The sequence below is a fragment of the Equus caballus genome, chromosome 11, assembly GCF_041296265.1.
Source record: "Equus caballus isolate H_3958 breed thoroughbred chromosome 11, TB-T2T, whole genome shotgun sequence".
Lineage (NCBI taxonomy): Eukaryota > Metazoa > Chordata > Mammalia > Perissodactyla > Equidae > Equus > Equus caballus.
The window spans coordinates 10,845,708-10,989,886 of NC_091694.1; the positions used below are offsets into that span (position 1 = coordinate 10,845,708).

A 144,179-nucleotide genomic window follows, 5' to 3' on the forward strand; every position below is an offset into this window, starting at 1 on the left:
CTTTGCTCTATTACACTGAGCGTCATCTTTTCTCTTTGTTACACATTACGTATTACTATATGCGTCTCTTAGTTGAAGAGCAGTTCACATCTCTTGCAAAAATTTACTGTTTACTGATTATGAAATTAAGGGCTTCAGACAGAAGTGAATGTTAATTGCATTCACTGATGACACCCTAAGTGTTTTGTTCTCATAATGTTGACATGTTAATCGTTTTAAAAAGTAGCAAATACATACAATTTTCATGATGAACATAAAATTATCCGTAACCCCATCACCCACAGATGAGCAAGGTAAACATTTTGGTATAGGTTTGGAGGAACTTCATACGCACACACACACACACTGATAAACTGTATTTGATATTTTAATTATAGTACTAACTCAGATCTGTATTTTCTTTTTGCTTATCTGAAGAATTGTGAGGACGTTTGAATCGTGTTTACGCACCAAACTACAGAGTCTAAGACTGGTTAAATCATTCTCTAAATATAGTTGTTTTTTAAGAGGCAATGCAAGAGGACTGGGATAGGTACTTGTATGGTACCTCTGCCCTATAACTCTTCTTGGAAGCTGGGCCCTGTGATTGTAAAAAGCAAAAGAGGCCAAGAGTACTGGATACATTGGTAATACTGACACTCTCTAATGAAGAACAGTGACTCGAAAGATGAGGTGCTTGCTAACAACACTGTGTCTACACAACCATGTTTTGCAAAGTGAAAGATTTCATGTTTATTGTCCTATCTACTAAAGACATAGTTTTGGGTTTTTTTTTTTTTTTTTTACTGTATGTGACACTACAAAAATCTAATTCAGTCAAACTGGTTTTAAATGTATAGATGTAGCCAATGTCTTCCTCTATTAACTATTGAAAAACTTTTAAGGATTTTAGCAGTTCAAGCTTCAGATTTCCAGAGGATATGAAACATAAAAAATCAAACTATGGCCCTGCCACAAAAGCTACGGTAATTAGAACGCAAACATCACATGCTCGAGTAGGATGCCAACTTATGGAAAACCAGAGGAAAGTAACAGCTTATTGTACTTAAGAGTACTGATAAGCTGTCATTTTAATACACAGGATCTGCAGATGATTTGGGTTGGGTGAGAAGGTAAAAAAATGATTATTCTGTTTTAAGTTGAAAATACTTGACTCCTAGAAAATTGCACTTGCTCTTTCTTTTATGTTAGCTTCTCTATAGGCAAAATACAGTGTTAACAAGTTAATTTTTTGTTTCGATAAATAGACACTTATGCTCAGAGTTCAAGGAGGGTCTGCTTGCTACCAAATTAGATACTGTGGTAATCATGATTACTTCTGTAGGTTATCAGATACAGTATTTTGAAAAATATGTATGGCCCAAGGGAGAAAGTTGATACTTTAAAATGTATGTGTTCATATAAATAGATATTATCCTTCATTTAACATCTCAGAAGTAAGTCATGTGAGCCATGTTGTTGTGCCCAAAACACCAGCCATATCCTGAGAGGTGTGAGTAGAACAGAGGAGGATGTGGCAGGACACCGAGACATTCCTAGTTACCTTTTGGTGGTATTTCAAGATTCTTCTAATGCCTCTTCCCTCTTAATGTCTCTTCATTGAGTTAAATAAAAAGTGCGCACGGGTGTTTTTCCCACCATACACCACATGAGACTACATGGGGAAGTTTGTACTGGAAACTGTTAAATTTGTGCAACTGGATTGGAAATTTTGCAATAAGAGCTTTATGTTTCCGTGAGCCTTCAAATACTTCCTGTTTCTAGTAAGGCTAGGGTTGACCATTCTTGCCACATTTTGGCACTTCTAGTATGAGATAGAACCAGGAAGTGTAATGGAATATGAAAGCAGAGTAAAATAGAAAAAGAATGACAAGGAAGTAGAACTTTTGATCATTGACCTATCTTCTTTCAGGGAAATAGTTAGATGTTTGAGAGAGTTCTGACTTTACATGATCCCACGAACTCAATACCTGCCTTAGAATACAGGTATTAAAATACTATGATACCCATAGAATATACAACACCAGGAGTGACCTTAATCTAAACTATGGACCTTGAGTAATTATAATGAGTCAACATAGTTTCATCAGTTCCAAAAAATGTATCACTCTGGTGGAGGATGTTGATAATGGGAGAGGCTGTGTGTGTGTGAGGGCAGGGACTACATGGAAAATTTCTGTACCTACCTCTCAAGACTTTGCTGTGAACCTAAATCTGCTCTGAAAACAGCGTTTTAAAAAATACTGTGATATGTCAGTGAAGAATTTGACTCTAGTCTAGTTGTATTAGATTCAAAAGAAATCCCTCCTTTAAGAAATAAAGCACTTAATAATGTAGATACTGATGGAACACTTACAAACATTTTTACTTTTATTGTTCACAAATAAAGTAATAATAAGATGCATGTTGGATAATGCACGTATGATCTAAGGACATTTTTTGACTGTTGGAGACTGCCATAGAATTGGGCAACACACAAGCTATTCAATTACTGCAATAGTTATTCTGACAGCAAGCAAGAGTTTGGTCCACATTAAAATTTCTCTCCCCAAATTGTAACTTACTCTCCCAGTAAAATATTTCTCATAAAACTCCACTATTTTTTTCTTTGCTGTTGTACATTTGGCTAAGAAAAACCAGGCAATGGCTCTGCCGCTGTTGTGGAGAATACACCTATGATAACCAAAACTTCCTTGCCAAGGGATCAATGGAAGAAGGCCATTAAAGAAAGGACTAGAAGTACTTCACCTGAGTAATACAGCTCTTAAGCAATATGCTCTTCGAGTGGATTTTTCACCAATGTGTTGCAATCTTCTATTTTGTTAGGATATAATTTCCTTCAGGTCTGCAAGAAGTTAGGAAAGACAAGTTACCACCAAAAATAAGAGTTTGTGTTTCTATAGCGTCTGTTTATGACAGTGGGTATAAATAAGAAGACGTTCCATCCCAGTATAGGACAAGGAAAAATACATATCTTTTTATGAGTTGCCTTTGTGAAAATGCAACCAAATGAAAGAATGTGAGGGTGGAGCCCAATATAAACGCAATGTCAGAACAAAAAAGAACCACCTACAAAAATCTTTCTTTAAAAAGCATCCATTCCTAAAGAAGATGCATTGCATGGAGGCTCACTCACAGATTTACTACCTACCCAAAGTGGCCTCTGACAAGGGTTTCTTTGAAAGATAATCTTTAAACTTTGAGGTTAAAAAATATAAGCAAGTTACTTGGTTCTTAGATATCTGTTACCATTCCAAATATTTAACAGAAGTTGGGTGTGGTGGGGACAGGCAATTCTATTGCCAAGAGTGGCACCTTTGGAGAATAATTTGAGAATCAACATTCAGAGAGAGACAAGATTAAGCCTTAAGCATTGCAGCTGTTAAGAAGTGCATCACTCATTCTATATGTTCACTTATATCAACATCTTGTGATGGATATTGTTTTTGTTCTGTATACAGATATGTATATAATTTATATATTATCTAGACATATATATGTGTATAGTAATATTTTTAAATTCACCGGAATGCATTGGATAGGATACTTTTTCATTTGCAGGCTCCCTAGCACATTGCAGGAGTATAGCATACTTGGCTCCCTGGCATTAAATATTAGAAATATCCTCCAGTCATTGTGAAATCCAACACATTCACACATATTCCCAAAAACCCACTGGAGAGTAGTATCGCCTGGGTTGAAAACTACTCCAGGAACACAGGCTTATAAATTAAGTCACAGATTCTTCCCTTTGGAGGTCCAGGTAACCTGAGACCCATTTCGATGGTTATAGCTCTGCATCTGTGCCCAAGGGCTCTTTTCAGGGAGCTCCTCCCACCATCAGGGATGGGCTGGGCAAGAAACCATCTTCCAACTTTTCCAACTTAGAATGCTTGCCTTAACCAGTGCCTGAAACTGATCCACAGTCTTCAAATCTCTAACACTGACAAGTGAGTGGAAGTTAAGTACGGAAAGTCAGAGAAAACAAAAATCAACTTTGGATTTTTTTCAAACTATCAAGAACAAGCATGCATTGTACCTTCAACCTACATAGACGACCTTTCATTTTCAGGTGTTAATTCTTTTAAGTTTAATGAACTATTTCAAACATTTTAGAAATGTTGGCTTTTACTTTCTCTACTTTATAACTTTCAAATACTTTATTGTGAAAAAAAAAGTGATTCCAAAGTGTTCTCAGAAAAATAGACACAAAAAGCATTACCAGATTAAGGTCAGGTCTTGAATGGGGAAAATTAGACCCTTACCATGTACCAGGTATGGTGCTAGATAGTTTGTATAATTTTTTTCTTTTATATCCTTACACCAGCCCTGCATGGTAGATATTCTCATCACCATTTTATATAAAAGAAAACTGAGCCAAAGAAAGTTTAGGAAACTCAAAAAGGAATTAATAAGACATATATCACTTCTAGAATGCATGAGTTTAAAAGTTAATGTGTTTCTTACTTTGACATCAATATAAATATTTATTTTGATACTCACTAAAATGTAAATACTATCCTTCTGGCTCAAGCTCATGGAATCCAAAGATAGCTCCTTTGCTGAAATTAAATTTATTTCCGTTACTTTTAATTATTGCTCAAAATGAGAAAAAGAAATTCTATCTGTTGATTATTCTAGGACTTCTCAGGAGACTTAGACTACTGCTGTGTGTCCTGTGAGTTAAAGATAGAACACAGTGTACGATTCTGGCCCAGATGTAGATGCACCCAGAATATCACATGGGCTCTAAAAGTTTGGTAGAAAACCAAAAAAGGAACAAAGACAGCATCTATATGAAGCAAGAGTGTAAACATAGAAACAAGTAAGGGTAGGTGTCTGCCACCTGCTTGCCACTTTTCTGCTCTCCTCCCCTCTTCCCTCCTTCTCTCCTTCTTTAAATCATCCAAGGAATATGAACAAAGCACCTAATGAGAGTCAGGCTTTGCGCAAATGTCAATTTGCCCTGTCTCCCAGAGGCTTCTTCTTCAAAACATTTTCTCACCTAGTCTATTTGCCCTCTGCTCTGGGAATACATCCTTAGTTTTTCTGTTCTTCTCACTCTGGTCTGACTATCACAGATTCTCTGTTCCATAATAATTGTTGTTGTCTTTTTCTTTTTACTACTCTGGTTTTGAGAACAGCTACAGATAGGATTGTTTCTTTTCTTCACTCTGGCTTGCCTCCCTCAAGACATTCCTCTAAGTTGAGCTGTTAAATCCTGGAAAACGGTGGTGTCTGCTTAGATCCCCCCTCCCTGACCTCCTGCTGGTCTAGAGCTGGGACTGTATACCATTGGATGGTTGTGCGATTTTTTTTCCCTCGGATAGCTCATGCTCATATGTTTTGGTTTTCCCAGAAAATGGTCATTGGTTGGACCTTTGATTTTATCACTTTTAGAAAAAAAATCAGCCACATTGTGTGAGATCTGAAGATGGAGTTTCTCGCAATGGCCTTCTTCAGAACGACTCAACTTTCATTGTACCTGGCAGATCTTCATCACAGTTAGTGTAGCAGCTGTGGTCATATCCTCATTCCGTTGAGCAAGATATTTATTCTTTCTTTTCTTTTTCTTGTTAATTCTTTGGTTTGGGGTGTCTTTTGTGGAGGACTGCCAAATAAAAGTGATTTTACTCTACCATTCCTTTCAGCAGTACTGACTTAGGCAGATTAAATGGGTATGGAATTAGTAATTTCACTTAAATGTCATCCAAGGTAACCATTGCTCAGCCTGCTTACATACAGTAAAATAAACTCAATGGTTTAACTGCCAATTTACTAATGACACTATGCCGAGCTGTTTACAGCTTTGAGAATTATGAGTTTCAACTGAAGGATGTTAACGGTTAAGTAAATAAATATTTACTGAAAATTCAATAGGACTAGATTAAAGAACACAGAAAAAACGGTCATTTAAACCAAAAATAAAAACACGTAAAAATAATTACACAATTCAGAAACGTGATTAGCCTTTCAGTGATCAATATGGCAACTATGTTTAACTTTGAAAACATTATCTTCAAAAGAACAGGTATACTATTGAAATTGTCACATTTGACATCTATTTAGCCAACATTTGAAAGTTTCTTCTGCATTTGTCATGTGATGTTGTGTAATTAATTCATTCCTAGAGACTTTTAAATTGATTTTTAAAGAATTTTTCCTATGCTCACAGTGCACCTTTTTGATTTAAACAAATGATTGACAGTTGTATAACTCATAATATAAGTTGCTGCCATTGAAATTGAGGGCCAGATACATGGACGTATGGGAATTTAAGAGCTAACATACGAGTTAGGAAATGCAGAAATCTTTTCAAAGAAGCCTACGCCTTGTTGGACAAAGAAAATGGTAAGATCAGTGGTTCACAACACATTGCAAAAGAATAAATATGGATCAATATCAATCCAAGTAAATCTCAAATAAGGGAATATGACTTCCTTATTTTAATGTAGTCACACAAATAGAGGTCCTATACAGTGTAACATAATGATTAGTATTGATTGGACTCAAAAATACCTGGGTTAAGGGACCAGCCCAGTGACACAGTGGTGAAGTTTGCACGTTCTACTTTGGTGGCCCGTGGTTCATGGCTTCAGATCTCATGTGCGGACATATGCACCGCTTGGCAAGCCATGCTGTGGCAGGCATCCCACATATAAAGTAGAGGAAGATGAGCACAGTTGTTAGCTCAGGGCCAGTCTTCCTCAGCAAAAAGTGGAGGATTGGTGGTGGATGTAAGCTCAGGGCTAATCTTCCTCAAAAATAAAATAAATAAAATAAAAATTAATTAATTAATTAATTTTAAAAAAAATTTTTAAAAACCTGGATTAAAATCCCAGCTTACCCAGTAACAATTTAATTTTGAGCAAGTTTCTTAAAATCTCTCTGATTCAGTTTCTCTATATGAATATGACAGTGGTAATACCTACTTCAAAGGCTTTTTTAACAATTAAATGAGATCATATGGTATGTCAAGTTCTCGTAATAGTGCATGGCACATAGCAAAGTTGCTTTTATTATCATTGTTGTTGTTATATTTAAAAATTTTATTTGACAAAATACAGCAAAAGCAGGAAAAAAATCTTATTGCAATAACCAACCAACTAAATAAACATATTTTGTTTTGTTTTATTTTGTTCAAATCTATAGCCACCAGAGAGTAATTTAACAATTTTGGCATTGTGAACAAATTTATTGTTGTGAAAAGAGTCTGCGAAATATAAGTAAATCAGTGTATTAAAGTCCAGGAAAGCAATGATTTCTGACTCGTTTTTCACAATCTTCTTTCAAACCTCAAAATCACCTAGACTCAAGCAACTGTTATAGTTTGACATAGCACACACATAACTTCAAATTGTAACTTCCAGAACACAGCTTTATCTTTACTCTGACATCACTGTTCATTTTGTATTTGTTAAGTCGTTTTTATAAAAACACCAAAATGATTCACTTCTCAAAGATTTTACTACTTAAGAAACAGAAAATGATTCAGAACTCCCTAAAATTCAGAGACATGTTATTAACCACAATTTTCTGAGATCATGGTGGCCCTTTTCAAAAGCGGTATTTTTACAAAAGTTTTCACAAGTTTCAAAGGTTGTCCAGAATTATCCTGAACAATTTAAGCTTTCCTGTAATTCTTTAAAAGGAAGACATAAGGTTAACAACAAGATTGCCGAATACCGGGTTGGTGGCCTTGAGGGCTAATTTTCCATGCCATTAAAAATATTTATCTTCAATTACTTACACTAACTCATTGTCTAATGAATATAGGAGATGAAGGCTATTTAGTTAACATGTATCTTTATCCTGAGATACTGTGAATTGTGACACACCAGACAGTTAAGATTCATTTGGTTTAATTAGCAGAGGCACAGTCTTTACTCATAGGGCCTGAATTAATGACCCAAAGGATTTTTTTTCCAATAGTTTCTGGATTAATAAAGGTAGTTTAAGACTTACTTTAAAGTTCTTAAGGTAAATTGTTTACTAATTATGGATCCTAAATGACACTAAACTAAAGTTAAGTAGAAACCTTAGGTCACTTCATTAAATCTATAGAATTAATAAATCCCTTTTCCACTCTCAGGTGAAAGAATATATGACCACTAGGGTGGATCTTTTTCACCTAAGATTGTCATAGGGAAAAATGTGACTGAGGAAACTGTTTAAGATACAATGAAAAATAATATTGTCTACATAGAGCTAATTTTAGTGTGTGTCTGTACGTGAACACATAAAGCACGTGTGTAGAGAGAAAAGGTGGGAAACCTAGGTGGTAATTTTTACAAGCAGTCAGACTAAAATGATTTTGGGGTACCAATGAGTGTCAGTTCCCAACTCAGTCTTAGTAGTCATTTTTGACAAAATCTGAAGAGGAACGCTCTCTGGAAACACTTGCCATAAATCTAAGATATTATTAATGTCATTCTTTCAATTTCGTCTCTATAAAATTATGTCATTGCTGCTGAATTTTAGAGTTTAAAGAGGATATTTCCTAGAAGATGTTCCAGGTTGGTAAAACAGGAAGGAAGAAAGATTAGGACTGACTAGATCTTATGTGGAAAAAAGAATTTCTAAATGTATTTTCTCCTTTTTAGGTCCCTGAGGAACCAATTTGTTACGTACTTCATTCTAGAAGTCCCTTCCAGAGCCCCAGGGAGCAGCTTGTCTGCCTGAAAGTCCAGATGATTAAATAAAACCTGCATTCATCCATCTTAATCCCTTTAGAGAGGAATTTCAATTCCTTCCATAACTTTTCAAGAATCCATATTTTCCGAGGTCTTTTCTTTCTCTTTTTATCATCCCATTCTTTATTCTTTATGATTCCTTATCTCTTTCAAACACATAATTTTCAGAAAACTTCAACTTAAAATGAGCCAGAGAAGCAGGACTAATTCTAGAGAATTGTGAGGTTGATGAAGATTTTCTTCATCTCTCTTACCTTTAAGCCATCCTCTGATACCTTCTACTTCAAAAGCATTTGCTGATGATTACTACACACCTCTGGGAATGTGAATAAGGCAGTTTGTACAGGAAAATGGAAGTGGCAAGGAAGAGAATTATGGTCTGGCAGAGAGGGAAAAATATACAGGAGATAGATTCTCCATCAGTGAGGAAGAGGTTTAGCCTACTAAGATTTAAGTTGCTCAGGATCCTGAGGCAGTGAGGGAATGGTGTGTCCTATGGAAAAATCATCCATGCCAAGTGTGGCAGATGAATGGCACCGACCAATTTGTCCACCTAAAATTTGTTTCTTTCGGGGCCAGCGCCATGGCATGGTGCTTAAGTTTGGCACATTCCACTTTGGTGGCCTGTGTTTGTAGGTTCGGATCCCAGGCATAGACCTACACCACTCATCAGCCATGCTGTGGTGGCAACTCACACACAAAGTAGAGGAAGATTGACACAGATGTGAGCTGAGGGCTGATCTCCCTTAAGCAAAGATGAGAAAGATTGGCAATGGATGTTAGCTCAGGGCTAATTTTCCTCAGCAAAAATAAAATTGTTCTTTTGATGACACGTGGAAGGTGGTAGGTAAGAAGGAAATTTCTTCTCCTTGTCCTTTCCCTCTGCTGTGAAGGGTTTGCCACAAAGATAGTCTCTCAGCAGGTTTCAAGGAGGATCTTCCTGGTGTATGTTCGTCTTCATGGGTAAGAGAAGGAGACATGTCTCCTGTTGGACATGGAGACAAGTACCTTAAGGACCTTAGGTACCAAATCCAGCCCAGTCAACAAAATTCATGGAATATATGTGCTTCTGAAACTGGGAGAGAACTTTGACCAATCAGTTAACAGAAACATGGGACATGGGTAGAGAGAAGTATAGCAACTGGCCAGAGTTTAGTTGCCTTATATCATGTTTACTCTTTGTAGCATAAACTCAAATTTCATGGCAAAAATATGGTTGTAACACATAGAATATTCTGGCATTGCATGATTCCATGGAGCTGGAAGCATGAGGAAATCCTGAAGTGGAAGCCAATGTGCTTTGCGTAAGCCAGAAGGAATTAAATTGTCTATACTTCTATCTGATGAATATATCAAAATGCCTGTTTCTGGCTGGTGTGTACATCAACTGTGGGCAGTGATTAATTCCTGGCCTCCTCCACTTCCACTCATGCCACAGGAGGAGGAGGGACACTGTCTTTGCCCACTGTAAAGTAAGACATATATAACAAGGCCAACAAAGCCTGTGGGTCAAGTTGCAGCAGGCGTGATGGCAAATACATGGGAATGAGTCAATGCAGGATTAGAACAAAGAATGTAATTCATGGAAACCTCTCAAATGTACATGTCAGGATGTGCTGAACAGTTGACTTGAGTGGATTTGTAGCAGCATGTGAAGATGATTTACATAAATGTGAACTCATGCCCAGAAAACAAATGTGACTTGCAAATTTACAACTCTGAAATTATGGAAGATGTACACAGAAGCAGACACAATTTATAGTAAACAAAAACCATTACCCCTCTTGACTACTGTTAAACATTTAGTGAATTCCAATAATACACTGCTGGGATGAGACTAGATGAGCTGGCCTCACCAGTCGAATTGCTAAAGTGCCAAGACAGTGCCCCCTCCCACCTGAGAGGGAAAAGATTACATTGTTTCAAGTTAGGGTGGTAACTTGGATGCAACTCAACTGGAAAAGTTTAGGAATATAGACAGAAGTGTTACTTCAAATCTATCTGCCTTCTAGCAGCCTAGTTGATGTGTCCACCTATAAATGTCCTGCCCACACCTCAAAGTCAGTGTGTATTCCTTACCCTTCCGACCAGCCCTCTCTCCTGATTCCTCTGTGTCTTAATTCAGCCATGCTGTGATCCGTCTTTGAGTCTTCCAACCACCTTCTCCCCTCCCATGATTTAAACAGCTGCCAAGTCATGTACATTCATCTTCCGCAATGTCTCTGGAATTGATCACTTCCTTCCCATCCTCAAGTTCAAGCACTTGTTACCTCTCACCTGAAATAACTAGTCTACCCAGCTCCTGTCTTCATCTTTTCCTCTTCCAATCAACTATATGTATTTGACACTTCATCTTCCTAAAAGGCACCATAGCTATATCATTCCCTTACTCAAAAAACTTCAGTGGTTGCTCACAATCTTTTATTTCAATCATTTAAAATCCTTAAGCTACTTTCCAATCTTATTTCCTATTAATGTCTCAAAGAAGCTACACCCTAGACCACTTCAGCTCTATTGACATATTGGACTGGATAATTCTTGGCGGTGGGGGCCTGTCCTGTGTATTGTAGAATGTTTAGCAGCATATCTGTCTTCTACCCACTAGATGCTTGTAGCACCTCTGCCCCTAGTTGTGATAGCCCAAAATGTCTCTAGACGTTGTCTAAAGTTCCTGTGGAGCAAAATCCCTGCCCTAGACAAAACGTCTTGTGGTTATCAAGACATGCCTTAGGTTTCCCATGTATATATCTGTGTTTGCAGCAAGCCCTCACTTGCAATGTCATCCCTACTGTCTCTACCAATTTGAATCATATCCATCATTTCAGATTTGTCTCAAAAGCTGCCTGTTACCAAAGTTTTCTCTCTGTGTTAACCAAGCTCCCCGAATCGAAGTATTTTCCTTCACTTTTGGTTTACCGTAGCACTTTATGCATTTCTTAAACCATGTAACTTATTGTGACTGTATTCCTTGAATTTGGCTGCTAAAAAAATATATACAGAAGCAAATTTTTGGCCCATTCTTTACATGTATATATATTAACAGCACAACTTATGAAAGCTACTCTCTATTCTGTTTGAACTTTATTTCCCTCATGCTTTTTTGCCTCTAACGAATCTGTTGCATCTTTTTGTATGAAACTTTTTACTGGTGTATAAATACCCAAAATAGTAATACTTACGTAATTATCTCAAAGTCACTAATAAATGCTATAATATGAGGATCTCTTTCATCAAAAGTGATAGAAAATAAACCACAGTCTCTTTATAGAGAGGAAACAAAAAACAAACTAGAGGTAGCTGGACATTGGAAACCAGCTGGTCCCTCCTCTGCCCCTTTACTTGAGGAAACTGGAATCTTGGAAGGGTGAATGGCTTTCCCAAGGTGGTGGAGCTAGTCCATTACAGTCAAGATAAGTACCCAGGGCTCCTGTTCAGGACTTGTTGCACTAATCAGTTGTTCCTCATGTGAGGTTCTGGGTCAGCATCTTGTATACCACATGGGAACTTGTTAGAAATCAAATTCTGGGGCCCCACACCAAGCCTACTGACTTAGAAACTCTGGGGTTGGGGTTCACCTTTCTCTGTCTAGTCTAGTGCAGGAGATCTCAAATTCCGGTGCATCAGAATGACTCAGAAGATCTGTTTAAATTCAGAGTGGTCCTTTACTGCATGCAATGTTGAGCAAAAAGGTAAGTTGTGGGTTCTCAAGACCAGACTGTGAAAGGCAGCTGTGCTCAATATCAAATTACCAACATGACTTATTTCCTGCAATTTACAACTTAATTTAGATTCCTCTGTTGATGTAGTAAAAATTTTTATTCTACTTGAATCACTGTACTGTCTGTTTCATCTTAATTAAGAGAGCATAATAAATTTGCATTAAATTTAAAATAAAAATCCACTAAAATTCATTCATCTCTGGGTTTTATCATGGACTATAAGGTGCAGAAATTCCAAGCATAAGGATACGAGAGAAGGAGAGAGAGGTGAAAGCAAGTTAAGGTTTTGTCTTATAGATAAAAATGCAAACAAGTTCTAGGCATTTTCAGAATGATTTGTTTAAATTCGATTGTTAAGCATGTAAGGACAACCACTAAATTAAAAAATAGAGTCTATCTTTATAAGTGAATAGAAGAAAAAGTAAAGACAAATGGGTCAATACAGTAAAGGACAAGAAAGAGAGAAGGGGCAAGGAAAATAGAAAACATGGCAGTATTCATAATAATCATAAATATCCTCCTCAAATTTGGTGTAAAAATCAGACACAAAAATTTACATAAAAAGATAGAAAATGAAAGGAGAAAAGAAAATATACTGGGTAAATACCAAGAAAACTAAAACAGTATTGCCCTAATAATGTCTGACAAAAAATAATTCAAGGCAAAAAAGAAGATTATTTTATTTGATAAAGTTACAATTTGCTAATGAGATTTAACAATCATTAATATGAACACATGTAACAATATATCACTGAGATATACAGGAAACAAGTGCCGTTAGAAATACAAGTAGAAATGGACAATTCCACCATCATGGTAGAGACGAACACACTTATCTCAGTGGTTAAGAGATTAAGCAGATAAAAAGTATTTAAGGGTATTGAATCTTTGAATTGTATAATATTTGAATTATATAATGGTATAATTAACAAGCATATAAATGCATAGAATTTGTATCTAGTAAATATACTTTCATTTCAAATAGTCATGGCATATTTACAAAAATTGGCCTTTATGTTTTAAAGAAAATAATTTATTACATATTTTCTCATCACAGTTCAATAAAATTAGAAGTTAAAAACAAAAGGAAAGAGATATCCTCCACCCACAAAAACAAAACAATACAAAAAATAAACAAATATTCACCTGTGCATTTAAAAAGATTCTTTTTTATAACCTTGGGTTGTGATAAACTACTTAGATTTAAAAAAAAAAAAAAACACATGAGGATTATACATATCCAAAAACCTATGGATTGGGGCAAAAATGGTACTCAGATGGTATTTTATAGACTAATGCATTTATCATAAAACAAAGAAAAAAACAATGGGAAAAATGAACCATATGCTAAACTCAACAATCTTGACTAAGACCTTAAAAAGCAATATATTTTCACTGCAAAAAATGTGGAAATTGTAAATAAATTATAAAAGAAAAAAATGAGAATCACCCACAATCCTACCATTACTATTATTTCCTTTCCTGTTACCTTAACACATATAATGGAAAATAAATAATTCAAACTGAATTCCCAAAATTTGTGATGTTTGTACTGTTTCTGGGCTGAATTTCCTCTTTGATCTTACCAAATCACAAGCAAGATGTTAAAAATGAGGAGTCTGGCAGCCATCATGGAGTGCATTTAGTTTAATGCATGTATGTGCAAGTGGTACACGTGTGTGTGTGTGTGTGTGTGTGTGTGTGTACATGCATTAGGGTGAGGTGATGGGCAAAACGAGCCTCCTCATAATGCTTTGTCAAGAATACAGCTTTCTTTTTAAAAGAGTTTGTCAAAGGAAAATAAATGGTTCCTCTTAGCAGATTTTCCAGAAAGGTTTCAGTGACATGAAAATTTTGTGATTTGGCATGCAAAATGAAGTGATGAAAACAGTGAGGGAAAGAATATCTGTGAGCAAGTGATAGGGAAAGAATCACTTGGCCTCCAATGAGGGGACATGACCTTGGACACTGAGGTTAGGATAGAAAGTTTTCTTATACAACCAACCCTGAGAGAAGCATCACCAATCTTCTGTGAAAGAGCAAGGACACTTCCAGTTTGGCTAGAAGTTCTGAGAAGAGCCAACCTCTTGCACTTAGAAAGCAGTTGTCGTGTTTTTGGTCAATGAAGACTTTTGGTTCAGTAGAAGGCATCTGGGGCTCCTAATGTATTTCTTGTTTGGGCATTGACCTTACTAGAAGGTACACCAGAAAACTACACTTTTCTGTTGGAAAGAACGAGAACAAGAAATCACCAGCGTGTCCTAACAAGCTGTGAAATCCTATCCCTCTTGCCCCCTGAATAGAGTCCACTGCTCCAAGATAAAGGAAATCCACTCTGTAATCTGATAGGTTTGTTACCGAGCGTTTTGCCAAGAATAACACCTTCCTTTCACGTAGTGCCAGGCGCATAAACTCCAACCTTATAAACTCCAGTACAAAAAACAAAGCAAAAAAAAAAAAAAATTCTTGGTATTTAATTCATATAGTATAACATGACAGGTAATGCTGTGGATTTTCTCAGCAAGGGCAGAGAAGAGTGTCCTTACATCTCTCACACAGACACTATTGGAGGTCTTTTGGCTTGATTGCTAAGGTCAGAGCACAAAGATAGAAATCTAAAATTAGCCTACTGTAATTGTTGTTCTCATGCTCCCTCACTCCACTGCAAGCTCTTTGAAAAGACCATCACCCATCATAGTTCTAGGTGCTTGATGCTTGGTGAATGATTCCAAGATGAGGAGAGTCCTTTTTCTTTTTCTTTTTGTTGGATAGACTTCAATGTTTTGACTTTGGAGTAAAGGCTATCTTTATCAGAAAATGAAAAATTGCTCCTACAAGTATAAAACTAATCTATATAGTACTTTATAATTTAGAAAGCACTTTTACGAAAATTATCTCCATTTAAATTTCACAAAATTTGGTTTTTATTTCTTATTTTTCCAGTGAGCAAACCAAGGCTCAAAAGTCTCAGGTAAAAATGGGAAAGGCAGCTTTTTTGCAGACATCTCTCTGAAGAAGATGACTCAGGTTACAAATGATATTTCACTGAGTGAGGTTAATTACATCTTATACAAAAGTAAAAAGATAGGGGAGAAATCAAATCTGTTGCGTAAAACTTATAGGAGTTCCTTTGAGAACTTCTTAGAATTGCAGATTTCTTTAGGGAAAATATATATACTAAATTATATATATGAGTTGTATATACGTAATTTTTTAAAAGTTCTGCTACCAAAAATTTCACAGAAAGAATGTCAGTGAGCCGGGGAGCTCAGGGAGCGGAACTTGATTAGCACGCATTGAGCGCTTACAAGTCCCCAAGATCTTGAAAATTAGCAAGTAAGATTTTCCTCTAAGGGTTAGAGGGTAAAATCAAGACAGGATGCATCAAAGCAGAGATATGTAGAACCTGCAAAAGATAGGATGGACTCTCTAGAAAAGGAGAGCTGGCAGCATGCAGGTAAAAAATATGGCTGGTTCAGTTAGCGCCATTTGTAAAACTAGATTGGCCATGTTGTTTAAATGCCTACTGAAACCAGCTACATGCTTGCAAAATAAACAAACAAAACAGAACTGAAGAACTTCCTTCAATATTTAAGGCTGGAAACTTTTACTTTAATGAATCTAGAATTCCTAGACCTTTGTACCTATAGGCACGTAACAGCCCCTCAGAGGAGATTCCTCAAACACAGCTTTAAATATCTGCTTGGCTCTGAGTTCAGAAGGATTGTTTCTGGGGGCTTTTTTGCTGTTGTTTTTTGTTTTTGTTTTCCCACGTCAATCCACAAGAACTCAACTCCTCTTTGAGTTTTTCCAAAATAATTTAAAAGTCCTTTATCGAGCAATGTTGGCTTTACAGAAAATTTTATATGGGAGAATGAGGAGGAGTTCCTAGTACACGCTCTACAGGAAACACTATCTAATTGATCTTGCAGGTCATGTTTCTATGGGGATTTCCTTCTCTTACCAACCCCCACTAGTAGTGCCCAGCCAGATTTACTCTTTACCTCCTGAAACCCATTAAGATGCTAAGCAAAACAAATGACCATGTGGTTAACAAGATCCTCCCTGTTAGAAATGGTTAGCTTTATAACCGCACAGATTTCTCCTTATTTTACATAATAACTATGCCACTAAGATAGACAGAATAGTATCCTCCTATGAGTGGTTGTGACATACCTCTAGGTACAAAGGTCTGGGAATTCTAGATGCATTAAAGGAAAAATTCCCAACCTCAGGCAGTCAACGAATTTCTTCACTTCCATTTCTTTGCAAGCATGTAGCTGGTTTCAGTAGGCATTTAAAGAACATGGCCAGTCTAGTTTCACAAATGGCACTAAGTGAACCAGCCACATTTTTTCACCTGCTGGCTGCCAGCTCTCCAAAAGGGGAAAATCTTTTCATATTTTATTCATATAAAGGACTTATTTTCCCTGCAGAAGGTCTTAGTGTAGGGCCCTCACACAATATAAAATGGTGAGAGTATTATGCACAGCCCTCCAAATCAAAAGAACAGACAAGGCACAGACAACAAATAGGATCGTATTCTTGCTCATCAGACACACCTTGTACCTTTGCATTTTCCCTTTTAAGTAAATTCTATATTGCACACAACTTCATGCAAATCACTAGCAGGAAATAGCAACCTAACGACTTTTCAAATCATGCCAACCTGCAGGTCCAGGATTGCCTGTTTCTCTAAAGCATACTAGAAAGAAGAGGTAACTTTTTTTTCCACAAAATTTAATCCATCAGCCCATCAGGTGTAAAGAACCAGGGCAGAGTCTAAATTCTGAACCCAGAGAATCCCAAGTGAATATTGCAATAGACCCACCATGGAGATACCCGTATCTCCCTCCCCCACCTCTCCATTGTGAAAGGAGCTGTTTATTGCAAGTAGCAACAGGATTTAAAAAAAAAAAAAAGAATTTTGTTAGCCTTCTCCACTAATTGCTTTTTTTGGCATGCTCCTGTCCACTTCTTTTTATTATCCTACAAAATGTTCATAAACCTATACAATGTTTTAGACTAGTGAATGCCTGCAGACAGAGCAATTTCAGTAGGCCCTGCTGAGCCCAGATGGCCCAATATGAACAGACACTGGAAATGGACCTTGTTTTAAAAGACTCCACATTCAGATGTTGAGGATGAGCCTGGGAAAGGTAGAAATTCAGAAGAAAGCCTCACTCCCTTATCTTGGCAAATCTGGGCCTCACTTCAATTAAACCTTAAATGAAGACTTCTGCTTGAACACTAGTCCAAATGTTTCAAAATAGAAGGGAGAAGCAAGCTGTACACTGAGGCAAAAGTACATACTGTATTTATAATCGAACATGCTTTTTATATAATTACATCCTTGTGCACGTTTTATTTTTGGTTCTTGAATAAAGTCACTCAGATGAAATTAAAGAGTATGCAGGAGAAGGTGCTTCGATGCTTCTTTCAGTTGCTATGGCAACTCTGGGGCATCTTATTCAGCTGTCTCATTGACTGAGTGTACCCAAGTGATACAAACTGCAACTTTTAGCTGATCCTGGAAAAGGCAGAGAAGACTGCTTGATTGATCTCATGGCCACCAAAAGAGCTTATGACAGGACAGAAGAAAACCTCCAAAATGTGGACTGGACTCTCCCTCATTTTTGTATGAATGGTTGCCATCAGAAAGTGCTTTTGCCAAGAGTGTTTTTTTAGGGATGTGTACACACTTGGCCCTGAAATTGCCCTATTGGTAAATTAACTGTTTTTATGGGTCTGTATCTAAGTGCCTAATGTAGCTATTTACATATTTTAAAGGAAACTCGTATATACTGTTTAGTGAAACATTTTCTTTGCAGGATCAACTAAAAAGTTGCTTAACTGGGACTTTAGGAGTAGAAATATATTAGCAAAAATTTGAAAAACCAAAGCCAAATGAAACTATACAGTGTGAGACTTAATTCATTTGTTTGTTAAACAGTAGTGAACCCAGATACTCACCCAAAGGATGTCTTTTGGCTCATGTGTCAGGACTGGGGAGGTGCTGAGGCAAAGTTGATTTCACAAACCTCACCTAAGCAGTCTGGGGTCAGAGTAGTCATTTAGCATGAAGAAGTGAAGGAACAGAGTCCATGGGAGCAAAGTTTTTACAAAATCATCATAAAGGATTCCTAATAAGGTATTGCAAAAATATTTGAATCCATGGTGATATGCCTGAAAAAATATTTAGTCAAGTAAAAATTTCTGTCTATGGAGGGCTAGGACTGTATCTTTGCACTGTGGCCTGATACACCATAAGTATTAAATAGTTGGTAGTTATTATTATACACAAATTTTTTATATCTAACACTCAGTTACTTTTCTCAGTTGTAAGACAAAATTAATATACAACTGTAGCACCCATTTTCCAAACCGTGATCCATTGGAGACAAAGTCCACGTAGAAGAATTTGAATAACCAGCACCATGTAATAATTCCTCAATAAATTTTTTGCCAAATTGAATAGAATTTTCTAGAAGTCAAACTCCTTAACAGCGTCAATCTCTCAGAATATAAGCTCAAACCTGACATAAAAAAGATCTCTGAAAATGAATACCGTCACCACAAAACCCCTACATTCAGGCGAAGTCTTTTGTGTCTCACATGCACCTTTCTGGCCTGCTTGGCATTCTGATATTAGTCATAAAGTCCTTATAATAGATTATCTGATTTCGTCAACAAAGTGGATCAGAAGCAAAAACCTAAAGGATGCTAGGAGACTTCTGACAGTGGACAAAACAGCAGCTGATGGTTTAAGAGACAAATGTTTAAAAGCACATCCCACCAGGAAGAGATGCATCTATTCGCTTGTGTCACACAAGGAAACGTGAAATAATACAAATCACTTCTTGAATGAGGCAGAGAATTGTATAGGATTTTAGAAAACTGTTCCTACAAAATAATGAATGCCCTCGAGGCAACAAATTTCAGTTATTGGAGAGAACCATTTATGTGTAATTATTCATCATTATTATTCTAACTAGTTAGGAACACTCGTGCTGAATGCGCCTCACCTTTCTTAAACTGCCCCCCTTCCACATTCTTCTTAACTGTCTCTCTCCTCTCTTCCCCCAAGCTTTCTGCTTCTCTAGCTTCCAACGTAGATGACTGACTCATCACAGTTTGCCTAGAACTTTCTCAGTTTTAGTATCGCAAGTCCTGCAGCCTGGGAAATCCCTCTGTCCTGGTTGGTCACCTTACTCCAGAACCAGGTACTACAATAGTCTTATTGTACTCGTGCCTTGCAGGTATTACCTTGTAATTATGTATATATATTTTCTAAATGTCATTATAACAACCCTGATATATTGACTCAAATCATCAGATCGCTAGAATCCTTGATCTGAACCACTTTGAAAAAAAGGCTCTGGGGTCTTGAAATATGCTAACCATCGACTTGGTTCTTCACTTAAGGTGCATAGAGCTAGTCTTCATTTATTTATTTGTTGGTTTATTTAAAAATTTGAGAAAGTAAATCTGATTGATTTAATCAGTTTTGCTAGCTCTAAAATGGAAATTTCTAGAGGTAAATTTATTTTCTTCTTTGCAAGTATTTTCTGGGGAGCTGATGCTTAAGAAGGCTAGAGTTTATTCGACTGTCACTGGAAAGGGCTAAGCAGAAGGTCTTTGAAATTCCACTTCTGCCTTTTCTTTTTGCATATATATTTAATAAAAATTTTTTAAGAAGTAGAGGTGAGGCCCATATAGCATTCAGTGCACTGCCTGGAGTTACCAGTATATTTCTTGCGTAATAGGAACAGTCACCAAGAGGATCCTGTAACACCTTTGGCTGCCTACAGTGGGAAGCAAGCAGAAGTGTATGCTGTCGTAGGGTGCCTGCAGTTTGGTTAGTAACAGACTTTTTGGTTTTGCCTCAAGATAAGACTAAGCAATTCCTAGTTAACTGAAATTAATCTGAAGTTTGAAATCTACCCAAATCCCATAACCAACGCTTAAAATTGTAATTAGTCTACCCTTGTGAGTTGTTCTCTCTCTCCAAGAACTAGACAAGGAAATGTGGAGCAGGTTATGAAGGAGGCAAGAATCCTGTGCTCCTGTATTCTGCCTGGAGAAAAAGAATGCGTTTTCGTCACCGAGAAGAGTAAAAACCGAGAAGCAGAAAGGTCTTAGATTAAATGGTGACACTTTTATCAACAATGTCTCCAAATGGAAAGCATAGAGGAGTGATAAAAAGCACAGCCCCGTGCTGAATGGCCTCAGTTTAAATCTCAGCTCTAATACTCACCAGCTGTGCGCTTGCACAAGGTGCTCAACCTCTCTGGGCAACATAATAAGTGCCATATGGGTGTTTATTAAAGAAAAAATATTGAGGAGCAACCTGGATTTCAGAATGCAGATTTTCTCAGTATTTCCAATCGTGAAAAACAGTTAAGTCATTCCAAATTTGCCAGAGGAAGTGGCATTTTCTCTGAGACTGCATATCCTTGGTAACTTTGCGCCCTGAAACAACATATATCTTAGTGGATTAAACTAGGTCTGGAAGCAGATAAAATCCAAATTCCAATACCATCTCGGGGATTCATTAGCTTGAAAATCCAGCCTGTTTCTTCATCTATGACAGAGGCCAATAAATGACAGGCCACAGGCCAAATCTGGCCTACTACCTGTAGTTATAAGTAAAATTTTGATGAAACACAGCCACATAATTTGTTTTCATATTATCTGTGATTGCTTTCACATTATAAGGGCAGAGTTAAAGACTATTCTGCAAGGCCAAAAATATTTATTATTTGGCTCTTTATGGAAGGCATTTACCAACTCCTGATCTATAATATGAGAATAATGATATCCTGATTTGTTTTCTGGGAATGAGATAAGATAATATATAAGGCAGAACTCTACACATAGTCTAGGCTCAATGCAGAGTAACTATTATCATTAAACAGAGAATCAAAATCTCAACTTTATAATATTATTTGTTAGTCTTGTTTGTTTACTTGTTTTTTTGGTCTTTTCTATCTTTTCTCTACCTAGGCCACTCTGTCCAAAAACAAAATATGAGCTTGACTTCCTCTAACTTGGATTAAACTAATCTAAGCACCCCTCCCCACCCCCCATAGCTGTCTGTTTAGGCAATTTCTATGGCTCTATTCATTCAAACTATCAGGGTTTATACCATATTGTTTGGAAACATTTGCTTTATATCTCAACGATTCTACAGGAAGCCCAAAGATTCTTGCACCAATTTCTTCTCAATTTTTTATTTTTTATTTAGAAATAATAAAATAAGACATAATATATAAAAATATGTACAATCCATGGTTTGTGCAGTACAATAGGAAGACTTTAGATACAAAAAGACGGCAAACGGGAAAATAATAACTATCATGATTGTCAAAAGCCGGGATTGTTCAACTCGTCCAGAGCCCAGAGCTGAAACCCAACAGAACTAGAAAAGAGATTCTAGTTGGGAGTGGGGAGGTGACGGTGCAACACTTGTTTTTTTTTTTCACTTTAACAGTATAGACACAGAGTGAAAAAGAACTCACTCTACTTCTCAGAACAAGCTTTTTACCTTTACTGAGTGGCTTATAATGAAATACGAACTGACATTTGTTATTTGAAAGGGTAACATGATTTGGGGGACAGAGCTCATCGGAACAAACATCAAGGTTTGGGATGGGAGTTTATAGAGAAGAAAGGAAGTGAAGGGAAGAAATAATGCATTAATAGAATAAAAACAAAGTAAAACAAACTTTCTCCAGGAATTTGGAAATGACTACAGTGCTATGGTGACATCCTTAGAATGTCTGATTCAAGTATACTCTTAGAGGGATAGAAAACTATTCCTTTCTCAATAATCAAAATAGAATTCACTTTGTCTACCTCTTGTTTAAAAATAGCATAACCAAGAATCTATGCCTCCTCCCAAAAATATAATGCCCATCTAGATATGGGCAAAAATTCTTTAAAAGGGAATAATTCCTAAGTAAATTCAGAAGGGGTTTGCTTGCAATAGAGAAGCAACACGTATCTGGAATAGACCCCAGATATTCACGATGAGTCTCTTCAGTCTGCATTCTAATGACGTGTACACTAATTAAGGAGACCCAGTCAACAAGGACAAACGTTTTGAAGGTAAAATGCAGCAAAAAATGTTGTGCATTACCTGTGTCTTGGCTCTTGACAAAGAAAAATTGCCATTTAAAGCTTGTAACTGTTAAAATACTAATAACTAGAAAAAGCTTTCAAATGATCAGTCCATGCTGAAATAAATAACAGAAGAACATAGCAATACGAACCTTATAAGGCTGGTAAATATTTGCTAAAACCATGCTAACCGGTAGCATATAGGTACTAGCTCTCAGAATTGCTGCACTGAAATTATACTTTCTATGGCAATTTTTTTCCTTTACAGACATCTATTTACATTTGGCTTTAAATATGAAAATATCTGATAAACTTTATAAAATGTACACTTTAAAAACATAGCTTCTGCAAAATTTTCTTGAAAAAAAAAAAAACAAACCTGTGCACCAGAAATGTTAGATTTTTTTTTCTCTTTTTCAGAAAGAAGTTGAAAGATTTCCCTCCCTCATTCTTGCCCCCGTACCCACCCCCTCTCAAATATCTCAAGTCATTTGAAATGGCAGCACTGTGTGTTTGGGAGGAGCCTTCTCTCTGGTCACCCCCATTCTCCACCGTATCTTCATTTAATTTACTTATCACTGAATACTCTTTGGTTTGATTATTTTCCTTTGCAAAATATTGAAATAGCAGCAGCTGAAGCCCTCGATACCCTCTCACTGTCAACGGCCAAATGGTTGCCTCTTCTATAAATTCTCTTGTCTACTCAATCCCAATCCCTCCAACTCTCTACTCAACTTCCTAAACCTGCCTTTAAATTTGGATTTAACATAGCATCCACACATTTGACATCTCTATCTTGGATTCAATGAAAATAACACCATAGCTTTCAAACCCATTGACTTTGAAGGCTGAGAACAGCAGAAACTGTCATATTATTGCAGGCACCTCATTCAGATATGGCTGTTCGAAACCAGAGACCATCACAAACATCAAGTTACAAAACACAGGATTCTAGAACAAGCTGTTTTTTAATGGCATACAGGGATATAATACCATAAGAGAGTTGATTTTGAGACTCCAATTCAAAAGTCAGCAACACGAGAATTCACCAATAAAGAACTTTAAACCAAAAAAAGAGTTTCGCTATTGAGCCAGGCCGGAAAAAAAATAAAAAGTTTCTAGCAAGTCAGGCAGCCAGGCAGGAGAGGCTTCTGGAAAACAACATGTCCTTAGTAACCTGCCTTAGGGCTCCACAGGCGACAAGGATCAGCTCAGATTCAATCAGGAGTGTGGATTCATAAGAGGAAATAATGCTTTTAGGCCATTATCTCCCTTACTTGTGACTGTGTTATATGTTTTATGGCTCTTGTTGACCCTAAAATACTGAGACATTTTCGTTCCTACCCTCTACCATCAAAGAAAGCAACCTTCCTCTCCCTGCTGAATACTTGAGCTGACGTGCTAGATCAAAGTGTCTTGTCCTCATCTCACTGCCTCTTCATTTTGGCATCGGCAGCAAATACAGACACTGTAGGACTCACTCCAGACAGACTGATTGGAAGAACCAGCCTAGAGGCCAGGTGTGGCATCTTTTGAAGGCAATGTCAGGTTAGAAATGTCCTGACAGTCAGGGCAAGGAATTCAGCCGCAAGGGTTTAAACCTATTTGTCTTTCATGTTGGATGGCTCAGTTTTGAGGATGCCAATAACTTCAACCTAGGTCTTGTCTTATGGAATAAATTTTGGAATGTGCAAAAAGGGAAAACCCAGAAAAGTCTAAGAGCACATACCATCTCTCACCTTCTGTGTTAGCCTGGCTGGCACTACCTCACAGGAAAGAAAAGATGTTGATATTGTGTTATGTGTGTGTGTGACTTTTACTTTCCCTTTCCTCTTCCTCCTGTAATACGAAAGTTACATGAAAGAACACAATTTAAAAAGCACTACACTTACTAGACTCTGTGTATGATGTTCTATTTTCTGAATAAGGTGCAAAAGGAGAGGGCAGTTCAAGGTCTTGCTGAGGTTCAAAGTTATTGTCTCTTATTTCAAGGCAGCCGGAGGGCTTTCTTTCCTTTTTAGTATAAGCTCCACTGTGCAAAAATGTGCATTATCTTTGGTATTTATTTTAGGTAGTCTAACTTAAAATTTGAGATAACCCATTAACATCATGGAGGGAAAAAAAAACAACAAACCAACCCAGAGGCTACCATTTGGCTAGTGTTACATAATGCCCTTATGTAACCAAAGAGAAAGAGAGAGAGAGAGAAAATCAATTCTAGCAAACAAATTACTGGCCTCAAAAAATCAGGCTCTCGTTTTTGGCAGCTAATAGCCAAATACTTGCCACTTTGAAGCGCATGTCATGAGCTTTCAATAAAGTTCAACACTGACTTTTAAATTACACGAAACAAAAACTACACTGCAACAAAAAGACAATTTGTGTTCATGTAGTTAGCAGCTTTTCAAAAATTAAGGCAGAGTCTTGCCTTTGTTATGCCATTAAAAACATTCTTGTTCCCTAAAGAGAAGCATTCTGGATAAGTCAAACACCCAACCAAGGCTTGCCTGCAAGTTCAAGTTTTGTAAAAACACAAAACAAAACATAAAAACCCCATAACTTATTCTACAACACGTATGTGCCATCAGGTCATGGGGAAGCATGTTAAGTGCTTTACATGAATCTTCGAGCTTACAGTCTTTCTTTGAAACCACTGTGTTAGCCTCAGTCCCTTGTGGCCACTTGCCTTGACCCACCTCTTCGCCAGTACCGTCGTCTGAATAACTGGGGCCTTTGACCAACAGACTGTGTTTTAAAGTAAATATTCCAGAGAAGGAATCAGTCAGTCATATCTCCGATTCTCGCCGTAAGGGCCTGGGCTCTAGAGGTACACTTGCCTGGTTGTGAAGGTCTATGTCAGGGGGTGTGTCCGTACTAGTGCTTTCTGGAACTCCATTTTCACTGTCATCTTCCTCTTTGCTTGTGAGAGCAACTTCATTTTCATAGCAAAATGAATTAGCATTTGAGAGAATATATTTCTTTTCTGCTAAGTCTCTGGCGCTACAAAGGGGAGTGTTGGGTACTTCATAAGTCTTGTGGAACCTTGAATAGTCCACTTTGTAGTAATGCTTCTCTTCAAAGAGTACAGGCTCATAGCGGTGGCCCCAGAGGATTTCATTTGCCAGATATGAGCTACGGCACTGTGTGGTCATGGCGGTGGCTTCCACCATGCCTTCCAGTATCACAACAATTTCAAAGTCTGCATTGTCAATGTCCTGTTTACTCAAATCATATAAAGGACTGTCTTCATCTATTTCATGGACTATAGTGATTGGGGATACCAGAAATATACGGTCAATTCCACTGTCAAACCCGACATTGATATCTATTTGATCCAGGGGGATGTACTCCCCTTCAGAAGTAATTCTGGATTTGAGGAGCTGTGCGCGAACATGAGCTTCCACCAAGTGGCTTTTCCGAAGATTGCCCACTCGCCACATCAAACAGAGCTTGCCATCTCTCATGGCGATCACAGCATTGTGACTGAAGACAAGAGTCTCATTTCTCTTCTTTGGCTTTGCCATCTTTGCCATGACTGCACCAATGATAAAGGCATCAATGATGCAGCCCACGATTGACTGGAATACCACCATGAAAACAGCAATTGGGCATTCGTCCGTGACACACCTGAAGCCATAGCCTATGGTTGTCTGGGTCTCAATGGAGAAAAGGAAGGCGGCCGTGAAGCTGTTAACCTCAGACACACAAGCTTTGCTCTCTTTAGATGCATCCAGATCCCCATGGAGCAGAGCTATCAACCAAAACACACAGCCAAAAAACAGCCATGAGAGAATGAAAGCCAGGCAGAAGATGACCAGCATCCACCGCCAGCGAATGTCCACACATGTGGTAAAGATGTCTGCGAGGTACCGTTGTCCTTTCTCACCCACGTTAATGAACTGAACATTACAGTGGCCGTCTTTCTTCACAAAGCGACTCCTGCACTGTTGTCGAGTGTGGACTTTACTCTTGCCGTTCCCAAAGCCATTTGCAACCGCCATGGTGGCCAACTTCATGCCGTCTTCTTCCGAAGAGACAATGCTATAGCGGTTGGTTCGCACACTGCCCATCGCTTCTGCTGTGGACGCCAGTGCTTCTGCTTTGGAAAACAGTCTGAGTTTTTGCAAAACCCTTTGGAGAAACAGTTTTGAATGTTCAGTGAAGACACACACATGCAAAAAATGTAAGGAGAGATGGAGGTCTCCAGGAGCCTTGAGGTTCTACCAAGGTCTGTCTACTGACATGCAGAGTTACCTTAGCAACTCAGCTGACATCCAGAGAACATGTCCTGCAAAAAAAGAGAGATCATTTATTACAAAAGAAGTCATTATTAACGGGTTCTACTCTCTAAGCAACATTTGCTAGCAAGACACAGAGTCAGATATAGATAAAAATACTCAGCATTGAATTACAGGACTTTAATTTCTTTGTACTCTAAAAAATATTTTTTATTTTATTTAAAAGCATAAAGTCATTAAACTTAGAAGAGTTAGTTTTTTGTGTCAGTCTTTCAACCAAAAGTTCAGGTCATTTTTCTCTTATTTTTGGCCAGCCGTCTAGAAGATCCTATTTTAACAATTTACTTCTCCTCTCTTAGCCTCTTCTTTTGCCTTCTCTACTTTCTAGGGTCCCAAATTATTAAGCAGAAGAAAGACTTTCTAAGTCCAAGATTTGTCACGAAGCTTTAAGAACTCAGACATTTCTAGAGAACATTTCATATGAAAGCAGAATATTAATATTAATTGAGTTCCAGGTGCATTATGGGAGACTCTTAGAGCCCTTGATGACATGGTTGAAATCGGAAGGAACAGACTATTTTGTTTAAATGATAAAACTGAGTAGACAGCCCTTATAATCATCTGAAATGGATCCCAGTTTCTGGAAACTGTTTGGGCTTGCTCCATCACTTCGCACACTTTAAAGCAGGCGCTATGCAGAAATGCCTGATAACATCTCTGTTAGTGCAAATGATTCTGACTTGAAGATGCAGGTTAGCTCTGGGGGAAAGAGAGATTCTGTTGCCTAGCAATAAGAGTCCTGAAATTCCCTGGAGATGGGACTGCCATGTGTAATGAAAGGCTAGGAAGCAAGCACCTTTGTGCCAAAGGACCAGGTCTTTATCGGATTGAGATAAGGCAGGAACTCATTTCATGCGGGTCCAATCCTGTGTTTTCCCAAACAGAAACAACTTTGTAAGAATAGATCATAAATGTCAGTCAGCTTACTTTCACTTTGAGGGCTGCTGTTTGCTATATGCTCCCATGGAGAAGGCACACACCTTTACCTAATGTGAACAAATAGTAGTTTTCAGTTTTCTCCTCATGCCTCATTCTCCCCTGGATAAAAACCACCTATTTACTTTAATTTTCCATCTTCGTTCCAAAGAAACTATTTTTTCCTTGACCAAAAGAAAGTCTAAGGTGTTTTCTTTACCAAGTATAAACTAATGAACTAATATAGCATAGAACTAAAAAGTAAAAGTGATTCTCTCCTTTTCAAAGAACCCACTCTACCTCCTGTAATACGGGGGGACAATGAAAAACAGATGGAAAGGATCAGAAATTTGTTGAAGCCCTGATAATGAGACTCCACTTTTCCTTTCTCCCCTGAAACCACATTAAGATGAAGCAGTTAACAGAATCGATTTCAGCCCAGCCAAATACAAACAAATAAAGCAAATCATCAACCCTGTTCTGTGCACCCCCTTAAACAGAGGCAAGGTGCACTGTCTTTGAAAATGCCTTGTTAAAGTCTTTTTCACTTCTCCTTCTTTATCCAAGTTATTATGCAAGAATGTGCCCCAACACATTTTTCCTGAGATTAGTCATCTGTGAAAATTGCAATGTGTGTTACATTTTGGCAGCTTTTGACACCTAAGTGATGCCCGATTTCAAAGTGCCTTTGAATTACTTTATAAAAAGAAGTTACTGTGCCTTCCCAGTCTTCCACCTGCTTCAATGTTTTGTCTGCTTCCCTATGAAGTTTGTACTTGGACAAAAGAAACAAGACTCCTGTTCCTCAGGGTTCTAGATCCTGGACATGGAAAGAATTTTTTTAACAGTGATTTCAGCTTATTTGGCTCATATGAAATTGCCAAACATTTCTACACAAAAACAAAGATAATAATATAACATCTAATGCCAGTATACTTTCCAAAAAAGGGGAGAAACGAGCCTCATTTCAATAATGCTTGCATCCTTGAGTTCTGATTGACTTCAGAATCTTATATTATAAGCTGACACCAAGAAATTCCCTTTTCATGATTCAAAACAATCCTTGCATCTGAGTTACCATTAGGGACCATGTGTAGACAGTCTCAAATTTCTTTTGACTTATGTCTGCACTCTTTCCAGATTAAAGCATAACAACCATATGAAATCTAAAGACTGAATTACGACCTTCCAAAAATCTTGACCCCAGGACATTAGTCTGAATTCCACAAAACACACAATACCAGCTTCCTACGAATAGCTTTCCACATTTAGAACCTTGAAAATAGCCTGTATTGAGCGACTATTATCGTCTTATTTCCATTGCTAATGACAGAATCTGTTCCACATGCGGAGCATCATTTAGATATTTTACCATTTCTGCCTGGAAAGGGGAAAAAACAGCTTTTTGGCAAAATGGAAACTTTTGTCACTTCAAATAGATACGTTCCAAAACAGATTTATGTGTGTATATGTATGCACACACATTATGTATATTCAGACTTTTGTGGAGCTGATTTACATAGCAAAAATCTAGAACATGACACAGTTTGATAGGGTAATGGTCTCAATATTTCACCACAAAAAATGCTCTCCCTATCAACCTGCCTACACGCCCGAGTGGCTTTATGCATACAGAAAACTTCCTTGCCTGCTCTTTTCTCATTGAAAATCACCAATTCATGAGCATCTGGGAAAAACTTTCCTTAGGAATAGGGCTTTCGTGCAATTTTATTTTAGGCATATATTCATAATAATTCTCTGAGAAACATTTGATTAAGTGTAGATGAGAACAGTACGCGACCTGACTCCTTCATGGCTACTACTCAGGAGAATTGGTATCTGATTTGATGAACAATGCGTAAATTCTCCTTTCAGCCAAAATATCTAAGGGCCTGATGTAAATTTAATAGACACAAATAATCATTTTACCCAGGCCACAACCAATGAGGTAGAAAGTATTTCTGGGAAATGGAGAGGCTACATGTGGTGCTGTTCATGTTAAGACTATTTATAGGCTGAGCCAAAATTAAGCATAAGCGATGGAAAAAAATAGTCCAGTGTTTCAATCTTAGGTAGATGTTAAAGGAGAGAGAGCTATGGATAAATACAAGGTCAAGGAGATAACATGGTATTAATGAGTGACTGAAAATCAATTTTATCATATAGGAAATATTTCCAATATGGATTATAAAAACCAGAAAAATGTAATTATGAAGAATAAATGAAAATAGATGCCTCAATATATGCTCATGATGTGCAGTGAATAAGAAAGTTTCTAACTAAGGATAGGAAATAAGGATAGTAAGAGAAAGTGTACTGGGCTGACACAGAGGTCTGCTAATGAGTGTTTAGAGCGGCTATTCCCCAGCTGACGCCATATAGAGCAGCCTGAGTGTGCTCTGGGCACATGTTGCTATGTGCGCACAACTGCTAGCAGGCAACCTCTTAGAAGCTTAGTAAACAGAAGGGAGGGGGAGGGGAGAAGGGGGGGCATAAATAGATACCCATTTATCTATGTGAGCACCATAACATTTATACTCAACAGCGCATGTAGCATCCCTGAGCACTTGCAAAGGCTGAAAAATACACATATTTGGTGAACAAAAATATACACTAAAAATCACAAAGGTGAAATAATCCATCTGTTCAGGAAAAGATGTGGTCAATCTTTCAGGCTACTCAAAAGTCATACAAGGACGCTATAGCTGACCAGGGATTCCACAACGGGAGAGGCTGAAGGAAGGAGAAATACTGTGTGTTCTTAAAAGGAAAAGCCAAATTCGCAAGAGTTTAGAAGAAATATTCCTACGGATACTAATAACATAAGACAGTGCCACCAAAACATGAGGGGGAGGGGCTGAAAGCAAAATGAAATGACCTTGACCCCAACTCTCACCCCTCCCATCATCCTTGAAGTAACATCTCTATCTCCTGAGCATGGAGATTTTTCTGGATAATGGCAAATATAAATAAAATCCTTGGGGTGGGGGTGGAAGTGATCAGGAAAAAACTAAATGCACAGGTCATATTCAGCAGATATGCAAAGGTTAATGAGAGGAAATCTGACAGCCTATTGATTATTAATGTAAAAGGAAAACAAGAGGCAAAAGGCAATATGCGTTCTTTGCATACCCAAAACACGTTTTCAAATAATGCGTTATTTCCTAACAGGTAAATTCTGAGTTTATGAAAATCCCCAGGATTCACAGCCGTATCCTAGTTACCATCTTACTGATCCGCTTACCCAGACACAGACATTAAACTGCCCATTTCCTATCTCTATTTTTTTTCAGTTGTCATGATGAGTCCACGTTATGATGCAATCTTTTTTCAGAACCAAGTCGTTTTGACCACTGTGCTTCCCTGAAACCACGCTGTCTCCAACTTAAGTATTAATACTATTATTTCTAAGACTAACAAGTTGCTTAGGGGAGAGTGACATATGATGTGAAAGTTTTGCGATCTTCAGGCTCAAATCCAACTCGGGCTCCCGCTCTCTTCCCCAGCAACGCAACTTTGAGACGCTCGCTCTGTTTGGAACGCGAAGCTGCGCTTGAAGCAATGACAAAGGAAAGGGAAAAAAAAGAAGCCGAGGATCAACTAGCGCTGAGTCCCAAGGTTTGCCAAGGTTTGAGACCAGCGTTCTAGACGCGTGCCCCTCCTCGTTCCGCCCCCCCTTAGAGCGAGAACCGAATGCAGGCTCTCTCGCCCTTGTCTCCAAACTCAGTATCTCGCTACAGCTGGTGCATTGGAAGTTATGAGCACAAACAGATGCTGCAGAGAAATCTGTTTCTATTGCTCAACTGTTCCAAGCATGTCTCAGTATTTTTAGCTCTTGGGGATGTTCTGGTGCGCACACAAACTCTATAGGCATGATCTGGGACTCCGGAGCGTGAGTGAGTGCTACAACAGCGTGACAGCTGGGCACCTCTGGAGCAGCGGGAGAGGGTAGGGTCGGGGACGGCAGCCCGAGTCCATTCCCTAGGACACACAGGCAGCGAGAGAGAAGGAGGGAAGAAAACACACAGCAGCCCTTACCTGTTGCTGGCGCAGGAGCATGGGGACATGGAGTGGAAGTGAGGGGTACAGAGGCATGTAAGATCCAGTAGTTTGTAAAAGCGAGTGAGCCCAAGCAAACCAGAATTCTTAAGACCCAGCTTGCCGGCGCCGGGGAAGGCGGCGCGCTGGCCAGGGCTCTAGTGCGCTCTGCAATATCCTGGGCTCTTTTGAGGCAGTCCACGAGATACCGGCCAGCCTGGCTCCACCCCCGGCCGCTGCCAGCCAATCGCAGGGCGCCTGGCCTCGCAGCCGGCCCCGGGAACGCCGGCGGGGAGGGGAGGATGCTACGGGCCGCCTGCGAGGAGAACCTGCCGCCGCTTCCTCCCCCTCCGCCCTCCAAGCCCGGTCGGGGAGTCCGGCCCCAGCTGGGGAGGAGGAAGCTGCGCCCCAGCTGGGACAGCAGCAGGTGGGAAGCTCCGCAGCCGGGCTTTTGCGGCCGCCTAATTGCAGCCTGGCCTTGGGCAAAGCTTCCTACTCCGCTCGGAGCCCCACACTTCCCTTTCTCTCTCCTCGGTGGCGGCTGTCCTATGCGTGCTCCTCGAAGGGCCTGCGAGGTGCCAATGCCGGGGCGAAACGTTTACAGCCGGGGAGGATTGCATTTCAGCCCGGGCGCGTCTCCCTTTCCCCTCCTTCCCACCCAGAGCTCACGTCCCCCGAATCCCCCGCAGAACCTGCGGTGGCGCGAAGGAGCCGCGAATTAAATGGGGAAAGGGACCGGGACCGGGACCGGCGCGCGGAACCCAGCTGGATTTAGAGGCACACCAGTGTTGCAACTGCACAGCCGCTTGGCTCTTTTCTTCTCCCGACTGTTCGTGAATTACTTACAAAGCGCCTAGACTTCTCTGAACGGTGAACGACTCCTTCCCTCTCGCATTGTCCGCCCTCAATCTCTTTCTCCACCACCGCCCGGCACGCTCTGCTGATCTAAAATCAGAGCAATTACAGAGTAGTGAATTCTCTGGAACAGCAACTCCTACAGCCACTCAGCTCTGCCCTCGCATCAGCGCCTCCCAGCCCTCATTCCCAGCAACCAGGCAAGAGCATGCAGACCCTTTAAAAACCCATGTCGAGTTCAGTGTTAACCCGGTCTGGATCCTGGAACGTTACAGGATTTGTTTGTGTGTGAGTGTGTGTAAATTGAAGAGTAAGTGCACAGGTCTCTGAGAACTTTGGTGTCATAATGAAGCTTTGCTGTTAGAGGACATAATATCTTTAGGAGTCTTTTCCTTACACCGAATTCGAAATCCCTGAGTGTGTGTTGAATGTTTATTTTCTCAAGCGACCAAATGCGCCTTTCGTGCAGTTTATTTAAACCTCTAAAAGACCTCCTAGAGTTGCCAAACTACTTCAACAAACTAGCTTGTACTCTGAGCGGCACAGCCTGAGTGTGTTTTTGTGCGTAGGAGAGGTGAAACCGACAATTCAAGGAAGGGTCTGCGCCGGTGCACCCTGGTGCCCACCTCCTAGCCTCATACCCACACATGGCCCCTAGGAGGTGCTGGTGAAATATGCTGAGGTTTTGCAGATACGTACTTCGTCCTCCGTTAGCAAGTGTGCCTCTTTCCCTAGCACTGAGCAAGATACTGAAATTACAAGCGTGTGGAATAGGTTGTGGACGACGTGTGACTGCTCTGATAGCCAAACGCATTGCTGTTTCATTCCGTTTGTTGAAATTACACAGTACTTCAAGCCCTGTAACCGGTTGTCTTGCCTTTTAAAGGCCCGTGCGTGGGAACAATGCCTCACACAAGGGAGGTCTACGTTAACATTTGTTAAGTCATGTATTGTTTATAAACAGCTTGAATTAACTCAGCAACATAGGGGGATGTATAGGAACCCAGGCTGTAACCCAAAGCTCAAAGAACCTGGAGATAGACAGACTAACGCTATACAGCCAAAGGACAGACGATGAGTAACAGCTCGCTCCACTGCTTCTGAAATGTGTTTCCTCATGGATTTCTGCTAAGAAACAGGCAGGAGAGGTCTAAATAATCCCTTACAACATATTAAGCCTAATTGGAAGGGGGCTATTAATCATTTATATATGTTCTTTTCTTTATTATGATTCAGTCTGTGCACTAGTAGATGGCTAAGAATTTTCCAAACCTTGTAAACTCAGAGAGGCAACACTTTTATTTCCAGGTAACGAGTCTTTTGGAGATCTGTCACTCAGAAAGAGATGCCATTTTTCTGAAATTTGGATTGGAATTGTTTTACTTTACTATTCGACTCCAAATAAACTGAATACAGAAAGTTTCATATGATAGGAAAATCTTTAAAGAAAAGAATACAAAGTTACAAGATTATGATTGGTTGTATAAATTTAGTTCTGGGAGGGGGCAAATAAATATATGTTTGCTAATCTTTACCATCAATATCACTCTCACCTCCCATATGCAGCAAGGCTTATTTCTTCAAGTAGAAAGTTAGAGAAAAGCTGATTATTTTAATAAGCAGCTTCCCAATCTGAATAGAATTTTTATGTTAATTATTTAGCTAATAAGGAAACATGAATGGTTATATTTTGTAGGTAACTGAAACTTTGTAAATGCATGATAGCATTGATTAACTCCACTGCTTCATCTTATAAAGAGTAAATATAAATGTGCATTTTAACCAGTAAGTGACTTTTCACTGTGTTGCCCCTTAGGAAAATTCTAGTGTTCCGAAGCATTCAGTGCTTGGGTAAATACGCTTTTTGGAGCCCTGAGTGATACAGAGTTCTCTAGTCAGAGTCTGTCTTTTTTGGCTGAATCAGTCCTTATTTAGCAAAAATCCCCATGAATTTTGGACACAAATGCAGTTGGGTGTTGGGATCCATCTGTGGATTAAATTTTTCCAAGGAAATGACAATTATGGTCTTACTGATTCCCTCCACAGCAACCACCTATAGTATTAGAGCCAAATATTAGTCATATTCCAGATCTGCAGTCAGATTATGAATGCTCTTATGACGCAGAAGGTGATTGTTCCACTAGGAGCACAAATCTTTCCCTTGCGCTTATATGAAGATGTCCAGCAATTAGATATCTTTTCAGACTTCCATTAACCATGCATGCAGTCCAATTTCACAATGATAAGAGAGAACTCCTGTCATTTGCATCTACTAGGTATTAAGAACCACTTACTAATCTTCACAGTAATAATTAATAGTAATAAGTAATAAATAAATGTCAGATTAACTTGAAATGAAGACAGGGTGGTTTTGCAATCTGCTGCTATGAGGACAAGTCATCTACTAGGGTATTTTAAGGCACTGAATGTAATCTTACCTATTGGAAAACAGCTTTGGCAATTTCACTTACAGCATTGATAAGATGTAATCTTCATATTAAATTCAATAAATGTGTTTGTTGAGCAGCTACTTTGTACTTTAGCTATGTGCTAGGTGATATAGGAGACGTAAGAGCCCTGGGAGAAACAGTTCCTTCCCTCTAAGAACTCACAATCTAATTGAGAAGACAACTATGCACCAGTTAAATCTGATGACAAAATACAGTATGAAGCAGCCTAGGATTAAGGGCTAAAATGGATTCAGCAAAAATTTTTTTAAAAATTCTGGAGAGTTTCTGAGAAGTGGAATGAAATGGAGTAGGATTTATGAGGAAGTCTTTAGGATGGCTACTATATGTAGTTGTGTTGAGGAAGCTGAGAGCCTATGAGCAAACGGGATTGCCTCCTCATTCAGTTTATGTCCTGAAATGCCTATTATGCCCTCAGATCTTTCTATATACATGTAACTTTGTGTATAAATGACATGTTGCTTCTAAGAATGGCATGTTCTTGCTGCATGCTGCTGCCTACACAGACGTTATTTCCTCTAAAGCAACGGAATTTATTCCACAAGGCTTTATTTGCCATTTGTTAACACTAATAACACAGCAATGATGTTTTAATTGTCTGTCATACCGGGAATGCAGCATATCACATAATGGCTTTTCTAAATAACAGATTTGTTTGGGTGAAAATTATTTTCTCTGATATATTGTATGCATCCTCAAACTCTCTGATTGTCCCTATGGCACTCTACATATTTCTAGTATAGCATATTTGATTCCTCTCATGCAATTACGATTTTTTTCCCTATGTTTGTTTCCACTGACCAATAGTGAGCTTTTTGAAATTCATTACCATGTCTTTTTTATCTTTATATCTTCATTGCCTCGCACGTGGTCTAGTAAATAAGTTGGTCTCAATAAATGTCAGTTGAACGATGAAATGAGTGAAAGTAACAGTATTTTTGAGTATAACATGACTTCTGAATAATGACTCAGTATCATTGTAATAATCATAAGCTATGTCATTTTTACCTGAGATGGAATTGGCCTACTAGGGTCCAGTAAGATCACTGTCCTCTACATTAAATGACCCTAGACTAAGTGTATTTGAGTCTCTTGATTGTTTTTCCTCCTTTATCATCAATGACAGGCTTCATTTCTCATTTTTGCTTCTGCTAACGTGCCTTGAATCTAGACTGTCACCATGCTCTATCTAATTTGTTGATTCTAATCTGCACTGGGCTCAGAAATTATGTAACCAAGGTTGTTAAAAAATATATGTAAAGTAAAAGCAAATATGATCTAAAGGGCTTAAAGTGAAGGTACATATATATATATTTTTAAAGATTTTATTTTTTTTCCTTTTTCTCCCCAAAGCCCCCCGGTACATAGTTGTATATTCTTAGTTGTGGGTCCTTCTACTTGTGGCATGTGGGACACCGCCTCAGCGTGGTTCAATGAGCGGTGCCATGTCCGCGCCCAGGATTTGAATTAACGAAACACTGGGCCGCCTGCAGCGGAGCATGAGAACTTAACCACTCGGCCACGAGGCCGGCCCCCAAATGTATATTTTTGAAATAGATTGAGCAGATGCTAAATTTGGAGTTACCTTGTGTCGGTCAGTTTCCTTTTTGAGTAAAATGTTTCAGAATATGGACTTATGACATTTATTTTAGCTTCTCAGAGCACTTAAACGCTTTAGTCCTTGTATTTGCTGTGTTATGAATAGTTGAGGAAGACCTCTAGGTAAGTGAGGTACCTGTGTGTTTGCAAATATGCATATGTCGCTACATTTATGACAACAAAATTATATATTCATTTATTGAGAAATCATTTGAGTGCTTACTGTGTCTATTAACATGATCTTTATTTTTCCATCAAATATGTTAAGATGAACAGCAGTAAGTGGGATTGTTCTTTAGGAAGCTCACACTTCCAGAGCAGCCAAGTTATTATTTAGTCACTTACTCTTCTGTCGTGCTCGGGAAGACTTCGTTTATCTCATGTGGGTGAGACAATTACACTCTGAAAATCTCATATTCATCTTAGGGCCAGACCCTCCGTTACTATGGTTCTTCACACAGTGATGACAATGGTCCCTAATGTCCCAATGGCACATTAGCTCTCTTAAAGGTAATGAGCCTACAGCCTCAGTTCATCCTCTGTTGACATGCATGGCAGTTCCTTAGGCCAAGTAGCCTGCTGTAAGATGCATGCAACTTGGCTTTGTTCAGAACTAACAACAACAGAAAGATAACTTCAGACAGCCAAGGTTACTCGCTATTGTCAACATTTAGGGAATATGCCACAAACTACAAAGAAAATGCAAAACATATTTTGAGTAATGTCAACAATATTGTAATGATACTTTTGAAAGAAAGGGTATATACCTGAATATCTAGCTGTGGGGATATGGACCTTAACAGTTTGTGCATGTGGTTTTCAAAGTGTATGAGTATATTTAAGTCTTTTTTTTTTTGGTCAAAACAATACTTGCCCATTGTGGAAAATGTACAAGATAAACATTAAAAATAGAGAAGAATGTAGGAAAACATAGAAAATAAAATAAATCCATATTCCCACCATTATGAATACTTTGGTGTATCTCTTTCCCTTTTTCCTATATTTTTGTTTCTATTTTTATATCTTTATGTATATATTTTTTATAATTTTGAGACCAATTTTGTGATTTTTTTGATACATATGTATCATACCTTTTAGAATTATGTAGCATTTGTCATTCAATTAAAAATCATTTGAAAGCATATATTTTGTTTGCATATATTTTATGAACCATACTTTAATTAATCATCACCTATCCTTATTCCTTTATATTCATTTTTGTTTTATACTCATAGGAGGATGCATTAACTGTCCTTGTAGATTAATGTTTACATTAATCTTCATCTCTTACTATTTTCTTAGAATAGGTTTCCAAATGTGGAATTACTAGGTCAAAGGGTATGATCTCTTGAAACTTTTTTTTTTAATTGCAGTTCTTTCAAGTAAAATCCCAATGCATTGAATTCCAAGGATGTTCTAAATTATTTGACCTTTACACTGGTTACACGTGGCACAGTGGGGAGAGCCTGGGCTTTGGGTCAGCCTGATCGTGTTTGCAAGATTGATCAAACTAGCTAGTGAAAGAGTGTTATAGGGATTAGAAATAATATATATAAAATGCCTGACACACTGATCACTTAGATAATGGGAGTTATTTACGTTACCACTGCTGCTACTACTACTAATGAGTAAAATGATACGATTAATAAATAAAGTAACTTAGTTGAGGGAATAAGATATTTTTAAAGAGATATTTCTATGTGATGTCTTTAAATAACATAGCAATCTAGTGCGGTGCCTAAGTGCTAAAATCATAAATGAAGAGGTAAATATCCAAGGAGTTTGGGAACACAGTGTAGCTATATCTGGAAATATAGGTGGCCTTAGACAAAGGTTGGAAAGTAAATTTTCCAATTGATGGTCAGCATTTGAATAAATTGCTGAATAAAGGGATATTAGGGTTGAACGTTAAATTGGGGCCAGATTTTAGACCCTTAAGACAAGCATGAGGAGTTGACACTTTATTCTTTAGACAGGGAGGGATTTACAGATGAGTGAGTAGAAGAATAAGAGATGTAAGCAGGTCTGTTGGAACGTTAATCTAACTGTCATTTCTTTATCCATTGCCTCTGGCTGTGGCTGTACCATGTGATCTTTTCTTCTGTTTTATTCTTCCTGTGATTTCCAAAATCCCAATTTTAATTTGTAAGAAAATAGAGATATAGAAATTATGTTCCAAGAAAGCTCCTCATGTGAGTGGAAGCTGTACATATGGATTCTAAGCCTGCTGATTTCAAATCTAGTGTTTCTCCCTCCATTTTCTGCAGAATATAACTTTTCATAGCATCTCTGTGCAGACAAATCTAGAAATCATAGAATGTGACCTATATTTTTCACACTTACTAATTCCTCCCAAATTATTTGTACCCTGACTATAGTATATAAAGTGTGGCTTTTTACTCCTTATGCAAGAGCTAATTCCAAATATTTGGCTCAATTTTTGTGCTTCTCTGTGGGAGAGTTTCTTCCTTTTTAAAAATAAATTTAATCAGTATCTGAGGATTTCAATGAATCTTTTCCTCCTTCATTGACGAGTTTGCATTCTGCAGGCATATATCCTCAATTGATATTTATCCAGGCTTTCGATAAATTTATGTTTTAATATTCAAAGCCCTTGTATATAAGTTACAAATAAAACTTGTATTACAACCATGCAAAAATAAAATGCTGCACCCTACTGCCACCAATGACATTAATGACTAATGATAGAACAAATAACATTAATATCATTAAATGATTATTAAAAGAAAACCCAAGTTATGTCATTACTCATTTCATAGGTGCTTATGTAGATAGTTTAATGTACTAAGTAGGATGAAATTCAGACATTTCTTCTCCTGCATTTGGATTTGAACTACATCCAGTATGTTTCAAATGTTAAAGAAATTCAAATGAATTATCACTGTGAACAAGTGTTTTAGAAAATTGCTTCTGTGGTTAGCAATAGAGAAACTCTAAACTTATAACACAGACTTAAATTCTGTTGCCAGTGTTTCAGCTTCTGATCTTCATATCAGCAAAGAGGGTCTCATTTCAAAACTTGTATTTATACCAAAATCTATTCTTTTATATGGTTTGCATAACTGAGTCACCAAGTTTTGGCAGGGCAGGAACTGACATTATAAATAATGCTTTTTTGTAACCTGACTGTCATTTCCCTGCAGGTAAACTGGAGTACGTGAAGACTCATACTGTACCTGTTAAGTCAACTTGGGGGAAAAAATGAATTAGGAGAGCCAGTTTTCCTGTTTACTGAGATTAAACCTCTTACGCGTGTTAGCACATGCAATAGTGCTTTCAAAAACAAATCCTTGAAAAATAATGATATATTTCCCTCTTGGGCAAAGTCAAACCCTAAAGCCATTGCTCTTAATGTCTCTTATTTTTATATAAAAATGTTGTGCCTCAGTACACGATTAAATGAAGGAAGGAATGTACTTAATAAATTAGTCGGCAGAAAGCAAATTCAAAGTATGTATAAATATGCAGACACACATACACACACACAGAGTTATATCTGTTGACCTAATAATGATGACACATCTGAAAACCTCATAAGAGGTTGAAGATGGCTAAATTTTGATTTGTAGTTACTTAGTTCTACAGAAGAGCTATAGCCAGCTTTGAGACTCCATTTCTCAGTAACTGGCATTCATGATTCTGATTTTATGGTGTTCAGAGTTCAGTTATATTTTACAACTTGCAATTTAAAAAAATCATCTACTCACCCATTTCACACATATTTCTTATGCATTTAAATATGAAAAATTCAAAGTAGGTAGTGGCAACTCTCTCAGTATTTTCCAAAAATAGAGTAATCTATCAAGATCCAAGGCTAAATAGCTTCAATAGTTCCAGAGAACACTAGCTAAGTACACATCACATAAGCAGTTCTCTTAGAGTAGCAGACAATTAAAATGTTATTTTTATTTCCTTGTAGAGTTTCTCTGAACATCTACCTGACCAAAGCATCATTTAGCACAAAAGACTTAGTCACCAATGCCATATCCATAGTTTCAAAATCCAGACAGAATAATGGAACTTTATGCGTCTCCTTAATCCAGGGCTCAAAATGAATCAGTGCCCTTCCCTAAGTGAATTAAGCACAGAAATCAGTTCCCTCCTCTCTACGTTCTGTCTTCTTTCCTCATGCACTGCTTGCCTTGGTTCATTTTTCTTCTCCATGGTCCACATATTGTTTCAAATCCTACAAAAAGGGGATTGGAACCCAAACATAGCCAGTGATCCAGGCAGAGTGCTCAGAACTATATGACTACCATAAGCATTTGGTTCATCTCTAGAAATGTAGCTCAGGATCTGCTTGATTCCAGCTCCACAGGCTCCATTGAAAAGCATAACCTCTCAAAGCCACATGTGGGAAAAGCACCAAGCACACTTAATAATAAAAAACTAACCCATACCCTGCAGGTGAGACAATCCAGTCAGCACAAAAAAAAAAAAAAAAAAAAAAATTGAAATTATTTCTCCATAAGTGAAAGCATTCTCTGTGAATTGACTTACAGGCCATGACATAAAACCAAAGAAAAGGAGGAAAGAATAGAAAAAAAGAAAGAACTCTAGGCACCCACAGATGTTCTGTTCTTTCTCTTGTCTCCTGAAACCTCTTCGGAGTCTCCATCGGAAGGCAGCCTGATCTGCAGCCCATTGCAAGCAACATGGGACCTGGAGATCTCTCTTACAAACGGTTTCACCCCTAACTCCACTGAAGACCCCCTCAGACCAAGAAAAATTTTTCTCACGAGAGAGTTTGAGAGAGTCTATGAATTCATGCTCGAAGTGAATTTCATAATTTCCTCTCTGTGCCAATCCCAGGGTATTTATTTCTCTTACGTAATTTCCAGGGAGTCCGTTCCATGACCCCACTTCTATTCTGTTGGTCTACTGAGGGACCTTACCGTCAAACAGTTACCCTTGGTGAGAACATACCCGAGGACTGATATATGACTGCAAAGGAACTTAACAATTCCTGGAAGGAAAAGGGTTAAGAGCCAGTAAAAACAGCATAAATTTACACATGACCTAGTATGATTGTACTTTTATTCTCTTCCTTGCAAGGAACAACAACAATGGCAACCTCCAAAACTTACACTTCTGGTCTCAAAAGCCTTCTCCCGAAAGGAGATATTTTCACCCACTAAAGATGATCTCAACAACTTTCTGGTTAGAAAGGATCTCTAGACAGAGACATGAACTTGCTGGCGAGTTTTCTTTCAAAAGAACCTAAAAGGTTCATTACATCATGGAAAAATCATCTCAACTATTGGGCTGAAGGGAGCAGCTTGTGTGAATGGTTTGTGATGGCTTGATTCTGGCTGACAAGTTCTAGAATTATAACTGCTTTGTCCCAATCCTAACTTGCTAGGAAGGGAGATGGCTTGAATAGCCAGAGGACTTGGCTTCAAAAAGAATTATGAGCAGATAAAAGCCACTGCAGTGGTTTAAGCAAAAAAAAGAACTGGCCCTGAGGAGAAATAGAGAACATGCTTTTCTTTTCCTTTATAGATGGGATCAAATGCTCCAAAGAGTGAATGAGACAGATGCCTCAGTCCTCTGTCCTAACCCTGCAGTGGAGGCTTCCCTAGATGAGCAAGGTAGCTCATTGCAAACTGAGCTCTCAGGAGGGGAATCACATGGCCCAGTAGAAAGCAGACAGAGCTGGGCTGCAGCCACTGAGAGGTAGGAGACCCTTTCTCCAACTCAGATTCCTTAACAGCCCAATAGTCCTCTTTTCCCTTTCTCCTCGAGGAATTTTCCATCAGTTGAGAGCAAGGACATCAGTTATCATACTGATGGGGGACATTGTACTTTCACCCTTGGCCACGGATGCATCTGGGTGGCTGTGTATTTGCCTGCAAAGCCTACTAATGCTAGAGTGGCGTGCAGCAGCTGGCCCGGCCATGTCCTGCCAATGTCGCTCTGTTCTCTTCCTTCTTTCTCCTCCTTCTTCCTGCTATCTACACTCAAATTCCTCAAGGAGAATCTCTATGATGCTTCCTGGCAACAGAGCTCAAATATCTAGATTAGCAGACATCTAGAAGAGCTGGTCTTGGGAACTTTTGAATACTAATGATCGTATTAGAAGTACTGATGAAGAGTGGAATTAAAATGGAAAAGGTAGAAACTCAGGAAAACATAAAAACGATATTTAGAGATAGCATGGTTAGGAGATTTTTCTTTAGAAATCTATTCTTCAAAGAACTCAGTCCTTTATGTGGAGTAACTTTCCTGGCACCAGATGTGGCCAAGTCTGAAGTGAGTTCTCCCAAACAGATCCCTTCTTTTGTTCATGAAAAACAATAGAGGATTGAGCGTTTTTGATGGAAAAGTGTCTGCACGAGAAAATTACCCAGAACAGAGATATATGCTGCATGGGTGAACATCCTTATAAGACTTACAGACTTATAAGACTTATAGAAAATAAAACCTTTTTCTGAAAACTGGGCCTTTCTGATATTTTAAATCAAGGTCATTATATTTTCCATGATCCTGCAGCTGGGGTCTGCAAACTACAGCCCCCAGGCCAAATGTGGCTCACCATATAGAAAGTCCATAAGCTAAGAATGTTTTCACATTTTTAAATGGTATTGAAAAAAAAATTTAAGAAATAGTAATATTGTGACACTGAATAGTTTATAAAATTTTATAAAATTCAAATTTCTATATTCGTAAGTAATGCTTTATTAGCACACAGCCATGCTCATTTACTTACAGGTTGTCTCTGACTGTTTTTGGAAGAGTTGAGTGGTTGAGACAGAGACCATGTGTGGCCCACAAAACCTAAAATATTTACTAGCTGGCCCTTTACAGAAAAAGTTTGCTTACCACTGGCCCAGAATAACGCTATGGAGCATAAGGCCGAATTGAGTAAGAAGGGTGTGAATGCTATGGCTCATCTCTGATTCTAGTCAGCTGAATAAATTTAATTGTAGGATTTATTTAACTGTTGGTGCCTCCTTGTTAAAGTGGAGATAAAATGCTCATAGATTTATTTTAGGATTAACTCCATAGTGCTTATAAAATATGTATTTAAACAATATTTTCTGTTCAAACTAATTATAGTTGACATATTTTGATCAAATTCACCTACATGTTAAAATTAAGTGGCTTCCAAGTGGGTTCATAAAATAGAATTAAGGTTACTATTCATATCTATCCTTAAAAATCAAGGAATGTCGAAACATTCTATGGAGATTGATTTTTGAAAATCTATAGCTAGGCTGTTTCAAGCTTGCTTGTTTCAAGATCCCCATAGAGGGATCTGAGAGTCTGTTGAACTCTCAGGCAAGTATTTCACTTTGGGTTGCTTCAACTCAACAAATCTTGAGTTTGATCTCATTAGCGATCGTTAAATGTTGCCTTTAAGAGTGTTTAGTGATTGGAAGACAACAGAGAAAACAACAAATAATTGAATAGATTGGAGTTTTTTGCAACAAAAAAATTATTTCTTGAAAAATGTTTAAGAATTTCTTTTAATTTTGAATGCAGACTATATCATATAATGCCATTTCTTTGAGAAAAAAATGTATCTGTTTATATCAACTTCTGTATCTGCACCTCCTTCTGTAATTGTCTTCAGTGCTAGGATTAGGGTGTGGTAAGTAAAGCACTGAGCACCTCAAGTGTGAACTTTAAGAGGCACTCAAAACCCTCCAGTAATCAAGATAAGTAATAGTTCAATGCACTATTTTTTTAAATAATAAATAATGCAAAATAACCCATAATAAACAAAATATGTCATCGTGGTATGTGTGTGTGTGTGTGTGTGTGTGTGTGTCTGTATCTTGTGTAGAAACATCTGGAGGTAGGTACTCCACAGAAGGTATGGTGGTGGCCCGATGGCATTTTTGATGGATCTGGCTCTCATGTCTCAGCTCTAGTATCATATATATATTATATAACCTCATATATATATAATATAATATATAACTTAAAAACAATGACCTAGTTAGTGTGATTATAATTTATTTTTATTTTCTTATGTTTGTTTTTTGGCATTTTCTTATTTTTCTCTAAATATCTATTTCATAATATAAAGAACAAAACCTAATACACTATATAATTTTAAGACTACAAAGAAGATATTCCTTTTTTATTAAAAGTTTGTCTTCTTTATTAAGGCCAAGATGCAATTATGATCTTTCATTTGCTGAGGTGGCTACAAAGAACACTGGGTAAGTGCTCTTCCAGTGCACGTAGACTTTGCAATCTTGTTTCTCTATTCATTAGAGGAAAAAAATATTTTATCTGTCTAGAAACACAACTAAATCATTCATATAATAGCTTGTTCTTCAGCTGTTAAATGAGTGAATGCAGAAATAGTTCTAAATCAACATAAGTTCACTGGTGGAAGAGGCTAAGGGAAATTCCCTCACTGGGTTTAATTAGAAAAAACAAAAAGTAGAAAGCACATTTTCACCATAATTCAGTGTGCAGTCTTTACCACGGTGCCCATAGAGGGCAAATCCTGGTAAATTTCCTCTAGAAACCAAAGTAGAAAATCATCAAAGATTTGTTCCTGCTAGAAATTTCTAAGAATTACTAGAAGTTTGGTCTTTTCTCCTTGAGCCCCGTTAGATGTGCCTATAAACCTAATTTAATCCTATTCTGTAAGAGTTAAGTTGTCTGTTTGTTTTAATATCAAAATTTCAGTATTACACAAATGGAGCTCTTAGACCTGCTCATTTGAATATTCTTTTTTTTTTTAAAGATTGGCACCTGAGCTAACAACTGTTGCCAATCTTCTTTTTTTTTCCTGCTTTTTCTCCCCAAATCCCCCAGTACATAGTTGTATATCTTAGCTGTGGGTCCTTCTAGTTGTGGCATGCGGGATGCCACCTCAACATGGCCTAACGAGCCGTGCCATGTCTGAGCTCAGGATCCAAACCCTGGGCCGCCAAAGCAGAGCACACAGACTTAACCACTCGGCCACGGGGCCGGCCCCGTTGAATACTTTCTTTAAGAGGAAGAGAATTGAGAGCACATCCCATCGTTAACTCTCTCTTGCCCCTGGTTTGTCGTTGCGTTATTATACTATGAAACGCTAAACCCACAGACAGACCCTGTAAATCAGATTCTAACGTGAAAATATTGATTTTCAGTGAGCTTATTACTGATAGATTTGTCACCTGACATTAATTTTTTCTTAACACAATTAGGTGGTAGCATAATGGTTGTGCTTCCAGAGAGAACAGTTAGCCATTCAAATCACGTGACATACGTGGGTAGAAATTTCAGAATTGCCTCTGGGAGTCAAGTAAAGAGAACTACAACAGAGAGGGAAAAATCAAATACGAACATGGATGGGATTTAAACAGTAATAAATTATTACATTTCATGAGAAATTGTAGGAAGAAAATTCATCAAACACTAAAAAGAAATAAAGCCAGCCCATTCGTTTCAATGGAATTTTGAATGTCAGAGTCTACTCTAATGACATGGAAATGATGATATTAATTACCTCAAACAATATAGGATTCTCCCAAGTCCTTTATGTTTAGCATTACAAATTTTATTTTAGAAACAGATTTTAGTGATCTTTGGAGCTAAATATTCATCATAAATCCATGGACAAATCAATTATCTTCTCTTGTCCTGTTTTTTATTCTGCAAACATAGAAGAGAGAGTTGAACAAGATCTCCCTTAAGATTCTTTCCAGATTTATTTTTCTGTGATCTCTTTGGCCAAACTAAAATGGCAGGTTTACCTTATGCTTTATTGACCCTCTTGACAATTTGATCTACTAGAAATAAAATTGTTAGAATCAATTTTCAAAACTCCTGCATGAATGTAAGTCCTTTGACAGTCATATAATTTAAATGATTATGATATGAACACAGTTAAATATGAATTATTTCCTTAGTGCTCCATGACCTGAGTGGTTTCAGTTGTATGACATGACTATATGTCTTTTCTGTTTGTTTTTGCACAGTTACTTTAATCTGATGATCTCTGAAGGTTGATATAAGGGTATTGTTACCAGTATTGCCATTATTATCATCATTATCATTTTAGTTTTCAGTTCAGAGGATGCTGAGCTAAAGACAACTACTTTCTTTCTTCATGGCCAACACTGCATATGAGTCTAAAAACAAAGATGTTCTGTCTTTTCAACATAATGTTCTTTCAGGATTGTGGATTTCCTTTATACAGGCTTCTGGAGAAACTAAGTAAACATCCAGCAGCTATCATTGAAAATAATCAAAAAATAAGATAGTGCATTTGATACTTTCAAGAGTGTTTCCTTTGTAAATATTTGTTAATAAGCATACAAACAAGTTTTCTAAGCTCTCTCTTGTTTATCTGTTATGATAGTCAATAAAAATCAACGATTTACTGTAGGTATCTGATAAAGAGCAACTTTACTATAAATTAAATGTAAACACATCTCTCATTCAAATATTACAATTGAATTTACAATGACAACCACGAAATATACATTAAATTAGAGTTTTGTTTATATCATAAATCATAATATGCTATATATCATATATGTGAATACTTTTAAGAATGTACATTGACTATTTTTTATTAAACAATACAGTAATGCATGCCCGAGTATACACCCAAACACAGCTTTACAAATACTTAATTTCTATACTGAAAAACCCATTAGCACACTTGAATCCATCAGTCACACTTGAATCCATCTCTCTCTCTCTTTACACTTTCAATAAGTGAACTTCTCTAGTTTTTATGTTATGATAGATTGATTGAAAATAGCCCTATTGGATTTTAGCATTAATTAACTGGATACATTGTAACAAAAAATTTTAAAGGCATGAAAAGTAAATTTAAAAATAAAATTTAAAAAGACTTTCTTCTAAAAGGATCGAAGACTATATCCCAAACCAAAGCAGCACCAAATCCATTAAGGTCTGTCCCCTCTTCCTCCCAAAAAAGTGGAAACACAAAGGATCCATTGGGGAGGAAATCATAGCAAGGGAGGGTATATAGATGAGATGGGACTAGCTTTAACCAGTCCAGTTTTGATATTATACACAGATTGACATTATACACAAATGTGTAAGAATAAAAATCAAATCTATGGATGGGAAAAAATAAGTTAAACTATCATGAGAACAAACAACTGTTTGATTGAAATTTTTGTTTCTCAGTTGATTGTGATTTAGCTCCAGCATCAACCCACAGTAGCCAAGTGGCCACTGTTCCAGAACAATGTCAGTTTAAAACAGATTCATGGTTCTTTTGCTCATGCACTCAGCACTTAGTAGCCCTTTTATTATGCTTTCATATGATATACTAAAAAGCTTATGAAACAGTATCTAGACCCATGGCCTAGGAGAGAGTCCCGACAAACTTGACACATTTCCAACACTTGGTTGTATTGTATGACCAAATAGAGAAAACGATGGAAATCCGTCACGTTGTGAAGAGTCATAGGTTTTTTCTCTTTGGCCTACTTATGTAGTAAGATGTTCTTGAGCCAAAATGGTGATCTGGTCATTTATTTCTAGATTCTCACAATTAATGTTTCAAGAGCAGATTAAATTAGTTATCTCTTTTTATTGAATTGTGTGTGCATGTGCTGCTCACAAAAATGAAATGTGTTCATTTGAAAAGCCGAATTTTTGTTAGCTGGTAAATTCCTGGGAACTAAACTTTATGACAAATGTTATAGATGAAGAAAGACACACAGCCATGCTGGCAGCTGTTACTTTAAATGTAGGATCACAAACTTCAAAGGGGACTTTGGGACTGCCTGGCCATCCTGTTATAATTCTCTAGTTCATTCACACTCCTGGTCTCTGAGATGAGTCTGCGAATCTTTTCTATCTTCACTCGAACCTCTAATATCCTTCACTCTCATCTGATGCCTTTGCTTCTCATTACACTGAAAAAATGGAAGCAGAGAGAAGAAAACCTCTTCAACTTTCAGTCACCTCCATCCCAACATGAAATCCACCTCGCCATCTCTACCTACTGTAAATGCTGTTTTCCCTCCCAGGTCTGTGGCTATGTCATCCCTCCCTCCACTCATAGACTAGATGCCATCCCTTCTCTTCTATTCAAGGACTCTACTTCTTTAATTATCCCCTCTCTCCTACATCATCTATTTTTTCCTCTCTATGGGATCATTCCCATCTGTTCATAAACATGTTGAACTACCTCCCACTAACAAAAGAAAGAAAAATACAAAGAAAGAAATAAAAAAAGGAAAACTTCCCTTGACCCTATATCTCCCTCCAGCTATTACTTCATTTATCTTCTCCCCTTTGTATCAAAATTTTTCAAAAATTATCCTTACTTTCTCACCTGTTCTTCTCCATTGAATCTCCTTGAGTCAGGCATTGACCTTGGGCACCCTTTCCAAAGTCTCTGATGCTGAGTCCCAGGGTCAATCTCTTCTCTCATGTGTGATCTGTAAGCAGCATCCAGTGGTCAGTCACTTTGTGGGTCACTTTTCTTACTTGGCTGTTAAGCAACCACTCTTCTCTCATACATCACTGACTGTGCCTTCTTATCTTCCTCTAATGAGTTTCCTGTTTGTCTCAACCTCCTGATGTTGCAGTGCCCATGGTTCCCCTATCTACATTCAGTTCCTGGGAGATCTTGTGCAAGCCTATACTTTTAAATACATATCTATGCAGAGGGCTTCCGAATTTACATCCCCAGGTCTGATCTTCTCCCACAACTCCAAACTCACATATACAACTTCTTACTGTTTGTTCCCACTTGGTATCTAATAAGTATTTAAAACACACCCTGGCCAAAATCTAACTCCTAATTTTTGCTACTCCTCCAGACTCTCAAAATTGTTTCTTCTTTAGGGCCTTTGCACGGGCTTGGTATCTACATGGCTTACTTTCCTATTCTAGGTTTCTGAGTAAAAATTACCTCAACTCAGAGGCCTTCCTCACCACCTACCCAAAATGGCACCCATCACTTTCTGCATGGGTATATGCCTTTGTTTTTCATACCACTTAACTCTTCCTGGCATTAACTTATGTATTTGTTTCTTTATTTTCTGTCTCTCCTGTTAGATCATAAGTTCCAAGAGGGCAAGATCCTTTTTCTGTTTAATTCATCACTGCCTTCACAATGTCTATGAATGACCAGACGCAAGGTAGATGCTCAATACATGAATGCATGAATTAAGTAATTTTAGAAAAATTGAGTGCTGTGACTGAAAATTCATTTCACTGACTGCCTTAATTCTAATCCTGGAAAATAGATAGATAGAAAGATAGATAGATAGATAGATAGATAAGGAAGGAAGAAAGGAAAGCAGGAAGGAAGGAGCGAGGGAGGGAGGGAGGGAGGGAAGGGAGGAAGGAAGGAAGAAAGGAAGGAGGAAGGGAGGGAATGGAGGGAGGAAGGAAGGAAGAAAGGAAGTGAGGAAGGAAGGAAGAGTAGTGAAAAATTAAAACCATGGTTTAGAATGAGAATTATTGTTCATTGCAACAATCTCTGGGTAAGGATGTACAAGTAGAAGATATTGATTCATGGATAGGTTCTGCTACTTATGTGAATTTAGGGAAGATGTTTTCTGATTCTTAGCATTTCATTGATAAAGTGGTTAGAAGAGGTATGTGGGAGATTTTTCTGTTTTAAAATTCTGTGAACTATTTCTCTAACTTATGGCGACATCGTACCTCTAAATGAGGCAGTATTGGAACATCTCATGAGGACAGGGATTTTGAATATTCAGAATGGGTACTTTCTTTAGACAATAAAAATAAAGACAAACACCATGTATTGGCCATTAACTCTGTGCTCAGTATTGTCTTAAGTACTTTTACATGCAATGTGTCATTTAATTGTCACAATAATTTTGTGATGTGAGTGCTTTCACCCTCATTTAACAAATAAGGAAACAGGCTTAGCAGCTTGGGTAGTTCGCCCAAACGCACACCACTAGGAATCCACAGAGCTAGGATTCAAGTGTAGATCAGTCGAACTCCTAGATTTCTGTCTAAATTAAATTAGAGAGTGTAACAAAGCAAAACACAGAGAAACAGAGAAAGAGACAGAGAGACTAAGAGATAGAGAATGAGAACAAGAGACAGAAAGATAAAGAAATTGGTAGATATAAAGACAAACAAAAAGAGACCAAGAAACAGACTGACTTAAGACCAATACTAGGTGCTGGCCCTTTGGCCAAGTGGTTGAGTTCATGTGCAGCCCAGGGTTTCGCCGGTTTAGATCCTGGACACAGATCTAGCACTGCTCATGAAGCCATGCTGAGGCGACATCCCACATAGCACCACCAAAAGGACCTACAACTAGAATATACAACTATGTACTGGGAGGCTTTGGGGAGAAAAAGGGAAGAAAAAAAAACAATACTAGTATGGCAATACATCTATGAGAATTTATTAAATTCTCTCTCTTCCTTGTTCTCTACACACATACATTACTTATGATGAGAGAATTGTTGGAACTTCATTTTTTCCTAATACTTTCATCCTTGATAAAAACCATAGCCTTGATCAAACAAGCAATGATAATATAAAACAGTGGCCATTAAATTTCTGAATTTGTTACAAGATATATTATTTAGTCTCTAGCAGCCAGTACTCCATGGAAAGATAGCCAATCCTATCTTTCTCTGCTCTTCACATCTGGAAGCTGACATAAGTGGAGTTTAGAAAACAAAAAAATCCTTTAGATAAATATCACAAACTCTTTGAAATTTATAAAAATTATGAGATTATAATACACATATTTACAAAGAAAATCTTTACTCATGTAATTAAAATTGTGTTCATTATGCTGTTTTTATATATGCATTGATGTGATTATTCTAACACAATATTGGTAATTGATACGTAAATTCTGGCTGCTTTTTCGTACTATAAATAGATTGCTGAATTATTTATTAGATTCTCAATGGAAACAATCCAGACTTCTATGTCTATATTTGTAGATCGAGAATGGTAACCTAAATGAACTTCAATTTCATCTTCTAAATATATAATCCACGTTGAGGTGGCAGAGGGAAAATTTAGTGTGTGAAATCCATACTTAGATCAATTCCATTTGTTGCTTTTCAGTGTATGCTATTTTCTGACTTGAGTGGTGCCCATCATATTTTGTTTATAGGCGATATTGGCAACATGCTTCCCAAGTTCTTCTTCCAAATAATATCCCATAGCAGTTGGGTAAGGGGTGGGGGGGTTGGGGGGGATAAAAACTTAATGGATTTACTTCATGGGAAAAACATGTGTTCTTTTGTGACCACAAGGTGGCACAATGGTGACCAATAATACTCAACCTCCTAATAGAATTGCAATTACCAGAGGCTTTTACATAATTGCTATTATTAATACTGTTATTATTATCGTTATGATATTTCAAAACACCAACACATCACCTTAGCCTTTGGTGAAAAGATACAGTGCTTTTATTCAGCTTTTTGTCTTCTTTTGTCTGCCTACAAAATCATTACTATTTTGCTTTCCCCTGGTGCCCAATTCCAGAAAGAACAATTAGGTGTGCAGATGCTTCATTTCATTTATCATCCAAAGCTTTCAAATAAAGAGTAATAACTTAGATAATAAGTTATATTTCTGGAGAAGGATAAACAAACTTTATACTGCTTGATGGATCTGACATTGCTCTCAATTAAAAGTTTGAGTCATAAGAAGAAAAGAAGTCATTCTGGAAACTGGTTTTACAGTAAGGTGCAGATTTGTTATTTACAAGTTGCTATTTCTTAGATGTTGGGAAGAACACCCAGAGTATTCCAATGTGATCTTCATTTATTTTATGATTGTTTGGTATTGAGGTTAGTCATCTCTCCTCATGCTCAGGGAACTAGGAGACCACTGGTGTCTGGGAATCTAGGTGCTGCAACCATAGTCAGTTATACTTATCGGGAGGATATGAAAGAGCAGCCACTTTTTCCCAAATTGTAATGAAACACAGGCTGGCCAGCTACAGTTGTTCATGTCATTCACTGCACAAGTTACCAATCTGAAGATGCACCTCTTAATAATAACACAAAGGATTGGTAGCACCCTTGACTGAGCGCTTTTCCCCAACTCCCATAGATTAAGCATTCTGGCATTTCACAAAATTTAATAGCGTATTTGACGCCCTCTGTTAGTTTGTCATAAATTTAGATTGCCCTTATCAGAATCTCAGTGCTCTACTTTAGTTACTACATTTTTTCTGCCACTACTTGCTTCCTGCCATTGTAATTGCAAAAGCAATATTTCGTTTTTGTAAAAAATCAGACGTGTTGACTTTAAGTGCCTTAAATTTTGCTGTTTAAAATAGGTCCAATTTTAGAAAAGGACAGTAACATTAGATCTGAAAACTAAAGCCACCAAATACTATTATTGTAACTGAATTGTCGATTTATTATCATGGGAAGTATAAAATGTACATCACAGTCAGTTGTACATGACAGAAGGATTTAAAAAGAAGCAGAAAGTAGCGTGAAATTAGAACTTCCCTGTTAAATTCAGACAGCACAGCAAGCATGAGAACAGGAAAGATTGCAGTAAATTATATATGCTAATAAAAAAAAACATAAAAAGCCAACAAAGAACAAAAAAAGAATCAGGGCTAGGAGTCAAGTGAGGCAAAATCATCACATTTTTGGCTGCAGGGAATCATGAAGTAATTTAAAGCAACACTCATGCCATAAGTGTTTGGAAACTGTCAACCAGAGAGGGTAAGTAAGTCCCCCAAATCCCACAGCTCATTCGTGGCAGTGCTAGGACTAAAATCAATTCCTCTTGGGAGCAGGACGAGAATACGTTCAGCAAACTGACCTCCGACATCAAGACAAAAGCCTGATATTTAGAAAGAAACAATTTTGTGATAATTAGTAGATCACTGTTATCCTACAACTAATAATGCTTTTGCTGTCAAATTCCTTTGAAATATGCTACTATTACTGATATATATGAAGGAAAACAGGAAATATTAGTTTATTGAGCAACTCCTATATGCCAGATAGTTATGTGTATATGTGTGTGTATACATGCGTGTGTGTGTGAGTATCCTGATGTACTCTTCACAATTAGCCCACAAGGTAAACACTATTATTTCCATTTATATTCATGAAGAAACTGAGGCTCAGGGACAATTAGGAAATTGCCCAAGTTCACACAGCTTGCAAGGGGACACGTGGAATTTGAACCCACTTCTGTCTGACTAGGTCCGTGATCCTCCTACCATCATATGTCATACATCAGAGAAAAAGAACAATTTTTATTCCTCCATCCCAGACAAGGTCAACAACACACTTCTTTTCTGGCACATGCAGTGTGGCTCTGAGTCTTCTGGGTGGTTTGCAGGTCCTCGGGGCCCAGCAGCACACCACAGGCCAGCAAGTTGTTCCAGGTTCAATCAGCAGCAGCTTGTTTGGGTGGTATTGGGTCATTTTTGGGCCATGAGCCTGTTCCTCCCAGGACCCCTTTAATTTGCTGGAACGTGTTGAGAAATTTGAATATTATGCAAAGTATTGTGATATAAAGTAGTTAAATGCTTTTTGAAACAGCTTAAATGTGATGCCCAGTAGGTAGTTTTCACAGCGGGGAGTATCCTGTATGATATGTAGTCTGACTTTTCCTTGGTTTGGTACTATTCACTAAACCTTCTGTGTATCTGAGTAGAACAATATTTTTGTTCTCAAAGCACCATTTTACTGAATCCTGATGCCTCACACAACGGAGAGGAAATTGTGTTTACATAATCCAAAGTGGTTTTGGTAAGACAGTACACAAATCATTTACATTTGGTTGGGAATAATTTATATTCCTTCTACCAAATAATCGCTGCTTTTAATTATTTTTTCTTTTTCTTTCTTTTTTGGCTTAGTCAATGTTGAAAGTTAAGGAATGTAAATTAATTGATGAAATTAATTGATGAAAAGAGATGAAGAGTTTACTGCTGGCCGTGATAATAGCTGGTGATTTATTAGCACTCATTATATGCCAAGTACTGTTCTAAGCAGTTTAAAAATATTATCTCATTTAATCCTTACAACAACTGTGAGGTGAACACTATTATTTTCCTCACTTCACAGTTGAGAAAACTGGGGCACAGAGAGATTAACTAAATTGCCCAAAGTCACACAGGAAGCAAATAGTAGAAACAGGATCCAAAGCCAGGCAGTTCGATCCTTAAGACTGTACTCTTAATCACAGCTTAAAACTGAAAGAAAAACAATAGATAAGAGAACTAGGAATTGGAAATGCCAACGAAGTTGCTCTAGGCTGCACAATAAATAAGATAAACACCTGTTGTCAGCCCATGGCTACATGACTCTCAGGTGGGGCTCCTTCCCTGTAGGTCCTTCCTCAAAAATTTAACGGTCCATTACCAGAAGAAAAACCTCACTACTCAATGTGTTTGCTTATTCCCTAAGGCTGGCCCTGCCAGAGGACTGGATGTTCCCGCTTCCAAGGTGACAGGCTTGGCGTGGCCCTCTGTGCATTAGCATTGCCCTGAAAAGGGGAGAAACTTTTTTAAAAAATTCAATCATTTTTGTTTACATTTTGAAGGAGATTATCCTCATTCATCATTGCTCTTACCAGCTGTTTCTCACATTTCTTTTTCCTTCCCCACACTCCAACCTCTTTAAATAATTCATAACCAATTAACAGTTCAGTTCAGAAGCACTTCTAGAAAATAACAGGCTTCTATTTAACAAAGGGTCTTGAAAGGATCACTTTCCCCTTTTAATGATTACAGAATAAAAATATCTCCAGCTCGGGCAGCAATAAGGACTGCTTACTGCCTTTGGTGATTCAAAAGGGCCCTGGCCGTTGGTAGTTGGGCTTTCTTCCTCTGCTGTCCCTCCATGGCTGTGTCTCTTTGGGCAGACAACTTCTCCAAGTTGGAGGTTCTCTCATATGTAAAATGGAATCTGATTAAATGAGTCAAGGTCCTGATTAAATGAGTCAATGTCCTAAAAACCTTTGGTTCTGGAATTGGCAGCTGGCCGAGGCTATTCTGTCTTTACCCTGGTCCCGGTGGCTAGCCTCCCTTCCCCAGGCAAACTGATATCAGATAGAATCAACAGGCAGCACAATACATAACTGATTTCTAACATGTGCTTCTAATTCAAATAAAGAGCCTTTAACCACAGTTTGTAGCACATGTGACTGAAGTATTTTATGTGGAAATTTGAAGGTTTCTGATAACTTTCTGTAAAGAACTTTTCACAGGGACTAAACCTCTTGGGACTCTTTCTTTCTCAAGTTCAAGTTACTTAGCTAGTGATTAAGGATGTTTTATAGGCCCCTGTGGTAAGTGATAGCATGGAGAAAAAGCATTCTTTGGCTATGTAATTTAGCAAGACTTAATCTATCTGTTTGGGTTTTCATCCACTGGGCTTGCTGAAAACTTCAAATGAGTAACCTGTTTCTCTGCAGCCCGTGGCGGCTCCAAAGTTTCCATCGAGAGCCCGAGTTCAGTGATTACCCAGCTCAGGTTGCCTGCTTTATTCAGAAGGTGCTCACTCTGAGTCCAGCTGCTTTTTTGTGGGATGACAGATAGACTCAAGATCCAGGATTCTTTTACTTTGCAGTATTTATAAAACAGAATAAATCAACGAGACCAATGGCAAAAGGCAATAGTTCATTTATTTTATTGTAAAATTTTTCCTGCTAGGTACTCAGCAACTAAGAGTCTATTCAGCTTTGAAATATTTAGCCCTGAAGACTTAAGTCTCCAAACTCTGCACAAGAGATCTCAAACCACAGGCATGGATATTCCCGAGGAAAGGAGCATGGGATGACATGATGAGGCAAGATGCTGCTTGCCCCCAGCCAAATCTCATGACCCAACCACACAGTCTAAAAGGTTCGTGTTAAGTTGCTTTAGTAAACTAAGAACAGTGAAAGAAGAAATTGCAAATTCACTTGGACGTAAGGTTTTTCTTACTGAAGAAAAGCTCAAAGGCTATGCAGACCGGTGATGATTTCCCGGCAACATTATGATTTCACCTCTTCAGGAAAATGCCCCTGTGAGGAGGCCTTGCTTTCTCTCTGACCACCGATGGATCTGAACTGAGTCTCAGTTACTAGCTTCCATTTTCAAAGACCTCATATCTAGAAGAATCTTTGCAGAGAATTTGTCAAGTGCCTCCCTGTCCTTAATTGGTCTGTTGTGTTATCCCTACTTGCACGCTAGTGTCCAAAGTTATTCTTTCCAGAGTGTGGGTCACAATGCTCCTTTAAAGACAGAAGTGAGAGAGACAGGTCACACCAAATTTAGAACTGAGGCAGAGCCCTGTGATTTAGAGAGTACCAAGGGTGTGTAGGGGTGGTTTCTAGAAGTCCAAAGGTGAAGCTCACCTTAAAAAAACACAGGGCCTTGCAGGACATTCAGAACAGAAGAATCAATGCTTGTAATGAGTAGAATGAATAGAATATTCTAAACTGAGTAGAATTTGGAGCCCAGTCATTGAAATGGAAGTGGTCTGTAGAACCCACTTTGCACATATCCTGGCCAACTCAGAAGTAATAAAATGCAAATATTTAAAGTAAGGATCTAGGTTTCTTGGTGTACTGTTAGAGTCCACTTGAATAAATTGATGCAGTTTGTTCTCCCTGGGGTCTGAAACACAGTACAGGGCAGATCTTCCTCGATTTACGATGAGATTACACCCAGATAAACCCTCAGAAATTGAAAATAATTTAAGTTGAAAATGCACTTAACACACCTAACCAAGTGAACATCCTAGCTTAGCCTAGCTGACCTTAAACGTGCTCAGAACACTTAGATGAGCCTACAGTTGGGCAAAATCATCTAACACAAAGCCTGTTTTATAATAAAGCCTGTTTTATAATAAAGTGGTGACTATCTCGTGTAATTTATCAAATGCTGTACTGAAAGTGAAAAATAGAACTGTTGGAGGGGTACAGAGTGGTTGTAAGCATATGAGTGTTTACCCTCGTAATCACGTGGTGACTGGGAGCTGAGGCTGCCACTGCCCAGCGCCAGAGAGAGGGTCATACAGCATATCGCCAGCCCAGGAAAAGATCAAAATTCAAAATTCCAAGTTTGGTTTCTACTGAATGCATTGCTTTCGTACCATGATAAAGTTGAACCATCCTAAGTTGGGGCTGTCTGTATTAGCAGAGTTTTGCATTTTTGCCCAAGCTGTACGGTGCTGGCTTGCCTGAGTCTCCATGGATTTCAGGTCACTAGGCTTAGTCAAAGTCCCATTAAAATATAGAATGTAATTCTGCGTGAGGGAAGGAAGAAGATAAAGGGCAGCCTGACAGCACGCCTAGTCAATCCTCTTATCAAGGTCACACAGCTATCAGTGTCTCAGAGGGATTTCCAGGCCAAAAGTAATTCTTTTGTGTTTGTTTTACAATAATAGCGGCATTTCCTCAACTCCCCGGTTTCCACAGAGACCAACTCCATCAAATGTCGTGTACAAGTACAAGTAGGACCCACCTTGTCCTCACTTTTTCCTGACCAGCCTTTTTCTCCTGGATAATGCCCTCTAGATAGATCGCTCACTATGTCAGTCGGAAATCATAATTTATTTTCACTCATGCAGAAGAAGTCTGGAGACATGCAATTAAGACTTGCACTCTTTCCTACTTTTCTAGTTTTCCTTGGAAGGGGTGTCCTTGATTCTCATTCTCACAAGATGGCTGTAGGAACTTCAACTACCAAGTTTAAGGTCTGGGTAAGGAGAAGAATGAAGACAGGGAGTAAACGGATATATGATAGCTAAGGCAGCCCCAAGAGAAGAACTTTCTTTTTTTTTCCCTTGCTTTCTTTCTTGTTTTTTTTTTTTTTTTTTTGAGGAAGATTAGCCCTGAGCTAACATCTGCTGCCAATCCTCCTCTTTTTGCTGAGGAAGACTGGCCCTGAGCTAACATCCATGCCCATCTTCCTCTACTTTATATGTGGGACGCCCACCATAGCATGGCTTGCCAAGTGGTGCCATGTCTGCATCTGGCATCTGAGCTGGCAAACCCTGGGCCGCCTAAGTGGAACATGAGCACTTAACCGCTGTGGAACTGGGCTGGTCCCAGAAGAGCTTTCTTAAAGCTCACATCCAGAGAGTTCTGCTGCCATCTCATAGGCCACAACCACGCCACTTAAGCGCCCCCCCTCTGCCTAGCTGGTAGGGAGACTGAGAAGCATCGCCGTAATTTTCTTTTTCTCTTTTAACCTGGGCAAATTGTTGTCCCAAATGGGAATTCTTTAGTCAGGAAGAAGCAAAGAATGAGATATTTGATGACATGGTAATTAAAAATCTCTACCTTGCTGTTTTGTTGTGGGAAGAAAGTGTATCTGTATAACACACCCATTAGCACTTGATGAACTGGTGGTCCATGAAAACAGCATTCCCTTCTCTCTCCCTCACTCCTCGAGGGCCCGGTTCACAGGCTTTTTCACACCATAGAGCAGTGCCTTGATGCCTCAATCTGTTTTCCATCTAATTAAGTCCACTGAATAATTCCATCTTTAGGGAGAAAATAGATGCCACAAGAAACAAGATTTAACCTACTTCTCATCAGTAACAGAACATTTGAAACTAGAAATGTCATTTTGCACAGAGCCTTCTTGCAATGCTCACAGAAGCACTTAGTTGTTAATTCAGATATAGCTGTTCTACAAGCTGTTAAAAACCCATAAAACTGGTTTGTAATTCTGCCTATGTTCTAATTCTATGAGGCGGCAATCTTATTTTTGGTGCACCGTACCTACAGCTGACCATATCTGCAAATAGAATTTATGCTACCTGGAATATAGGCATATGCACACACTTTTTGCACTATTTTAAGATCTTTATTATCAAGTAACTCATTGGCGTGTCAAGGTATGTTATAAATCTAAACAGAAAATTATAAATATTACATGGGAATGTCAATTTTACATTCTATTCTGGGCAAGAGAATTTGATGATGGAATCACATGGTACAACAGAATGTACTTACTGGGCATTGATGTCTCTATTCTGAACTGACAAAGCAAGATCACGGACAGGCAGAGTCCAGGAAGTAAAGCAAAGTGCAATGAGACTAGGTGGATGCGAAACAAGCTAACAAAAGGAAAAAATAAAGACATTTTTGTTTATTGTGGTGGTAGTTGTTTCTACGTAGTGGATTGTTGGACTCTAATTTAGCTGAGTAATTGCTGCTACAAAATCCAAATCTATAGGGCAGGTGCAATTTAAAAAATGAGTTCTGCTTTCGTGAAGCAAGACAGAAAAAAAATATGCACTATTTAGATCTCCGATAGTAAGCTTCAGGACAGTTTTACAACTTGTGACCTGAACAAATCTCTTGTCCATAAAATAATAAGAATAAAAGATTTGTACATGTGCATTTAAAAAGGAACTTTACTGCTCATAGGCAAAAGAAAGGAAGGAAAGGAGGAAGGAAGGAAGAAGGAAAAAGAAGAAAAACTTTATATACCTCCATATTTTACTTTTATCGGTAATTGTGGACTATGTGATTCAATTTGCTTGTGTGCTTTAACGTAAATGAAAAGGGAGAAAGGGAGAGAGATTTTCCAGAAAAAACAAAAACTATATGTGCACATATATATATTTAAATAAAGTAAACAAATAAAAAGCTGTGGCATATACATATTGCCAGCTTAGCAATAATGTAAAACAAAACAAAACAGATAATTCTGAATGTAGCTAATAACTCTTCAATTTATAATGCTTAAAGTGACTGACTCTTCACTCATAAGTGATTGGATTTGCAGTTCAAATAATCATGATTAACATCTTTTAACATGGAAATAGAGTATACAAATTTATCTCATATCCTAAAATTTAAGCAATTCTCTGGTGCTCAGCATATCCACTTAATATTGTGCATTTAAATCACCTTAATTAGATTTCACAAAATCTTCAGTTTAAATGATTGTTCCAAGTTCAATGGATGAGTTTCTTAAAATCCACAATTCAAGTCATTTATGTCTTATAAAATGACCAAGACAGGAATCATACACAACTGCTTCTGGGCGCAAATAAATACCTTTCCCCTTGCCCACCTCCCTTCCAAATAAAGGTCCCAGCCCAAGCTTCAGTCATTCAGACACATGCACAGGTTTTTTCCTAAATAGCTGAGAATGTTTATACTTCCACCTATTCCCTCACCCCATCTCTATGATCCTGTTCCTTCCTGTTGTCCTTGGAGAAGGTGGGAGGTGGGCATAGGAAGCCCCCTTGTCAGAGAACCTAGAAAGGTTCTAGTCGCCTTATTTCTGCTCTTGCATGTAAAGCCATTTGTTGGAGTCAACCAGGGCATTTAAGAGAGAAATACTGCTCTGAATAATAGTGTCAACTTTTCTTCTGCCTAAAGGGTTAGAGGAAAAATAGTTTCTAGCACTCATTGATCATTATCCAGGCAAGTGGCAGTGGAAGAACTGTCTGAATTGGGGGCATTGCCTATTTCTTACAGCCACTACCTCTGCCTGCTGATACCAAGACACTATGAGCGACAAACATCGAACCAGCTTAAATATCTCAGCATTACCATCTACTGAATGCATATCTTGCATATCTCAGTTAGATGACATGACACTTTTATAGGAAATCACTCATTATACCATCAATTTTGACACACTTAAAAATTTGTTATTCATGCTGCCTGCCTATCTTCCTATTTTTATTTATTCCAATACCCTACCTTTGATCCCCATTACTGAATATTACACCTCCAATTGAAGATACAAGTATATGGGACAATAAAAGAGATGAAATTTAAAATCAATTAGGTTCTTAATAGCTTTTGTAATACAAAATCTGCTAGCCAAAAAAAAAGTTCAAATGATTGGAAACTATGTAATTTTTAGATTATCTTTTATCGATTTTAACCTGCTCTTACCCCCCCATCACTATCAAACATACTATATAACATTCTTGAGAAACCCTGATTATAACTACTTGCCTTAAGGTGATTGGCTAGAGAGTTTAACGATTGAGTGGAAGCCCTTGTAATTATAATTTAGGACTACATTTGGGATTCTACAGAGATTCTATTTAAAGTCAGGAGAGCTTTCTGATAAGGTGCTTCTTTACACTCATCTGTGGCAGAGGTGGTGGTCTCCTCTGGGTTTTCACAGCTGCTGACAATGGCAACTGCACTAAATGACCTTCTTCTGACCTTGGTATCTGATGTGCTGGAGCTTCGGACTGGTGGGGCTTTCTCCATGTTGTGGAGCTGCTGGTCTTTCCAGTCCAATTGTTTGGCACTGCAAAAGGGAGCATAGACTTCAACACTTCCCTCAAACTGCAAACAGTTCACTTTGTAATACTTTCTCTTAACTTCCAAGACATCATTAAACCTATGCCCCCAGAGAATTTCTCGGGGAACATAGGAACTTCTGGATTGGTGGGATGTCCCAGTGGAATCACCAGTATAGATAAATGTCACCAAAATCTCAAAGTTATCTTTGGCCACTGCTTTTCGGTCAAGGGCATACAGAGGGCTCTCTTGGTCAATTTCATGGACAATAGTTACTGGTGTGACAAGGATGATCTGGTCATTGACTAACTTTAGGTCTTTAAATGCCATTGTCATCCGCCCTTCGCTGTCTTCTGTGTAGCGGAGAAGTTGGGCTCTAACTGTGCCTTCTACCACATGGTTTGGTCGGAAATCACCAATGCGCCACATGAGGCAAAGCTTCCCATCTCTCATGCCAATGAGTGCAAAATAGCTGAACCGAATGGTTTGTGCTCTCTTTCGAGCGGTTGCCATTTTGGCCAAGGCAGCTCCAATAATGAAGGTATTTATGATGCTGCTTAAAATGGACTGAAGAATCACCATGAGCACTGCCACAGAGCATTCTTCAGTGACACAGCGGTAACCATAACCTATGGTAGTTTGGGTCTCAAGGGAGAATAAAAACGCGCCTGTAAAAGAATGGACGTTGTCAACACAGGGTGTAATGTCCGGATCATTTAACAGATCTCCATGATGAAAGGCTATTAACCAAAAGATAGAGCCAAATATCAACCAGGAGAGAATATAAGATAAAGAAAATATCACAAACATATGGCGCCACTTGGTGTCTACAAGAGTGGTGAAAATGTCGACCACATAGCTTCCCCATTCTCCAAAAATGTGCTTGAAGTACACGTTGCAACTGCCATCTTTGTGGAGCAGGCGTCTTCTCGCTCTTCTCTTCTCAGCTATAACATGCTCTGGGGGGTAGCCTGGGTATTTGGGGTCCACATTTACAATCGGATAGCTGCTGCCGTAATAGCTCATTCTTTCCTGTACCCTTGGGGCATCCAGCTGAGTTTCGTAGTAGTAATAGTTCTAGGTGTGTTGGTGTTTGTTGGTTTAGGTTTTCAGTTAAGACCTGAAAAAAAAAAAAAAAAAAAGAAAATTAAACACACTTTAGCTTTAGCTTTTAATTTCCAACTTTATAGCAACTTGCGAAACTTGAAGCAATTTTATGCCATCTGAAATAGCTAAGACTTCGTTTGAACGATAGACATTCAGTATTGATTACTCTAAATTATTTCAGTTTAGAATTCCACTCAGTCATTATAGGAACAAAATATGCAATTAGAGAAAATGACATTTTTATATATGCATAAGGCTTGAGTAAACACTATGATTATCCCAGATGAAGCCTCGGTACCTTTTCTGACCTGAGATAAAAAAATTTTGTCTTATTTTTGTAGACTCTTCTGGCATGAGGGCATTTAGAGAACAAAATAATCTACCATATAAAAAGACAAAGTATAATTCAGATATTCGTCCAGCAGTCTTAGAAGCTTTCTGTTTAAGTCAGATGGTTTTCCTTAGAAGAAGGCAATTAACAGTTTCGACCTTCATGTTAAAATGTAACTTACATTCTGGTTGCCGTAATAGGTAGTCCTCACCTTCCGCCGTCCTCTCTCTTCCACAGGAGATTGTTCTTCCTTGTGTGTTTCCCAGGCTAGCACAGAACTGACAGGGATGCTATTTCAGATTCAACTCCTTTATTTTAGCTCCACCTTTAGTCTCGAGAGAAAAAAAAAATCTTTCTTAAACCCAGAGGAGTTAAAACCACTCCCAGGTAAGCTTTCAATAAGGTATAAAATTGCTTCTGCCTTTGTCTCAAAACATCCATCTTTTCTTTTCTTTTTTTTGATACTGTTCACTCTTCTCCATCTCTGTTAATGGAAGCTGAAAATTTGCCAACGTTGCTAATCTTGTTTCCCTCTTAAAGGGAGCATAATACAATTGGACCTTTCTCTCTAGTTCTTCAGTGTATTCCTGATGCTTTCACAGCCATCCCTAGGCAAAATCATTTTTTTCCTTCCAAATTCAGTGTTTAAAAGATCAAAGCAGAACATACAGTTCTTATCACTTTCAGCATCTGTGGTATAGGCCAATGGATTTCCCAGCTCAAGTCTGAAAGGAAATTTTAAAAATGCATTGCTAAATAGCCTTTAGTTACTTCTACGCGAAAAAAGAAGTCACTGCAGCCCAGTTTTAATGGTTTAGCAAGTATTAAGATATGTTTTCCATGTAGTCTACCTGTGCTAGTGGGGAAAGAGTGTGTAAGGGGGAAGGGAGACCTGAGACTAGAGGATCCTGACACTCTGCGGCATAGAAAATGCAGTAGGGTAAATACTCCTGACACTGAGACTCCCCTTGAAACCAACGAGGGAAATTAATCACTAAATACTTATCCAGCACCTTCCCTGCTGCAAAAGGGCAGAAAGAGTTAATTTCCCTCCAGTCAAAAGGAATCATTTTTCTTCTTCTCCAGGGATCCGGCCTACTTTACAATAAACACTTTGTTTGGTGGACCACTGTGAGGATGGACTCTGCTTAACAGCCAAAAGATCCTGTAAGGCTTGTTTGAGCTTCTCTCTATCCATCCACCCATCCCCAGCCACTTCACCTACCCGTCCTTCAGATCTGCTTTGAGTAGTTACATCCTGTCCTTTGTCAGTACTTCAACCGTGTTTTGGGTGGACAATTGTATAATTTCAGGATATGACCGTGGCTGACAAAATGCTTACTGGAATGTTGAAGGTAAAGTATGTTCATAAATTTTGTCCACAACATATATCTTTCATTGTAGGTTCCTGTCTGATGTGTCATCAGACACTTTACAAACAGGAGAAGCAGCTCAAGAGTTCTCAGTCTCCATTCTCTCACCTGAGCCTTCGAGCCATGAGAATGGAACCACTTATGGTCAACAGCCCACATGATTTCAAATTAAAAAGCAGATTTGGAGATGGGATTATTTTCTTGTTAAATGCTTCCAACCCAGTTCCTTAAAGGGAACAGTACACATCGTGGGAGTCTGAGAATAAGAAAGCACAGTTCATAAATCAAGAGCTACTGTGTGACTCTGCTCTTTTCTGCTGCCAAAAGAAGAAAGAAAGGTTTCTATTTGAAATGGCATTTGGTTGGCATCATTTTGAACTCCAGTGGTGCCAACAACTGTTATAAACAAGACATTTTTAAAACACCTTCAACAGTACACTAATTGGGGAATGAATTTTCAATTAATACAAGCTACAAGTGAGCAAATTTGAGGATGTGGAAAATTTATCTGTGAATAGTGTAACAATTTCAGGGATACAAGTTACAGCTGTGAGAATTTTTGCCCCAAACCCACCATGTCCTCTGCTGCGGTTCATTATTGTGATCATTCATTTCAACTTATTTAAAGAAAAGCTTTCAGATTCTGTTTAGGTCCATATACTTTGTTTATTCTTTAATTCTCCGACCAAGAAAATGATGCAATTTTCTAAAAGACGTTTGTCTTTAAGTTAAATGATAGATTATGACCAAACTAATTTTATTGTCTTATCCATTTCTGAGCCAAGAAGTTTATGGAAGCCCTTTAATCAAAATAGCTAGACAAAATAAATAGTTATTAATCTCTTGTTTCTTATATTGTGTTAATTTGAGCACTTTGCCAATTGTTTGCCATTAAATAATAGAGGATAAAACTTGTTGATTGATTGGATAGTCTATATTTAACATTCGTATTTCTCAGGATTAAGACCCAGCTTTACAAATGCCTTAATGCTTTTCTAATCATCTTGTCACCGTCTATTCCATCATGAAAAAGAATTCGCCGTGTTCCTACTTCTGTTTTTCTTTTTGCCTGCTGACCTCCTAGCTCTCTAGAAACTTATGGTGGCTACTTCCTTGGTTGCAAAATTCCTTTTCTTTACTAAAAATGGAAATTTGATCACTGTAATTACAAAATTGTGGAGTATAAAGTTCAAAAGTAAATACTAAATCAGGTAAGGTCCCCCTCCTGCACCACTTTCAAAGTCTTTTGCCGGGTGATTCATGACAAAGGCAGGAAAAGACCTGCACTTTCTTTGCCATGACAGGGAGCTCTTTTATAGACGTGGCTACGGTAAGGAGCAATGCACGGTGAGGAGGTGGATGGTTTCCTGAGAATGCCATTGAAGTTTATTACAATTTGCAAAAACGCTTAGGAAAACACCACGAGACGCCCCGATTTACTTCATCCCACAGAGACAACTGAGAAAGAAAAAATTGCTCAGCAGACCCAATACTGACAGTGACTTCTCTTAAACCTTGCTGACTGCATGAAGTTCAGACATAAAAAAGTGTTTCTTAATCAACTTTAACTAGTGAGATCTGTTTTCAGTCCTCAGTTTTCTAGATCTTTGCATGAATTCGGGGAGAAAGCTTTACCGACTTAGTAGTTGTCATTTTCAACAAAACAAATGAGCATCCTGCATATCTGTTGCCATTTCTTGATTTGCTCAAGTGCCTCAGTCAGACTCGAAAATTTTGAAACAATTCCTCTGCCATTTTACCGTATCCTCTCAAATTCAGCTATTTACCAAGCAGATTACTCTTGTAGATAGTTCTTCAAATTTAAGCTGTTCCTTAGCATGTTGAGGGTACAATACAATGGTTGTGACTTTACAATCCTGTATCACTTTGATAATAAAATTCAATCGTGTCTCTAGCACCTCCTTAATATAGATAAATTAATAGTAATAGTAATTGTCTTTGTATAATTTGAGCTGCATCATGAAAAATGGTCAAAATATCTTTGGTAAAATTCTCTTATTAATGCTCTTGGCCGTTGAGATTAACAAGAACCTTCTTTAACATGCAAATTGCTTACATGAAGTCGTCAGTGATCAAGTTACTTTCCTGGCAACTATTAGATGAGAAAAATTTTAGTGGAAACATGAGAGTTGATGGGATAAAGAGTAGAAAAGATGGCCTCAATTCTGCATGCAGGTCATTGCCTGTAAAGATTGGCTTGGGTGGAGGTCTGTGGTGTAGGAAGAGGGAGGGGGAGGGGCGGCAGGAAGGTCAGGGAGACAAAGCGTCTTCAGATGGCACTTGTTGGGGGCCTCTGCTTTCTGAGGAGGAAGGAAAGAGTGGTGTTAATGAATTAGGACAGAACCCAAACAAGGTAGGCTATTTTGCTCAAAACCTGTCCCACAACTTCTTGCCCTGGAATTATGCCTGAGCCTTATCTTGCCTGGAATCCTCATGAGACATTTAGACACACTTAAGCAGAGCTCTTCATTCAGCCATTGAACAACTGCTTCGCCCAGTGCCTGCCGGATATTGTCTGTACTTCTCCAAACACTCCCTGTCTCCTAATTTCAAACAGTTCCTCCTTTGTTGACAAATCCACAGCATTCTCACGTTTCCTTCTCAGCTGCTGTCATTTCCAGAGCAGGCCTTGCGTTGACCTACAGCTTTTGTTCCTTCTCTCTTCTATTCTGCCTCCCAACCCTACCCTCCAACCCTGGTCCAACTTCTCAGAGACCATGGGTTTTACTTCTTTCCTGATTTAACCTTACAGTTTCTCCTTCTGAGTCAATTTAAGAAAGTTTTGTGCCAGTTTATGATGGAAAGAGGTTATAATATGTTATGAGCAAATGACTAAACTGAAAGTTGGTGCTGGGAAGGAGAAGCAGAAATCCAGCATTATAACATTGCTAGTAACTTCATCTGGAAATCCTCTTTCTCGCCCACTTTTTCTTTGAGTAATATCTACAACCTCATCGTAAATTCTGCCTCACCCAAAATGATGCTGTATTTTATATAGAAGCAAAAGAAGTGTGAAGTATGAGATCATGTTTCTCCATTTTCTAGATGTCCAGATAGTACCAAAATAATATGAATTATAATACCAAATTTTCTGGCTTAAAAATCAAATTACCTAATAAAGAATAGTCTGAAATAAATTTTTTTTTTTTTTTTGGTATTATAGAGAAAGCATGCACTGGGAGGCAGACTCCAGTTCCAGCTCTGTCCTCAACACCCTGATTGGCTTGTAAAAGCAACATTTCTCTGAACCTCAGTGTCTTCTTCTGTGATATGGGGATGATACCTATGTCACCAAATTGCTGTGATGTTGGAATGAGATGATGAATAGGAATCCATCTCTCACTGTGCTGGGCTCACAGTATTTATTCAATAATCACTGCTTAAATCTGAATCCCATGAGGACTCAGTTTCCCCATCTGTAAAATATAGAAACATCTGCTTTAACCTTCTCAAAGAAATGAATAAATTATGTTAATGAGACAGAAAATAATGGTGTAGACCAAGGTTTCAGTTTATATACTCATCAAACAAGGTGTCTCTGAAGAGCTGACGTTAAAAAAGAGACTTGCATGACAGCAGGGCAGACAATATGTGGTTCCCAATAGATATTTCTATTTAAGTTCAGGGATGTCACCACTGTTTCCTACCACTAAGCCACCTTGGCCACTTCTCTGTCCTTCTACTATTTCCCCCAAACCCCAGGAACCAGGTCATTTTCCATTCTTTTTCACAACTGTTACCAAATGGGAGATGCCTTATTTCTTGTTCTTAACACACACACACACGTACACACATTCATATATACACACATACACATACTCCAACTCTGTTTAAGAATTGTATTGCTATTTACTCTGAGCAACCAACCTAAAGGAAACAAGACTGACAAGCTTGGCAAATTTAACAGGTTCAAGAAATTCACAAGGTGATTATCATGGTTATTCTTTGTCTTAAATGGTATGTACATGTTTTACTAATATGGTTCTAAAGGCTTCTCTTGTTCTTATCTTGAATATCAGTCTACCCATCCCTGTCTTGGTTGGATGCCAGCCCAAGTTGCCTAGAGTTTACCTTGAGCTGCATCTGCGTTGCTGAAGAAGTTGAATATAATGAGATTTTACGTCTTACGATCACAGTTCAATTTCTCCTTGATGTGTAAGGAAAGTATTTCCCCAGTGGCCTCTAAAATTCTCCAATGGATAATTTGTTACTAATAATTTCCATTCTTATTTTGTTTTTTATTCAGTTTTTAAATTGAGCTCCTACTGTGTGCCAGACCCACCTATTTTTAAGAATGAGTGAACAGAGTCCCACCATTGTGGAATTTGCATTTGAGAGCTGGGCATCAATAAACATGAAAACAATAAACTGAGGTCACCGCCGATGCTGGTAAGTACCAAGGAGAAAGTAAAATGAATTAGGAATTGGAGAACAACGGTCGGAGCAAGGAGGGAGGGTGTCGCTTAACAGGGGTAATCAGAGAAAGTTTGGTCCAGGACCCCACATTCAAGCTGATAGCATGCTCTGCACCTCTCCTGGCTCTCGCCTTAGGTAAAAATGTTCTCAGCTCAGGCCTGCTCTCTGTCCTATTTTGTTTGTTTGTGGCACAGTCATTGTCTAGTTGTTAAGACTCTCACTATTTACAGGTGTAGTATGGCTGCTGCTTCTTTTGTTCTAAGAGAATTTGAAGGCCTGGTTCTCACAAGAACCTATCATTACAGGAACGTATCTGCATTTTATCACTGAATTCAGGTTTTCCTGATCAGATAAAAACCTGGTTTTACCTGATTTACATAACAGCCTTCTAACTCATCTGCCACTTTCATCCAGAGTGATTGTTCTAACTTGAAATGTAAATATCCCTTCTCCTGCTACCATGGGGCACAGTCCAAGCTCCATAATACAGACCTATGGTAGCGCAGTTCAAGGGTAGGTATGTTTAGATCAAAGACTTGGATTCTAACTATGGTTCCACCACACCTTAGCTGTATGATATCAGCATCTTACAAATATCTTTAAGTTTCCTTGTATTTATTTAAAACAGGGCCAATAGTTGACTTATCTCAAAATGTTTTTGTAAGGATTAAATGATGTAATCTAAAAGAGCACAATGCCTAGCACCTTGGAAACTGTCCTTATCTATAGTCCTCCTTTAACCTTTCATTTGAATTAATTTCTCTCCCCTCCTTCTTGAAATAGCTTATAATACTAGGTCCTTATCTAGTCTAGGAGAGATGGATGTCTGAGCTGCAATCTGAAAGACGAATACAAGTTAACTAAATTAGAAGAAAGAGAAAAAGAGTTTCCCAAGTAGAAGTACAGCATTTACAAAGGCTCTGAGACTCAAAGACGCATAGGGCATGCTTTCCATAGAACTAAATTCAAAGCAAAGGGTGAGAGTAGGGGGGGGAATTGAAGCTGGAAAGAGAGATAGGGACAGAGAGTATCAGTGGCCAAGGAGGGAGAATCAAAGATTTGGGTCTTTTCCCAAGAACAGTGAAAGTGATTGGAGTATATTAACCAAGGGCACAGCGTGATACATTTTCCGTGTTAAAAAGATTACTCTGGCTGTCCAGTGAAAAATTGGTTGGAGAAATTTAAAGGCAGATGTGGGCAGGTAAACCAGGAAGGTGAGAGATGGTCAGGTGAGAGATGATGGTGGCTGGGATTAGGATGATGCAAGAGGAGGTGACAGAAGCCACCTCTCACTTGGGTGTTTCATCACCCTGCCCCTGGAGAAGGGTCACATGACTTTGGAGTGGCTATTTAGAATAGCAAGAACAAGACTTTGAATCTTAAGGAAGTGACAAGGTGCTGAATCCCATTATTCCAGGCAAAGACCAGGAGTCAAGAGGCCAGCGTTGTGATGGTGCATTTAAGCCTCCCCGGAGAAGGGCCCAAGTTGCAGCTCCTGAGAAGGCGGTCCCTGAGATAAGATTTCCATTTTGCCTTGCCTCTTGCTTCTGCTTGAAACAGGTTCTCTCTCTTCATACCTCCTTTGATGCTATAAGCTACCTGATATCTTTTCAATAATATTTTCTTTTGCTTGCGCTAACCAAAGATAGTTTTTATTGCTTGAAGCAGGGAAAATTCAGTTTAATTTACATTTTAAAAATATCTCCTATATGCGAGACTATGGTCTAATCACTCTCCTTCATTCCCATCACGTAAACTAGCAGCAGGTCCTATCGGTTCACCTTCACAGCAGATCTGAAATCCAGCCACTTTCTCCTAGTAGTCAAAACCACCATGTCTTAAGTCTTTATGGACCACAATAGCTTCCTAAGAGATCTCTTTCTGTCTTTGCTGTGCTTTAATCTACTCTTTTGAAAAATGAAATCAAAACATATCACTCCCCTCTTTCAAACCCTCCAGTGTCTTCCCATGGCAATTAGAGTAATTTGCATAATCTGTATTGTATACAGATTGTACACGTCTGTCTGCCCATCTCTGGAAGTTTTCTCCTACGAATCTGCTTCTCACTGTGCACTCTCTATCATCACTGAGTCTCCCTTTCTCAGTAACACTGGGGTCAGAAAACTATCGTCTAAGTGCCAAGTCTGGCTAACTGGTTGTTTTTGTAAATAAAGTTTAGTTGGAACACATTCAGACCATTGTTTATATATTGTCTATGGCTACTTAACTGTCAGGCTACTGCTGCAGACTTGAGTAGTTGCAACAGAGACCATGTGGTCCACGAAGCCAAAAATATTTACTATCTGGCTCATTATGGAAAAAGTTTGCTAAGCTCCGCTCTAACACAGAAGGATGTTCCTGCCCAGGGCCTTTCCACTTCCTTTTCTGCCTGTGTGGCTTCTTATCATCACTGAAGTCTCATCCTTTTTTTTTTTTCTTTAAAGATTGGCACCTGAGCTAACATCTGTTGCCAATCTTTCCTCTTCTTCTTCTTCTTCTTCTTCCCCCCAAAGCACCCCAGTACAAAGTTATATATTCTAGTTGTAGGTCCTTCTGTTTGTGCTATGTGGGATGCCGCCTCAGCATGGCCTGATGAGCGGTACTAGGTCCCTGCCCAGAATCCAAACCGGTGAAACCCTGGGCCACCAAAGCAGAGCCCACAACTTAACCACTCGGCCACGGGGCCAGCCCCTGAAGTCTCATCTTTAATGTCACCTTTTCAGAGAGGACTCATTTGATGAGTATGTAAACTAAAATCCTCCCCACACCATTATTTTCTGTCTCATTAACATGATTTACTCATTTCAAAACACCACTACTGATTGATTTATTTGTTTATTGGCTGGATTGTCCCATGAAATAGATTATAAGCTCCATGAGAAAAAGGTCTCCTTGTCTTATTTACCACTGTGTCTCCAGCAGGTAGAGCAATATATGTCACGTAGGCATTCACTAATTATACTTTGAAGGAACGAATTAGTAAATAATGGAACAATATAATATCCTCAAGGAGATTTCGGTCCTAATAAGAGAATCAGCATTCCTAGAACTCTAAAAACATCAGAGTTGACAGTCTTCCAAAGGTCAGCTCTCAATTCCTTCCATTTACTTTGCCTCTCCCTTGTCCTAGCTGCCAGTTTATACATAGTTACAAAAAACAGTCATATTATTTACTTTTACTTAGCAGCTTCCCTAGAACTGTGGATTTCAGTATAATAACTGCATGTAACTATGTTGCAGAACTCTCTGGAAGTCTAGAGTTGAAAAAAATTGTGCCTGGCATGAAAAAGTGTTTAATAAGATTTGTTAAACCAATGATTGAATTATTAGAGATATGGTGCTCCGAGCACAAATGCACCTTATTATACTGTCATTGTAAAGAAATATTCAAATAGAATATATACGTATTTAATTTGAACTATTCCTGGAGGTTAGTTGGCTATATGTGACAATAGTCTATGAATTTGGTGCAGCCTCTGTTCCATTAATTCCACTTGTAGCAATTTATCCTAAAGAAATTATCATGAAGGAGCACAGACGCATAATTTGTATCACTTTTGTAGTAGCAAATTTTGTCTATGGCCTAGCCATCTAATAAATGTGGGACTGTTTCACAGGGAATGATATAATTGATGTGGATCAAGGCTGCCCCAGGTAGAGAGGCCCAAGGTATCCTGGCCTACATGCTGATCTATATGACCTGATGGATTTTATGGTGTGGATTAGGGCTGCCCCAGGGAGAGAAGCCCAGGGCATCCTGGCCTACATGCTGATCTATATGACCCAATACATATCTAAAGTTATATGACCACACAATAACCAGACCCCACCTGCACTAATACCATTTAATGACTTTTTACATGATCTTTCCTTTGTCTTGTAAAGAAATAACTCACATACCTATACCTTATAAATTTAGCTCTAACCCTCCACACATTGCAGCTCTTCACTGCCCATGGGTCCTGTCCCCATGCCGGCAGTTCTAACTGCCCATGGGTCCTGTCCCCATGCCTGCACCTCCTTACTGTCCATGGGTCCTGTCCCCATGCTACTCCATGCTATTCTCTGAATAAAAGAGCACTACTGCCAGGCCTTGAGAGTCCAAGAAATCTTTCTTTCGACTTCTTGACTCACCGAGCCTGCATCACAATCATATTATTACTCATTACTTTTGATGTAGCCATTAAAAGCAATGGAATAGAAGAATGACAGGAAAAATGTAAAACATAGTGTTTGGTAGAAAAAATAAAGTAGGACTATAAAACAGCTTGTATAATATAATTTTTTCAAGTTTAAATACATTTAAACATGCAGAAAAGACAAAATGATATGCAATAAAATGTTAATTGTGGCCCTCTCTGTTTGGTATGATTACTTTTTCTCCTCCTTTTTCTTCTGTTTGCTTATTTATACTTTCTAAAATCTTACAATGAACAGGCATTACTTTTGAAAAAAAGAAAAACAGGTATTTTCAGCTGGTACTTCGAAGTGTACCAATTTTGAGGCTCCATAAAGGGAAAGCAAACCAATGGCAATCTAAAAGCATTTATTAGAGCCTTTAAAAGGCAACTATAAATAGCCCAGAAAGGCAGACAGTCTTACAGACGTTTAAAGTCAGACATTGATGCTGTAATTTTTGCTGGAACAATTCACAGAAACAAATATAGTGACATTTAATTCATCTAAGTAAAACCAGATCTCATTTAAAACAAGGAAGGGGTGGGGAGAGGGAGCTGGGTCAGATTTGGCCACTGGATACCAATTGGAGAAATCATGAAAGCAGTTGGTAACAAATCAGAGATACATAAAGCAGAATTAAAATCAAACAGTCATCAAATGCAATTCTTCCCTCCCAGCACCCCCTTTTCTCCCTTCCCCATTCCAAAACATATTAAACTGCTAATACCTTCATTTCTTGGCTTGGTATACCAAAGTCTGTTTTAAGAATCTTTCTTTTATCTTAATATCTTCAATAACTTTGGAAAGAAATGTTAAAAATTGTGCTATTTTGCAACGTTACTACTTTAAGCTTTGTGTTAATAGACTTTTAAGATCCAAGGAAATGGTCCTTTGAAATGGATAAATTTGAGGAGGGCCGTTAGATATTTATGACATAGATTTTGCTAAATAGCTGGCCCTAGCCAGTTCTGAATAATTCACATTCATGAACTCTGAAACCTCGTTCAGATAACCCTATAGGCAGTATAGCAGGGCAGTGTTTTTCAAAGTGTTGTCCACTAACAAGCTGCTTCTGAAATCCTAGGGGAACATGATACACCTGCAGATCCTTGGGTTCCACCCCAATCGTTCTGATTTCCTTGCCCCCTGGTTGATTTGTATACATCCTCAAGATGGAGATCTACTACCTTAAAGTTTCAAGAATTGAGACGCTGGGTTCTGAAAGACTGAGATTGGGTTCAGATCACCAGTAAGACAAACCGTGCACTGCTGCATAATTTACTGGACCTCTTTGAGTTTCTGTTTGCCCATCTGAAAAAGGCTGGTTGTAGGATTGCTGGGAGGATTAAATGAAGCTGTGTTCCCAAACCTCCTTTCACAGTACCTGGTAATTAATAAGTGTTTAATCGCAATGCTTTTAGCTCTGACTATAGCTCATTCAAGCATAGATCCAAATGAGGAGAGAGAGAGGTTGAGAGTTATCTGCCATTTTTTTCCACCAAGCATTATTAGATTGACAATTTCCCAGACTTGCTTGAAAGTTCCCTTCTAGCAGCTAATTGCCTTGACATAATCTTCATGGAGACATGACAGAGCTGCCCAGAAGAACCACAAATATCACTAAGAATAGAAATCATTTTGTACTAGTCACCCACTTTGCTTTCTAAATGTCAGGTTACCTACTACTGTCCTTTAATATCTCCCATATAGTTTGTTTTGGGAGCTGCTTTGATTAAACCTAACCATTCATCCCCAAACAAATGTAATATAGGGAAAGCATATGTGCCCTGGCTTTTGACCTTTTATGGTATTCAAAAGAAAAGCAAGTCCTATCTCTCTGTTGCTATTTTCCCATTTTGTGAAAACTGCCTGTAAATTGTCCTCTCTGGCAATTTACAGAGAGTCTATTTATTAGTCTATTCAATCCGCTGGGATTCATTGAACTCACAGATGTGATTTGCTAGAGACCAGGAGCTCCCTGGATAGCGTCTACAACTTCTTTGACCTTTAAATGATTGAGTTTCTGTTTTAAGCTGTCAAAATGAAAACCCAGGATATCTCTATTGGGGAGGAAAATAAAGCAACTGTTATTGGCTGTTATCTCAATTCCTATTTTCCCTTGTGGATACAGATAAATTGTGAAGTCTTTAAAATACAAGACAAAAGATCTCACTAGGAAGATTCAGATAGAGAGCCTATTGAGACAATACCTTAAGCAGCGTATTGCCTATTATGCAAGATTAGCTTTCTATTAGCCTGCACCTTTTCAAGAACACTTGGCAAAAAGACATTGCCACTTACTACAGATAATAGAAGATTTAGGTACCTGACAGAAGTTAGCGCATTTGATAGATTCTTGAACTTCCATGTGTTCCCTTTTCTGCACTTTCTCCACTAGTTATACTTCTATTTCCACTAGAGTGTAGTAGAAGAAGAATGAATTGTCCTACCTCAGTTGGAAGGTGTGATTTCATCATTTATGAATGGCTAGACAATCAGAAGTGACCCAAGTTAGTAAAAGAGAATTGACACTGTCCCCAGCATGTCTTAGGCTGGAATATTCACTGTGGTGGACACCGGGGAGTTCAGTGTAGGGCAGATGGGAGCACTTTTCCCTTAAACCTCATGGTAAGATATTTAAACCTTCATTGTAATTGACTATATCATTTAGCCAAACATACCAATGCCTGTAATGAGTTGGAAAAGATCACAGAAACAGCCTCTGTGTATTCTTCAATTCAATCAACATTTAGCTATAGCCAAGGCATTGTGAGGACTATTACTGATGATTATGGGGACTATTACTGCCTTTGAGCTGTTTAATCTTGCCAAGTATATCACAGACATTCTGTGAAGAAAGCTCACTGAAAGCGAAGGCTTCTATGATAGAATAATATCAAACGTGGGCATGATGTTGTAGACCCAAAAGAAAGATGGTCAGGTTTGAGACCTTTCCCAGGACTTAAGGTGCAAAGGTGCTTCCCCAGGATTCTGCTTTTGTGGTTAATTCTTGATTTTCTATGCTACTGAAGGAAGATGGTGACACAGATAAGCCACAGAAGGGAAGTAAAGAAAAATCAATTTGTATTTGGCTTGGAATAAATCACACACTTTGGAAAGAATGCCCCATTTCTACATATTGCAGACTATTAAAATGATTTTCTGTTCCCTGAATTCAAGCTATCAGACAGGCAGGATGTAATCAAGAGGAATATTCTGGGTAGTTGAGCAAAAGGCAATTTAGGAATTTTTATTTTTATTCCTTGGGCTAATTCATCCAGCAGATAATCTGCCGATGGAAATTTGAGTGGTACTTGGCTTGAACAAATAGATTTCCCACATCCAAATCGAAATTCATTCTTAGTCAAGAATGTACACAGTGTAGCAACATGGAGAAAGATTTCCAATATGGTTTTAAAATTCAACAATTTTTAGCTACTGATTTTATTAAAAATTACTTGTAACAATTATAACTCTAGCCTGCATGGCCTCCCTTTATTTGAGGGTGATTGGAGGAAGGGTTGGGGAGGAATATTTTCTCTGGTGATAAAATTACTTTTTGCTTCAACTTAATCAAAATGCCACTTTGCACCCATGTAGAGCAGATAACATTTATGAAAAATTCATTCAACTGATGAGCCTTGGCAATACTGCAGAAGTTTAAAATCTTAATGGAAAGAATATGCTATGAACTAAAATAGCTTTTGCCATTCATAGTGTTTAGGACCAGAGGGAGAAATAATGGCTTTTTAACTGAGAAACGTAAACATCATTGGTATTTGAATTGCCAAATCTCATGTAACTTTCCTGTAGGAAGATAGATTGGATGCCCTCATTGAAAAAAATTAGAAACCAATCCTCAAAGACAGATTTTCAACAATTTGTGAATATGCCCATGCCAGCTTCCATATCCGCAAACATTTAAGAGAGGAGACATAATAGGCTGCGGGAATATTTGCCCTGTTAGTCATTCGTTTTTGGCTAAATGGAACTAAAACCTTGTGAAAACCAAAGAAAGATAAGACCCTGCCCCTGATCCCCAGCACCACCAACCCAGAGTTTCCACATGATTCTTGGGTTCTTGATGCCTCTATGCCTAGGAACCACAATATCTATGCCTGTGCCATCAAGCAAAGCTCGTCTCCACTTTCTCTCCCCAGCAGGGCCATTTATGACCTCTGCCATTGTCATTTGAATCAAAGAACACTATCTGTATGGAAGCAACATAGTGAGATTTGTGACCTTGCCCATCTGTGAGCGTATTTCCCAGTGCCTTTCCCCAAGGAGATTTTACTATCAGTTCAATAGAACAACAGTAATCAAAATCTCAGCTACCTAAACAGTGATGGCCTGGAAGTCGAAAAGTGCCATCAAGGAGTTCAGTGTTGTGCAACCTTGAAGGTCCAGCTCATAGGCAATTTGTGATGCTAATTACGATTTCTCTATGTGATCCCAGCTTCTACTTTTAGCTACATCTGCCCCTAGTCCAGCTAGATTTCTTCTTTCACAGCCTCAGTGCTGTGTCACTCTCCTCTAATCCTAAAAACAATCTTGAAACGCAGGTTTTATTTTATCTTTTATCTTTTGCAAATTCATAAACTAAGGCTTAGAGAAATGAAGTCTTGTCACAGAGCTGCAAACTGAAAGAGCTAGGATTGCAACCCAGGTCTCTAACTAGATTATAAAAGGTGCATAAAGGTTAATGTCATGCTCTTGGATATGTATATCTTTTGTACGTAAGGCTAGAACCAGGTTTTCTAGAAATAAAGAAATTGTACACTATTCCTGTAACTCCAAACAACAGCGTTGCAGGGAATGTTTCAGCATCTGTGGTTATTTTCAAGCTTTCTTAAGATATATCCACTCACTCTGCTGATAAGATCAGCCCTTGATGTGCATACGGATATACATAAGCACAAGGGACTGTTAACCAGCAAAACCCACCTGATCGAACCATTAAGAATCTAAAGAAGTGTCAGTAAGGAAAGGGGCCAAAGGAAGCCCAGACATGGGTTGGGGGCGGGGATACTATCAATGAGAACTAATTGGGTGATGCCTTTTCTCTCTGAGAAAAATGGTTTTAATTGTGAGATTATGCTGCCAATGGGTGGGCTGGAGGGAAGGCTTGTTGCCTTTGGACGCCCTTTGGAATTAAGCCAAAGCGTTTGAACACAAAGGGAAAAACAATCGAGTGTGGATGATGTCACAAAGCATCCTGAGGAAAGCAGCAAGGATAAAGCTTCCTACTGCTTGGATCCAAAGTACACAGACTTATTTTGGCATTAATTCCTTCTGCAGCCAGAAGCTTGACTCTTCTGAGGGGATTAGTCTTAATCAAAAAGACTCAGTGTTGAAGAGGAGGGTGTGTGGGTGCGTGCGTGTGTGCAAGTCTGATTCCTGCTCTGTGAGCTGGAGAATCAACATTCCCATCTCTCCTCCACACATGCTCTCTGCTGTGTGTGAATTCATTGTAACTAGGCAAAGCCCATTTTCACTGGGGTAGACAGAAAATTGGCTTGCTCTCCCCATGGACACTCTCAAACTGTGACCAGAAATCTGCCTTCTCTTATGATAATGGAGATTTCGGTCGCTCTTCTGGCTGGGAGAGACTCCCCTTCAAGGGCTAGCCAATTCTTAGAGATAGCAAAGGAGCCAGCTTGCAGCATGCTTTTGATATATAAACGAACTAACCCAGAGCCATACCTCCTCTATCTGGCCCCTACAACCAAGGAGGCAGTATTCTTCTGCCTTACGCATCCCAGAGCCAGGTACCAAGCAATTAGGGACCACCCATATAGCCCAAAGCCCACCAAAATTAGTCAAACTAGGCCATCCTAAGCTGTACATCTTGCTTTTCCCATGCAAACTCCAATAGATGACATGGCCTAGGACTTGCCCTTCCTCCTATTTTCCGCCTCTTTTCCACCGTGGTGTCTTTCCCATGTGGTCCTGTATGGCGTGCTGTGCCTTCTGTCTCGAGGATCTGTGAGTATAATAAACTTTGTTTTTTCCTGAGCCTTGACTCTGGCAAGGCCACACTTGACTGACCATCTCATAAAAGAATACAAAAAAACATAAGTTTCGGATGGGAAAAAAATATATTTCCATCTTCATTTTAAAAGAAACTGCACAAGGGTAAAGAATGTATTATTGTTACAGATTAGAATTTTCTAGGTGGGAAGTAGTGCATTCCACTCTGGAGAGGTATCTTACAACGTTGTAGACAGAGGACAGCCAGTATTACGAGACTTGGGAGATTGTTGCTAAGGCTGACCTAGCAGCTAGTTGTGGAATAGAGACTCACAACTTCTTGCTGTCTAACATTTGGGCCTGGGGAGCTGAGAGGCTCACCCCAATGGCTGGGAACACTGATTTGGCAAGAATATAGTAATGCCTTTCTAAGTGTCAAATCTGATATATGTGGATTAATAGGCAGTATAATGGCCAGATTCCTAAGGTCAAAGACCAAGAATTTGGGATTACTTACTGGAGTGGGGCATTTGCCGTGCTCAGAGGCAGGTTCAGCTACGTTGTGGAAGGGCAGAAGTTCAGCTGAGCTGCTAGAAGACAGTATAGGGAGAAAAGAGTGACAGGGATTTAGTTAATCAGCTTACTGGTCACCTCATAAGAAGACAAGGGACAAGAAAGAAGGGAAACATAGAGCTGGGGAATTTAAGAGAAGTGAGAGCAGGCAGCATACAGATATTCAAGTAGCAAACATTCCACATCAAAGGGGTATGGCCAGAAGTAATTGGGCCCGAGATATGGTGCTGGGGTTCAGGATCTGGGCTCCAGACTAAGATAAGCATCAGATATAATCTTCAGTCTGAAAAGAAACACTTATTAAGTGCCAGGCATTTTACATCCACGAATTTACTGAGAACCATGTACCAAGATCATCCTTGTTTTAAGAATGAAAAATTGAAACTTAACTGGTTTGGCAGATTTGCCCAGGGTCTCACAGGTGGTAAATGTTGGGAAAAAAGGACTACAAGAAATGCATCTCACTCCATAACTAAAGTTTTAATGAGTAAGAGAGCTAGCTATTGGAAGCAGAATGAGGGTGAAGGTAGGTCTTTGGACTTGATCTCAGGGAAAAAGAGGAAATCCAGTCACTAGGACTGCGGCCCAAGTTCAGAGAAGAACTAACTGCAAGAGATGCTGGCTGAGTCTCCTGACATGTGTTTTGGAGCCACCTGGGGTCTCCACAGATTGACCCATCTCAAAGTTGAGAGCAGAGGGGCCTGCACGTGGGGCCAAAATTCCTTAACTCTGGGGATTGGAGAAATTCACAGCAGGGAAATCTAGACAGCTGATTACACTAACCAGTCTCAAACACAGAATACTAGCAAAGATGAGCAGTGATAAAGGGAGGAGTGACCATGAGCTTAAAAATATATCTTTCCCAGAGAGCAAGTCAACAAACATGTTTTTTCATCCACACAGAATTTCATGTGAAAGTAATAAAAGTTTTTTTAATTGGTGATATTTCATATCTAAAGAGTAATGTTCAATTCTGGGTATCTTGCTTTTTAATAGAAATCACTATAATAGTGAAGGACTGAAGAAGGAGACAGCACTGGAAGAAGAAATGAAGGAGAAGAAAATATGCACTCATGCATTCAAAATCTTCATTAAGCACCAACTGTGTTCCCCGTACTGTGCTCTAGATGTGCTGAGGTCATTGCAACATAACCCTGCTCCAAGTACTTCACATCCTTGAATGCAGAGAAGGGACATCTTTATTCATGCAGTAGAGAACGGGGCTCTGCTTTGTGAGCTACGGCAGGACTAAGATCTATGTATGGAATTTATAGGGAAGTAGACTTCACATCTGTATCAAGAAGAAGTTTTTCACTGTGCATGTCTCCAACCATCCAGTGCAGATTGGAATAATCTACTGAGAATTTGGATGATCAACTTGAAGAACATGTAGAAGAGTTTCCTGAATTCGTTAGGAGGTTGAATTAAATAACTCTGAAGTTCTCTTTTTAAACAAAGATTTAAAGGTTTTATGTTATGCTATTCTTAGCTAGTAAATAGCATTTTCTCCAGTTTTATAAGATGAACAGTGGTGAAAGACTGTCCAAGAGGATTAAAAGTAAACAATGTCAGAAAGATCTCATCTTCTCATTAAAGTAAAAACACTTGAATCTTCTAATTTCTTCAAATAATTATGAGCCATCTTGTCATGCCAGTAGGAAAGATCATCCTGACTCATCTTTTGGTACAATTTGTGCACTTGTTCGTGCATTGACTTTTTATCTGATCTGATCTGTTTTTATTTTTTATTTTTGTGTGTGTGCTAAAGTTAAAAAAAACTCAGGCTTGATCATGGATTTTCTTAGCAAAAAATTAGGGAAAACCCAGGATAATGACTGACAGGGAAATTTCCAAGGGCAGGAGATGCTTCTGGATCAGTTATTTTTGTGTTCCAGGTGCCCCTAAATCCCACTGTGAGGGTGGGCATTCCATCTCTTGAAAGTTAACCAAATTCAAGTTTTGATGGTGTGGGTCCCAGGAGGGCCTTATCAGCTTCTTTCCATAGCCTATCATCCCAGATATTTAGGTAATGCAAACAAAATAGTGCCTTTACCTTAAAGACAGGATGTTTGGAGTCAGACTAATTTCTGTTTGAATCTCATCTCTACCACTTACCCATGTGAATTCAGACCAGTTATTTGACCTCTTTCATCCTCATCCCTTTAAAAAGGGTGATTATGAGAATTAAATCAGATAGCACTGTAAAATAGTAGGTGTCCCATAAATGCCAGTAGTTCGCACCTGAAGCTTATCACTTGAACAAAACTGGAACTTTGCTTGGCTGATTTGAAGCAGCCACTATGACAATGAGAGATGCAGATACTTTGATTTTAAAAGATCGAAATGTGAAATGACTGATTATCTTTATTAAACTATATAGACACAAGGGAGTCCCTGGCCCTAACTCTCTTCTGGAGCCTCAGTACCCCTCATGCCAGCCCACCCCAACATATCTTCCCTGACCTCAGCTGCCTGCATTGCCGGTGTGCAGAGATAGGGCTCCTCAGAGGGGCGAGGCCCAGGGATGGAATGCGGATGTCTGAGTGAAAGTTGAATATCATTGGTCAGAAAACTATGTCAGAAGCAGGTCAGAGCTGGTATAAATTGCCAGAACTACTTTTGGTATAGCAACAGTATTCCACCTTCCTTGTTACAAAATTGCAATTGGCTTCTGTTTTCTCAAAGCTGAGAACAAGACTGTGTTCCCTGGAACTGAGCCATTTGAGATATTACTCTGACCTTAGCTATTAACCCACTATCACTCTCTATATCAGAGTTTCCTTCGTCTCTAAAACAGAGCTAATAATAATTGTCTCCATTTAGTTTGTGCTCACTATGTGCCAGGTACCATATCGAATGAGATTAAATAATATCTAAGAGATAGATAATTATTAAAGGCTTTTGAAAAGGAGGCAGAGAGAAGCTAAGTAACTCAGGAAGGTCACACAGCTAATAAGTCGCCAATTTGAGCTCTACCTTCAAGATTATGGGCTTTCAGAACCTCTGGTATATTGCCCCCCGCTCTCTCTGAATTCTCAGAATTATTTCAAGGCTCATAGGAAATGAAAGAAGAAAAAGAAGGGCTTTTAAAAAGAAAAGCTTACAATTTCCATAAATAAGACATATTTATGGTTAAACCCATGGTCGTGCATCTATACAGTTTTGGACAACCTGCATTATCTCAACCTCTACTCCTTCCACGAGTGAAATGGAAACCTGAAGGTATGGAATGGAACAGATGCTATTTACTCCGTAGCAACAGTTCAGATTGCAAATCGAAAGACAACTATAAATAAAAAATAAACATTAAAAGTTAGAAAGCCCAGTGCTTTTATACACAATCAGATTTCAGTGCTTGAGGAGTTTATTATTTATTGAAGTTACCTTTGGGCAGTTTTTTTTTTTCCTAAAGCCTCTTTACAGTATTTCTGTCTATATTTTTAGTTGTAAAGATGTAATTAATTACAAATCAATGACAGCATATTTCTTCACACAGTTTCAAATTCTTAATGCCGCTTTGTTGTCACTTTGGAACAATGGAAGAGTGACAAAGACATACAAAAAGACGGTTTTATGAATGACTATTTCCACAGGAAATTAAAGACTCATCCTTTTTCCACAGTGTCCCACGTCAATAAGTAATGTTCAGCTGGTTAAGTCATCAAGCTTTTAGTCTCTTTCTCCCTGAATGTTACTTCCCTTAACTGATCTATAAATGGCACTCACATTCTTAATCTGTTCAGTTCAGCACTCCCCAGAGATTGTATGACAAAAAAGAAAGACTATTCCCAGCCAGACCATAGAGCAATAAAGCATGACAACTGAGCCAAAGGAAGCATCATAAAGGTGCCTATTAGAAGGCGTACACACAAAAATGAATGAGCTTAAGAGAGCCGGCGAGCAATTAGTTCAGGCTTGGATTGCTTCGTAACCCACTAAATGGTCTTACCTTAGTTACAGATAATGAAGTTCTGATCAAAACCCCATGTCCTTTTCATCTTCTAAGAGCACTGTAGCTAGACATCTCAGGGTTCTTTTCTTTCTGCTCCTTCGTGCTTTCTCTAAAGCTGTCGGCACCTACCGCCATGGAGATGAGAAACTCCACAGGAGAATCTTGCTCTTCTTTGCTTTTCCGGACACATTCACCACACACAAAGGCCACTGAGTTCTCAGCTTCACTCCAGTGAATCAACACTTTCTTTAACTGGTTCCCATGCCTACACGTAGGTAGTCTTGCCAATGGTGGCTTACAGAAAACAAGAATGAAGACGAAATCTCCTTCCTCCCTGCCCATCTACATCTTTGTTTTTTGATCAAACCTTTGTGAGCTTATTCAAGAACAAGAATCTCCCCAAATCATAAAGTGGCCAAAAACTGCCCCTAAACTTCCTCCTGTCCCAGAAGACTAGATTTTCTCCTGCTGACACCTCCAGGCTGCATAGCTTCCTTCAAGTGTGTTCTTCTTAAGTGTAGGTGCTCTGATTGTCACAGTAAAGATTTTTCTGTGCAAACACACACCCTGTCTATGTAACCTTACACCTAAGGCAAACAGCCTCTTGACCAGTATCATTTCATTTGGATTCCAAGGAAATGTGTGCCCCTGGAAGATCATTGACAACCTCAGTAGTGGTCCCAAGGACAAAGTTTAGATGTTTTTCTGAGAAGTTGGTTTTGTTTTGTGGCTTGCTTGTTGCTTCTTCTAAGTTTGGGATAAAGAAGGGAATATGTTTCTTACTCAATGTCCATTTTTCATCTATGAGGAAGTCTTATAATTTGGAATAAGCTAGTCATGAAAACGTGGACATTTATAAGACATCACGTAAATGCTAGTGCCATTTACTGAAATGATAGAACTGGGAGAGAAGCAAAGACAAGGATTCCAGTGACTAAGCTCTGGGGCAACTCAGTTGGAAGTTGGGAAGATGAGGAGCATCCAATGCAGGAGACTGAGAACGAGAATTGCCTGAAGTAGTAAGAAAACCATGAGATGTGGTATGAAGTGAAGAAAGTGTGACAAGAAAAAAGGAGTGATCATCTGTGTCAGAGATTAATGATAGGTCAGGATAAGGACTAAGAACTGATTATTGAATGCGACAATGTGATGAAATTCGATGAAAGATATCTCAGTAGAGTTTTGGAGAAAAATGTCTGATTAGATGAGAAACAAGTGGGAACAGGAAGTAGAGACAATATGCATCCCATTTGTAGGGAGTTCTGCTATCAAATGGAGTAGAAAAATGCAGTGATGGATGGGAAGAAACATGGGGGTCAAGAAAGGTTTATTTTTCAGGGAGAGAGTTTTTTGTTTTGTTTTAATATGGGTGATGTTACAATTTGTCACATAGGATATTGTCAACTTATTAATTTATTAATTAAGGAAATGTTCTACAATTACTCATGTGTCATTTCTATTAAAAACAAGTACTTTTTGGGGCCTGGCTGGTGGTGTAGTGGTTGAGTTCGTGCACTCCACTTTGGCAGCAGCCCAGGGTTTGCTGGTTCGGATCGTGGGTGCTGACCTACACATCGCTTATCGAGCCATGCTGTGGCAGGCATCCCACATACAAAGTAGAGGAGGATGGGCACAGATGTTAGCTCAGGGCCAATCTTCTTCAGCAAAAAAGAGGATTGGTGGTAGATGTTAGCTCAGGGCTAATCTTCCTCAAAAAAAATATATTTTATTTACTATCTCAGTGTTGTTAAATAGCAGTCAGAATGGGAGAATATGAGGAGAGATGCACATAGGTTGGTAGATGAGAGCCAAGGTTTCTGCGTGGCAAAAAGTCAAACAAAAAATGGAAAGCATTGGAGGAACTTACAAGGCTGAAGGAATGGGCAGAGGAACGTTAGAGAAGATTAAAGGTGTGCAAATGAAAGGTATTGGTCTTGGAGAAAAACTATACAAACTATTCTTATGAAAAGGCATAAGAAAATCAAACTGACTAATTCAGCAAGTAATTTGAAATAGGGGAAAAGAAGTCTGTCTTTTATGTGGTACACTGTAGATAGTAGGTAACAGACAAAATTGTTTATTTTAACTTGATTTTCCATACCCAATGAAAACTTTTAAGTTGTTTCCCACGGGCTCAGCCCCTGCTGAAACCACGCCTTCAGATAGACCCAAACAAACTTCACAGATGCCGTTTTTTGCTGGCCTGAGGGCTTCCTGTTATTCTAACTGCCTGGCCATCATAGGATACAGAGGAAGTGTCTGAAGTCCTCACTACTAAACAGCACGTTCCTGTCCCACTACTTATGAAAGTCTCTCCCACCACTTCTGATCCTAAAGTTATTTGAAACTTGCTAACTTATTTTCCTCTCTTTAGCCAAACTGTACTAGAGTAGATCATCCTTAAAGATGTCAAAATCTGGAATCAGAAATAAATCAGTAATAAGTTGGTTTGCCTGTACTTCCTCTGAAATTAATGATAATTATTTAACTTTAAAATTAAATAATGAGGCTTAATAAGAATTTCTGTTTGGGTCATTTTTTTGTCTAAATTTGAATGAATTATTTTTCCCGCTGGTTGTTGTACCAACTCCTAAATACACACATTACCAAGAAAAAACCCTCTGAGAATTGCTAAAACGTCTGAGTCAGGTACTGTCAGGGGAGAATTCAACTCAAAATAGAAATCCTCAGAAGGGCACTAGCAAAACAAGAAATCATTGCCTGAGAACCTCTACAATACACCCTTGAGTTGGGCCCCAGTCTCTGCTTGAGCATTTTCATTGACAAGGATCTCATTGACCCCTCATGTGCTCTGTTCCTATTTTATGATGACTCAACTCTACCAATGAGGAAGTCCTTCCTTAAACTCAGATAAAAACGTGTCACTCCATAGCTTTCACAAGACTTTCCTGTCCTCATGCTGTCCCTCTGCAAAACAAGTCTTGTACTGCTTCCAAGAGCCAGTTCTTCATACAAAAAAAGAAGGAATCTTATAGCTGCTGCTTAGTTTCTGACTCAGTCTTCACTTCTTCCATTGGAAAATCCCCAAAGCCTCTTATTATTCCGGATATGCATAGTGATTATTTAATTTGTCACTTTTGAAAATGAAAAGAGTAAAATGATAAGTCACTAAGACAACAGGCATCAACGAGGACTGCTAGGAAATTTAGTCAACTTATTTATATGCAGTGTTGTGCTGGCAAAATTTAATAATGGCTTCTCTAAGGAAAAAATGACTGACGGGTAGAGTATGCCAATTTCAGTGGTGTAAATACTCCAACCATGGCCGATTTCAAGTTACTGATCTGGTGTCTCAGAATGTAGAGTTGATAAGAGGTGTGCACATTGGCTCTTGTGGGCTGCTATGAGCCTGCTCCAGCACAGCACTGTATGATAAGCTGTGTTTTAGAATTTGTTCAATGTCCTGGCTGTCCTCTGAATGTCTCTTTCCACATGTGATATGTTTTAATCGATAATTGCTGAGGTGTTGTTTGGCCAGCCCAGGATCAGTTCAGATTCCACTCGAAATTCCACTTCAAGGGTCCAATTCCATCAAAATTCAACTTCAAAGGATCTATGAATGGAGAGGTATGCAGTCACAGAGGAAGCCTTCAACTTCTAATATTTGGGTCAGAAAAAGAAAATTTCCCTAGAGCGTCTGTACTGGAAATAAAATGGGCAAAGTTGATACATTAGGGTACATTTTCATTAAATTATTTATACCGCTAAGCAACGATTATATACCACTAGGCCTTGATTAAGTCGTCATCGTTTTTCTTAATGGAACAGAAAAGAAACTGGGTTTAAAACTGCTGGCTTGTTAAGAGAGAGACTGCAAAAAATTATTTAAAGTTTTAAACGTTTCCATATAATTCAGGAAGCATTTATTAAGTCCTGATCATGCATTGAGGAAACCCTATAAATATTCAACGTAAAACTCTACTAATGAATAAACTTGTTTTCACGATTAGCCTTTTTCACTCTTGGGTAGGTTTCTACTTTCTTAAAAGCCATGGATATGTTTGTTTTTGTTCTTCGGTGAATCCATTCTGCATAGTCACTTGTGAGTCACATTTCCCCAAGGGTGTAATTTACATCCTTACTCTTTTCATACTGAATGCAACTGGTGGCGACAAACTGTGTTAGCACTGCATAAGAGTTAGCAGGACAAATAAAAATGTTGATTTGGCCTGATCATGGCATCTACAATGGGGAAAAGTAGGAGATAGAGCTGGAGCGTCAGCAGCATCTGGTAAATCAGATTAAAGAATTTTGATTATTCTAAAGCAGATTAAACGGCTTTGATCAAGGGAGTAAAACAATCTGATTAACATTTAAGAGAATGAATTCTGGCAGTGATGGTGAGAATGGATTGGCCAGACAACAGATAGGGAGGGCAGTAAGGGAGATATCGCATAACCTAGGGGAATAAAGCAAAGGGAACAGATTCAAGAGATATTTGGGAGTCGGAATCCACAACAATCAGAAACCCATCAGGGAGGGAGGAGAGAAAGGAGAAGAGGAGTTGTGTAGTGAAGGGATGGGGAAGAGTCAAGGATGATTCCGCGGAAAGGATACACCTGCACAGCTTCAATCAAGTCTACGGGTTGGGTGGCAAGGAGTTTGTGACTTTATCTCCTGGTGGTAGAGGAGACAGGACTAGAGATTTAAAGAGAATGGAAAACATTTGAAATAGTCACTGCAGGGAAATTGAAAAATATGTTATGTGGAGCTGCATTAAGGGCCTGTTCTTGGTAACATTTCCTCAAGAATCTAATTGAATACGTATATTTTGAAAGAGTGTTCCAGATACTCTGCATAGGTCTTTCCACTTCCCTGTAATGACCCGTTCCTCTAATTTCTAATGAAACCCACCAAACGAAACAAACACTTTTTGATTTAAGAATTTTAACAACGTAACTCATTCCATTCTTGGTTTCCAGATTGACCACTAAATGGACTTTATGACAAAAATAGTGAAAATCCCACAAATACTTGTTCCAAAAACATTTGTGGGAACTCACCCCCCTTTTCCCCCCAAACAAATCCCTGACATCAGCGAGGGGACAGGAGTGCAGAGGCAGGGCAGTTGACGCTGTCCTTGCATGGAACTCCGGAATTTAGGGAAGGAACAAACCCAGTGAGGTCATGTCTAGTTTGGGATTAAATGGCTAACTCTGATTCCGTGATCCTATTAAGAAAAATGCACATAAAATGCCCAAGAATTTTTCCTTTGTTTGATTCAGAAATTAAACTTGCACACGTCATGTCTGCAAAACAAGCATTTCACCATGTCAGATGCTCTCTTTGATGGAAATAGGATGTAAAAGAGAAGAGAGAACATGCTACCTTCCTCAGCTGGCTGTGTCATGTTCCTTACCGCACCTCTGGAGTTACATATTTTAAATGTAGATTTGTCTGCACTCTAAAAAGTAAACTTTATATCCAAAAACTTTAACCAAGTCTCTAGCTATAACCTGCTCAACCAGTGGAGGCTATTGAGAGTGCTAAGATCGAAACATATTCCTGACTGTCTAATACCAAATCACCCCAGTTCTGAGAGACCTGGTTTTCAGCATAGCAGAAGGTGGACATCACCCACATTATGAAGACAATTGCCTTCATTCTCCATATGATATAATACATATATTTTCTTATAATAGTGCTTCCCTGGCACCTAATACCTAATCTGAAAAACTAGCATGTTCATCAGGGAAATGCAAATCAAAACTACACTAAGATACCGCTTTACATTTGTTAAAATGGTTATAATCACTAAGACTAAAAAAAGCAAATGTTGGAGAGGGTGTGGAGAAAAGGGAGCCCTCATACACTGCTGGTGGGAAGGCAAACTGGTTCAGCTACTATGGAAAACAGTATGGAGGTTCCTCAAAAAACTAAAATTAGAACTACCATATGACTCAGCTATCCCACTACTGGGCATCTACACAAACAACTTGAAATCAACAATCCAAAGTAATATATGTACCCCTATGTTCATTGCAGCACTATTCACAATAGCCAAGACACGGAAACAATCCAAGTACCCATCGACCGATGATTGGATAAAGACGATGTGGTATACATATACAATGGAATACTACCCAGCCAGAAAAAAGACAAAATCATCCCATTTGCAACTACTTGGATGGACCTGGAGGGAATTATGCTAAGCAAAATAAGCCAGACTAGAAAGACAGACACCATAAGATTTCACTCATATGTGGAATATAAACAAATACATGGACAAAGAAAACAGTTCAGTGGTCACCAGGGGAAGGGGGGTGGGGATGGACACAGGGGGTGAAGGGAAGCACTTATGTGGTGACAGACAAGAAATAATGTACAACTGACATTTCACAATAATGTAAACTATTATGAATTTAATTAAAAAAAATTCTAGCATGTTACCAGCAATTTCCAAATCTTTGCTCCAAATGTTCTGTTGTCACATCAGATACAAAAAAATATTGTTCATTTAAAAATACAAGCACCTATTTTGATGTAATAACCATAGCTATTACTTATTGAATACATATGTATTACATACCAGGACTTTGGTAACCGTTTTACAGAAATTATCTGTTTTAATTATTAAGCAACCCATAAAATAAGTACTAGTGTCACTAGTAATTTTTAAATAAGAGTTGAAAATGTTGATAGACTCTCCCAAAGTTTCACCATGAATAAAATTTATTGACAGGGTTAGAACTGAAACCTCTACTATCAAAGATCACACACTTCTCAGTTAATAAAGGCAAAATAGACCTTCTCAAAGAAATAGAGCCAATTTGAACTAACCACGGGTGAATGTCCCATTTCTCCTCCGTAGTTCCACAAAGAAAACAATGAAGCACACCAGATTGTGTGCAGAAGACTCGCAAGCAGTGAGGCCTTTGCTGTGATGACTTAGAAAGAGGACTGAGTAATACATATGCCAAATTATCACAGATCAGGGCTAAGTCAAAGGAATCTTGACCCAAGTTTGAACCAATTTGAAGTTTTTTTGGCTTTCAAAGTTATTGGCACTAAATTTAATATCTAGTTGACCCCAACTGATTTTCTTAACTCCGGCAGGGCTCGTCTTGCCATTTAAAGGTTTCTATATTGAAATTACAATAAACAGCATATTGTTAGAAATAAACAAAGACCCTCCGAATGAAAACAAGCAGGAGCTATCATTCAGAATTTGCTACAACAAGGGAGTCAGCCACCATCACTTGCATTTGGCAGAGACTTAAAGGTGGGCAGAGGAGTGAGAAAATGCTACAGTGAAAAAAGAGAAGGCTTTAGGTATGGTCTGATCAGAGGCTGTTGGCATGAGGAAGCTGGAGGTGGCCTGACTAGAAGCGGGGCCTACTGTGTGACTGGTTTGGGAAGCACATTTTGCTTTCTCTGGTTGGTTCTAAGAAGCAGAGGAAAAAAATAGGGAAGTTGGAAGTTAGTGACCAGTTCTTGACAATTTGGGGCCCATTACTACAAAGATTGTGGTTTATCGTCCCTATTTTCTATAAAGGTTGTGGATGAGAATTGTATTGTCATATATGGTCTTGGACATCGTTTATTTGTATGTTCAACCTCCCAACATAAGCAACACAATATGGTGGTAAATGAAATGTGGGACATCAACCTTACAAAAACATGCTTCTTGAACCTATAGCTTCCACGTTGATACTTACAAATTGAATCACTTGTGAATAAACTCCCCCCAAATAAATTATTCACTTTCTTCTATTATATGAGCCAAATATGCATTTAATCATTCTTTTTTTTTTCTCTTTCAGGGCATCTTGGCTTTCTTAGAAATCTAATTATCTATTAGCCAATATATTAAAGCTAGATTGTTTTAATTGTAATTGAATCGTTCTGATCTCAGTGAAAACTATCATAACAAATACTCAATGATAATGGTTTTTCTGTGGGGAAATTGCATGGCCTTGCAATATAAGATCTTGAGAACAACAGCTCCTGCCACCTTTCACAACTGGTAAACCATAGCAAGTTGGATGCATCATGTTCTTGGAAACATGGCATTTTGCCCACTTTGCATTTACTTTCAAGCATGAATCTATTTTAACGACCCAAAATTATTTTAAACCTGGGGGGGTAGTGTATAATAAATTTCAGCCTTGTCAAATCTACCAATTCAAACTTGATTTAGTCATAAAAAATAAGGTAAATGTATTTTACCATTTTCCCCACCTTTTCTGCTGGCTATATTTCTCTGGCTTATTACCTCATTGGCTAATAAAGTACAGTGGATGCGTGTAGTGATTTAAATATTTTGCCAACCCATTCTTTCAATCTAGATGGTGTCTGTGTATACAATAGTTACTTTCACTAACTGTTGGCAGCTCAAGTCCTTTCAACTTCCGCAACTTTCTCAAATTCGCAAATGCAACACTGACTCATCAATACTATGCAGATGTTTCAGCACGTCAATGTTTTCTTTCATGGAAAGATCCATTTGATATTCTCACCTTTCCACCTTCCACCCCCCACTGCTTGAAAATATTGCTATCGCTGCCGTGAAAATAAGGACCAAAAGACAGTCTTGGCAAAAAGGGTTGAGTCAGTTATTCCATGCAGACACTCCTTGAAGTTTACTTTTATTTTCACTTTGATTTTTTTCTGAAGCCTTAAGTAGATGCAAATGTTACTATTGTTATTTCTCTTTAGGCTAGGAAGTCTGGAAAATATAGAGGAACCTTCAGAACACACGGTTATCTGGGGCACAAGAAAGTTATGGAAGAAAATCTGAGTCATGAGCTGTTCTGTCAATACTCAAATCCTTATTTTCTCCATGTTTATAGGATAACTATTTGTGAGAATACTTCACATCTTTTACCTTTCCTCAATCCACAGTTAATTTTTCTTTTTATTTTCCCTTTTTATTTGGCCTTTCCCTTCCTCTTTGTGAAACATCTTCTTCCATTTTGTTTATTATCAGCATTAAAGTTGCCTGTTTACTGACAGCTCATCAAATTCCAACAGTTATGGCAAATTACAAAAGAATAGTCAAGCCATGACTCTTCAAAGGGGTGAAAGAGTCAAAATAATAAGTAGAAAAATAAATGCTTTCACCTAATATTAACTTACCATTCCATAATTGCCAACATAAACTAAAAACTCAATAATAGAAAGAATTATTAAGAAAAGGAAAGTGAGGTAATCTTCATTTCATTGTGTTTCTCTACTCTTTTGTGAGGAACGTCTAGGGACTCTCATTTCTTTGTCATCATCTTCTGTTATGGATTGAATAGTTTTCTCCCCAAAAGATATTTTGAAGTCTTAACCTCTGGTACCTGTGAATGTGACCTTATTTGGAATTAGGGTCTTGGCAGATGTAATCAAGTTAAAATGAGGTCATTAGGGTAGGCCCTAATCCCATTTTACTGGTGTCATAAGAAGATGGAACATATACAGAGAGAAGAAGCCATGTGAAGATGGAGGCAGAGATGAGAGCTATGCTGCTACAAGCCACGGAATGTCTGGGGCCACCAGGAGCTGGAAGAGGCAGGGGAGGAGCCACCCTGGAGGCTTTGGAGGAGGGAGGCCAGCCTTGATTTCAGGCTTCCAGCCTCTGGAACTGTGAGATAATATATTTCTGTTTTAAGCCACTCAGTTACGGCAGCCTTGGGAAACTAATACAACATCCATATTTGCATTTGAGAGGCTATTTTATATCTTTTAGAAATTTCTTCCTCTCTGAGCAATCTTCTACTACCTTTCAACTAAATGTATAGACTCATAAGTAATTGATTTATTTCCAACTATAAAATCACCTGCCCGGCAGAGGTCAGGTTCTGAGTTTGTTCTTCCAAAATGCCATTCTAGATGTTAAGCTTACTCTTAGGTTGTAGCATATCACATTATCAAGAGGTGATGGAAACCTTAAAAAGTTTGCTCTTCAATTTTTCATGGTATCCACAGATCACTAGATATACATTTCCTGGGGGTAAATCTGCATATATAGTTTATTCCATAATTCTGAATATATAGGCTAACTAGAGCAAACATATATTTAGAACATGTTGTTTAAGTTATTTTGATCCTATACAGAAGCTGAGACTCATAAAACCATAAAAAATAAATTAAAAAAAAATTAAGAGCCTGCTTTGGTTCATTCAAATGTGCTTTTAAATAGATACTTCAGGATTCTGTGATTGACGGCGCAGTCCAAATTTTAGACTTTTTGGTATTGTATAACATCTGTTTTCCTGGTCTGTGAATGAGGGTCTGCTTAAACAGTGCAAGTAACCACCCCTCCCATCTGCCCTCAATTAAAACTCTCCCCTCCCCAGACCCTCATAGCACTTGACCTATTGACATTATTCATTGTGTAGTTCAATGCTCTGGAGGCTCAAATTAAATGGAAATATTACATGAGAGGGTAAAATAAGACAGTGGTGACACTTCATGGAGTAGGAGATGAGGATGATTCGAGAGTATAGGCTACAATCAAGCAAAGCAGCCCCAAATCAGTATCTCCTAAAGCCCCAGTTGGGTAATAGCTGGAAACTGAAGCCCTACCTCGGACATAGCAAAGAACTCAGCCTGCAACCAATAGAACAGATGAAAACAAAAGCATCAGAAGGAGCATGTGAACATGCTAAATGCACCCAATGAATTAGCAGCTCAAACTGTAAGTAGGGCTGTGTGCCTAAATTAGGTCCATAATTCAGCCCCCACAAAAAGTACTTGGCAGAATAAAGTCCAAGTGTTTTCATTGACCTCAATTACACAAATAACGCGTGCAATTTTATCCAGACAAAGTATAACAAAGATGATCTGTTTTCTCCTAGCTAAAGGTTTATGAGAAGGCACACAGTGTTTCCAGGTAGACTTTTCCCCTTATCTGAGAGCTTTCAGGCCTGTAGAATTTTCTTTCAAGGGAAAAACAAAAAACCGGGAACAATTGCCCCATTCAAATACCAAATCACTGCAATCAGTCTTTCTACCACGGACTCTTTGGACAGAAGCAGAAACAGCAGGTTCTGCCTAGATTGAGTTGCCCTGTTTTACCAGCACACATACTTTGGCAGGAAAAAAAGTTGTGATTGAATCTGAGGTGGAGCCTAAAAAAATAAATGCTTAAGCAAATGATTGAACAGCTTTCTTGAGGTGCAATGAGACAGCTGGGGCTGGACAGAGGTGGAACCCACCAGTTACCTGGGCTAGATCTCCGGGCTCAAAGCAACCATGTGGCAGGGCGAGACCTGGGGTGAGAGAAGCAGTTATTGCTGGAGTTATGAAGTGTTAGCATATCACATTCTGCCTTTTTCTTGAGTCTGATGCAACTAGAGATTCTAAACAGTTAGTCAGAGCTGTGTGTTCTCTGTAAATAATGGAGTAACTAGCTTTTAATCTTTTTATCTACATATAGATTTGATAAACAGAGATATGGGAGCATTTTGGAAACATGTTACGTGCAGTTGTAAGTCTGGTTTATGGCTAAATATTTTCCCTTCTTCCTAGAGAGTTAAGCTTATTTATTAATGTGCTCTCTGGTTACAGACAACCACAATTATGGAAACCCTGTAGTTTTATACTTTATACTATAAGGTGTTTTTTTTCTCACTGTCCCCCGCAAGTCAGGAATCCCACCTTTGGGAAATATTGAAACAAATAAACAAGAAAAAGCGTGGCTTTGGGTGGTTGTTTCTCTTCAAACTTCAGGAATCTGGGCATGCTGAGACAGAAATAAAAGCAGGCATCCTTCTATTCTCTTTCCTGGTAGTTAACACTCGTATACAAATTATGCACCACTCTTAATTCGATCTAAAACCGCAAACTGAGGTGGCCGACTGATGTGGTTTAAATCCCCCACTTCTTGTTGTAGAGCATCTCCCCCCCACCACCATAAAAAAAGCCAAATAAATGAGGATAGGATGATCCCAAGCACACAGCACAGAGCCTGGCACATGGTAAGTATTTATCAAGAGTTCTTGACTTTTGTAGGTCCAGGAAGAGGGCAAACAGGGGGTTCAGAAGGAGAAATGGGCTTTCTGTGCCTGGTCATACCACCATATAGCTACCTAAGACCAACTTTCATATATTTTGGTGGACATAGGCTGAAAAACTTTTTTCATTGAGTTTTTAAATTGAATTTATAGATTTTTGAAAACTGAGGACTTTTGAACTACTGAGGCATATTTAGATAGACCAATTTTAAATAATTCAAGCCATGGTACTAAAATTGACCATTGGGCAAAGCTATTGTGACACAACTGCCAGAATCACATAAACAAACAGCAAATAAACTGGTAGTGACAAAGACAGAGGTCATGTCCCCTCTCTGATTTTTTACTAAAGTTCCCACCAGAAGAAATCACTGGGCCTACTTTGATTTCTTTTCAATGGCAGCCACTAACTACTTCAAATATAGCCAGCGTGTACCATCCAGTTTACCCACAAGTTAGAACAGTCATCTCTTCCAGCTTTAGGAATAGTGCCGCATCCAAGAAAGGTGACCACTTCACTTCTCTTCTCTTGGAGGACCAAGTTGATTGAAGGAGTTGGAATTAACCCTTGCAACAAAATTCAATCCCCTGGCAATGTCAGCATTCCTAAAGCACCTATCTACTCCGTATGAAGCCCCAATCTTCATAAGAGCTCTATGGCATAGCTATCATTGACCCAACTGAAAGAGAAAATGGAACTTCTATAGTGGTAAACTGCCTTGGTCTAGACCACTGGTTTTCAAACCTTAATGTCTGTTAGAATCACTTGGTACATTGGACCCCAGGCCCAGAGTTGCTTTTATTCAGTAGGTCTGAGGTGGAGCCTGAGAATCTGCACTTTTTAGAACTTCTCAGGTGATTCTAATGCTGCTAGTGTTGGATCATACTTTGAGAACCACAAGCCTAAATCACATAAATCATAAGTGGCAGAGCCTAGATTAAAATCCAGGCCTGTATGATTCTAAAATGCAAACCGATGCTACACTAAGAAGGCACTTGTTACCCTCTTAAGATTTCTTGACTGCAAAGATAGAAGAGGAGAGAACACACTGTAGTAGCTGGGTGGTATGTGAAAGAGGAATGGGTCTGGCGTTGAAACCCTGGAGCCTGAGTTCCCTTGTCTGCCATGCACCAGCATGTCACTTAATTTACCTGGTCCTTCTAGTGTTTCCATCACCATAATAAGAATTCTGCTGGTATTACTCTCACTACTCTCACAGAGTTGTTTTGAAGATATAATTGATGTAAAATAATTTTCTAAGCTTTGAAGTGTTACCACAAATGTTGTTTGTTATTTTCATTAGGAATCAAATCAAAAAAAGAGTAAAGATGAACAAAACAAGAAAAATAAAAATAGACCAGTAGATGGTCTGGTCTTTAGTTTAAAAGCTGACACTACGTAAAAGGAAATACCAAACACAACACAGAAGTTTATTAGAACCTTCAGGAGTTCAGCGATCTTTAAGATGAATGCACCAACAGTCTTAAGGGTAGGGCAGCTGCCAAATTTTTTCCAATATTATTTTTTTCAACTTAAAAAGTAAACATCTTATTTCTTTCTTTAACCGACATTCTTTTGATGAATGTTGAAAAATGATTAATAATAGTAAAAATTTAATGTTAACAGCTTTCTTTCTTAGAAGTGTAGTTTTCTTTCATAAAATACTGAAAATATTTTACTTTCAAAAATACAATTTTATTATGCTCATCATTGGCTTTTGTTTGATGATCTTTCTGAAAATATAAATTTGACTTCATTTGTAATACGTGGCAGAACCAGTGAAATACAGGATTTGCTATGCAATGAATGGCAAACACAGGCAATTCACATCACTGTTACTCTTAATTAAGTAACTTTAATACAAGAATGAAAACTGAAACTGCCTCGACTTTCTCCATTAAAATTCTCACTGTAAATATTGGCATATCAAGAGCAGTCATTTCTAACTAATGAAGTTAATATTCACTGGCACAACGAGGCTACTTTATGTTGGATTAATTAAGGAGAAACTTTCTACTCTAAACAAAGAAATCTGTCGAGGCCCATAGGGCTCTGCTTTTATCTACATTTTTTTTCCTCAAACGAATGGCTCATTTGATATTAGTTCAATATTTGGTATTAAAGCCAACAGACTCCTATATATCATCAGGACCATAAAAAAGAATGGCATTTTCTCCCATCAATGAGATTTGCTTTCCTTAGATTGGATATTATACTTCCTCAATGAAGTGAAATCCTTATTGATTTACGTTGTTAGAATTCTGTTTGTATTTATTAGTTCGTGATGAAAATGACAAATCCCCATGCTGGTGCAGCTGGGGTTCTGCCCATTAAATAGAGTGCAGACATCTCCTTTTCTGTTTCTGATTTGCTTGTTTTTATTCTTTAAATGCCTTGATAGAGAAAATGCAATTTAATGCTTGCCATGCAAAATAGAATACTTCAAAGAAATCAATAATCAGAGAGCAGAGAGCAGGGTTCAGATGGTAAGATTTTATTCTACTTTATAATTTCAATGCCTGAGCATGTCTCAGGCTATCACTTTGACTTGTGTACAAAGGTTTGTTGACCGCTGGGTGTATAATCTAAATCAAGTATTAATACAATTATCATCTCTAATAATCACACCGACATGAATTTATGGGGAATTGAGTTTCTTTAGATTAATAGTTAAAGACACATATTATAGAGAAAGACCGTCCAAAATCAGCCATTTACTAGCTGTGTGACTTTACATGGTCTCTCTGTGCCCCTCTTTCCTTATCTGAAAAACGAACTTCCGTTATGAAGATGGAAGGACTAATATTTGTAAAACACTTAGAATAATGCACAGCATGTAGTTAGCACTGTGTGTTTGTAAAGAAAAATCAATTGGTACATTGAAAATATTATTTCTGCTGTGAAATGAGACATGTTTCCTTGTTATTGGTAGGTGAAATGCTTCATAAGTTTCTCCACGTAGTTTCCTATCATTCATAGAGGATTCGGCAAAAACAGCTTCTTTTCATGACTTTGGTAATGGAATATTTGGGATGTGGAAACAAACCTCTCAAAGAAACAATGAAACCATCCATCATTGTAACACTATTGTTGTGACACACAGAGAAAACACGAAGTCTTTGAAATATACAACATCTACCCAACTAGTCAGCATCATAGGAAGAGAAACTGAGGCAGAAGACTAATGTGAATGAGTTAGTTTAAAATAATCTAATAAAGAAGTAGTAGGGAAAATCTGGAGAAGATGGTGCTGATAAAGGAGTAGTTTTCATAATAAGTTCTGGCATAACAGTTTGAGGCTATTTCCTGTCTTCAATGCTTTTTTTCAAAATCAGTGGTCAAGGAATTTTGGTACTTTCTTAACACATCTCTGTTATTTTTATCACCTTAAAAGAGAGGTAAGTTATACTCTAGTGGGACAAACATCATCTCTGTGGAAAAATGGTTGGTGATTTGAGTAAGTAAGTACGTGAAGGGAAGGATCTGGGTTAGCGTAGAGATTTGGTTGCTATCCATTCAGCACCACTACTCTACGAAGTGAAATAAGACCAGAGGCTCTTAGGGAATGCAAACTTATTAAAATATCTAGAATACATTTATTTTTCAGTGTTTACTTTTAAAAATAGAGGTAACCTAATGCCAAAGAACCAAAATGAGATCCTGGAAAACCATTTAAAATTTAACACTTTCAAAGCTTATTTGTGTGCATTAATCTCACTTTATGCTTGTAAAAGAGGCAAAGCAGTTCTATTGTAACACATACCAGAGTGAATCAAGATTCTCTCCCACCACATGGTTAGCTATTTGGAGGCCAGAACTATGCCTTAATCATTTGTTTTATATTCTGAACGGCAGGTGGTATATTTGGATTGTATTTATTTAGCTAAACTAGGAGTACATGCCCTAGAATTCCCTTCCCTTCATAGTTCCAGATTAGCCTGGGCCATGAGAGACATTTTGCATGACATTTTTAAGGTGGAAGGGAACAAATAGCCACATTCTTTTTACATCAGAAGGTTGGCGTAGGGCATGAGGCACTGTGGCAAGTCATGAAAATCGTTAGTGATCTGCTGGCTCATGTTGTTGGCCTGGGGCAGCAGGCGAACCCACAGTTTCTGCAGTTCCCACTGGGACGACTCCTCCTTCAGTTTCTATGGCTCCTGGGTTATATGAGGGACGGCACCAGATTCCCTTGCTGGCCACTCCCATTTTCTAAGTGACAGACATGGGCTCCATTTCATCCTGGTGGCTTTCAGCTAATCTTCACTGGTTCGCTTTTGTTGTCTTCCTCCACTTCACATCCATCTGCCTTTCCCACTACCTGCCTCACAGTTTCAGGCTCCAGAACCAGATGTAGAAACAACAGCTTCACATAGATTGTGTGAGCCATTATATATGTTCAAATCTTATCAGAATATTATGATAATTATATATGTAACAGGCTCAATCATCAAGGCTTAATCAGAGAATCAGAACCACTAGGGAAATTCATATTTATTTTATATATGAGGAAAATGATGATAAAGAGTTATTTACTGTCAAATAGTAATAAGTGTATAATGATGGTAAGACAGAAGACTTCTGGGGCCGGCTCCATGGCCGAGTGGTTAAGTTCGCACGCTCCACTGTAGTGGCCCAGGGTTCGGATCCTGGGCGCGGACATGGCACCGCTCAGGCCACGTCGAGGCGGCGTCCCACATCCCACAACTACAAGGACCTGCAACTAAGATATACAACTATGTACCGGGGGGGGGTTGGGGAAAAAAATATTGGCAACAGTTGTTAGCCTAGGTGCCAATCTTTAAAAAAAAACAGAAGACTTCTGACTTTGAGCCCAATGTTGTTTCCACTGCACTATGGTCCCTCTTTTAGTCTATCTACTCATCCCTTGGTTCATAGAGGAACTGAGTCTGTGTAGATGTACTCTTAAAACCATCTTAAGCACTCTGTCCAACTGTGAAAAGATATTCTGACCACCTACTCCATACAGAGTGGCATTAAGTTAACACTAACGTTTAACTTAATTAACCATTAACTAACCTAGCAATTTAGGACAATAAAAGACAGGGAATGGTCAGCTTCAGAAGAAAATAGAACCATGATAAGCAATTACCAAATTCTTTGAGTTAGAAATAGTTTTATTTATTGGAAAAAACTACCTTGCATCAGAACCAAAGAGTTATCTATAAAGTAGGAAAAACTCACTAATTCGCTTCTTTGATCTGTTCTCTGTTCTCCCCATTTCTTACTAAATCCTCCATTTGTAGAATCAGTCCCAGGTAATGGGAAACTAGCTCAGTTTTAGAACTATGGTCCCGAGTAATTTTGCAAAGAAGGGTGCACACTACAGGCATCCTTCCCTTGTACCTGGCTTGTACCTACTTCTTTATCTCACTTATTACCACTCTGCCTCCATCCTCACACCAAGAACCCTACATACTGGTCACAGGGAACTTCTCACATTTTCCCAAACCTGTTAAATTCTTTATAAATTAGGCTGAGATCTCTCTTTATTCAAGCTAAAACCCAAGTATTATTTACACTGTAAAGCTTCCCTCAATTCTCCAGGCACAGTTGGTTTTTCTGCCTGTGTTCTCCTTTGCTAGGCTTTGGCTTTTCCAATGGGAAGGAACTGATGGATTTATCTTTATATACCTAGTACCCAATGGAATGAGTGTTGTACACCTACTTAGAAGAAAAGAGGTTCCATTGTTCAATTCATGAAACCACAGTGTAAAAGATGACAACATTCTGTTTACTGGCAATGAGGTTACTGAATGCTAGTATTTTGATGCCTAAAATAACCAGGTTTCACAATACTGTACTAACGGAATAGCAATTATCATGGTATTACTCTGTGAACAATGAATACAGTCACATATTTTCCACACCAAAAGAAGCATGGGGACTCTGAAGAGCTAATGTCTACAAGACACAATTTTAGGCTTCTCTGCCTCGCCTCCTGTCTTTGCTCACTCTGTACTCCTGCGCTTCTGTTGCACAAGCTGCTCCAACAGATCACAATCAAATTCCATGCAGAACTGGAGAAACAGTGTCTACTCTTTACACCAGCAAAGAACGGGAATGAACTGATACAATTGTGCAGGAGAAGCATGCAAAAAATATTCTGCCTATTGCAATAGAATGCATTGAAGCATTATTCTGATTTCTACTGGTCTTAATTCCTGTAAGCGTAAAGTACCGCATAGTTATCTTCTGTTTGACTTTTTTTGAGCCTGCTTGTTTGTGATTTTGGTTTATTCAGTTTCATTTCTCTGAATATTTCTTTAGCTTTTAAACTCCTAATGCAAATGGTGTAATCTTATCTTCAGCTCAATATTGTTATCTGATACTGTTAAATAAATCTCTAGTCACAAGGAAATGAAACCGCCTTCTATTCCCACAAAGCCTAAATTTAAATATGTGTAACTCATAAGTCTTAGATAATTTGCTCAAATTAGCCATACTACTTTCTCCTAGAGTTTTATCTAACCACCCACAAGTTGACTCAATTCTGACCCAAATGAAAGGCAAGCTAAACATACAAAAGGGCAGGCTTCTTGATGTAACAATCCTGGTGTACAGCTCATAGTCTCTGATATTCTGGCAGCTTCTCAAATTTTAGCTGCAAATCCAGGGAAGGACTGTACTGGACCGCCTATAAACAGAACTCAGTAGTACATTATGAGAACACTGAAAGGTCAGTTAATGACCTCATAGCTCATCGGGAATGGCTGAGTGCGTCTTCCAGTTAGTTGGGGAGAGCTAGTAAGCTCTTGTTCAGCAGACTCAATGTTTTCGCTTCTGTATAGGAGAACCTTGAAGCAGAGATCTAGTGAACAATTTTTGTGGTTCAGCCATTAAGCCAGGTGCCTGTTTTGTGAGGTTACCTTGGAATTCTTTTCCCAAAGTAGAGACAGAATGTCCTGAATTACCCATTGTTTGGAATAGTCTTACTTGAGATGAGAAGAGTACATAGTTGTGAAAAGATTGGCCAAGTTTGTGGGTGAGTAGATATTTGTCTGGGGCAAAGCCAACTAACTAATCAAGTAGTAACCTAACCCAAGAATTTAGTCTCGCAAAAATCATCCTTTAATGGTGCTTCTCAAAATTTTCCATTAAAAAAATCCTGAAGAAACAGAAGAGAAATGAGCACATTATCCTTCTTCCTACCCCAAATCCTGGAGAATCTGAGATCATAACACAAAGGACTGGGCCCAAGCTCAAAATATTCCAGTCTTATGATTTTTCTTTACAATATATGCAATATACAATATATACTAGCACAATATATGATATATACAGTATAAGCTAGTTTTGAATTCTGATGTACATATATATATGTCACAATATCTACATTACAAAAATAATGATTTAAACTGCTTATCAGTTAAATTATTTAATTCCTCCTACTCTCCATCTAAATTGTTGGGTTAAACGAATTCTTCTAAAAGGTACACCATGCTTATCTTGTGGCTTCTCGTAGCTCCTGGCATGTTGCTACTACTGTGAACACAGTTATTTGGAGTCAGGACTCGTACACATGAAAAATAAACCACATGAAAACATAGGAGAGAATATATAATAGCTGTGAGATATGGCACAGAAAGTGAAGTTAAGGGAAGCGGGGACAATGCAATTAGAAGGTTGGACTGTGAGAGTCTTTTAAAATAACTTGCTTTTTGTCTCAATTAAAAGAAATCATTTTCTCTTTGACCAAATAGCATTAATCAAAAGCTGTAGCACTAAAAATGCTACATTCTATGGAATTTAAAATGTATATAACTAGTAAAGTACAGTTCTTAATTTCTTTTACAGAAACTGAAGTTTCAAACTTATAATGTTTAATAACTGTACCGCAAAATACAATCAGGGTGAAAAATGCCCTATGTTACTGTGATGGTTAATATCATGTATCAACTTGGCAAGGTTATGATGCCAGTTGTTTGGTCAGACACCATTTTGAATGTTGTTGTGAAGATATTTGTTAGATGTGACTTACATTTACAATTTGTAAACTTTGCTAAAGCTGATGACCCTCCCTAATGTGGGTGGGCTTCATCCAATCAAAGACTGAGATTTCCCAAAGAAGAAGCAAGGAGAAGCAATTCTGCCTCAAGACCGCCACATAGAAACTCTGCCTGAATTTCCTGCCTGCTGGTCAATCCTGAAAATTTTGGACTCAAGACTGCAATATCAACTCTGACCTTAATTTTCAGGTCTACTCTACAGATTTCAGACTTACCAGCCCCACGATCATGTGAACCATTCCTTAGAATAAATCTTTCTCTATATATATATCTCACTGGCTCTGTTTCTCTGGAGAACCTGACTAATACAATTCCTTAGAATAAATCCCTTTCTCTCTCTATATATCTTATTGGTTCTGTTTCTCTGGAGAACCCTGACTAATACAGTTACTAAGCTGTAGAGGAAAGAAAACAATAATTGGAAGAGAACTGTCAGAGTGAGCTTCTGGCAAAGGAAAATCTTGTAAAAAAAGTTCACAGTAAAAACAATATCTCAGTATCTAAAGGTTCTGAATACCAAAAGAACACCCAGGACCACCCCCACCATGCCATAAACTTGGCCACCGCCCTACTGTTTTCCTGAAAAAAAGAGGTTCAATTGGTTGATATGCTAATCATATCTTATGCTATCAAGGTACTAGGCCATTGAATTTCCCTTAATTATTTATAGATTTGCCTTTTCTGCCAGCTGGAGGGCAGGGACCAGGTCTTTGTCATCTTTGTATCCAGACTTAATAAATGATTATTGACTGCATGGGAACAGGATTCACATTTAAAATGGAATATGATGAAAAATTAAAATTTGCCGTAATGAAGTAGACTTTTGGTCAGGTTTCTAGAACATGCTTTTTTCTTTTTTAAAAAAATAAGGAGGAGTAAATGAATGTTTGTTTTTAAGTTAAAAGAATAAATCTTACGGAATATAATCTAACACTGTGTAACCATTCGAAGTCTTACTACTATACTCATATATAAGTAAAATAAAATTTGGAATTGAGGTGATATTTCTGGAACATGTTAAGGTAAAAATCACACTCTTTATGCAGAATTGTTGGATAAATCTAATTTGGGGCTGTTTCTTACTCAGATGATTTACTTTTTTCAATCGTCCTTTACATCTGAGAACAGTTTCAGGTCTATTTTTGGAAGAGAGTGAATACGGAACCAAGGTAACTAGAATAAGTTGGATTTAAAAGTGAAAAGCCAGGGCCGGCCCAGTGGTGCAGTGGTAAAGTTTGCACGTTCCGCTTCAATGTCCCAGGGTTTGCCGGTTCAGATCCTGGGTGTGGATATAGCGCCACTTATCAAGCCATGCTGTGGTAGGCGTCCCACATATAAAGTGGAGGCAGATAGGCACGGATGTTAGCTCAGAGCCAGTCTTCCTCAGCAAAAAGAGGAGGATTGGCGACAGATGTTAGCTCAGGGCTAATCTTCCTCAGAACAATAAAATAAAATGAAAAATAAAAGTGAAAAGCCTCTTTAAAATGCTATATACATTTCGCATCTGAATCTTTGATTTCAGAGTAGAAAATAAACTCTGGAGTGACAGGAGGAAAAAACCTGATCCCATCTTTTTCACTTAAGAGCAACTATAAGAAAAATAAAGTCATCTACCCCTTATGTTTAAATAGTTGCAGAGGCCAGGATACACAAGGCCTGAAGAATGATGATAAAAAGAATTCTCTTCCAAGTCTGCTGAGGCTGGCCAGCTAAGAAAGCAAGAAGCAACAGTTTACTAATCTCTGCATAGGAATCCTTTGATGCAATGCATTTCAGAGTGTAGATAAGCCATTTTTATCCCAAAGGGGAGCTCTCAGGCCTGGAAATTTTAACTGAAAACAACCTGTCTGAGTTGATTTCAACCTTCTGCATTTATTTTCAACAGATGCTGTGGACTAAATGTTTGTGTCCTCCTAAAATTCATCTGTTGAATCCTAACCCCCTCTGTGATGGTATTAGGAGGTGGGGTTTTGGGCAGGTGATTAGCTCATCAGGGTGGAGCTCTCATGAATGGCATGAGCTCTCTCGTCCCTGCTGCCATGTGAGGACACAGTGACAAGACATCCCTCTATGAACCAGGAAGTAGGTTTCACCAGACACTGAATGTACTGACACCCTCATCTTGGACATCCAGCTTCCAAATCTGTGAGAAATAAATGTTTGTTGTTTAAATCCCCCAGTCTGTGGTATTTTTGATACAGCAGCCTGAAAGGACTAAGACAATATGCATCTCAGTAGGGCTGCTTGTTTAGAGCCCTATTCGCTGGTTTCCAACCCTAAGAAGTTACATGACTTTCCCAAGATTTCACAGCCAGAAACTGGAAACTCTAAGCTTCATCTATAAAATGAATTTAATAGCTCCTTTCAAATTTGAGACAAAGATCCAATGAATATAGAGTTTAAGCATCCAGGACATAGTAAGCACTAAAATGCTTATTTCCCCACCCCATCATAGAAATATTTATAGTCTATGTGATGCCTGAAATAATGAAATTTTCCATCCGCTATTCCTAAAGTTAGATTTGAGGCCACTTTTCCTAGTACAAGGAAGAAACATAGAATACTCGAGGATGAATTCATAGGGGACAAAAGTTGAACAGTTTCTCCAAATGAAGAGTTTTACAAATTCAAAAAAGAAAAGGTTCCACTAAATATATGGGTGTTTTGGTACCAAACATTTACTTTAAATATCCTTTATATATCAATCATTTTCTGCAAAACTACACTTTTTGTCAATTCATAATTTTCAACTGATTTATGTCCAAGTCTTAACTTGGACTTACCACTAACATGTATAATGGAATAAAATATTTTTTTAATAACCTTGAAAACTCTTATTCTCTCGAAAGTCAAAATATACTTATTTAGGAAAATGCATCAAAATAGCATATTGAGTGCTCCTCCCACTCCAGTCTTTTCTCCCAGTTTTAAATGTTGTCATGGTCTTGTTTAGTATGTGATGATGTCTTGGATTTACCACAATTCTCATGTTCTAAAAATAAACTTAAACAGGAATTACATCTATTAGTTGCTCTATTTCTCTCCTGTCTGTTGCTTTCTCTTTCTCTGTCTCTGTCTCTCTGTCTCTCTCCCTCTTTTTCTCTCTCTGTTGATTTGAATTGAATTGAACTCTGGACCCTATGCACTTTTAAACTTCTTGTCAGCTTAATTTCAGGAAGTTTTTAAATGGTATTCTACAAAACGTTTGTGGTTTAAGCCCTAGAGAGAGGTTTGCCTACATTTTCCAAGGTAAAGTGGCAAAGATACATTAATATATATTTTTCTCCTTGAGGATCTGACTCTTGTAAGAGTAATACGCAGAAGAATTACTCCAGTCTTATTTTCTCAAAGACCTTTCAGTTCATATAACTATATGAGTATAATGCACATGATCAAAATCCATCTGGTTTGTAGAAAAGTTTTAGTTTACCACCTACATCCACCAACAAGGGAAATAATTCAACTAGATATGTGAGAGAATTCATGGTATCCAGCAAGCAAAGATCAAAAAGTCCACACTTTTCTGCATAAAAAATCAACGACAAAAGTTCTAAGATTTTAATGGACAAGAAAAAAGTTCTCTACTTCTAATTATGTTAAAATCAGTCTAGAAAAATGGATTCTTTTATTTTCTCTCATTATATACAATTTTCAGAAAAAAATAACCTGTTTTTCTTGAAGTTTTTTTTACGGGGGTTGTAAATGCATATTTCAATGCTTGAAGCTATGTATTCATAAATGGATACATACACACAAGATGTAATAATTTGCTTTTGAAAGAAATTGTGGAATAAGGTCACTTTTAGAAATCTACAGGTCTAGTGGCACATAAGATCTGTTTAATAGACTCTGCAAAGACCAATTTGAAACTACTTTTGACCAAAGCTTCAAAAGAACTCAAGGAATATAACACACTGACCCCTACTTAAAGCACTTGGATAGGAAATTAAATTATCTTAATTGCATTTAATTCAACATTGATACTTACATTGCTGGATACAGAGCATGGCTGCTCTCTAAACAAAGAGGCCAACATGAGCAAAATATAGGCTGAGTGACTTTGTAGAATAACAAAAATAGAGCGAAGCTTACCTTTATTCACTCTCCCCATAGAAGACCTATGAACTAGGTGCTCACAGCTGGGTAATGGTAACATTTTTGCTTGGTTAATAATAAAGAGAAGAAAAGCTCCAGACACCAGGAATCTGGGTTAACCATTGACACTGGTTTGTTCCTACAGTTCCACCCTGGGAATCTACATAGGTAGCCCTTGGCATCTTATAAAGCAGGTGATAGCCGGTCAGCTGAGACTGAGGTTACCTCACCGCCTCTCTGCCTCTGGAGGAGGTACAGCGTGAAGGTCATTCAGGCATACCATGACTAAGTTTTCGTTCCGCCAGCAGTACAAAGAAGGAAGATTTCCTGGACCAGAAATATGCTCAACAATGCCAGTAAGTGACTCAAATATTTACAAACAGGTGTGTTGGAAGCTAATCTACAGAAATGCTCATGTCACTTTCAGACTTTCTCTGGGCAATGCAAAGAAACTCTTTTCACCAGAACTCTTTATCTACATTTTAGCGGGTGAGGATTGAGATTGCGTGACAATGAAAACTGAGACAGGACAACTGGAAACAGCTAAGCATCCATTCATTCCTTTGTTCAACATGCCTTTAATGGTTACTAATCTTGGGCAGCACAGTTCCAAAGAACCAGCATCCACAGTTGAAGCCCTGATAAATGGAAGAGAGAGATAGAGGCTGGAGGGTCCTCCCTCCCCGAACCCCAAGAATCAGAGCTTAAGACAGAGCTGACAAATAAAACACAGACTGTGGCCCAGATCCAAAATGTAAAGTCTGATTGTTCCTCTGCCCCAGCAATAGGTTCCAAGGGATTAAATGAAATGTTAAGGTGGTCATGTGGTCAAGCTAGCTGATCAGAAGTCAGAAAATTGAATGATAAGCAAAGAGGTGATTTTATAATGGTATAGTCAAGAGAAAGGTCCAGAAAATGTGAAAAGCAGTCACAAGGAACTAAAGAAATAACAATCCTAAGCACTTCAGAACCTGGGGGAGCTGTATCCAGGAGAGCTCAAAAGGAGTATCATGCTGGCAAGGAATTAGTAGTTTTCTTTACTCTAAAGAGCATTGGTAATCGGGGGTCAAGGAGGCCACATCCAGTTTGGTTAACTTTCCAAATTTAGGGGGGCCATTTCTGGTTCTGACCATAGTTGCTGTTTGAGGGTTGTTTGGTTTTTGTTTCCATTTTAAAAGCATGAACATTTGAAGGACAAGACTGGATTTCAGTGTTGGTGCCTTCACTTACAGGCTTTGTGACAATGGGAGCTGCTTAACCTCTCTGCACACCAATTTTCTCATCAGTAAAATGGGATAATAATAATAAATACAACAACAACACTGACCTCAGGCAGACACTTAGACACTGTTAACTGTCACTCAGGTTTTGACATTCTGATAGGAGTACATGGTTTGCGATCTGTTACACAATAACAGGTAGAAGAGTTTGAACCCTCCAAGGGAGCTATCTTTTCAATCACCCATAAATGCCAGGGAAGCAGCAGACCAAGAGGTTAACTCTTCTGCCAAGAAATTTGAAGACTTGAGAAATGTTTCCATTTCCATGTTAATCAAGGCAATTTTCATTGTGGTTTATCCATAGTAAGACTGAGTTGGTTGTTTGAGTATTATCAATTACTCTGCTCAATTACTGGCTTGGTTGAAAGCTGAGCTCCCTTCAGTAGTGTTTCATCTGAAGGGACTTTTAAAAGAACGCAACCACCACAGTACACATAACTTCTCTGCTCTCCAAGGACAATTTCAGGAAAGGTGGCTTTGTTGAGTGTTTGGATTGATCTGAGAAGATGAGACATCGAAACACAGCATAGAAAATACCACAGAGAAGAGCAGGACAGGAGGCAAGTTGGGGAGATTGGACGGCTTCCCAACTCCAACTGAGTCAGATCATCACAGCATGGCTTCATTCCTTTGTTTGAAGTAAATTCCCAGAACATCAGACACACCCATACTCACATGTAAGTAGAAAAACACTTTCTAAAGCCAAATAAAAATGATTATCTGGATTGGCTTCTCTGTTGTGTGTCTATGCCTCCTAAATCTACCTTAACTGAAAATTAACTTTCTTGAAGTTCAGCTTTGGTGAACTGGAATCTCCTCCGAAACACAGAGAGAAACTGAGGCAAAATTGGAGGAGCATATTTGTTTTAAGATGTATCAGATAACAAGATGATGAGAGAATTCATTAAGTGAAGGTAAAAACTTTTTGATAAATAATTCTCTTTTTCAATAATCTGTACTTCATTGCTATTCAATGACTTTAGCAATGGTCTAAAAAGAAGTTTGACTATACAAAGGGGCTCCCTGTTGTATGGAATTGAGGTATCACTACTCGAGCTCTGTCCTTCGCAAACTGTTTTTGTTTGGTCCTCCTGACTTGTGTTTCTTATGACTCGTTTTACATTTTCAAATGGTGGGGAAAAAATTAAAAGAAGAATAATATTTTGTGATGTGAAAATTATATGAAATTCAAATTTCAGTGTCCATAAATAGTTTTATTGAAACACAGCCACGCTCATTCATTCATTTACGTATTGTCCATGGCCTGTTTCACTTTACAAGAGAAGAGTTCAATGACCCTCAGAATCGCAACAGAGATCATGCAGCCCTCAAAACCTAAAATATTTAGTATCTGGCCCTCTACAGACAAATGCTTGCCAATCCTTGAGCCAGCTAAACCATACAATTGACTCTTCTCCAAAGACAGTGTTCCTCTTTTCTGATTAATGATTAACATAGTTTAACTCCAGGTCAACTGAATTTCTATAATCTAAAATCCTGTCTTTCTACATACCATCCAGTCACACCATAGCATATCATGATTATGCTTCTTTGTTTTTACCCAAAGGATTTAAAAACTTATGTCCACATAAAAACCTGCACACAGATATTTATAGCAGCTTTAATTATAATTGCCAAAACTTGAAAGGAGCCAACACGTCCTTCAATAGGTGAATAAACTGTGGTACACCCAGACAATGGAATATTATTCAGCCCAAAAAAGAAATGAACTATCAAGCCATGAAAAGACATGGAGAAATCTTCAATGCATATTACTAAATGAAAGCAGCCAATCTGAAAAGGCTACATAATATGTGACTCCAACTATATGATGTTCTGAAAAAAGTAAAATTATGGAGACAGTAAAAAGATCAGGTGTTGGTGGATGGGAAGGCAGAGGGAGGGAGAAATTAATAGGCAGAGTACAGAGGAGTTTTACAGCAGGGAAAATACTCTGTATGATATTACAATGATGGATATATATCATCATACATTTGTCCAAACCCATTGAACATACGGCAGGAAAAGTGAACTCTCAGGTAAACTATGGACTTTAGGTGATTACAATGTATCAACGTAGGTTCATCTTTGGTAAAAAAAAAAGTACCACTCTGGTGAGTGATGTTAGTAATAGAGGAGGCTATGCATATATAAGAGCAGTGGGCATGTAGGAAATCTTTGTACTTTCCCCAATTTTCTTGTAAACTAAAACCCCAAAAAAATAAAATCTTAAAAAAGAATCTTCACTTTCCTTCAAGGTTCCTTTTACTAACTCCTTCCCTGCCTACTATAAACACCAATTCATAGTTTATTTTAAAAATAATTTTTAAAAACAATAAACTTTTTCCAGGCACCAACCCTCTCAAAGTATGTATTATGGTTCTTTGTTGAATGTCTCATTTCCTTCACCAAATTTTAAACAGTACTTGGGTCAGGGTTGACTGAACCTCAACCATCTTTGAATCTAACAAAGTGTCTACCAGAAAGCTGTAATGCAAGCGATGCTGAGGAATGAATGCTTTTCTTAATTAAGCAAGCATACCATATTTGGGAGCCAAAATACTTAATTTTTTTACTTTTCTGAACTCTTTTCTTCAGTCATTGTCTTAAGGAGCTTCCCTGGCATTCCTTGTCCAATTCTCACCTCTTAGGTCTCCAACCAAGACCCTTTTGCTGCCTAAATCCTCCACTCAACATTATGATTACTAGGTCATGCCTGGGTTTTCTCTCTTTTCATCTTCCTAGCTCCCCAAATTTTCTTTCATTGTGTCTCATTTACATTTGAAGGATTGTGTGATTTACTGTGTTTCAAGTTCTCCCAAATGTATGTCATAGGAGGCCAAGGAAAAAGGGGAAAAAAAGAGTTAACCTGAATTTCCTTCCTCAAGAGAGCATCCTGCAGCATTTTTGTAAGATGATGCACAATATTCCAACAAATGATTTACATAAAAATGGTGAAATGGACTGACTGTATCATCATTTGAAAGATCTTGATACTGTTGAATCATGCTAACAGGTTAAAAGCTGCATTATCCTTTCCAGAGGGGAAAAAATGGGAAGAGTACCTTTAAAAATCTCTGTCAGATGTTAAAGTTATGCATGTTTATTATAGATAATATGAAAGTGTACAAAAAAAGGAAATAAAAATTAATCACAAACCTCAATTTCCTAAGGCAGAATTATTGCCAGTCTTTTTCCCTATTGTTTTAAGATAAAATTGAGATTCAATTATATTTACGATTTTGAATCTTGCTTTTTAACCTTTGTCAAGGAGCTCTTGTCTCAATGCAAAAGGATGCATTTACTAATCATGGAATTCCCATCATTCAGGAGATGCAAGTTGTGTAGATCTTTTGGAGCACGTGCGCTGGCTAGCTAGTCCTCCCCAATCATGCCCACATTTACTGCTATGATTTACCCTATGCTATGGGCTAGCTGAAACCATGCCTTGAGAGAGTTCATAAACTGTCAATCATGCCACAAATGTACGGAAACATTTGAAGGTGTGCCCAAACATTAGGTAAATCCTATTCCTCTGCAAGAAACAATTGTAAATTGAAAAGTTGTTACTCCCCTCATGGAAATGAGAATTGCGTCAAAGGTGACTGATTGGATCTCAAAAGATGCCCTCATTTTCAAGACTATTTGCTTTTATTAATTCTGTCTTTGTTGCCTCAAACCCCTAACTAACTTCGTTATCACATAGATTACTTCATTAGGAAATATTTGAGGGAGATTTGTTTACCTGAATAATTTCCTCAGTTCTTTTTCAATTTTTCATGTGGAGGCATAATCCTTCCCTCCTCTCCTTGGCCCCTGTACTCTTTCAAAATTGCAGGAATGAATTGTAAAAAGGAAGGTCCTTGTTGCTTCACACTCTTCCAAGACATTTTTTTCTAATGCTTTCCTTCCCCCCAAATAAGAATTAAAAGTGGTTTTTCTTTTGACAGCCGGTTACTAATCCCACCTTAGCAGGAAGGAGAACAGGAAGCCAGCAAAGGAATTTTCCATTCCTATGTCTCTCTTAATTTCTTTCCACATCAGGTACTTTTCAAAATCTAGACATTTCCAGTGAGTCTGTATATCTTCTTGTTTGGTCTACCAGTCACGTGTTCTTTAACTTCTCTTGTGCCACTGAGAAAACTGACTCGGCTGGTGTTCCCACTTGGAGGAGAGAGAACTTGAGACCTTTTGAGTCTCCAAAGGGAATATAACCGAAACATGATGCCTTTGCTTATGCAAACGGGATTTTTTCCTTTTGTAAAGATAAAGTTCACACAGCTAGTCCCTCAAACCACAAATCAAAATGCCTCATGTTGTATTGAGAACTACAATTTTGACTCTTAAAATAAGTTTCTACTTAACTATCTTTTGCCTGCCAAGCTGCCTTCGTCTATTCTTTCCTTCTTCCTCCATCCCCCTCCTGCCTCCTCCCTCCCTTCTTTCCTTCTTGTCTCTCCCTCCTTACTCCCTCTCTTCCTCCCTTCCTCCCTCCCTGCTCCCTTCTTTCATTTCTTCCTTTTTCTTCTGTTTAAATACTAAAGGGCTCTGTGTTTTTCACGATGTTCCAAGTCTTCCAAAATATACATAATAAGAAGCAGAGGAAAAGGAAACAATAATCAACTTGAATTTGTTTCCTCAAGTATCAATCCAGTTTAGCATTTTCATAAGATAATGAACAATAGTTCAATGAATGATTTTTTTTTTTGAATGATGAAATTATAGTTTCCCAAACCTGGTGATTTGTATAAAATGTGAACGAAATGTGTTTATGTAAGTTGATGTCATTTCAAATGAAACAATGTAATTAAGATATCTACTGTAATATGTTAAATCCTGTATAAGTAACAAACAGCATTGCTCTAAAACTGAAGTAGCCTTTTTCTGAAACTTTCCAACAGCATATTTCTACTTTGGCAATAATAATTAAGATCTAAATAAAAGTAAGAAACATTTATTGAGTGTATACTAGTAGCAGTATACTGTTTTAGATACTTTTTATGTATTATCTCATTTATTTTTCTCATTTAATCAATTCGGAAACTGAGGCAGGCATAGATATCTTGTAATATCTGCTTGAGGCCCCCCACCCAACAAGTAATGGTCCACGGATATGAACCCAGGCAGTCTGGCTGCAAAATCAGAGCTCTTAACCAATTATTTTTGCCCAAGTACCAACCAAACAAATCTTTCCTTGGTCTGAAAAATATAGGGGCTGGCCCAGTGGCGCAGTGGTTAAGTTCACATGTTCCGCTTTGGTGTCCTGGGGTTCCCAGTTCAGATCCTGGGTGCGGACATGGCACTTCTTGGCAAGCCATGCTGTGGTAGGCGTCCCACATATAAAGTAGAGGAAGATGGGCATGGATATTAGCTCAGGGCCAGTCTTCCTGAGCAAAAAGAGGAGGATTGGCAGTAGTTAGCTCAGGTCTAATCTTCCTCAAAAAAAATAAATAAATAAAAAGTAAAAAATAAATAAATAATATATTGTCTTGATTAGATATCAACAAACAGCCCCAGAGTGAATTTCATCGGCCCCTAAATGAAAGCAAAATCAAGTTATGGTAACTATAGGTCAATTTTTGCATCTCTTGTTCCAAATAATATCAACTAATGAGGAAGCTAAAAACAACCAAATTGTAATGAAAATCTCAAAATCTGAAGTTTAGATGATGTCTTTTTTTTTGACAGACTTAAAGCTCAATGTAAAGCAAGTATATCAAGTAAATTTATTTCTTGGTGTAATATTTTGTATGATTATTTAGTATGTGTTTAAGGTGTTTGCCCAACTTAGAATGATTTCTAATTTTTAATAACCCCCCTCCCTGCCTCAAGTACTCAGGGATCCACAGTGTCCCCATGAGAGCTCAAGACTTGATGAGAGATCTGAGGTGCAGACCACTGCCATCTCCTTCTTCCAGGTCCTTTCAGACCCTGACTGTAGTTCATCCCTGTTTCACATAATACATCTTAGTCCTATAATAAAGTCCTCTTTCCACCTATTTTATTTACTTGTTTAAATAAACTCAATTTCCTAGGACTTTTGGATACTCTCATAGCAAAAAATGAACACCACTAAATTACAGCAATTCCTTGAATTTTTTCACTGAATCTTACACCTGTTGTATAGTAAAGCAGGTACAGAATTAGAATTTCTGCTTTTTTTATGAAAGAGATAGAAAGGCAGGGAAGGATGGAGGGAGGAGGTAGGAAAAAGGGCAGGGCAGAAGGGAAAGAGGTAGGAAAGGATCCTCATCTTTTAGAATAAAATCTAGGCCTAGATATTTATATATTTTTTTGGAATTTAATTTCACACATGGTGCCTGAGCACCTGTCACATTCCAAGGATGTGTTGAACACCACAGTTAAAACTTGAATAAGACATGGTCCTCTGCCTGCCATTGAGGACTTATTAGCTTAGTAGGACAATACAATAAGTGTAAAAAACAACAATAACTACAAAACTGCTGGATTTTAGGTAGCGTGAATGCTTAAAATAAGCATAAACCAATTGTTATGGGATCAAAGTAAAGACAATTCCACCCATTGGTGGAGATCAGCGAAAGTTTTAGGCAGGTGGTGATTTCACAATGAGCTAATGAACTTTCAAAAGGTAGAGAAGGTTATGAATGTATTCTGAGCCTAACGAAAAGCGCAAACAAAGACAGAACAGAGAAATTTTTGGGGACACAATGGTGATACAGGTTGACTGTAGTTTGGGAGCATTTGGCCTGAATCAAAGACTGAAAAAAATGTTTGGGGTCAGATCCTGGAAGAACTTCATTGTCAGATGAGAATATTGTCCTTGATCTGGTAGGCAATGGAGAGCTACCAAAGGCCAGGTTCAGAAATGTGTATCTGCCCATATGGAGCACAAACTTGAGTGGATAAAGACAGAGTGGAGGGGTAAAAAGAAAAAAACAGAGGAATAAGTTAAAAGGAGTAAGTTATTAATGAATGTTGAAGTTAGCGGGTAGAGGAAGAATTAGGCAGATGTAAATGGAATAGAATGCCTTCATGTTTTTCAGCAGCTGATAAAACTAAGCAATAGGGGAGAAAGAGCGAAAGATAATTCTGAGTTTTCATTATCTGAGTATGTGGGAGAGATGTTTCTGAAGATGCTTCACTTCCTAAATGAGAAGAGTATTTTTCAATGACATCAACTAAGTACAAGCAGTTAATTGTAGAGGGAATATCACTGGAGAATAAGTCAGGAAACTGGATTCTACTTCTGGACTGACAACTAACCAGAGGGATGACCCCTGTCAAAACACTTTCTTTCTTGGATCTTAATTTTCTAGTATGGAAAAAAAAAAAAAAAACCTCTGGATGATTCTACAGTCTCTTCTAGGTATATAATTTTATTATTTGAACTGGTCATATTATAATGAAATGAAGCTACATAAATAAAAATGGGGATTATGTATTATTTTTGTTCTACAGTGCATACTCAGTGCCTAACGCAGTACCTGGCTCATAATATGTGCTCGATAAACACATATTTAATGATTGCATGAACAAATGAATGAATCAACAGAAGATTGTGTGCTTGTATCAAGGCAAAAGGATTGATCAATTTAAATCTTTTTTCAATGGAAATAACCATTTGAAGTTTTAGCATAAGTGGTTGTGTTAGATTCGTGTAGACACAGTCTATTTGACACCAAAAAATTATAGTCACACTTATATGGTCTTATAATCTTAAAAGTTATTTGCTATTGCTCTTATGTAAACGTTCCCAACAATTATTAACCTTCAAAATGGAAGATTTCCATACATTTTTGTACATCTCTTATTCCCATTGTCTTATTTATAGTGGCTAATACTGCACTGTATAAATTAAAGATCTAGTTAAAGCTGAAATGGAAGTACTTGCTCTGAGATTTCACAGGCTCAGAAATCTTTCATTTGGTCATGGATTTGTATAGTGTTGTTTGAAGATACAATACATCTTGAAATTTTTTTCCTGCAATAAATTGACTGACTATATTTATAATGCCCAGTTGTTTCACTACCTTGTAAAATGCAATTCAGCTTAGAAAGCAACATACTTCACATTTCAACTATTGCTTTGATTAATGCACAAGGACAAAGAATGATGGAAGTAAAACTTAGCAGAATTGTGTAGACAACTCTCTGCATACAATTATTCTAGAAAGTTTATTTTGGATTCACAATTTCTCATATCCTGACAAATGTATTTCAAAACCAAATTGCTATGTACCAGTATCTACTCTCTCTTTCTCTGTCACTTTCTCTCACTCTCTCTCTCTCTCTCTCACACACACACACACGCGCGCGCGCGTTACCAATATCTGAATATGTAGTGCTATGTAAACAAAATACTTGGAGTTGGCCCGGTGGCACAGTGGTTAAGCTCACACGTTTCACTTCAACAGCCCAGGGTTGGCCATTTTGGATCCCGGATGCGAAGATGGGCACAGATATTAGCTCAGGGCCAGTCTTCCTCAGCAAAAAGAGGAAGATTGGTGGCAGATGTTAGCTCAGGGCTAATCTTCCTCAAACAAAACAAAACAAAACAAAAACAAAATACTTGGATGATAGATTGTTTATTTCTAATAAAGATGCTTGAACGTTATATTTAATGGGGTATATACTATTTCATTCCAATCCTAATTCACTACCATTCTTGTTTCTTCTTTAAAAATTAATAAAATAATGAATTGGATATGCAAAAAGTTCCATCTATGTTATAAACTGAAACTATATTAAGATAAAATAGTACCTTAATAAGATAAACCATATCTTCAAAGATTATGTTTAATATTATCTCAAATAAGTAAATGCAGTGTATTCATTAAAATAATTTATAAATCACAGAGAGTTTTTTTCTGTAAATTTAGCTCAAATTAAAGCAAAGATGTAATTGCATTGTTTATCCACAAAGTAGTTTAATAGGTTCAGTGTTAGAGATCATTATGTTCCTAACAATGAATTTAGAATGTGGTTTAAATGAATCCATTCTCCCCTCTTACGCAAATTGATATCTCTGTGAAGTGGGGCTTTGTAGAAGAAGGAAATGTCACCGTGCGTGCATGTGTGTGTCCCCGCTTTAATTGAAAAGCTAAGGAAGTAATGAAATAACACTCCTGTTGGTTATAGGAATAGAATGTTCTTGATAGAGTGGGATGGTTGGGTTCTCTTGAAAGTAGGAAATAGGAACATTAGCACCATGTTTCTGATTACTGAGACCGTCTATTTTTCTTTGCCTGCCCACAGAGCAGAAAGGCATACTTTGTTCTAACAGGACAGAATATGCAAGATTGATTTTCTTCTTCCCTTTGAACCAATTTTCACAAACTAGAACCCAGTGAAAGAAAACACAGGGCTCCCCAAATGCATATTGAAAAGTAATCCATTTTTCACTCATCAGATAACAACACTTAATGGCTTGGGTAACCCAACTTCGCTTTCCTATGGCTTTAATGAAAAGACCCGTTCATTCCATTAGGAAATCAGTGAGATGAATTGTAATGAAAAAGCAAGATGCTTTGCCAGGATTTAGCAAAGGCCATGAATAGCCCAGCTTAAAAGTTGAACTTCTTGTTTTCCTTCCTGTGTGGCTCTCTTTGAAAAGGCAAGAAAATGGTCCATTTGGTCTTTGGAAAAGCCATCTCAGAATATGAAGCACTGCCAACTGGTTAGGTTCATCCTAGGTAAATGAAGCCATGGGGGCATTAGGGATAAAATGACCAGAGGACAAATTTGAAAATGATGACAAAATAACTTGTATAGATTTTCTTGCTAATGTAGTGAGGGTAGTGTAGAGATCCTATTTCACAGGAAATAGCACCTCCAGGGTACAGAGTCCCGGCACATTAAAGTGTTTGGTGCCCCACATTCCCAGGGTTCTCCGCTGCAGCATAGTAATTAGTTCTACTGTAACAGGATATATGTGTTCCTAGAAATCATTACATACTATGCATGATTCACAAAACAAAAAGAAACTTATGACTTACGTAAAAAACAGGATTGGAGAATAATTCTCAACAATTTCATCAGCAAACTGTTAGAACTAATAAATTAATTCAGTAAAGTAGCAGGAAACAAAATCAATACACAGAAATGTGTGGCATTTCTATAGACTAATAACCAACTATCAGAAAAAGAAATTAAGAAAATAATCCCGTTTATAATGGCATCAAAAATAATAAAATATCTAGGCATAAATTTAACGAAGGAGGTGAAAGACCTGTACACTAAAAACGATAAAACACAGATGAAAAAAATTGAAGAAGACACAAATAAATGGAAAGATATTCTGTGCTGATGGACTGGAATAATTAATATTGTTAAAATGCCCACAGCATACTCTGCCCCATGGCCAAGTGGTTAAGTTCACACACTCCACTTCGGTGGCCCAGGGTTTCGCTGATTAGGATCCTGGGTGTGGACATGGCACAGCTCATCAGGCCACGCTGAGATAGTGTCCCACATGCCACAACTAGAAGGACTCACAACTAAAACATACAACTATGTACTGGGGGGATTTGGGGATAAAAAGCATTAAAAAAAAGAATAAGATTGGCAATAGCTGTTAGCTCTGGTGCCAATCTTTAAAAAAAACAAAATGTCTGTACTAGCCAAAGCAATCTACAGATTCAATGCAATCCCTATAAAAATTCCAATGGAATTTTTCACAGACCTAGAACAAATAATTCTAAAGTTTGTATGCAACCAGAAAAGATCCCAAATAGCCAAAGCAATCTTAAGAATGAAGAACAAAGCTGGAGCTATCACATTTCCTGATTTCAAACTATACTACAAAGCTATAGTAATCAGAACAGTATGGTATTGGCATAAAAACAGATACACAGATCAGTGGCACAGAATTGATAGCACAGAAATAAACCCCCACGTTAATGGACAATTAATTTGGAAAAAAGAAATTACAATAGTGAAAGAACAGTATATTCAATAAATGCTGTTGGGAAAATTGTACATCCACATTCAAAAGAATGAAGACCACTGTCTTACACCATACACAAATATTAACTCAAAATGGACTCAAGACTTGAATGTTAGATCTGAAACCATAAAATTCCTAGAAGAAAACTCAGGCAGTATGCTCATTGACATCAATCTTAGCAACATCTTTGGGGATCTTACTCCAAAGGCAAAGGAAACAAAGCAAAAATAAACAAACGGGACTAAATCAAACTAAAAGCCTCTGCACAGTGAAGGAAATCATCATCAAAATGAAAGGAAACCTACTGAATGGGAGAAGATATTTGCAAATCATATATCCAGCGAGGGGTTAATATTGAAAATATGTAAAGAACTCGTACAACTCAACAACAAAAACGCAAACAAACCCAGTTGAAAAACGGGCAGAGGATCTGAACAGACGTTTTCCAAAGAAGATATAAGATGGCCAACAGGTAAATGCAAAAAATGTTCAACATCACCAATTATTAGGGAAAGGAAAATCAAAACATCATTGAGATACCACCTCACACCTGTTAGAATGGCTATTATCATAAAAATAAGAAATAAGTGTTGGAGAGGATGTGGAGAAAAGGGAACTCTTGAACACTGTTGGTGGGAATGTAAGTTGGTGCAGCCATTATGGAAAACAGTGTGAACATTCCTCAAATAATTAAGAATAGAACAACCATATGATCCAACTATTCCACTTTTGTATTCTTATCCAAAGAATACAAAAACACTAATTTGAAAAGATATATGCAGCCCTATGGTCATTGTAGCATTATTTACAATAGCCAAGATATGGAAACAACCTAAGTGCCCTCAATGGACGAACAGATAAAGACAGATAAAGAAGATGTGTATATATATATATATGCATGTGTATATATATGTATGTATATGAAGATATGTATATATATATATATATACGCACAAAGAAGAGGTACACAAACACGCACACACACACACACACACACACATATACACAATGGAATATTACTCAGCCATAAAAAAGAATGAACTCTTGCCACTTGCAACAACATGGATGAACCTTGAGGGTATTTTGCTAAGTGAAATAAGTCTGACGGAGAATACAATTTCAGTCATATATGGAACCAAAAAAAAAACAAGACAAATGAACAAATGAAACAAAAACAAAGTCATAGATACAGAGAACAGATTGGTGGTTACAACAGGCGAAAGAAGTCAGGGGTAGGCGAAATGGGTGAAGGGGGTCAATTGGTATGGTGATGGATGTTTAGACTTTTGGTGGTGATCACTTTGTAGTGTATACAGATGTCAAATTATAATGCTTTATACCTGAAACTTAAAAAGAAAAAATTTAGTCAGCAGCAAGTTAAAACAAATGAGAACCTGATAAAGCGTGGCACAGTTTTACATATGGTCAATATTAAGGAATGCATAAATGCGATACAAAACATGGTACTTTGCCATGCAAAAGGCCTGAGGTTTACTTGTGGAAGTGGGCATTGGAAGAAAGGTTTGCAGCTTGTGAGTTATTGTGAGATCGTGGAAGGAGGATCATCTGAAATCTGATGGCAAGTTGTAACGCCAGGTGTAAGTGGATGAGCTCATAACACATGAGGTGAACTGAGATGGCTGGTAGATGTTAGAAGTTAGAGCATGTGTGTTTTGTGTATTCCTTTAACAGTTGAGTTAGGTGCAGTTTTTTTCATTCACCTAGTGTTTCTTGAGGACAAAATCACATACAGGCAAATAAGAATCTTGCTCAAACTGCTTTATGCTCAATCAAACACATGTTGTGTTCAAATGTTTCTCAGTATATCAAGTCCACTGGAACTAATTTGCATTTTAAAAACAAGTGTTATAGCAGAACTGACTGTATATTCTCAGATTCTACTTATTTAAGACCTAAACAGTCAAATGAAGAGTTAAATCTTTTCTTAAACCCGTGGAGATTTCCAGATAACTGTTCAGTGTTGTGTTGATGTATTAAATCATTCTACCTCTATATTTTTCACCTGTCCCCAATAATACCATTTATCTCCTCATACTAGAGGACCTTAAATATGGTAGTAGAGTTGAAGAAATTGTTCAAGAACTTCTTTTCTTCTTACATGATGGAATGCTTTATTGATTAGATTATGTTATCCTTCCAGCTCATCTTCCATCTTTTATCCTAGCTCTGGTTATTTAATTCTTCTATTTGTTTCAGATCTTAATCACAGTATTCTATAGCATATCAACTTACTACTGTTAGAGTCTGAAAATTTATCCAGCAATTTCTTACCTTTGAAATGTTCTGTTCTTTTTTCATTTAAAGTTGGATTTTATTGTTCTTGATTTGTGTTTTGTCCCCCAATTCTATGACCTTAGTCCACTTACATAAAACACCAAAGCAAATGCTTTTTAATATATCTCATCTGGTTTTTCAATAACGTTCAGAGTTCAGAATCTTCTCTGTCTAAGAATCTTATTCACTCTTTGGAAAGAATTTTACAAGGATCCAACGTAAATATAAAATGACAGGAACACCCATACCAGGCTTGGCCTCTTTTTCATCATGTTTTTAGCTCTCATCCAAGAAAACAAGCTATAAAGCATACACACATATGTACATTGCATATCTTCTTGTAAACATCCCTTCTATGATTAAATTGATTCCTGAGGAATTGGCTGAGACAATCAGTACCAAAGGTCACCTTCAAAACTTCCTGTGCCCCTGAGAATGTTTTGTGTTGATAATATGTATTAATTTTATAGCCACTTAAGAAAACCTCTTTTATGTCAAACCAGAAACAGAGAGCCAAGATTAAAACAGGGGGAAAATCCCACCACCTGTATAGAATCAAGTGAATGCCGATTTCGGGACATAAAATAAAGCTGAGTTTCGAAAGATCCACTGAAAGTCTCAATCTCTTGATAGTTTATCCCAAAGCCTACAAACAGAAAGCTGTGCCATCCAGGGACAGGCCATGTATTGATCTGGACAGGATGATAGACGAGGAACAAGGGAAAAGAGCCAGGTCTGGAATCACACACAAAACAATACAGAGGAAATGGATTCTCATTGCTAATAAACCTGCTAAACAGAATTCATTTGCCATTTTAAAAAAAGGAAATAGAAATTTTAGAGAACTTTTTAAATTCTTCACATTTAGGGAAAGATGTTTCTTAAGTTTCTTGATTATAAATAAGTAAATCTCTATCAATTAATCAATCTCAGGCCCTTCCTGGGGAACTTTGCTTGAATCCGCAAATGAGGATAACATGTCAGAACAATATTTGCTTTCAAGAGTTAAAAGGAAATCAGCAGATGTTTCATACAGGGAACATGATTTTATTGAAGGTATTAAACCCTCTTACCTATACTTCTTTGAAGCCAAATATTTCATTTCCTTGATGGAATTAATATATTTTGCTTCCTCAGAGGAGCACAAGACAACTCCATAAACCAGAGATGGCTGGTGAGTCACTTTTCTTTTTTTCCCCTCTAGACATCAGAGATTATCAAAGGCTGAAGTTTGAATGTTGTGTAACTGTCCCAACCCTCCCAACATTGCTCACTAGATTTTTGAAGTTTTAAGCCGAGAAGGGAAACATGTAAAAAAAATCAGATTCTTTTTAAAGTGGTAACTCAAATTACCAATGCTCTACCCTTATTGAGTTACTGTTGTCATATTCTACATGCGCTACTTCTCTCATATGATTGTAATTACCAATATAACCAAGCTATTAGAGTATGGCATCATGGCCTGCCTATAATAGTGCCTAAGGTGATTTATTTTTTTCAAAAAGAGAGCTACAGATGAATGAACCGTAGGGATTCAAGAGGCAGAAACTGAATTGTGCAGTGTACTCGATTTGGCAGCACAGTCTCAAATCCGCTCATTTGGCCCAGCTCAGATATCGGTAACTGGAGGAGAGTAGAGAACAGTAATCAGTTGAAAATACTTCTGTCTGATCAGTTCTAAGCTTGTGACAGGTGATGTGCTGTATAGATTCTTGGGGGAAAGGAGGCAAGAAATGAGAAGAGCCCAGTGTTAGGAATAGCCAATTGAAACTCCCAAATATAAGTGTAAGTTATTTGAGTATAAAGGAAAAAGGAAAAGAAATAGCATACAACTGGTGAAAATACATATCCCCAGGGGTTATCATTTCTACTCCAGTAGATTTTTTTGTTTGTTTAATTCGACATGCATGTTGTTTTTAATTGCTAATTTCCCCACTCATACTCAGCTTCAAGTACCGGTACCTCTAAAAAGCAAGCTGTACTGAGTTCTGCCTTAGAATACTGTGATCTTGAATGATTTGCTTGTTGCCACTACCTGAAATCTGCTGACGTTCCACCTACTGACTGGTCTTCTGGTACTTTAAAACTTGTCCAGATAGAGGGTGAACTTTCTATTCTTTTCTGGTTACTATATTTTGGTCAGTGCCTCCCTTTCAAATAGGTTAGTTCCATAGACAGGTTAATTCCTCAACACAAGCCCAGTCCATCATTGGTTTCCTGTACTTTCATTTGGGCTTAGAAAAGGAAAATCAAATGTGATTGCAGAATATAGATCGGGTGCCTGATATATAGCCAGCACTTCGAAAAATCAGTGAAACAACGCATTAATGAATTAATTTGGCAAAGTCAAACTGTTGAGTCATCTGAACATGCAGACATAGCTTGGGCTACGACAGCACCAATTTCCATGTATCATGATATAATAGGAAGCAAACTGCTATCATTTCCCTCAAATTAGTCAGGAATGGACAAAACAGCTTTTACTAATAACCATGTCTGTGGCATGCCTCTGCAAAGAAGAAAGTGCATAAAGGGAACCAGGGGAACCAGGCATTTCGCCTCTGGGGTACATGATTATGATATGTGGTTATGATTCATTCTGCGTGATACATGGGATGAGCTTTCCCAGGATCCAATCAATTGTCCCAGAAAAACATTAAAAATACCATATACATATATATACAGTTATGCACTGCATAATGACATTTTGGTCAACGACAGACCACATACATGACAGTGGTCCAATAAGATTAATACCATATACCCTAGGTGTGTAGTAGGCTATACCATCTAGGTTTTCGTAAGTATACTCCATGACATTCACACAATGACAAATTCACCTAACGATGCATTTCTGAGAACATATCCCCGTTGTTAAGCCATGCATGACTGTGTGTATATGTATAGTTATTTTTTTGTAAAATATAACTCTTGGGGGAAATGCTTTCCAAAACAAAATATAAGGTAAATTCTGGATCATTTCACTAAATCTCATCAACCAGTTGACATTTCTGTGTTTTAGAGGGTATCCATATAGTTAGTAGGAACTAACTTGGTGTGGGAAAATAGGAGGTGCTTATTAAATGAAATAAAATTGAATTTTACACTGCTGAGGAGAAGACAATTTGATTACATATTTTGAAAAACATTCATCTTAAAATTGAGAGATTTACCCTGTGGTCTCAATTTTGCCGCTTACTAATCTGTGACCTTGAGATATCATTTAACTTTCCTTAGCCTCAATTTTTCATATGTAAAATTAAGATGAGCAAAGTCAAACCTAAGATTCTCTCCAGCCTAGAAATTCCATGATTCTTGAAGAAGTCTTTGTTACGTTCCTATAATTTATTTATAGTTTATTGTTCCATGAGATCAAACTAGAACTTTAAATAGACACCTCTTTCTCCTTTGCTTTCTTTTTAATGTACAACCCAATTATCATACCATTTTTAATTTAATGGATTTGAATGAAATAAGCCAAGTTATTTCACCTTGAAGGTCACTGTATAATATATAATCCTGATATTCAGTAATATTGCTGGCCTGTGATATACTAATCAGTCCTATCTCTGAACATAGAGTTACAAATCTGTACATTGCAATTCAGGCATAGAATTTTTCTCTACAGTAAGTAATATAGTGTCTCGATGAGGTGAGTTAGAAATGTTTTGGGTTTGAGTACAAACGGTTTTAGGTAAAGTATATAATCTATACATGGAGCCTGCTCCCTTAGTTTGTCCCAAGTTGGAATGGGATGCTGATGGTGGTATTTGGAGCTATGGAAATATGTGTGCTCTTATTAAAAATGAAGCAGGGTTCTGTCATAGAAACACATCTATCTTGCACCTAGATCCTGGTCATTTTTGTTCCTGACCCTTTACTATTTGTTAGGTTGGTCAGTGGGCAAAAGGAAGTTGTTCCAAAACAACTAGATGGAAAAATCATAAGCTTAGTGAAACCTGAGAATTGTTTGAACAAGTGCCACATGCAGCAAGTTAACGGTGCCCAAACCAGATTGAAATGAAGTGTCATCTGTGTGTTACAGGGGATTTAAGTATATATATTATGTTAATTGTCATCCATCCAACTTCCAAAAAGCAACACCTGCTCTGTATGTAGAAGGAATTAGTGCCTCTTACTTCAAGCCAGTCTTGCAGGCATCAAAGATGAATAGAGTAGAATCGCTAAGCTGCAGAATCACCAAAACTGCATCTTCATCTCCTTTATTGTTACGGCACTGTAGCTCACTCACTCTGTAGGGAGCACAGTTCTCTTCTTCAGAGCTAATTCTAATAACTACACTAACACTGTGCTAATAATACTAATTCCAACAATGTGAATTTACCGTTCAGCCCAGTACACCAAGGAAAACAATAACACATCCTGTCACAGTTCTTTTGGTCTTTACCTTAGTTAAATAACCATTCATAAATAATGAACCCTCTCATGATGCATTTGAATTTCCTCGTTCTAGGTATTTTCTGAGGAAAAGCTTATATCACGACAAAAGAACAGAAATGAGGTTTGTTCTGTATGTCCTTATTTTTCTTCCCAAATAGATACAAATACATTATTGCCGTCTAGTTAAAAGAGAATCCGTGGGGGCAAAATCCACAAGGGAACAACCATCTTGAGCTATTAATAGCAGCTACCTCCTCTGTAGCGTTTGCTAAAGGTCAGGCAGTATGTTAAGCACTTTAAGTGTGTTATCTTATTTAATCCTTATAACCTCATGAGTCAATACAAAATTACCACTCCCATTTTACAAATAAAAATATAAGCCTCAAAGAAGTTGACCTCAATGTCATACAGCTGGTAAGAGTCCCAGGTTCTCTTTATCACTGGCCTTCCTCCCGCCCATATGATTTGCATGTGGTACTTGGGGCAGACTAGAATTGAACTTGCTGGTCTCTTCAATCTAAATGAGAAATTTCCTCTCAAAATCGATTTATTCTAGGTGTTCTACAAGGAAGAAAATGCACACCGGTAGAGCCCAAGTATTGACTGAACATTATTTGTCCTAGATGTTGGAATTATCCTGAGAGTAAATAGGAAATAGAATATGCCAAACTTCTTATCAGGTCTCATCTTCATCATGAGTAGGCCAATATGTTGTATTAGTTATTTTTCTTCTTTGAATTCTACCATTTCCTTAAAAACACTTCTTTTCCTCTGAGTATTAGAATAGAGCTTACATTGTCACACGAGTGATTTGCATGATTATCATAAGAAGACACCAAGTTCTCTTCAACTTGGCAGTCTTACTGGAGGTCAGATGGGCACTTCATTCATTTCCTGAAATTACTCCGAGCCCTTGAAACTGATACTGATCTGGAGTTCCTGGATGTTCTGAACACCCAAACCACAATGAGATTGTGGAAAGAGAAAGTCACAAACTGGTTCTACGGTATTACCCTAACGGGAGTTTCATCTGATATTATAATGAACAAGTTGAAATTCAAAAACTTGACAAAATCTCCGTAAAGACTAAGAATTATAAGCCTTCTAGAAAGGTTATGATCACCCTCACTTCAAAATCTACAGAAGTTACCCAGCTTCATTCTTTCCTTAACTATATTTTAATATTTAACAATCCTTTTTGGTGACTCCTCCAGAGGCTCACTTCCATTAAAAAAAAATCGATTCCACATTTTAAATCTCACTAGAACGTTTCCTTTAACATTCTATTTTCCAAGCTAAGCCACTTTGTGTTATTGTAATCATGGGTAAAATGACCAAATTTTGTGGGGAAAAAAATCAGGATATGTTGTCCAACAGAATGTGTTTCTGATTTATGAGTTTACTTCTGAATAAACAAAATTTGATTATCCTTATAATGAATTGCCTTTATTGAAAAGCATACGAAGGCACATAGGCAGACTGCCATAGAAAACCTGATTTGCATGGTCATGGGCCATCTTTCCTAATCATTAAACAAAAATAATAATCTCTACTATGAAAAATCCATAAAGACTCAGCAACCTCAATATCCTAACTAACTTCTTAATGATACTTTGAACAATGACATTCCAGGAAGATGGGTTCCACAAATCACTGAGAGCAATAAAAAACTGGGGAGGGAGAAAGAGCATGGAGGACCAAGAAAACAGAATCTGCTCCACACTAGAAAAACTGTCCTCTTTCTCCCTTTCCTTTTCAAAACAATTTTTCCCTCTTGTCTTTCTCTTTCCTCTGCCCAGTGCTCCCTCCTAAACTTCCAAACTCCTGGCTGAGGTCTAGATATAATTATAAAACACACACACACAGCAGTGGCCAGTGAGGTGGGAATGTCCACACCTTAAACCTCACAAGAAACATTTATAACAAAAGGAACTTATGGACGCAAATGAAAGTTTGTTTGTTAAAACTGTGCCCATTCCAAAGGACAAGCTTTTGAAGCTTCTTACTCTCCTTTACACTACCGAGTTGACTTAGACCACCAGAGACCAGAACTCAGGAGACCCTTGAAAATTAAAGGTCGTTAGCCCCACACCACCTACTGTTCCCTGTTTTTACATCTCCAAGTCTTAGCAACTCCGTCCTACTCCTGACTCAATTAAAGGGCCAGTCATAAGGGACAGAACATACTTGTAGTATGAAAATGGATTAGTTTTGTCTAATTGAGAAAGTTTAAAGTCTAGAACAGGTAGGTACACTGACCCATTGACTCACTAGAGGCCCCTACAGCCTCTATAAACCCTCCCTTCTTCCCAGGCAAAATGTGTCCTTTCATAGCACATTGTTCGAGGCTCAATGATCACACTTGTAACTACAAATTATGATTATTTGTACGCACAGCTCTCTTCCCCATCACACTGTGAACTTCTCAAGGCCCTGTCTCTATCATTTTGCAATCCACTGTCCACTTTCCTCTGTCTCTCTAACCCTTCATGGTAACTGAGAGATAGTAGGCATTCCATATTAGTTTTTTAAATAAATATAAAAATGAATGAATAAATGACTTTTGGTTGCCCTTCATACAAATTAACGCCTTGTCCCTAAGGAAAAATATGGCGTATGTTATTTTGCAACTATATTTTATCTGAAAGTAAGTAGGCACCGTAAGATATGAATTACTTCCTCAGACTGATCTTATTTACTCTTTCTACTATACTATGAAGGAAAGGCTCCAGGCTTCCTGTTTGCTACAAGCCAACCTGCTTGCCTTCTGTTGCCTTTCTTAGCTTGCCCTCAGGTCCTCAATGACTCCCTTCACACAGAAATACAGGTTCATACTTTGGTGTAGTTGCATTGCTATGAGAAAATCCACATTTTCTAGCCTGTTAAAAATGACCTTGATTCTTTATCAACCCTATTCAAAACTAATGTGCTTCAAAGACATATGAAGTTGATCTTGGGACTCAGACACAAAAATAAAATGACATCTAAATCAATGGTTGTTCCTGGTGATTAGATACCTCTTAAGAATTTTTTTAAATTAAATGCCTAAATTTTCTTTAAAATCTAGGCTGACATATCTTAAATAACATTTCCTATTGTACCCACGATTTGTGGTAGGATTAAAATGATGAAATTGGATAGTCTAGATTTTCAAGGTCAGTCATTCTCATTTTTGCAGAAATTTCCAGGAAAGAAAAATGCAGCAGAGGTCAGAGGGCTCAGGGTAAGAGGGAAAAGCCCACCGATAAAGTTTCAAAGTTCCCCCCGATGAATGTGATATCCAGCAGCAAGAGATTTCCTTCTGGAGAAGAAACAGGCTTCCAGAGAGTCAGTTGGAAAAGAGAAACAAAACCCCTAAGTGAAATTGCCTTTACACCTCTGAGGCTTAAGTAATAATTGTTTCTAAGTCTTTGGCAACATTGGAGGGGGAGAGATTATGAAGCTACATTTAAAATTCTCTCCAACTGCAAAAGAAATTTAATTGCTGAATTGTAAGTCAAGGCTACAATACTGTCACAAGGCTGGGCGAGTAATATAAAAAGGGTTTCTTTAGCTTCTGCACATGCATGGCCTGGCGACTCCAGCATTGAAAACTTAGAACACATCAGTAAATCTCCTAATAGCGCAAGAAAGATGCCCCTGGCAAGGTAAAGGCAACACCTGACTGATGCACTGCCTTCCTACTGACCGTGCTGCTTTTAAGGGACAAGTTTTAAGTATTTGCCTCGGGTTAGTGAGTCTCAATGACTGAGAAAGAACCATGAATCTCAGGGCTTATAACTCCAGGAATCTTTTGCAAAGTAAGAAATACTTTTAGTGGTTTAAGAGAGGTGAACTCTCTGAGCTCTGTTTCTTACCAGGCCAGCATCACCAGGTCTTCTGCAATATCAGGATGAAAATACAGCACGACACAAGAAATTATTGTCTGAGAAATTTTGGGAAAATCACAGATTCCATCACCTGGAGGCTAGGAATGGTAAATTTACCAAAAGCAAACAAATGGCTCCACAGACCTCAGTTACTTGAGTTGGTGTATTATCCTCTGAGTCCTTAAATGCAGTTCCATTCATTTGCTTTTAATCCCTCTTGCAAAGATCATCTGCAATTGAGAAGATTAAAATCTAACATTGTGGGCATTCCACATTCATAGTAAGCACTGAGAATTGATACATCATCAGAACTTACCAAAAATCATAGGAAGGGTCTCTTGATGAGATAGAATCTGAACTTTAATTCAAATAAATGTAGGTTGTTAATTAAGAATGACTTGGGTTTGGTTTGGGGTTTTTAGGTAGAATGTTCAGGCTGTTTCTGTGACTTAAAAAATTATCTAGAAACTTTTATTTCCCAAAAACATTTTTATTCATATGTCTTTAGCCATTGTCTTTAGGAATTAAAAATTTTAAAATATCTACTCTGCATAGATGTATATTAAAAACTCAGCTCTAATAACATGATTAATTAACTTCTTTCTTTCCTCCTTTCTTCCTTTTTTAATTGCAGTAACTTTAGGTTATAACACTATATAAATTTCAGGTGTATATGAAAATGATTAGAATCAGGGAATGAGCTCCAAAGTCCAGTAATTTAAAAATATTAGACATATACTATAAGTAATAGCCCTGTATTTCTAGAAGAATGTATCTCTCATTTTAAAACATAATGAAATTTTTAGTCTAAAAAAACTGATGGGTCTGGTCTGACATATAAGATGGTTGGGAACTTGTCACACCATCCCAAAAACAAATTAAAAAAACCGAACAAGCTGAAAAATCAACAGTTCTTCTTCGATCCGTCAGAGAAGTGAGGTCATAGGGCAAATCACTGCCCCCAAAAGTAGATACATAGACAGAGGAATACAAAGAATCACAATTTACCAGGGCAGAAATCTTGGTGGAAACCAGTGTCAGGGTAGGGAAATCTGAACCACAATTGACAATGGTTGGAGGCTCAGTGTGGACAATTCTGAGAGCTCCAGGAGCGTATAGATACCTCTTTGAGATTCTGATTTCAATTCCTTTGGATCTATACCCAGAAGTAGCTTTGCTGGACCACATGATAGTTCAAGTTTTAATTTTTTGAGGGACCACCACACTGTTTTTCATGTTAGCTATACCAGTTTACGTTCCCACCAACAGTTTACAAGTGTTCCTACATCTTTCATATCCTCACTACATTTTTGCCAACACTTGTTACCTTTTGGTTTTTTTGGTAACTGCCATCCTAACAGGTGTGAAATAGTATTTCATTGTGGTTTTAATTTGCAATGGTTTCAAAGGTATATCTTACTCTCTTAGAGATTGTGAAGCTCAATACATGTTATCACTCTTTGATTGATAATCTACTACAGAGGGAAGAAGTATTCACTAGTTTTTGAAAAACACTTACTGTCTTCCTTACCATTCAAGAGACAAGGGGACACGAATGTTTATGTCAAAACCATCAAGTTGTAAATTCAGCTGACATTCACTTAGAGCATTCCCACTTATGGTCATAGAATCCGAAATGCAGTTTTGCAATACGAGGCTATATCTTTGCAGCAAAACCCAACCTGTGATTTGAGGTATTAATAACATTAGCTTTCATTTACGTACTGCCCAGCCTGAGAAAGGCTCTGGGCTGGAGACCTCATAAATATGATCTCTTTTATCTCACTATCCTTTAACACCCATTTCACAGATGAGAAAACAGAGGCTCAGGAATTTGAAGTAACTTATCTAAATTCACACAGATAAGAAGCACTAGACTTGAAATTCAAACTCACCTACATGTAATTTGAAAATTCATATCCTCTCCCTCAGAACAGTTCAAACTTTGAACATGATTTATATGTATTCTAGGAGGGAAACTGAATTAGAAGTCAGGAGACTTGTTCCCATCCCAAACCTTGACCAACTGGGTTACTTGAATAAATCATTTCCCCTCTCTGAACCTCAGTTTCCTCATGTGTAAAATCAAATGATCCTTAATCATCCTATAGCTCAACATTAAATAAATTATTATAAAAATGAATTATCATTAACAATCCTTATTAATATTTGTTCTAAGGACAACATTGCAATATACTTATGACAGAAGCGTCTAGACCCAAGCTGACAGCACTAACTTAATACAATAGATAGAAAAAAAAATCTTCTTTACTATTATTACAAATTATTGAAGTTTAAAGTTTTGACTTACCTATTCACAGGCTTACAACTTCTTGCATTAGCTCCTTCTTTAAGTTTCTCTCGTTACTTCTGACTTACAATAAACAAAATGCGTTTCCTGCTTTGGCCACTCTCTCTGTTATCTCTTTTTATCAGAATCTCGGTCTGATGTCCAGCCTAGTCAGCCCCTTAGGATCCAGACATCTGTGAAATTCCGATGCCAATATTATGCTGACACAGTGTTCATAAACTCTTTTTTCCTTTTGGACAAACTGCATGATCACCAGATATTTGAGGAGAAAATCACATTAGATGGAAGCATTGGAGAAAAACCTTCGGTCATCTTATCCCTTCATCATTGACTGGCTCTGGAGTCTCAGCCTCCTTTTGCCAGCACAGGCTGGGGGCAGCTGTATAACCTGTAAGGAGCCTGTGACTTACTTTAGGCAGCCTCTGAGTCTCAGGTTGACTTACAAATTAATGTGTGTGTACTTTCCAGAGTCCCGGATTCATGAAGAATCACACACTATGTTTTTCACAACTTCATACCTTTTACATTCAAATCTCATAATGTCCTCTGCCATTTTATAATCCTAGAAGACTCTTATCCATCTTTCTGTGCTTGGTTTAAACATTACCTCTTCTGAAAGGCTTACCCCTATACCATGGCTGCTAATCATATGCCAACTATTGGTTCCTAAAGTAGTTTTGTTTTAACACCCACGTTTTTACAGATTTCTCTTTCCTCATTGACTAGAAGAACCTCAATGACGAGACACATGGCTTGATCATTCTCTAAATCTTTCAGAGAACCTAACAGAGTGGCTGGTACATAAGAGGCCCAAATAAAATATTTTTGGGATTAATAAGTGCATCAAAATACTAATTAAGCAACAGGTCCCTCTACTTCAAAAAACCTTCAAAGACAAATAGGGAATTTGCCCTTAACCTCCCGTCAATCCATCCAACAGTTATTTATTGAGCACCTACTATGTGCTTCATGCTCTTTTAGGCTTTGGGGATATACCGGAAAATGCATGCAGCACCCTATTCTGTGGAGGATTACATTTTACTGGGAAGAGACAAGCAGCACAAAAAATAGAGTATAGTAGAAGGTGAGAAATCCTATGAAAGAAGCAGGGAAGGAAAGTGCCAGATGTAGAGGGAAAGGTAGCATTTCATATAGGGTAGTTAGGTGGACTTCAGTGAAAATAATAGTAGTAATAGAAGACAAAGATGAGAATGACGACAAGGACAACAATGATGACAGCAGAGAAGAAGGAGAACGAAAAGCAGGAGGAGGAGGAGGAGGAGGTGGAAGGGGAGAAGGAGGAGAAAGAGGAGGAGGAGGAGGAAGAGGAAGAGGAGGATAGAGGAAGCAACTACAAATAGCAAGTACTATTTGATTTGTCTGGTACATTTATAATTAACAAAGCAATCACACATAAATTTTCTGGAGTCCAAAGAAGGTGTTTTATCAGATTTGCCCACATCACGTCTTTCTCATTTTAGCTCCTGGATATAACATAATCCACTTCATTCTGAATCTATAAGAGTAGCAGCCAAGACTGCAGAAAGAAATCTTGCCCTGTTAATGAGATTGATGGGCCAAGGGATTACCTTGCATTTTGGAGAACCACATGTTCTTAGGCTTATTTGGTTGCATAGGGATCTTTATCCTGTGAAGCTCTAATCTCAAATCAGAAATTATCTCCCTTCCCTGATAGTGACATAAGAGTAGCAATAGCAAACTGTCAGGAAATTTTCTGGCTACATTATTTCCAAGTGAATGATGTTTTAATTGTTCTGCATAACCTAGTATTTGATTGACAACAATTGATTACACTGACTCGCACCTGCATAAGCTGCATGTGCGTATGTATGTGTGTTGGGTGGGGTGGGGGGAGGCATGCACCTGCAGATTTTGTTTGTAAGGTTGTACAGACAGATATAACATTCAGCAAGGACAACAGGTAATGAGAGAATGAAGAACTCTAGGAGGTATAGTGAAATACTTAGAAGTCAGTACTACATTATTAATTTCTTCTTGTGGGGAATAAAGTGGAAAACCTTGAGGAAGCTGCTGCAGAGACTACTAACATGTAGGACAACTCAGATTCTTCTTCTAGGTATCCATGGGCCTTTCCATGACACAGAGAATTAACACTGTTTGTGTGTTTCACACTCTGTTCTGAAGACAGAGTTTTTTTCCTCAAGCTAAGCCAAGGTTTTTCTGTGGCAACACGCAAGTTCGTCTTTTCCCAATTTTCAAGAAAATCACACAACAAAACTAAGTTTGTTAGTGGAAATATCTCAATTTTAGTTATATTTCTTTTTTTTCCTTGAAATAGAATGTGCACTCAATTTTCTGTTTTTCTTTTTAATCTCTCAAAGTAGGTTTTTACTTACAAATTATAAATGTTCATTAACAATAGACAATCACTTTTCCTCTGTATCTTAGTAGTAACCAATTAAAAGCAGTATTTAAGGAGGAGGACTATCTCATTCACACACAATGATATAATATATCTAAGAATTTTATTAACATCTGATGTATGTGATGAGTACATCACAGTAATTAAGAACATGGGTTTTGGAGATAGACTCCGGTTCTGACTTTGTTCCGAGGGTGATTAGGGATAAATTATCTAACCTCTGTGTTCCTCAGTTTCAAACCTCCCTCCTATAGTCTTAGGAGTTAAAAGTATTTATACGTGTAAATTCCTTAGAGTAATGCCTTGTACAGAATTAATTTTCAACATTATCTATGTTTTACATAGTAAAACTCCACTGAAAACTATAAAAGAAGAATTGAATAGATGAAGATATACATTGAGTTCCAGGATGGTAAGAAGGCTTGTTAAGGAGATGTTGATTCTCAAGTTATTCTGTAAGTATCCTTTACTTCTGACCCAAATTCAAATAACACAATTCCTTTTGGAAATTGACAAAATGACTATAAAATGCAACTGGGAGAATAAATTTATGAGAATGTCTAAGAAAAAAAGGGAAATTAGAGTGATATAAGTTAGCTGTATTCTTGGGTGTTAAAATGCTATAAAGTCACAGTAATTAAGTCAGTGATGAAGAAGCCAGAATAAACCAGCAAATAAATTTAAGACGCTAGGTTTCCCAGAGGCAGATCCTAAAATGCGTAAAAGAAAATATTTGATAAAGGTCACAGCACAAGCTAATGAGAAACGAATGTATGATTCAATAAAAAATATTGGAATAATTGGCTAGCTATTTGGAAAATAAATCAATTTAGAGTCTGTCTTCACACCTCACACTAAAATAACATCCAGGGAAATTTTTAAAAGTTAAGCCTTAGGCCAGCCACATGGCCTAGTGGTTAAGGTCAGCATGCTCCACTTCAGCAGCTCAGGTTCAGTTCCTGGGTGCAGACCTACACCACTTGTAAGCAGCCATGCTGTGGCAGGGACCCACATACATAATAGAGGAAGACTGGCACAGATATTAGCTCAGGGTGAATGATCCTCACAAAAAAAACTTTAAGCCTTAATAAAATTAAGTAAAATAGAGGTAAAATTGTCTTTAATAACCAAATAGATAATGAACATTTAAGTAATGAAGGAATTGTGCCTTCATTATCATTATCATAGGTATGCTTATTGAACTATTGCATTAGGCAATGCTTTAAATGCTTTACCCACTTTTCTCAAAGCAACAATATGGTGTAGATAGTCTTACTGAGTCCATTTTAGAAATGTGGAACTTGAAGCACAGGCAGCTTCAGTAAAGTCACATGGCCCAGAAGTGGCAGAATTAGGGTATGAACTTGGGGCAGTCTGATTCCAGAACCTGTGCACTTAAATTTTTACTACCTAAAATATATATAATGGAAATAAAATTGAGGAGAAAAAGATAAAATGGTAAAAAAAAATAAAGGGGGGGAGGAGGGTGGAGGAGCTGGCCATATGGTGTAGTGGTTAAGTTCGGTGTGCTCTGCTTCGGCAGTCGGGGTCTGCAGGTTCAGATCCTGGGTGCGGACCTACACCACTCATCAGCCACGCTGTGGTGGCAACCCACATATGATGTAGAGGAAGATTAGTACAGATGTTAACTTTGGGCGAATCTTCCTCAAGCGAAAAAAGAGAAAGATTGGCAACAGATGTTAGCTCAGGGCAAATCTTCCTCAGAAAAGGAAAAGAAAAGAAAACAAACAAATGAACCAATATATAAACAAAAACTTTGAAACAGAAGAAATGCAAATGAATAATAAACTTGAAAAAAAGTTGAACTTCCGTAATCCATCGCACACACAGGAAATAAATACGCTGAGACAATTTTTTTAAACATAAAATCCACACAGCTTTCTTTGTTTTTGTTTACAAATGATCATACTTAAAACTAGTAAGATCTTGGGGAGGCATCAATTCGGCATTGTCAAATTGCTTTCCAGAAATGACACCAATTTACACTCCCCACAAATGGCAAAAGAATAAGAGGCCTTAAAAGTATCTGTAGCTTTTGACCTAGAAATTCTACTTCTAGGAATCTATTCCAAGGGCAATTTTGTAAAGTCAAAGTTTTAATCATAGAGATGTTTGTTTAAAATTTTTTTTTATAATAAGGAAATTTTTGAAATAATCTAAATGCCCAGCAATAAGAAAATGGTTGAGTAAATTAAGGAATATCTATAAGATATTATACTGTAGCTCAGGGGTCAGCAAACTATGGCCGGGGCTTAGCCCACTGCATGTATATTTTTTTCCTGCTTTTGTCAATAAAGTTTTATTGGAACACAGTCACGTTCTTTCATTTACATATCGTTCATGATTTCTTTCACCATGCAAAGGCAAAGTAGAGTAGTTCCCACAGAGATCATAGGGGCTGCAAAGCCTAAAATATTTGTTATCTGGCCCTTCACAGAAAAAGTTTGCTGATGGCTATTGTAGCCAATCAATTAACTTATGTCTATAAAAAATTTTTAATGATAGGGTTAAATGTGAAATCTGTAATCTTAAATGAAAAATAAACAAATTATATTTATTCTGATCTCTTAACACAATAATTACTTACTACTAATAATAAAGGTATGGTATAACAACAGTGCCTTGGTATTTCACAATAGTCCATTTTGAAATGGAGTGGGTCTATATTATGATTTTAGACTCCTTTAAACTGAAATATCATTTTTGGTAAATTTTCTTCCAGTACTAGTAATTTCTACAAAATGCATCGTATCTTTCTGCCTCTACACAATCAGTGCTGCACAAACATTAATCTGTGGTAATTTATGAAACTGTAGTCCCCCAAGGCAAGCAAGCCCGCAGCCAATGATGATGTCATCTGTCATCTATCTTACCCGTAAAGGGCAATTTTTCCACCCAGCTGACTTCTTGATCCAATGACCATACTTTTTCACAGTACATCAAATTCTGGAATTAGCTGACTGACCTATTGGGTAACCCTCGCCTGGAAAATTAGGTCAGTATACTACTATATCTGTTTTTAGGATCTTAAGAAATTGCAAAGATGAGGGTAGACCTTTCCTAACTTCTCCGCCTTTGAAAACAAACAGTGCCTTCCAGTTAATAAATCACCAGGAAGGAGATGACAGCACAGAAATCTGTGTTCGTGTCTCTCAGTTGTTTTTGTCTGGTTCAGAAATCATTAGCACCTGATAGTGGTTTCAATGCTCTCCCAATGGGGAAGAACAATTCCCAGGCCAGGTTTCTGTCAGATAGAAGACAATCTATGGAGACAATACCTCGGAAGCAAAGAGACTTGCAAACTTTCACAGTGGCCTCGTGGATCTTAACAGACAGAATTACTTCTGTGAGTTTCATAGTAGGAGTTATATAATAACAGGACTCCCAATAAAGATAATTAATTACTTTTTTTTTAATTTAGAGAACATAGGATCATACCCAAGAAAAGTAATCATGTTCTAAAGTTTCTATTAAAGAATTGCCTATTACAAGAGGTGTGTATGTTATTTACAATTGCTTTCATTAGCTGAACTAGGAAACAGAAAATCAAAATTGGCTGTAAATTCAAATACCACTTCTGATACAAAATGCAGCTATCACAGTTGGAAATAGATGTTACATTATATTTTCTTAGACAACTGATGCATCTCAGATATGGTTCTTTCTTCAAATACAATATGGACAATATTGAATGTTTTTATGTTGTTTTATGGTTTGCTTACTTGTTTATTTTTTTAAATAAGCCTTCAATCTATCTTTCCTTCCTTTAATATTTTTGTATATTTAATTTTACAAATACTCTGATATGTATGGTGAATACAGAGAATAATAAATTGCAATCCCAGCAGCCAGCATGGTGGTGTAGTGGTTAAGTTGATGCACTCCATTTCAGCAGCCCAGGGTGCACAGGTTCGGATCCTGGGTGTGGACCTACACACTGTTCATCAATGCCATGCTGTGGCAGCATCCCACATACAAAATAGAGGAAGATTGGCACAGATGTTAGCTCAGCGACAATTTTCCTCACCAAAAATTAAATAAATAAATAAATTGCATTCCCGGTTCTTAGGAAACTCAAAGTCCAAAAAGAGAGATAACATGTCACAGAGAAGGACAATGAGGATGATAAGTGAAAGCTTGTTATAAAAACAAAACTAAATGGAGAGGCGGGGAAATCTTCACTCAGTTAACACGGTGGTTCTTGAGGGTGAAGGAAGAATTATTTGGGTAGAGAGGGTGCAAGATTTCATTTCAGGTAAAGGGAAACCATGTACGAAAGCACAGAAGTATGAATAACTTTGAGTAGCCAGATTCTGTGGGAACTGTGAGGAAGAGAATTCAAGGAAAGCCTAGAGACATAGAAACATACAATCACAAACAGCTCTATGTGCCAAGATAAGGAGACCGAATTTATCCTCCAGGTAGTGGAAAAAGTCTTTTCTAACAGTTTAGAAGTGTCAATCAGGCATCAGTGTAGAAGATGGATTTGAAAGTTCAGAAGGAGAAGACTTACGGACAGAGACTTGTAGGATACTACTGTGATAATAGAGAAGAGAAAATGGTGAGCACCATGGATGTATAGAGCAGAAGAACAATAATCAGAAATGTTTACAACAAAACTGTCCATTAGAAATGTAGTGACAGCCACACATGTAAGTTTAAATTTTCCAGTAGCCATATTAAAAGAGTAAGACAAAACATATGAAATTAATTTTGATAATACAATCTATTTAGCCCAATATATCAAAAATATTATCATTTTAAGGTATAATCAATATAAAGTTTTTTATGAGATATTTTACATTCTTTTTTGGTACTGTTTTTGAAATCCAGTGTGTGTTTTGAATTTATAGCACATCTCAATTTTGGCTAACCACATTTCAAGCACTCAGTTGCCAAATGCATTAGTGGCTGCCATTTTGGACAGTGAAGGTTTGGGAAATAGAATCTGCAAGACTCAATTGCCAGCTGGACAAATCACAATAATAAAAGAACAATAGCTTCCATTTAATGAGTACTAAATATGAGGCAGGGATAATAGCTATATATTATTTCACTCACACTTAAACAATCCTGTGAGTTGGAATTTTTTTGATACAACAAGCTTAGAGAGGTTAAGTAACTTGACCAAAGTCACACAGCTAGTAAGTGACAAATTTGAACCAAGGTCTGTAGGATGGTATAACCCAGACTCTTAACCATTAGGCTATACTGCCTTGCAAAGCAAAGTGGAAGAGGAATTGAGGTTGATTCTGATGATTCTAACATGAAAAAGCTGATGGATAATTATACCGTTCATGGCTGTAGCATTTAAAGGAGGAATGATAGGTATAGAAAGGAAGATAATGAGCTTAGTTTTAGAGTTGTTGATTGAAAAATGCCATTCTCCCCTATTGTTCTTTATTGTTTTTCCCATCAAGCTAAAGTGTAAAGTGTTTGAGAACAGATATTTTTGTCTCTTTTTTTATGCTGTATCACAAATGCCTAGACCAGTATCTGACAGGCATTCAGTTGGCACCCAATAAATATTAAATGAATGAATGAATGGATGGATGAATTAATATCCATAAGAAGATATCATTAATGAAGGAATCTAGTGAAAATTTCAAATAGGAGATAAAGATTTAGGAGTGACCATATTTAGGAGATAGTTAAAGATGTGACACTGACAGGAAACAAAATGGAAACCGAGAAGAGGGAAACAAGGAGGAACATAAAAAGCATCAACATTTAAGTGGATTTTGGTGGAAGAAGAGATGGAGAAGCAAACTAAGAAAGAAAAGTCGGAGAAGTAGAAAATAAACAAAAGAGTTCTATTGAGACATTCAAGACAGGTGAGAGTTTCAGAAGAACGGAATATGTATCAACAGTGAATGGGGAATTGATGTCAAATATATAGAGATTAAGGTAAGTTCATTGTGTTTGACAAGATGGAGTTCATTGGTTACCTCCACAAGAGTAGTTTTGTTAGAATAGAGAACAAGAAATAGGTTGCACCAGGTTGAAAAATTAAGAAGGGCCAGCAATGGAGAGAAGGAAAGAAGATGCTTGGCTGTGCATTTCTTATAATAATGACCTATTGGAAGCAAAAAAGTTTCCCAAAGTAGGAGATTGGTTAAATAAATTACAGTATACCCTTATCAGTAAAGTAGGCACAACTCTTGTAAGCCATTGCTCAGGTCTGCAAAGAAATCACTTTATTTCTTCAACTCAGTTTTTTTCCTCTTTCCAGAAGAAAGTAATCCGTTCAGGACATTCTCCACCTTCTCCTTGCAGTGTCTTCTAAGTTATAGAGTATTTCAGTAAAATGGGTGAGAGAGGAGGGGATGGATAGAGGGTAAGGCATAGCTGACCATTGGTTGGCATCTGTCTATAGCATAATCCCTATGTTCTTCATTCAGCCTGACTCTTGGCTGTGCTTGCCCCTTCACCCTGCATCTACTGAGATGTCTACATGCCTATCAGGTCTTGGGTGTTGCCACCCATGCAGTTTTCCCATGTGGTGTGCCCTTGGCTCAAGTCTCTTTCAGTTTCTAGCTCATCTAATACCCATAGCCTTTATAAAAGCATGGGTAAATTTGACGCTTCTCCCAAACCAGACTGGGGCTACTTTCAGAAAGCTTTCTGGGCCACATTAGGTCCTTTCTGCCTCACTTCTATTCTGCTCAACTCTTGATGTCATGGTGGTGCTTAGAATTTGGAGACACAGAATATTCTTAGATCATAGAATCTAGGGATTCTCTGCCTCTTCTATCCCTGGGTTTAGTTCAAAAGGGACAGAACACAAGCCTGATCATTTTCAACTCCCCTCTCAAACTTGTCCATGGAAACCCTACTCATGGTGACCACGGACGCTGCCCACAGTTGTGGCATAAACTTCAAAACCAGATTCCTGAAAGACTCCTGAATACAACATTTTTCTTTCTATTATCTCTAGTGCCTCTACCACGAGTTGTGAAAGTCTGCTTTTAAAATTTTGTTCTCATTTCTGCAGTAAAAACCCCAGGTTAGGCATAACTAAGGCTGGTATGCATAGTATCCCTTTGGGGGAAGCACTGGACAAAGGAGGCTGTGATAACCAGGTGCAAGAATATGAGAGGGTGTCAAGGAGGGCATGCATGGAGAGAAACACACTAGTTACTACTTCAAAATATTATCCAGCTACACCATTCAGCCACTATGGATGGCATTGTAAATTAAAATGCAATGTCATCGAATGTTCTTCAAGACATACAATAATAAAAATGTAGCATTTGGATTATAAGAGTATGAACAGTGAAGATCCATTGTTATGCTTTTAAAGTACTTTTATGAATAGAAATACACTAGTAATATATACAAGTTGATAATTATCATCTCTAGCTATTGATACTATGATTATGCCTTCTCTTTTCCTCTCTCTCTATGACTATTTTACTACCTAATTTTACAGAATGAGTATGTACCTCTTTTGCAAAAAAAACCAACCACCTTAGTGTTCATTTTCTCAAAGCTTTGGAGGATAGGAGAGTGATAGGCAGTAGCTGGAGGGATATGTAAGGTCAAAGGAGAGTTTTGTTTGGAATGGCAGAAATTTGCTGGAGTTTGTAACTGAGGGGAAGGAGCCCATTGAGAAGGAAAGGCTGAAGATATGAAGAGAAGGGGGTCGCTGTTGGGGCGATGTCTTAGAGGAAAGCAGAGAGAAAGGAATCTAGGATCGAGGGTGCAATTGGAAGGATCGCCATAATCCAGAACAAGAACTCATCTTCTTTTAAGAAAAAAGATGTGAGTGTGTCTAAATGTACAGGAGAGCATAAACAGGCTATGGAGAGAAAGGGGAGGCCATATGAGAGTTCATTTTCCTGGGCACAAGCAGTGCTGCCCCAATACTTTGCCGAATTACTCTTCACCACCCACTCTCCACTTACCCTCCAGACCTGTCTCAAGCCCACCCATTGTGTAAGGCCTCTGCAGTTTCCTGTCTTCAGTGATCAACTGACTTCTTTGGATGATTATAACACAGAACCCTCTGGGGAGCCTGTCAAAAAAAACACATTCTCAGGATCCCACACCTGGTGTGTCTAATTTCCATAGTCCAGACTAGTGCTTCCTCAACTTTGATGTGTATATGAATGGCCCAGGGAACTTATTAAAAATGCAGATTCTGATTCAGTGGGTCTAGGATGGGGTTGGAGGTCCTACGTTTCTAGCAAGTTTCCATGTAATGCGTGAGACCATCCTGAGAAGCAAGGGGCTAGAGTAGGACAAGGAATCTGTATTTTAATTTATTTTCCAAACAATTTTAATGCAACCAATTTAGCAACATTTAATTGATAGCTATTCAGGAATTACCACTCACTACTCTTCTGGCATTAGCATTTGCTCTCCTGTTTTATTGGCGGTTATTTATCTATAGATGTGCTTGGTTTGTACCTTCCACTAAGCTGCAAATCAGTGAAAAACAATGATATTTAATAGCCCATTGCATCCCTCCATCTAGCCAAGTGTCCTGCAGAGCCAACACACAAGCAATGTATATAATGAAAGAAAATGAACGACAACGCTGCTTTAACAAAAATGTATCATCGAGAAAGCAGGTCCAAAGTTGATGCTGTAATAAATGTGGAGTGAAAAGGAAGGATGATTTTAATTTTTGAGATTTCATTTGAATGTTAACGTATGTAGTTTCCATTAAGTATGACGGGATACACATTGAAATCCACTGCTCAGCCTTTCTGGTGACACTTCCCCCTGTTTCTCTGCTGTATTTATTATTCCTCTGGGCTTGGATTTGCTTTAAT

The 144,179-nt window shown here is 38.0% G+C and overlaps 3 protein-coding genes across 20 annotated transcripts; 1 reads left to right on the forward strand and 2 right to left on the reverse strand.

Annotated features, from left to right (window-relative positions):
* Positions 1-21,629: 21,629 nt before the first annotated feature.
* KCNJ2 (potassium inwardly rectifying channel subfamily J member 2) lies at positions 21,630-32,828 on the reverse strand. Of its 2 annotated transcripts, none has more exons than XM_014739069.3 (2): positions 32,632-32,828; positions 21,630-26,822 (listed from the first exon to the last, which is right to left on the reverse strand). In XM_014739069.3, exon 2 carries the CDS (start codon positions 26,602-26,604, stop codon positions 25,321-25,323), a length of 1,284 nt encoding a protein of 427 aa, XP_014594555.1. In that variant the 5' UTR covers positions 26,605-26,822; positions 32,632-32,828; the 3' UTR covers positions 21,630-25,320. The 2 variants fall into 2 exon arrangements, with proteins under 2 accessions (XP_014594555.1, XP_001498662.1); XM_001498612.6 differs by lacking the exon at positions 32,632-32,828 and adding an exon at positions 31,786-32,034.
* LOC111775599 (uncharacterized) lies at positions 30,900-86,322 on the forward strand. Its single transcript, XM_070226671.1, has 6 exons — positions 30,900-30,918; positions 31,217-31,375; positions 31,905-32,840; positions 44,846-44,899; positions 68,959-69,101; positions 80,847-86,322. Exons 1-3 carry the CDS (start codon positions 30,900-30,902, stop codon positions 32,558-32,560), a joined length of 834 nt encoding a protein of 277 aa, XP_070082772.1. The 3' UTR covers positions 32,561-32,840; positions 44,846-44,899; positions 68,959-69,101; positions 80,847-86,322.
* On the reverse strand, positions 56,274-108,135 carry KCNJ16 (potassium inwardly rectifying channel subfamily J member 16). Of its 17 annotated transcripts, none has more exons than XM_070226036.1 (4): positions 107,889-108,009; positions 79,795-79,867; positions 63,530-63,650; positions 56,274-63,000 (listed from the first exon to the last, which is right to left on the reverse strand). In XM_070226036.1, the coding sequence occupies exon 4, from the start codon at positions 62,904-62,906 to the stop codon at positions 61,647-61,649; it is 1,260 nt and encodes a 419-aa protein (XP_070082137.1). In that variant the 5' UTR covers positions 62,907-63,000; positions 63,530-63,650; positions 79,795-79,867; positions 107,889-108,009; the 3' UTR covers positions 56,274-61,646. The 17 variants fall into 17 exon arrangements, with proteins under 17 accessions (XP_070082137.1, XP_070082132.1, XP_070082134.1 ...); XM_070226031.1 differs by lacking the exon at positions 79,795-79,867 and adding an exon at positions 94,975-95,021 and having other exon boundaries at positions 63,500-63,650; positions 107,889-107,992; XM_070226033.1 differs by lacking the exon at positions 107,889-108,009 and adding an exon at positions 83,800-83,932.
* Between the last annotated feature and the right edge of the window lie 36,044 nt (positions 108,136-144,179).

Excerpts from the sequence above, each read along its gene's own strand:
- KCNJ2 (XM_014739069.3), bottom strand. The coding sequence starts at position 26,604 with ATGGGCAGTGTGCGAACCAACCGCTATAGCATTGTCTCTTCGGAAGAA.
- KCNJ16 (XM_014739081.3), bottom strand. The coding sequence starts at position 62,906 with ATGAGCTATTACGGCAGCAGCTATCCGATTGTAAATGTGGACCCCAAA.
- LOC111775599 (XM_070226671.1), top strand. Across the intron at positions 31,376-31,904 it reads GAGTCCCAAGGTTTGCCAAG|CTTGCCGGCGCCGGGGAAGG; the intron begins GTTTGAGACCAG and ends CTTAAGACCCAG.